Source organism: Drosophila hydei, unplaced genomic scaffold, assembly GCF_003285905.1.
Source record: "Drosophila hydei strain 15085-1641.00,03,60 unplaced genomic scaffold, DhydRS2 tig00008121-arrow-pilon, whole genome shotgun sequence".
In the NCBI taxonomy this organism is placed as follows: Eukaryota; Metazoa; Arthropoda; class Insecta; order Diptera; family Drosophilidae; genus Drosophila; species Drosophila hydei.
Window position 1 is genome coordinate 1 of NW_022045832.1, and position 125260 is coordinate 125260.

Genomic DNA, 125260 nt, shown 5'->3' on the forward strand with positions numbered 1-125260 from the left:
CATATTAGAAGCTGTAACACAAGAAATCCCGAAACATTGTATGCCATTCCTGTGAATACCGACGCATTACGTAAGTGGTTATAATTGTGCGGATTGCACGATATTGTAAAAGTACTACATATGTCGAACACATTTCAGCACAGTCCGAGCCAAACCTTGAAGTGTTTGATCCACTGCAGCCGCCAACTGTTTTGGAGACAGCGGATACGGAAGATCATGAGTATGAACACAATGCTGAGGATACACACGATGTTAACACACTAACCAGTGATGCCGACCAAAAGCAGTTTGAAGGCGACTATGCAGCTAAACAGAAATACGAGAAAAACTGCAGAAAGTGTATGAATAACGAGAATAGATGCCTTGAAATGCAAGAGCAGATGGATGCAATGAGTAAAAAGATAATTAAACTGGAGAAAATGCTTGAACTGAGCACTGACAACGAGGAAGAGGAGTACATATGGATGTTTCTCAAATAAATTCAAGCACGAAGCACGTTTGGCATTACCATTTTATTCATCTTACTCCATCTGGAGCTCAAGCTGCAAGAGGCGCTGATTTGTGGAACAATACGGCATGGTAGCGGCCATATTGGCAATTGCCTTGGCACGTTCACGCAGCTCGTTTAATCGCTGCTGCTGTGTTGAATTGCCAGACACCAATGGCTTCAGCTGTTGGTATTGTGTGAGTGCTAGATCCATTGCTGCCAGCATGACATCAGGTATGACCTTAATGACATCACCACTCAGTTGCTTCACGTTTGCCAAGCATACGTCCACATCTTCAGTGCTATTGGGTATAATATTTGGTATGCCCTGTAGCTGCTGTAGCGCTGCCCAAGACTTACCATCGTGATAGTCGTCAAAGAACTTGAGCAAATCACGCAACAACGTAAAGCTCACAAATACCTTTGGCTCAATATCCGAGGAACGTGCAGCAGTTAGCTGCGTGCTAAAGCGCTTGGCTTCTAGGCTCAGTCGCGCTCGCAGTGTACCCTGCGCTGGGGGCTGCTGCACCACCTGCGCCAACAGTATCGAAGTATACTTCAATGCCAGATTTAGATTGCCAGCAATGTCATAGAGACGTATCGCCATCTCAAAGTTGCCACGCGTCACCATTTCATCAGCCACCAGGCCAGCCATTGTATGCGTATCGAACTCTGTGCAGCTGAACTGTCCAAACAGGCCTCTGTAGACGAAATAAAATAATGATATAACTTTGAGCATATATAGTAGTAATAAGCAGCAATGCCAATAAATTAAATTATTTAAAAAGAGAATCAACTATAAATTTATATTACATACCCCAATAATGTAACATCATCAACACCTTCTCGCTGTCGCTGTCCAAATATTAAATCAAATATGCTGGTGTCCAGCACACCGCTGTCAACGACCAAGTCACAAACACATCTCAGAAACATGTTGCGTCCCTTGGGATCGTTCAGGTTGCGCAGTGTGAAGTAGTAGTGAAGTGCCTCGGCAGTGTCCATTGCCTCAAAGCGATGCACATATAGACGAATGAGCCGCGCCAAATTAAGACGACGCAGCGGCGTGGGATCTGATATGTCAATAGTGAGCAGAGGTTGAGAAACGCTTCGTACGCCACCTAGCATGCCCAGCTCATGCAGAGCTATCGCCATGTGCACAGCATGTACTCGATTAACATCTGAGCGAGCCAGGAATTCAATTGCTGCTTCGAACTGGCCAGTGAGTGCCAACGCTTGGAAATACAGATGTGGTTGCTGGCTAGCATTGAAATACTTCTCGCCATAGTTATCTATAATCAAGGTTTGGAGCTGGCCATAGCCTGCTGAGTCGCCGGGGTGCAGCATAGACAATCTGATCCAGATAAAGTCGTCAATTGTTTTAGCCACCTCGCCGTGAACCTCGTTAGCGTCGCAGCCAAGCAGGATGCAATAGACAGCCTTCTTATATGCATCAGTGGAGTTGCGTATTTTGTTGGCGTACTGCAGTTTCAGTTGACTCTCTATCTTGGAGTTGACCACTCCTCCATTTCGATCTGCAATCAGTTGAGCAAATTCATCATAGCTGGAGCCGGCTTCGCGTAAGAAATCCACAGCCGTATCAACAGCGCCGCAGCGTAAGCTATAATAAATGAGTGGCCAAAGGGGCTTCCCGCCAGCTGTGTCCACCAGGCCGATAACTTGTTGACCACTAAAGCAACGATTTACATAGGCTCTCACCAATTGATAGCTATCGATATCGCTGGCCATGTTCACCAATGATTTGATGTAGACTCTGTAGCGTCGCTCCAGATGCAATTTGGCGTTCAGTACAAACTCTGGCCGGTGGCGATTCTTGATGGGATCGCCCTGACAATGAACTTCGCTCACCTGAGTTACGTTCGAAAGTAGCATCCATATGTCGGTAAGACGCGCATCTTCAAAACTGCTGGTCAACTGTGCATATTTCTGCACTAGATTTGGACGAGGTTCGCCCTTGAGTATGAGGGCATTGTACTGGCACAGCTCCTGTGCATATATTAGACCCATCTTATCGAGACAGGAGAGAGGCAGGCATTCTGGATTCAGGATCGTGTGATCGGGCAACCGCTGCAAGTCAATAAAATTCTGCGACGGTCCAATCAATGCATCAAGTAAACGTGTTTTTTCCTCGTTCCAGGAGCTTATTAAATTTACCCATTTCTGCTTGCTAACCGAGTCACTGATCTGTACAGAATGTAATTAAGGAAATATATGTCATGTCATGTCATGTCATATATGTAAGCAGAAGTACTTACATTTCTATTAGTATCTTCTATGACAGACAATATTGCATTTTCACGTTCGTTTTTTAGGAACGTGCAAACATCTGTCTCCGCGCCAGCTATATCCAGGGGCTCAAAAGTCTTACTCGCGCTGAGTGTCTGCAGCTTTTGGTTCAATTTCGGCAGATCAATACCCTTGGAGCCAAGCAATATTTGACTACGGATAAGAAAATACTTTTAATTCACTTGTGAGTTTTTAGTCTCGAACATTATAACTAACGCTTGGATTTCTTTGGTGCCGGTCTTGGTGACACGCCTGTGCAGTTCCTCTGTGGCTTGCAACACCTGATGGAGTGTTCTTTCCACGCCGGGCAGTTCGCAGTCATTCTTTTCCTTCGTTAGGCTTTCAGCACGCTGCAGCAATGTATTTAGATCCATTTTATAAATCTTTCAGCGCCAAATAAAAAACGCGGACAATGCCGAAACGTAAACAATGTCAAGTGTTGCAATACGAGTCGAATAATTTTTTCACACTTAACAACACTGAATTTGTTACCGCGTCATTTAAAATGCGAACACGGCTAAACGAAATAAATCAATATTTATTGTTTGCTTAAACAGTTGCTAAAGTTACTACTATTTAAGTTTTTTGCTTATATTTGTATAGGCAGCTGCTGTGTATAATGAATTCCCATTCATACAGATTTCGACGCCTTGTTTGGAATATGAGTCATTGTTTAAGAGATGCAAATCGCATTAGTATATTTTTTTTCAACCTTAACCTCTTGACCTACTGTCTCGATATTTAAATTGATTGTTGAATACAAAAAAGTTTCCAGTCGTACTTCTGCTACATTCGATTCATTGCAATCGCTTGCTACGCGTAATTGGTAAATTAAAATTTTTACATTAAGTAAGTCATCAAATATTGTTGTATCTGAACTCTATATTATGCGTTAGAAGCTTTATCTCGTTCAGAATTTTATTTATTCAACTGTCAAATCAGTATTTGCATTTGAGTCTTTGATTCTTATCTATAAATTCAATTAATAGTTTTTAATATGTGCTGTTGAGAAGATATATTTTGCTTTGTTTTGTTTAAATGATTTAATCATAAGCTTATTATTACAGCTTGACAAGCCAAATACACACCCAGTAAAAAAAATACGACTTATTACTTGTAAAATTATATTTAAATTGAAACTAAAGACATTATAACTTGCATTGTAACTGAAGTGTTATTGTTTTGAAAAATTGTGTACTAACTTAAACCTGCTTTGTTGCTAAATAGTCACCATTAATGATGCTAGGCAACATTTTGGATCCTTACATATTTGTTAAGATTTTTATTTGTTTCTTTTGTTTGCCCTTATAACTTATAGGTACTAGTATGTAAATTTCGCCATCCGTCCTAGGACCAAGCTGTTTTTTATAAGAAAAATCAATTGTACACGCCAGAAACTGCCAAGTTCTTATGATACAATACAGCTGCTTTTCTCGGGCGGGTTACCATTCTCGTTCTCAATTAGCATAAGTAATTGATGAAAAATATCGCCCACAGACTGAAGAAATGCAAAGGTCAATATAAATTTCATAGCGAATATCTCTCACTTGACAATGGACTTACCTCATTTTGCTTTGCAGATGTTTCGAGAAACGCTGCCCGCCAGCAATCGGCGAGTTTTTTGCCCTCTTCTGTTGAAACTGTGCGCTCCTGATGCAAATCCGTCTTATTTCCTACTAAGACTACAGGTACACTAAAAAATATCATTAAAATATGTAAACACATTTTAAAACTGAATTCGAATTGACATAGTCTATAAAAATATCTTACTATTTCTTGCCCATCACATCCAATAGTTTTTCGTAAATAATTTTAATGACTTCAAAAGATTTTTGACTGGTTATGGAATACACCAGAACGTATCCATGAAAGTCCATGCTGTATTGCACCGGAAATATGCTATATTCATCTTGTCCAGCCGTATCGACCAGTTTAACGTTATAGTCCTGCGAGTTGACGCGTGTAATTTTGGTGAATGCTGGAATTTCATGAAAGTCAACGCGTACACATTAATCGTTTATCAAATGACGTTCTTTGTGCACGCATTAGCCACATGAACATAAACCTTGAATGCCATCAGCATCCTCAGTGATCCACGCTGCTTTCTATGACTAATCTTAATTGATTTGCGAGTGCTGCTTACGTTTACTTTAATGTTTAAGTTAGCAGGAAACAGCCTACATATAACTTACTATTTTCGATTGTTGGATCGTAAGAGTCCACGAATTGGCCTTCGACAAACTGTATACTGAGCGAAGATTTACCTGTTAATGCAAGTGAAGCGCAATTATTATTATATAGGTATTTTTTCAATTGTTAGCAATGTTGTTGTCTGTTGTCAAAATACTACGCAATTACACCATAAGCAACAACAACAACACAAACGCACTTACGGGCCATTTAACAACACAAATAACAGCAGAACGATTAGTCAGACTGCTGGTGCTGATGCTGGAGTCAAACTCATATTTGCTTACCCACTGAGCGGTATCCCATCATGGCTATATTGCGTTCTTTTGGTGGCATTATGTAGGCCTGTTTTATTATTTCTACTATGTATAATTGGTTTTGCCCCTAAGAGGGTGTGTATTTGTATGTGTGTGTGTGTGTCTGTGCGTTTGTGTGCGCCTTTTATTCGATTGTGGACTTTTAGACCCTCGACTTGCTCTAGATACTTGTTGCTATCACAGTTATAAACTTTCAGCAGCGAAGTTTCAATTGTATATTGTTTAATTCAATTATGTATTATTTCACAGAAAACATTCTGACTTTACACTAACTACGCGTTTTCTTTGGCTGTGGTCACCCAAACTATTTAACATTTGGTGCACTGTTATTAACAGCAAGGTACTCCCTAATTTAATCTTTAATTTTGACGTTGAATGTTTAGATATGAAACGAATGAACTAACTGCTTAATGTAAAAAGCTTAAAAGAACCACAAATTAACAGCTCAAGAATTTCAATATATCGAAACTATATTTTACAAAAAAAAGATTGATACACAAAAATACCAGAAATACTGTGTTATCGAAATGGACCAAGCTCACATCCCTAGAGTCGCTAGAAACATCTGTTCTCTGAAGCGTTTTTACTGAAAATTCGCTCTTCAGCTTAATTGTTTTATTTGAATCCGTTTGGCTAGAAATTTCGCCCTTGCAATGGGCACGAAGCGTCGCAACATCGAAGACGAGCTCTCACGATTCGAAGCTGAGATCTCAAAGCCGCCAGCTCGAAACCTCTTTGTACCCAATCAAGTGCGTCCGATTATCGCGGCAAATACGTATACCAACGTTCAGCAGAAATTGCAACAGCATCAACCTCGCATGACGGTGCCTCCGCCTCCAATACCCCCACCACCAACATTTATGTCGACATTCGTACCGACGGGAAACGGCTCATCCACATCGCCAATAAAACCCACATCCGCCACCCCGGTTGTACTTAGCAGTGCACCGAAGCTTTATCAATGTCGACAGTCGGTTCATGTACCGACGGTGGCCACGGCGCCGGCAATCGATATCAACATTAATTCTATACAGTTTGATGTCACGCAGAAACTCAAGAAGCTAAAGGCAGAAAAATCGGGACCCAATCCGATTGCAGAGGAAGCTATCAAAGCAGCACGTGCCTCATCGGCGCTCCAATCGTTTCAGACCACGGAACGGAAGAAAAAGGACCGAAAGACGGTACGCATCGCCGGTGGCACTGTGTGGGAGGATTCCTCATTGGCAGACTGGCCGGATGATGATTTCCGTATCTTTTGCGGCGATCTTGGTAATGATGTCAACGATGAGGTGCTCACGCGCACTTTCAATAAGTTCCCATCATTTCAACGGGCGCGAGTTGTGCGGGATAAACGAACCGGCAAAAGCAAGGGATTTGGCTTTGTTAGCTTCCGCGAACCGGCTGACTTCATACGTGCAATGAAGGAGATGGATGGACGTTACGTGGGCAGTCGACCAATCAAACTGCGCAAGAGCACCTGGCGACAGCGCAGTCTGGATGTGGTCAAGAAAAAGGAGCGTGAAAAGCAGGTGCTGCTGCAGGCCTTCAACTCCATGAGTTAAATGCGCTGCTCCCACTGAACCGAGAAGAATCAGTTTTAGGCTAGTTTTGGTCGCATTTCGATGTAAATAAATTTGTTTTTAGAATGTCTGGATGTGGCTACTGATGAATAAGCATAAATTAAAACAAATGTTAAAATACCTATTTAGCAAGCGAAATAAGTGATGTAATTATTTAGCAAAGATCTATTACAATATTGAACCAGACGTGTGCAACAAACAATTAACACAACACAACTTACTGTACACAACTTAAGTTATTGATATTGATTAGTTTTATAAGTTAATATGTATGTGCCACGCCTCGTACTTAGCTTAACAATTGATCTACAATACCCAGCTACACTATGCTATTACATACATACGTACATCTAACCTGAACAGAATTCCCGCACAGCTGTGCATTAAAGCCAATATTAACTGGTATGATTTACCATTAGGAATACCTTAGCGTAAATTTCGCAAGTCGTTAAATGTCTATTAGTAGACCACATGTACTTTTTACGCCCTTAAAAATACTTGTTCGATGTAACAGTTAAAACCTTAAGCTTTAGAACCACTTGCTCGTCTGTTTACTAAGCAGCGAACTACAGACTTCGCTGTTTGGGACTTCATCCTCTATTGAATCTGTCTCTGATCGCTTATGTTTGGGCCAACGGACATATGGCTTGCCCGCATTGTTCGAGAATATTGAGGGATAATATTGTCTGTAGCTGAAGTATCCGCAGAATATACCAATAAGTCCGCCCACTGTCACGTCCTGCCAATGATGATGATAGTCGCAGGTGCGACTAACAGCCACTAAGGCGGCCACAATAAGAGGCAGAACAGAAATGCATATTCGCCAAGTCTGACCCCTTCCACGTGCGTCGAAGGCATGTAGCTTGGCGCCAATATAGTAAGTGACAAACCCAAAGCTGGCGAAGGCAACTAAAGAATATTTGGAGGATCAGATCAATGTACATTCCAATTGGCATTTGCGTTTGCTCACTTACAGGATGAGTGTCCACTAGGGAAGCTCTTGCGTCCCTCGTTTATAATGCTCGGCTTGCCCGTGCAATTAAAATCGAGTAGTGCGCTGCCAAGAGCGCTGGCAGTTTCGTTTAACACCATAACACCATCGGGAAAGCAACGATAGAAGAAGTCTGGACGCGGTCGTCCGACGGTAATCTTTAATAAACTCGTCGGGATGCTATTCATGCACACCGCTAATGTCCACGCCCAGCTGGCAGCCCGAAAGTCTCTGCGGTCTTTGGTAAATGCGTAGATTAATGATGTAAGGCCAAATGGTACGGCAATTACCAAAAACAGCAGATCGCCACTCTTAACAATATCCGGACGGATTGGATTTTTATACAGCCATAGCTCTTCGACGTGGATTTCCCGCTTAAATGCGTTCATCGTTTCCAATTTGCTAAAAGTCAAATTGAAAAAAATGTTTATAAATCAACAATTCAGTCTACGCGAAAACCCAGATAAGCTCCTCCACACTACTTACAAAAATGCCAATACAATCATTATACGTATAACTATATCGGCCACGTTGCTGTATTTCTTCGATGACTCCTGTTGCTTGGGCTCAGCCTCTGGCAGGAGCAGATCCTTTTGCTGCAGCTCATTACGCCACATGTCGTCGTCGTCGACTTCGCTTTCCAACTCCTTAGTGGAACCTTCGCCTGGATTACTTCGATGAGGCGTTGATTTCACAGTTGTTGCTGCTGACATTTCGGTCAATTGGGTATTGTGAGTTGGTTCAGTTATGAGTTCTGTGTACGGTTGCCTTGTTGTCTGAATAATTGATAAGAGATAACGATTAGCAAAGTCATTAGACTATTAGACGAGCGGTATACGACTTATATATATGTACATATTGATGAGATAAGATAAACAAGCACAAGCATAAAAGGACATATGTATGAACATACGTTTCATGTAATGTGTGTGTGAGTATGAGTGTTAGTTTAATTTGCAATTTGAATGACTGTGAATCTAAATTGTGAACTTATATCACATTATATAAATACAGCATTATGTGTGTGTAACATTTAGTCATACTGTGGGTCACTCTCTCATTTGCATTTAAGTATTTATTTGGTTATTGTATGGGTAAAAGTAAACACAAACAGACAGAGACTAAACATCAATAAATTGGTGGCACCTGTGCTACTTCATCCAACCAAGACGAAGTGTCGTCATCACCGCCTTGTTTGTTGTTGTTGTTCACTTGCTTTCCGCATTTTCGACTACGTAAATCCGATTCCGCACTCTGGCTATGAAGCATTGTCGAAAGCTTCTCAAATACGTATACCTTCAAGTTTGGGTCTCTGGTTAAACGTTGTCAATTCTCTTATAATTTCAAATTGCGGAATGGTTAAGTTTCGGTATTATCAACTGGTACTTCTAAGATTACGGCCTAAACTAACTACTACCTGCTAATTGCACCGGGGCTTTATAAACTTTCTCTCATCCGCATTTGCGACAGTGATGTATCAACATTCCGAACATTTCGAACCGAAGCTTCTACACTCTCGCTACGCATTTAACTGAATTTAACTACAATATATATATATATATATAATATATATATATATATATATATGTGTGTGTATATATTCATCGATCATTATCAAATAATAAACCTATTTTATGAATTTATGAATTTCTTATTAGATATTTTTCACCAGTCTTGTTAGGGAATAGGTAAAGTATTGGAAATATAAACACACTTTTTGTAGAGTAAGCTAGCATCTGCATATGAAGTTAACAGTAGTGATGTTCATCATAGTTCAGCTTTGAGTTTCGTCAGTACCATCTGTTGCATCAGCTGATAAGTAAACTATTCTCTATTACTTTATTATCTTTAATTTATAGGCAGTCTTAGACAACGTTTTTAATCTTTTTGCATTTATTAAAATAAATATCATTTATATTATTTCCAAGTATTATCTATTGCAACTTGTTCACATTTGAACTACTCACCCCTTTTATTTATAAAATTTATACATTTACTTAACATGCCACTGTTCATTAACATAAGCAAAACACAGCGTTGCCAACCATGTTAAAGAAAAAAAGAACAGGCTTGTTTTCGATCATATGATTAAAGCTGATTGTGTTTATTTTTTCATAACAAATAGAGTCAAGTTGGTTAATTTATTTACAAGATTATAATTAACAATTCAGTACATCACCTAAATAAAGTTTAAAATGTCTGACGCAAACATTAAAAGTGATAGATGTGCCGCCGGACAATTGCTTGACTCCCTCTACTTGAATATGTTTCACCTAATTGAAGCGCACACCCAATGCCGCATAGATATCGAACGCACGAACTCCGATGGCGCAATTCTTCTAGCGCGAACAAAGTTCCAACAGGGAGGACAATCAATATCAACCGCACAGATTCCAACGGAAAATAGTGCAGAGTTTAATGCGCTCTGTAGAGTTATAAATGCCGCAGACGACGATATCAGCATTGAGCGACATCCGGTAGACAAGGAGAATGGCTATGTGGATCCTTTGTATTGGTTTAGTGTATTGCCCCCAATGAGTCTACGGAATGCTGTAGATAAATTTAAAAGGACCATCGAATTGATAGCGGAGAGTACAAATTTGCAACGGGAGCTTAATAAAGTATTAAATGGCATTGGCAGGTTACGGCAATCTGCTGCGCTATAATAATATTAAATATTTCACATATTAATACAAAATTATAAATAAGATTAAAGTTGCAAATACGAAATTCCAAAATGAATGAATTATGTACTGGGAATATCCTATTTTCGCAACTCATATTTATCGAAATAAATGTACTATCGATAATAAATAATTTAGAACAATTGCAATATTGCGCAAGTGGATAGTCTCGTCAGCTGTTTCATTTTTATTTTTACAGTTTGCATTCTCCGTAAGTGGACAGTCATTGCTCATCATTTTCGTATCTGACCAATGAATCGATATATATATGTATATTTATATATATTTACATATGTGTAAACTTTAGAACAAGCAATCAATAATTGCAAAAAGCAGATGCGCAGAATTGGTATTAAGAACGTATTCGAACCAATTGTAGATTAAATTATAGAACATGCAAATTATGAATAATAGAGGCGTAGCGCCCAGCAGATAACAGTTTTCACGTTCTCTTGAAAATTCGCACGCAAACAACAACAACAGCGCGCCTTTGTTGCTGTGTCTGCGCTTGTGAGCTGCGGGCGACATTCCCGTTTTGAGATTTGTCGCGCGTGGCTACCCCACCCAAAATTTCGCAAACACACAAACACCATAGTGCCTGTAAAGCGCAGCCATGGATAACGCTCAGCCTAATGGAGCTACGCAAGCGTCTGAAGCGCCCTTGCTACAGTTGGAAGATGAGGTGGATCTCATTGGCGACTTTGTTAAGCAGCAATCAACAACAACAATGAGTAATAACCAGCTGGCACCGCTCCTGAATGGTCACGATGGAATAGTCAATCAATTGACTACTCAAGTCGAGGTGAGCATTTCGACTAATCCCAAATCGAAAAAAAGTCTTATACTGAATTTATCTTCCGTCTGCATAGATAAATACGCTTGGGGTGAACGACAGAGCGTCGAGCGGCAAACGAAGGCCAAAACGAAAGCCAAAAAGAGATCGCGATCAAATTCTATTATCAGTTGACGATGATGATGGTGAGAATGATGCTGATAATGATGTTAGCGTCTCTGATGATGTGGCTTACATTGATGGCGCTGGCGGCGATGATGGTGAAATTGTTGATGTATTTGCCGTTGGCAAAAAGCAACCACAAAGAAAACATCTGTTAATGCTGCACGACATCGACGACGACGCTGATGCCGATTGCGAAGACGAAGAAGACGTTTTACTGCACAAAAACCAACCCGCACTACGCAATGGCAAATGCAAGCAGTCAAAGGAGAGCAGTGAGAGCGTCAGCGGTAGATCAAGCGTAACGACGCCACAGCCGGCGCTTGGGACTAGTCACATTGTAACACCTACGCGACGCGGTACAACAACGGCATTAGCGTCTGCAACATCACCGCTAAAATCAACGACACGCTTGCCGCATGAGGAGGCCGATGATATTTGCCTGGTGCCAGAAATTGACTTCGAGGGCATGTCCACGGACGCAGGCAGTGATAATCGCGAGTCACAGCCGCTGCTTGGTGGCGGCGGTGGCGGGGGCAGCCATGCAAGTCGCATAAGCGATCTACTTGGCGGTCTGGGACGTGGACATGATCACGTTGATCTCATGTCGAATACCTTTGGCGGTAAGTGCTCTCTGCATACTCTGCGCATATGAAAAAGTAACAATCTCTGATGAAGTCTTACAAAGTCATGTGGGGCTTCCTACTTTGGCAATGTATGTGTGCGTGAGTCAGTAATTCATGTGAATGACTGTCGTGGACTTTATTTCTATTGTTCAGCTTGCCATTTACATTTGACATTTAATCTAATTTTCTACAACCAACTGGCATAATACTTTACATCAAAGACAATAAGATGACTCAGTGTATGCTTAACTGGGGTATACCCTGTAGTATAACTAATGCGGTTTTCACGCGATTATTGTATAGTGAATATATAGAAAACAGCAATTCCACTTAGTCTAAAAATATATAACTAGCAAACAAAGTTTTCACTTGCATAAATACTCAAAACACGCGCTGCAGGCAACAAATTGGCTTCTCCCCTTCAATTTTCGCCTATTATTCAATCATTATAAGATATACTACATTCGGCGTTTGTCGTGCATTCTCTCAGCTACTTTTGCTAGTCTAAAAATGTGTGATTTGTAAAGTGAAATACAGATGATTGAATTGGAAATAGTTTGGTTGATAGAAATAGATTAACTAACGAACTAAAATTCGAAACAGCAAGTGTTGAAATTTCATTGTATTTAACTTCGAAATAAGATCATAACGTTTAAATTGTTCGTAATTTCATGTATTTGTTATCATTTAGGATTTATTTTAATCACATTTCGCGGTTCGTGCCAAATTTTGATCACAACAAATTTTGAGAACGTTAAAATGGGCGTTTGGGTAATAACATTCGTTGCTCAATGGACATAAGCAATATATCAAGAGTAGACTACGAACTATGATCAGCAATGACATCAAACCAGACAAATGTAGAAGCTAAAAATGTAAAAAACGCCGATGCGCGTATAACGTCCTCGGCAGTACGGGATGGTGTCATCGCCTCAGAATCCAGTGATTCGGATTATGAGCCTTACGGCTGTCAGTGCGAACGCAACAAATGCGATGCAGAAGAAAAAGACTTTTTGACATCGGGAGAGGAAACACCGCCCAATTTGTATAGTGCGCCCTCTGGAATGCGCAACTCTAATGATTCTGTCACCTTTAAAATAGTTCAGCCAAAATGTCAGTGTGCCAATTGCCCGTTGAAGAACATGTGTAAGTCGCCGTCCCTGCCGATGTAGAACCTACGTATATAAATGTGGGTCAGAGCCTATCTAAACGCTTTAGATATGCAAATTTCGAAATGTTGGTTTTTAATGAGGCCCCCATTTGATGCGATGGTAACCTGGAGCAAGTTTACTTGGGCACCGACACACATTTTATTGTGATGCCGCGTTCATTGAGCTCCAGTCGCGAGAATTTTATTCAACACGTATTTACCATTTGCCAGGATCCCAGTGACTTCAATGATAACTTTGACTTCATAGGTAGTAAAACAGTGATCAGTGATAGCTTTGTCTTGCCACAGCAGTATTCATACATCTTGGTTTCTCCCCTGTGGCAGTGTAATATTGTGCTTAAACTAAAATGCCAGCTGCATCTGCATTGTGGTTAACCAAATGTTGTTGACCCCGCCACGTCTTAGCTATATTTATACACGTATATATCTATAGATATTCATATATTATTATACATACAATATTATTATTACATACAATAGTCACGCTACGTCGAAGACTTATTAAATTAAATTCCAATGTTGATTAGTTATTTATGAAATACGATTCTAGCTTGAAGCTCTTTTTACAGTCTGCGTTTCGACATTATTCAGAGCATGCGCATTTTTGTATTACGCACAAATTTTAGTAGTAAATTATATATAAATTTTCCTTTTAAAATTATTTTGCAACATTTATTTAACATTTTCAGACGATCCGCTCTTCTCGGAAATCGTTGCACAAGCAGAATATGCAATCGAGCAGGGCGTTCTACCTGAGCGTATCTATCAGGGCAGCAGTGGTTCCTATTTCGTCAAGAATGCTTCAAATGTAAGTTGAACTAAGTTAACCAAGTGATAAGTACTTCTAGAGATAAGTGCCAAAACTTCTTCCATTAAGTATTTATTTTATTCCTCGGAGAAAAGCTTTATAAAGCAAGTTGCTTAACTTCCAAGGGTAATACAATTTTGTTATTAATATCAAATGCGCCTCGCATAGTCCAAGTTACTAAGTTAAAACTTGTGATTATATAAATGAGCGCAAATAGTAAAGCATCAAACAAACGGGGAAGTCTTGTAATAGAAGTATTTCACATGACTTTTGGTTTGGCTTTGAAATAAACAATTAAAAATGTATTTAAATATAAATATAACTAATGAATGATTAACGTTTGATTTTTAAATAACAGCAAAGATGTCTGGCTGTCTTCAAACCCAAAGATGAAGAGCCATATGGGAGACTGAATCCCAAATGGACCAAATGGATGCATAAGCTTTGTTGTCCGTGTTGCTTCGGTCGCGCCTGCTTAATACCAAATCAAGGGTAAGTTTAACGACTTGGCAATAGACATATTAACTACATTGAATAACTGTTGAATCTGATAGCTACCTGTCCGAGGCTGGCGCCAGCTTGGTGGATCGTAAACTCAATCTAAATGTGGTGCCGAAAACACGAGTGGTCAGACTGGTGGCTGAGAGTTTTAACTATGCGCGCATAGACCGCCAGAAGGCCAAGTTGAAGAAACGGATCAAAGAACATTATCCGTCTGCTCATTTTAACCGTATGAGCTTGCCACTAAAGGTGAATAGTCAGCCTAATTGAGATATTTTCAATATTCAAGTAGTGCTATCCATTCCACAGACTGGATCATTTCAGCTTTTTGTATCGGGATACAAGGATGCCGATTACTGGCTGCGTCGATTCGAGCATGAGAAATTGTCGCCAGCGCTCAACAAATCTTTTCAGCTACAGTTTGAGCGTTTAGTTGTTCTCGATTATATTATACGTAACACGGATCGAGGAAATGACAACTGGCTTATTAAATATATTGCGCCCAAACTGATGGGCGAAGTAGGTGGTACTGGTGGCAAGAGTATGTCACGTGGCGCAAAATTCGTGCCTGGCCAGACAATAATAGACCTTAATGAGCCGTCGGTGGCGCCAACTAATAACATAGAGCGCACTACAGGTGGTGGTCAACCTACGCCCACATCTATGGGCGTTGCTGAATCAGCAATTGGTGGCCCTAGTAGCAATGGCAGCAGCGATGATGAAACAAGGCACGATAAAGTAGCTCCGGCTGTCCCTGACTGGAATATGGTCGAAGCACCACAAATTAGAATTGCCGCTATTGACAATGGTTTGGCCTTTCCGTTTAAGCATCCGGATTCATGGCGAGCATATCCGTATCATTGGGCGTGGTTGCCTCAGGCCAAAATCCCTTTCAGCAACGACATAAAAGATCAAGTGCTGCCGCAGCTGTCCGATATGAATTTTGTGGAAGAAATATGTACCGAACTGCTGTACTTATTCCAGCAGGACCGAGGTTTTGATAAACGACTTTTTGAGCGGCAAATGTCAGTTATGCGCGGTCAAATTCTAAATCTCACACAAGCGTTACGGGATGGAAAGTCGCCCGTGCAATTGGTTCAAATGCCCGCTGTTGTTGTTGAACGGTAATGAAGGCATTGTCTATAAAAACCATGAAATCAGATATTAACTATTATCTCTCTCGTTCGGCATCTTTACACAGCTCCAGCGGCAGTCGTTTTTTTTCATTCACACAGCGCTTCCAGAATAAGAGTCCCTTCTTCTCTTGGTGGTATGTTGTCAGCTATATGAATATATTAATCAATCAATTTATTATTTGATCAATTTTTTGCTTTTTTCAGTTAATTGGGCTCAGACATGCCGGAGTTACTGTATTACCCACCAAATCTTCTGGTCTGGTCGCAAAGTTATTGTCTAATTATGCGCTTTCTTGTTATGTACTATATAAACAAAAGTTTTTAGTTGTATACAATTAATTTGGATTTTGTTAAATTTGTTAGTTTTCGCAACATGTCGTTGATAAAAATGTATTTATGTACATAAACGCCAATGACAAAGTATACAATCAAGCAGGTTAACCTAACACTATCAACCTATGCATGTTAATTTCCTTACTGTTCGCGTTTTCAATTGTTAAAGTGTATGAAACAAGATACAGTGTCCATTCCAAGCTTTGTTGATCTATCGCTTTCATCGTAGTTACACTTTAATTCTTAATTTATACCAAAACATATCAGTGTAAATTGTTTACAAATGGCTTCAAATCAATGCCCTATCCGTATTTCTAAGGCCAAGGACGCATTGAAGTTATTTATTTCAGTCCCTTACATTGTGAATATCATTAACAAAAAATACAAAATATCAGTTAACACTTTTAAAGCTCAGTAATTCCTGAGTTATTTACATTTATTATAAGTTATATAATCAAGTGTTACTATGTCCACTAGCGGAAACTACATATATATATAAAAGAATTGGAATATAAAAATATATATAAAATAAATGTGCATATATTTAAACAAAAAGTATAATCAAATATAATGCCTTGTATTGTATGAAAATCACGCTTTGTTTATATTTCAAGAGAGTTCACTTGGGTAAGGTGGGCGCTAAGGAATGCGCACATTTAAATATTTACATCTTAATGCTTTTTTTATAAGCGCATGTTACTTATGTTTTGTGTAGAGTATATTTAACATATAATTTGGATATGTAGCTAAAAGCTACAAGGGGTTCTACAATATCTTAAGTGGTGCTCGTATAAATTCCGGGTTATTCTAGTTTGGTTTCCTGCCATTTAAATGCAAATATTCTAATTCGAATGTTAGAAAAAGAATTAAGTTGCACTTTTAATAAAAACATAAAAAATAACAAAACAGTAAACTATCAATCTTAGAAATAACTAAATTAATGAGAGCATATCATTGACAGCATCCGACGTAGCGCGCTGATGATCAGCATCAGGGAAACTCACATTATCGAATTCCTCTTTAGCTTGTTGCTTTTCAATGAGATCCACATTATTAACAGAATTTATAATGCCCTCATTACTCAATGGGCTAACGCTCATATTATCGATTGTATTTGCTAACGTTGGCACCCTACGTTTGGCGGTCTCTAAGAACGTTGTAATGGAGGGTTGATAACTTGTACTAATCATACTGCCATAACCTTCGTATTTGTACCAGTTGGTCGGAACTTTTCCAGTAACACAGAGATCTCTTCCAACAGGTACAGTGCTGATTACCTTTGTTGGTTTAAGGAAACGTACAAATCGTTCTAGCTCTTTATAGCTCGAATGTTCAGAATATTCCACTCCAATAACGCTGATACGCTTGCCATAAGAAGGCTTGGAGTTCTTTTCCCAACCGCTAGGTCGTATACCAAGTAGCATATCATAGTGGCCTTCAAATTTTTTAAAGTACTGATCTAGGTTCTGTGGAAAGAAGGAATCATTAGATGTGGTGGAGTATTATAGAAAAGGAAATACTTACCGGATAGCTTATCTTTCCCATATTGATGACATGCAAATTAGCTTTAAAGGGATCATCACAAAGGCTTAGCTGCAGCTCTGACCAGTCGAGGCATTCAATTGCTTTGCGGCGATGCGGTTCGGTCCAGACACGCAAGCTAAACTCCTCGACCAAGGTCAGCCACACCTTCTCTTTTCCGATTAAATATGAGCCACAGACGTGCAATATACGCTTGCCGGCGTTCTTCTCGTGAAATTGTCTCACTGCAGAACAGACGCTATATATACTGTCAGATTGATGGCAAAAGTCATAGTTCTTCGATAAATATGTCGTGTCCAGGTAAAGAACATCAATCCGCGGCTCGTTCCAGAAAATAGGCAGCGACTCCATTTCAAAGCTAGCACGAAAGTCTCCAGTATGGAGAATACACTTGCCAGTAGTAAATTTAAAGATCAGCATAATGGCACCCGGACAGCTATAATTTATTAAGAACGGACAAACAATTAATCAATGGGATTAGCCTCGATGAGCACTACTTACTGATTGGCATCTATTGCAGTGATTTCAATCTCATTGAGCGTTATGGACTCTCCAACATCGATTTCGTGCATATACTGATTGTGGATGGGTATAAATGTGCGCACGAGCCTCGCTGTTATTGGACTCATATACAGAGGATGGGCAAACTTTCGGGTTAGCCCCACATAGTGATCGGCATGATAGTGACTGAGAAAGTAGTGAGTCGCCTTCGGTATATCGCCAAATTGGAAGCCATCGACTACGAATGTCGTATCTTCCACAATCTTATAGGAAGGGCAACGCTTACGGCTTCGTTCTTTGGGCAAGTTTTTTGTTAAACATGCGCCAGTACCATTACTTTCTTGGACCGCTAAGCATGGTATATTAACCATGGGTAATGAATTCAGCTGACAATCCTTCAGCACCTCAAGTGGCACAGGCCTAGCGCTAATACCATTTTTGTTAGATTCGGACTCATTATCGGAACACAGATCAATTATTGCACTCGGGGAATTTGAGCATTTTGCCTTGGCTTTGCGTTGTGGCAGTGTCCGCTTCCTTGTAGGCTTCCGTTTATTTTCGATTTCCACCGTTATCTTTGTTGTGGACTCCTCATCGAATAGACGCTTGCATCCCTTACGTGCTTTTCTATTTACTGGGGAAGTATTTGATAACTCAACTTTGTAGCTTTTCGTGCAGCTCTTGAAAAAGGAATCAATGCGCATTTGACCTGGTAAAGGTTCCTTTTTCCCAGTTCGTTTAATCGTAGTGCTAGTAGCAATAACTTTTTTAGTTTCTTCATTTGTCTTCTTCTTTGTTGTAGATGATGCACATTTTCTTCTCGCCCTTCTTGTCTTTTCCGGTGTCTTGTTTTCATCTGCACTGGGTATTGAAATTATTGCAAGATCATCTGCTTCATTATTTTTTATTTGAACCTGCAATTCAGATAAATTTCTAAGGCGGATCCGTCCAACACTTTGTGACATGCTTATATTTGTTATGCTACTTGTTGTGTGTTTTGTACAAAATTCGATAATGTAACGATAGCTGCTTTGCGGAAATCCGCAAAAATTCCTTAACTATTGAAATATCGATAGTGCAATCGAATATTTTACACTTATCCCACTTCATTCAAACTATTAATAATATAAAATTGTATATATTCATATATATTATTTTTAACATTTTTGTATTTTCAACACATATGAGAAACTATAAATCCATTCCTGCAATTGCATCTAATATTTTTTCATCGTCGACTTCGTCAATGATATTATCCATAATACGATCTAATACAACGGCATCATACAATGAGCAACCTAAAAAACCATAGTTTTTCGAATACTCATCAAGAACGTCAGGCTGCTGATGTATATTCTTAAGAATTGGGGCAGACATTTTCAAAAGTCTGTGCCTTATATATATCGAAGCCTTATTTAGATCATTGTCAAAGTCGTCCTTGATTAAATGCGGCTCAACTACTTCGGATATAGATCGAATTTCTGGTATGACACAGTCGCGTATTGCATACCTGCCCATTTTGCTTAATCCAATGAGACAACCATAAATCGTTGTTAATGTCGAGTTTTTCAACCCATTCCTATATACACTAGAAAATGAATTTAGAATATTAGTATGTAGAATTCTTATAGCACTTACAGTCACATACTTTATGACCCTTGGCATTATACTATTGTCGTCACTGTCGTAAGCTTTAACAAACTCGGCCATAATGTTGGCCGAATATTCGCGCAACGCCCAATGATTCTGAACTGCCGGAAAGGCACAAACCTGCCGAGCCACAATGCAGGAGAGTACAGCTGGTATGAAAATGTGTAGCTGGAACGAAAATGATTAATTGTGACTGACACTTCCAAGAAAGGTAAGTAACTCACGTAGTTGTGAAGCTTTAAATGGGGATTGATCAGTAGACTGTGCACCATACGCATCAAATATAGTAGCAGAGCAAAATTCTGTTGCACCACATTCACCTTGACTGCCTCACCGATGAACAAACTCAGTTTGGAGAGCATTGGCTGCAATGATGAATCGGAGCTTAGACGTTGTAGCGCCTCTCGGCGCGTCGACTCGGAGATGCCCATGCACGTCTCTGTGATTAGGACATAGAACTCTTGTTGCTCCTTAGATAATGGAAATTTTTTATTTGCCATTAGTAGCACCTGCTCGCGTTTCAGCCACTGATTGCGAGTGCCTGTTGGTGTGTCACGGACTTTCGCATCTGGCGACATTGACCGCGCCCTTTTCCTTCTTAAAAATATTTCAGACGGCATACTAAAGGGTCGTTTTATAATTCGTGACTTTGTGACGGGCTTATCTATGTCTTTGGGTTCTGGCCAGGTGTAATTTATATGTAGAAGGTCCAAATTAATATTGTGCTCCTCCAGAGCAAACAACAAGTGATCCATTTTCACTTTTGAAGACCGCGTTCGTCGAGCATACTTCACTGCCTCAGCAACTACTTTGCTTATGTCTTTGCGCACATTTTTTGCTACAGTGTGAATCAGTTTTCCAGTTAATGTTTCGCCAATGGAATGCTTGGCTATATTCTGCAAAGACGTCCTGGAAAGCGTTGCCGTGTAAATACGTTTCCAGTCGTCGCTGATCGAATCCAGAAAATATTCGTGATAGTGCATTTTGAAACTTGTAAGCTAGAAAGTTCTAGCAGGGTGAAATAAATTTAGTAAGGTTAGTTCTCGGGAATATATGCGGCATACGTCAAAACAGCTTTGACAGCTCCCAAACAAATTCGAGTTGGAAATAAATGAATGAAACTGATTTCATATGAGAACTGTAGATCGAATATGTTTAATCGAATTATGTGGACTTCAATTTACGAAAATCGTTCAATTTATTGTATTTATATCAAATATATATATATGGGCAACTAAAATTTAATTTAGCTTAAAATGGAGAATCACTCGAACTTGAGGGTATGCCGTTATTATTAGTTTAAAATAAAGCTAATGATAATATATCAAAATTCGGTAGAGCACGTAACCAAGCAGCACCAAAACTACCAACGCCTTCCATATATAATGCAGTCAAGATCGTAAATCCGTTAACGGCACATACATCACGCCCATCAGACGTGTCATTTGTATCTTGCCATTGGCATCCTTGTCATACTGCGTATTGAATAAATATAAATTATTCACAGAATATTCATTTATGTATTGGAGTACGCACCTGTTGCATGTACTGCGTTCCACCTTCCGGGCCAACAGGAACTATTAGACGACCTCCGTTTGCCAATTGATTTATTAACTCCGTAGGTGTGTCTGGCGCCGCTGCGCCCACATGTATGGCGTCGTATGGTGCAAGTGGGGGATGTCCTTTACGTCCATCTCCCTCAACAATAAGCATAGTACCCGATTCCAGCATATTGCGATCATCTGCGTTCAGATTAGTTTTGCTCATTTCCACCAAACTGGACTGATGCTCAATTCCGACAATTCGAGTGTCAGAATTTTCGCCCTTTGCCTTAATGTAACGATAGAAGCAGGCAGTTAGGTACCCGGATCCGGAGCCCACATCTAAGACATGTGCGCCGGGCTTGAGTTGATCCCGCAAATATTCCAAAGCAAACGCGTGCTAAGTCAAAAAATCACAAGAGTTGAGAGTTCCCATCAAATATTTTTGATCTAAATGGGAATGACAGACAAAATTACCATGTGAGGGGCACTGATAGTTACTCCGCCGCCAATTGGCTGCGGCGAGTCCATATACGGATTACGGGGAGAGTAAAATTTGCGGTCCGTGGCTAACATTGCACTTGCCACAGACTCGGTTGCAATTACGCCGTAATCTATTTCAAATATATTTATAAATATTCATGTATGTACATACAAATGTGCATTCATTAAAAACAAATATAATGGATGCACTTGTTAGTTGCTTACCACGTAGCTGACGTATAAGATCAGCATTGTTTGCACCCACGGAACGCCAGGCCATGCTAAATGTGCGGAGTAATAGGCCCAGCCCAATGATGCTAGCAATATATAATTTTTTTACCGTTTTGGTTGCTTTTTCTTCAAAGGGCCTTCCAATTGGTTAGTGTTGTTATTTTTGTTTGTAGCAGCCGAAAGCAGCTGGGTGACAGTGTTACCAGCCTATCGCATTGTTTAATTTTTTTTTAAATATACTGAGAATGTTATAACGGCGCACATTCAGATTCGAAAAATAAAGATAAAAATAATTTATTACATGTGAAAGTCCAAAGGTTTAAGCCCGAAATGAATTCTTATCGAAAAAACCCATTTAGATATCGATATCATTCATGCGATATTCGGAAGCCACATCCCTAGAGAGAACTGAAACAACTCTGGCAACGGATTGTTAAACGAGCGAAAACGACCAGCAGTAGCAATTCGCGGCGCAATTTTGCTGAAAAGTAAAACGAAGTTAGTTCTACGGAGAGCTTGTAATTATCATATTTAAAAAATTGTTTACATAAAATATTAATTTGTAACTGTATTCGTTGCGTAGTGTATTTTAAGTGAATTAAATAATAAAGCAGTTGGGAATTGCAGCTGCAAGCAATAGCACTGCATTTAGCAGCTGCCTCTTTTTCGTGTTATTGTATTGTTGTGTTGTGACATTCACACACACACACACACCCCTTCACTCAAACTCAGACGAACATCTTGTGGCTAGTTTGGTGCGGCGCGGCAAAAAAGATTTCGATATTGCATGTGTGTGTGATTGTATGTGTGAGTGAGTATTAGTCATTTTGGCCTGGCCTGGTCGTTGGTCTTGGGCCTGGTCTTGGCAGTTGTTGGTTAACCCGCAACATTTGGAGCGTACCAGCAGCAATCAACAGAAACATAAAAGCAAACACAACTAAAAACCAAAAACTCGTCACGCCAAAATCAGCAAAAGGTTAGTTACCCGCGTTATCATATTTAATTGCCAATTCATTTGGGTTCTAAAGCGTCTGCAAAATTAGTAATTGTAATTATTCTGTTTATTGCTTCAATATATTTCTCACTTATTTAGCACCCTTTTTACTTGATATCAAGGTCGCTGTGGTTGAATGAATGAGTTTATTTCAATACTTATTTATTTCATTGTAATCTGATGTGTATGTAATATGAGTTTTATGTACATTTATGTGCCTATATTTTTATATGTATATTTCTTATAACAATAGTACATTGCATAATTTTCTGTATCGTCTATTTGTATTGTAGCTTTGTTAAAATAATTGATAAAATATTTGAGATACGCGTGTGTGGCGCAATTTGTTGTTCAATAGCGTTTTCGAATAGTGCCTTCAACTCTCCGTTTTTTCCCCTAGTATAAATTTCAGTTTCATTCTGTCACTTTCGGAAGCAGCAGGTGTTGCATTCGTCTGTCCATCTGTTCGTTCGGCTTCTGTGCTCACTTTCCAATTCACTGAGTTTGCTTAAGCAGCGTCAGTTGCTTGTCGTGTTGAGGCCATTCTGACTCGGAGTAGCTGCGAGGCTCGTTTAGTAGCTGGCATTATTGATAAGTGCTATAAAGCGAGAATGTTTGTGTGTAATTATTAAGCAATGCATCTTATGTTGCCTCTATGTAGTGATAGCGTCTGTATGTAAAAAACAGGAAGTGACAAATGTATGTACATATCACCAACATTTTCTGTGCGCAGAACGCGTCTACTGGATGGAGAACAGTTCGTTTCTTTTAAAAATTCACACACCCTTTTTTATATCGATATCAACAATGTAGAACAATATCTCTAAACGATTAATTCCAGCAGACTAGAATTCCCATGCTTCGAATACAATACAAAGCTCCAGTGCGAAGGGATATTTTTCCTTGCGTATGGCACATTTCTACATACTTGCAGTTAACAGCCTGTAATGTGCTTCCAGCCTCACCTCTGTCACTCCATACAAATGTATGCATATGCTAATACATGTGTATGTGCATATATACACATACATAAGTATGTACGTAAGTAAATAATTACATCTGCGTGTTTTTAGTGTTTTGTGCTAAACTTTGACCTAATTTGCGACAATATGAGCCATGCAACGCATGATTGCGAGCGCACTATTCAGCTGTATGGTGAATGCTCGCTCATCTCTCTCTCTCTGGCTTTCGCTCTCTCTATGTATGTATATACGTGCATACAAAAGTATTTATATTTATGACAACTGAACGTGCAATTTAAGCATACATTGTTTGCCATTTATCTCTTACATTCTAAACTTCATAAAGGTAATTTTCCTTTTCACAAACGAATTGCTAAAGAGAAAACAATAAATGAACGTGGAAGCACTAATTTATATATAACATAACGAAGCTTAAATACACTCACGCAAGTTTTAAATAAATTTTTAAAGTTTAAGTTCTTCTTTTATTATAGAAAACTTACAATTTTATTTACTTTTTATGGAAAGCACATAAAATAATTCAACATTCATATATTGGAATATTGTTATGAAACTTATAAACTTGAACTTAAAACTATATTACTGTATTCGGCATTTTAATATAAATGAGAAATGCTTTCTACAAAGCGCTACAAATCCATTGACTATATTTATAATATTCATAAGAAAGGGTATTGAAACGTATCAAAACCTGTTACTTCGATGTTTTATGTTTTGTGTGTTTTGCCTTCAGCTTTTTCTGATGTTGGTCATCCCATCGATTATTTTATTTGCTTCGCACGCCTTCGCATTAAGATCGTATATATGGCGTTGTATTGGTAGTTGTCTTAGGTTCGTGTTAAACTTCCTTCAACAACAACATGGGCAACAGAGCAGAGATAGAGATTTGAAAAGTGTTCAATAGCCTGACATTTGAACACGTTTTTAAATTTCAACTGTTTTTGGGCTAAGCGTGCGCGTATGTGTGTGTGTGCGTGTTGTACAAATATTGAAACATTTGCGCAAACTGCAAAATTTGCGTAAATTTGTTTTCAGACGCATTTCAAGTTGGGCACATACGAGTTAATTTTGATATATGACAATACAGTCGTACACTAAATATTGATTTAGCTGTGGGAATCATCAACAACAATTATGCATTGAATGAGATTTTTTTGTCTTTCCGTTATAACAATTAACAGACCTTAACATCAAACGAAAACAAAGCATGTACACTGTCCGACCTAAGTGCTGAAAGATTTTTTATCGCTGGAAAACCATCCATGTTTTTAGAAAAAAAAAAAAACAACTAAGAAGCATCAACATCAAATCTCCAGCTCAACTGGAAAAAGCGTCTCATTATCATAATTAAGAGACCTTAACCTCAACACATAGACAAAGCAGTCACACTGTCCAACCCAACTGCGGAAAGCTCTGCTCCGTCTCGAGTCAAAGTTCTCTTTGTAATTTACTTAAGTGGACAGAGCAGAAGACGTGCGTTTATTGCTCTGTCGCGAAGCACGTTCCTCGAACTTAATTTTGTCAATTTCTTTCTTTTTTGTTATTCATTTATATTAAATTGTTTATTTATGCCAATATGCCCAATTTGCGTGGTTTGGCGCGTTCGATGGCTCTTTGAATTGTGTTTAATTAACGTATATTTGGAAATATTTTATGTATTAGAGTTAGCTAGCATAGATTGTAGTTAAGAACCAGTTTTAAATTTTTTTATAAGTGGAATTGATCAGTAAAGTTGTAGGGGATAAATGGGTGAAATCAGTTTTAAAAACTAGTTTTTGACTTCCTGTTGTATGCTGGCATTTACATACTCTATTTAAATTTGTACAAACGTTAGTTTACTACTAAATTCAATTGTCTGCTTCAATACTAACTTTAAATGATTTTAATCATCGTCATCAATTACAAATCATTTTTGTTGTTGCTCAACAAATGAAAATAAGAGCTCAAGGTCGTAATCATTTCGTATACTTTTATTGGTTTCCTATTTTTTGTGGTTGTGTTTGTGTTTTAGCCTTTGCCAATTGACCAAATGCCGAACTATGTATATAAACAACAATTGCAGCCAAGTGCCAAATGCTAATACAAAAACAACAACAATCAAATAGAGCATAAAAATTGATCTTTCTTTCACTTGCTGCTGAAAGCAAATCGCATTTACAATCATTTATTATTTTCTCAAGAGTCTATTTGTGATAATGTGCCTGAACTCTATCGTGAGCATGTTAAATCGCACTTGCTTTGCTATCGCTGTTTACAACTCACACAACCGTTAGGCACTCTCTGAGTCTATGTGTGTGTGGGTAAAAATCTGGTATCTAGCTAGAAAAATACTTTCTTTTGTTCAAATGAATTCTGCGTTTCTCATTGAAAGCGCGTTGTCAACCTCTTCATGCGTGGTTTGAGTAAAAGTTGTATCCGACACTTGATGGATGTAATGCGTACACATATATACATACATCATATACATTCATATATATAGCATCATTTTGTGGACTGCGTTTTCGCCCACGCAAGCTTAAGTGAATCATCGGCCCTTAAAGTAAATGTTTCGGCGCCCCTTGCAAAAGCTAATATAGAATATATTTTTTATATATATATTTGTTAGTAGAGCGACATTGACATATAGCTGAATTTATAAATAATTTATACATATAGTAAATTGTAAATGGCTTTTTGACATGATTAAGTTTAAAGACAAATTAAATATATCTTTAATAGATATTTCCTTGGCTTTTTTGTCTGACACCCAAAATAATGGTTATCACAATAGATTCACAGTTTATTAACTATAAAAAAAGTAGTTTTCGTCTGCGGGGTTAATTCAGCTGACTTGCCAAATAACACGTCTGTAGATGGACACATTTAATTGTTATGCCTTTTGACGTGTGGCGGTCATTTCTATGTAATTTCACTTGTTTTGTTTTTTTTGTTTATTACTTCCCAAAAGTAAAAGCTATCATGCAGAACTATTCACAAAAAACATCAGACAGAGACGCTCTGTCTGAACCGGTTGTAGCCGGCAGCAATTTAATGTGCAACAATCGTGCAAAAAACAAACCAGAGTCTCGACCACCCTCCTACAATACATATATCTATATATAAATATATATGCATGTAGGTCTGTATGCATGCTAGTAGCATTGTACATAACACGCCCAGACGTGACCTTAGAAATGCATTAAGCTTTACAATACTTGACATAGGTATAGGTATAGTTAAACATATCCATATACATATTCACATACATGTACACTTACATATACACATATATATGCATATAAATATATACACTGTTCATTTACGTACTGCTCTGAACTGGGACAAAGTAAATTTGTTGTCCTTCGTTTGACTATTGCTAACTAAACGTAGAGAATTGAGCTAAAAATCTTTTTAAGCTCTCACAGAAAGAAAATTTATTCAAGCTAACTAATTTTTGAATTTTATAACAATAGATTTAAAGCAAGCAGACTCAATGTATATTTGTCATGCAAGTTTGGCGGAGAAATACAAGTTTTTGATAGCTCCCCAGCGCAAGCCTTAGCCTTTTTAATAGAATGGCATCATTACAAGAGCTAGACGAGAGCCTAAATTTGGTTATATAAGCTAGTCAACAATTAACGATTATTTAATATACTGCAATTTATAGTCAGCTAAAGGCTGGTTTGAGACTTTTAACTTATTTTGGGTTGTGTTAAAAATAAATCGAAATTGATTATATATTGTATTTCTCTTTTCGTTTTACTGCTTTTACACATTGTGTGTTAATTATAGATGAATAATGCGCTGAGTTAAGAACTAGTTCGCAAATGCTACTATTTTTTCAGCACTTTAGTGAAGGCAACAAATTAAGCAATTGACGTCGGCGATTTCATTCGACTGTAATGAAAACAAAGTCGTAGGAACGTAACGAAAACATTGATTAAATTAGCGAACCAGACCCGAAATCCGTATGCACCTGTAATGGGTGCAGTTTACGGGACTTGCAAAAACATACGCCCCCATATACACCCATTTTTACTACCCTTCAAAGGTGATTTTAATTAGATTGGTTCTGTCAGTTCGAACTGTGCCCGCTGCTTGTGCGATTTCTGCCACATTTCAGCTAAAAACAATATTGACCATTTCTGTTTATATATGGTCTATGCAGTCAACTTGTAAATTATATAATGTATTAACATCCATTTGCAATAAGCAAAAGTCGAATAGGAATATCTAAAAGAAAAACTGCGCGGTGTCTCATAGTCAGTATAAACTTCCATTTCTTTAATACTTGGAGATATTTATTTTCTCGTTCCATTGTTAATTTCCATGACATTTTGCAAATCTTTCTAAGATCTGAAAGCTTGTAGAAATTCATTTTGCTATAAGATTAAAACTATTGAATTTTGAATTTATATTTACATATTTTATTTGCGATTCCGACGTATTTTCAATGTAGATAAAAGCGCATGTGACACATTTTGGCTCAACTTGTGTCTTTTGTTCTTTGAACATGATAAACAAGCAGCAACAAAGACATTGGAACAGTTATAACAGGAACAACAGCACTATGAAGCATGTTGGCTTATACGTGGTTAACTTTATTGCCACATATATTTCATTCACAGTTCCTCTGCAAATGTATGTGGCCATATTGCCACTTGGAAATGGATTGGGGTTCCTCGAGTCAGCAGCATTGTTTGCATTCAACAATATGCTATATGCTGCAGCATATGTCAAGTGTGCTCTTGGCGGCAGGTTCAAAATGCAGAGTGGCACGAGACAAAAGTATGTATGGCACACATAGCACATTCTGGGACAGAGCACGGGATTGAATGCCTACGTACATATGTACACAGATAAATAGACATATGTATACATATATGTACATATCTAATCAATAGAGAATTACGTATTGCTGTAGTCGCGACAGGGCGGACACGATGATTGTTTGTCAGTAATTCGTTGGGGAATTCGCTGCTGTTGATGACGCAGTTGATCCCAGCTGGAGGTCAATAGTCAATGGAATGGAATGGAATGGATGCCAACTATATACCTTTGCAAGCACACATAATATATGTGTATACGTATATGTATTTCTAATGAATTAATTTTATATGGCTGCGTAAAATGCAAAATATATGTATATAAATATATATATTTGATAAGAGCTTCTGAGTGTTTGTGCCGCCTCTTATCGTAGCGCTTAAATATGAATTATTATATGTCATTGTTATTGTGTTTTTTTTAGTACATGTATTTAAACATTTTTTACTAGCACGACAAGCCGTTCCGGGAGGTGCCGGTCACCGAAATGCGCTCCGAGCATTGCCAAGCCATGGAGCAATACGAGAAATACACTCCAAGTGGATGCCACCCACTTTTTTTTAAATATATTTCATATCTATATTTTGTTGTTTTTGTGTCTCTGTATTTTGCCATTGTTTTTGCGATTCAACGGAAATTCTTTAACGAGCATCTGCGAGGGAATCGGAATCTTCGCTTTAGTTCCCAATTCTATGACGTAAATCTCTCGGAAGCATTGTATTTTTTTATATATCATTTTTTTAATTTCGTTTTTGTTTTTCGCTCTGGACTGTCGATTGATGGATTTGTTTTTGTTTAAATTTCTCAATTATTGCTTTTCTTTGTTTGAATTGGGTTTTGCGCTCTTAAATTTGATGGATCGTACGGCAATTAAAGGTTTTTATTAGAAATTAATTGTGTACTGCGTTCAGCTTGCAACTAAATATATATATATATATATATATATATATATATATACTTAAACACAAATATAATATATATAATATTGTTCATATACTTACTGAATTTAACTAAATAGTTAATAGATTTTTAATGCAATTATAAATTATAGCCATTCAACTGGCTGACTAAAAGCAGAAACTTTAGAAACGAGCTATCGAATCACAGATTCGATCTGGCTGACTGTTGCCATTTGCTTGATATAACATTTTGATATATTAAATAAGTAATAAATTGACATATGAAAAATTCATAAGGCATTTTCACAAAAGCGATTCTCCATGGGTATATGGGTACAAATGTGGTTTAGCAAGTATACAAACAAACATAATTGTGAGTCGAGACGTAACTAAAGCTAAGTTGAACGTGTCACAGCAATGGCAAGAGCGTACATCTGAGATAGCTCCAGCTCCAGAGTCCAGCCAGCTCGGTTAACTCGCTTATCGGCCACGATAAGCGATAAGCGATATTTACTTAGCTTTACACGCTTGAATCAGCTTCCAGATCATTTCACTCATTCTCGTTCTCTCTCGTTGTGTTGCTTTTGTAGGCAGCATGACCATACCATCAAGACCAGCGCCCGCACCGCCGATGTCACGTGGTCAAAATGCAGCAGCCGGTGCGAATGCGAGTCTGGAGCAGCTGCGTCTGCAGCTGCAGCAGCAGCATCTGCAGCAACAACAGGCATCCAATGGGGGACTGCAGAAGCTGAACATTAAACTGCCGCCGCCACCGAAGGGTCAAGTGCAGCAAAATAACTTCCACAAGAAGCCGGCTGGCAGTAACAACAACTACTTTGATGTAGAGGGCAGCGGGTCTAGCATAACGCGCAAGTTTCCTCAAGCCCGTTATACGCCGACTACCAATTGGAATGATGCGCCCTTCGATGGCGTTTCCTCGACGGTCAATGGCAACACAAAGAAAATGCCGCCACCACGACCACCACCGCCCAAAGTTCAGATAAATGGCCAAAAACTGGCTAGCTTAAGAACAGGGAACCTTGGCGGTGGTGGTGGTGGTGGTAGTGGCAGTAGCCATAGCCATAGCATCATAAGCAACATTTTCCATCGCAAAAAGTCGACGGCCACGGCAACGGCTGCTGCTTCTAAGGTCGCAGCGCAAAGTCGCGTCTACGGCCTGAGCAGCGGTCATTCCGTGTCTTCAACAACAACTGCAGCAACTGCATCGGCGACCGCTACTGCGTCCAGCAACTTCACTAATAACTCAAACACGTACGATTGGAATGCAGCCTGGAATACGGAGAGTACAACAACTACTACGATGAAAAGCTCGACTAGCAGTCATCGTGAGACGACGGAGGCGCAGCTGATCAGCTTTGATTCGCCGCCTTCATCGCCCACTTTTACACAGAAGTCAAACAGCGACTGCGTCAGCGTCGACAGCTTCAGTTCGGATAGCAATTTCAGTTCACCCAACAATGGCAGTGTCTCGCAGCCGGAGAGCGGTTTCGAAGATGACTATCACTCGCGGTCACGGCCCGCCACACAAAGTCCTTTGGTGGATCCATGGGAGGCGGTGGACAGCAGCATCTACAGCGGCGGTGTCGATAGTTTCGGTACAGCACCCGTGCGTCAAATGCACCCACAGCTTTCAGCACGGACCTCGGACAATCCACTGTGCAACGGCAAGAGTCTTGTTCCTCCCGCACAGTCGCTGACCATGCCCACCATCATTAAGCCGAAGATATCGCAGAAGCCCAAGGCACCCAAGCCGCCACCATTCATTGGCCAGCCACCAGCGTTTGCCTATGGCGGCTATAGCACACCGCCGTCGCCACCCATGCCAAAGGGCGCCCCACCGACTCTTCCGGCGGCCGGTACCTCTTCTGCTTCTGGCAACATCTCACTGCTGGATGTTATATCAGGCAAAGTGGATGCTCTGGCCTTGAGCAATGGTAGCTCTGGCTACGTGGATGAGCTCGAGGTGCCATATGCAATTGCGCTCTATGATTTCGATGGCGTTGAGGAGGGCGATCTTAGTTTCAGAGTAACTATTTGCGTGTACTCTAGTTGCACTTCAGTCTTAATATCTATTCTTGCTTACAGGAAAATGAGAAGATCTATCTGGTGGACCAGCCCACAGAGGAATGGTTTCGCGGACGTTCACGTACCGGCTGTGAGGGCCTATTTCCTGTGAATTATGTGGAAATTAAGGTGCCATTGGGCGGTAATGCTGCAGCACGTGCAACTCACGCTCACTCCCAACCACAAGAGCAGCCACAGCACCAGCAACAGCAGCAGCTGTCCACTGCGCGTTGTCTGTACAATTTTCCTGGCGAGGTTGAGGGAGATCTCACTTTAAGAGTAAGTTAAGACAAACTAATTTGTAGTTGAAAATGAAGTCAACTCTTGATTTAGTTTAAAACAACAATTATTAAAATACTTTTTTCAACTTACAGGAAAATGAGGTGGTAAACATTCTTTATCGTATTAACGAGGATTGGCTTTATGGGGAGGTGAATGGACGGCAGGGCCAATTTCCGGCTAATTTCCTAGAATATGTCCCCGATAATATACCCACGCTGTGAAAACCTATTTGCAAAAATATCAATAAGAAGCAGGAAATAGAAACTATATTTAAATTATACATAGAATATATATCGATAAGGAAGAAACAGCAAATATCGTTGGAACTGAAACATATTGTATTTCCTTTTGGTAAACCGCAACAAATATGCGCCCGACACACAAACACAGAGACACACCTTCACAAAGCTATACAATTAATTATATATATGATATATGTGCGTTAAGTCTCGACCTTAGGAATTATTTTACAAAAGAAGAGTTTACGGCGTGAAATCAAAATTGATCCCAATCAAGATCCAAAAATAGTTTTTCCTTTTTGGTTATTTATGTAATTAACATGTTGATAACTAATTCAAAGTATTCGAGAATGATTGGTGCATTGTAAATGATATCGCGTGATGATCTATTGATCCCTTTTATTAATGTAAAAAGTAACAAACTAAATTTCAACTATACATATATATATATATACAAACATATTGTTTTCGTCGTTTAATTTAGTTAGTTATTTAGTTAGGCACACTTATCATTTCCAATTAATGCAAATCTTCAATTTTATATATATATACATGATAATAAACTCGTATGTGTGCTATTTGAATGAATTATGAGATAAGCTATAGGGACTAGCTAGAAATCAGGCAACTAAACACATAAATGTCAAGATACAATGAACTGAAATAAACGAAAATTGTGAAAATACAAACAAGCAAATATATATGGTAGTGAAGTGCTGCTGACTGGGTTAAACAGTCGCAGGCAGAGGCATTAGAGAGACATGCCTAAGACCGACCATACGTGGCTTCTATGCCACATCCTGCCCGAGGTGCTACTGCTTTCGACTAAATATGGCGGATCTAGAGAGGACAACTCGATAAAACCCGCAAGCCCTGGTGTTAGTCGTAACCGTGCCAACGGGCTGGATGGCAGCTGCGTGAATGCTGTCTTCGAACGGTGACCTCCGGATAACTGGCGCCCTCCGGTTGTAATTAAATGCCTTGTCGTGATATCGGGGGCTATGTCACGGTCGACCTGCCCGACCCCCACACTCGTGGGAATCAAAATAATGAACTCAAATAAAGAACAACAACAATTAAACAATCCAACGTACAATCGAACAAACCAAACACAAAGCAAAAACCTGCATGGAGCTCGCTTAAGCGGCGCTGCCCGCAAGCGATTCCATTATCTGCTCAAAAAGGGCATGAAGCCGGAGGAGGCCAAGGAACAAGCAATGAAGCCAATTCGCCAGTCTACGCTGCGGAGCCAGAAGCTCATGGCAACAGCACAAAATGCAAGAGGAATTAATCCGTCGAATAGGATTAACAGCTTCTCAGGCTACGGACAATGTGGCTGGGCAGAACCTGCACGAAATCTTCAGACTAAGGCCCAACAGCAACGTGTTAGCGGAAGTCCGACACAGCGACTGCTAGGTGGGGAACGAGGCTGCCACCAAACTGATAGCAGGAACTCAGGCTATGCTCAATTTGGCTGGACTGAATCTTCACAAAATCATCGTGATAAGATACCTTGCACAGCCACGCGGTCTGTGTCTGCTGCAACACAATCCAGCCGACCACCTGTGCAAGCTAGACTCGGCGCTCCCGTAAATCGCGCACGATGCGGCATTGCGCCCAAAGGTATGCCGCCTGCCCATGGCAGCAGCGGACTATTAGAAACGGAGGAAGAGGCTGACGTTGTGGGCAAACCAAACGACAAGCCAAATCTCAACGTGGCCATACTACCTGGTGACTATCCGACTGAATTGTGGACAACACCACAGTTGGAGGCGGTGAAGCGAAGTATTTCTGATCTCATGCAGCGCCATTGCGAGGGCTACGTAAAGCCCAGTTTTTCGGGCTGCACATTCCGGCACGGCTGGCTATCCGTAAATGGCAACGATGTAGCCAGTGTAAACTGGCTGATGGCCATGGATACCAGGCTACGGCCCTGGGAGGGTGCATCCTTGAAGGTGGTGCCAGAATCTGAGGTGCCACTCAATCGTGTATTCGTTGGCATCTTTCCGGCCCTGTATAGCACGCCAGTCAAGCACGCGTTACGCCTAATCGATGCCCAAAACGAGGGCCTTGCCGTGCACGATTGGCTCGTGCTGCACCGCGTACAGAAGGGACACACCATGAAACTGGCCCTATCCATCGATGCCCACTCAGCCGATGTGCTGAGGAACAAGCACTATCAATTGAACTTTGGCTTCAGTCGTGTCCGCTTTCGACCAAGAAAGAAAACGGCCAAATAAACTCATCATTTAATCATTGAATTTTCTTGCATTTTACTATGGGAAGCAACTTTTTGCCCAGCTCATTTCATAATAATCCCGTGAAACACGTTTCCAAGCCCTAGCATGTGGAAACATTCGGTTGAATCTGAGTTATCTTGACAGCGTCTGTTCACAGAAGCAGTTAGACGGCTTGGTTCCGTTCGCTTACAATTCGCAACAAGTTTAAGCTCTTGCGACAGCAATAAGCTTGCCCGAAACACTCGTACGAATTGTTGCATTACGTATTCAACACATCAGTTTACCCAGAATTGAGTTTGAACGTGAATAATTTACATATCATAGTGTTAGGTAGGCTGTGTTCTGGATCCCTTGCGGTGAAGGATTTGTTAAACCTGCTTCGGCATTATAAACTGTAAAACCTTCGTCGTTGAATGTCAAAACAAAATTTATTTCGTTTTTCGGATGTGTTAATAATACAGTGATTCTTCTGTAGCAAACAAAATTATTTGCTTTAACAATTGTCAATTCCAGCTAATATATATATATAAATATATATATATATACATATATATGTATATATATTTATATATATATATATTAAATAATTTGTATATTTGTAAGTAGCGTGAATCGAACGCATAGCAGATTCTTAGATAATTACAAGCCGGTGATTGCAAGCCCGAGCCCCGCACAGGTAAGCTAAATATTTTAAGCTACGGCTTCTACTTCTCGCGAATTTAGAGTAGTCTTAGGGAAGACCGGAACCACAATCGAACTGACGGTTAACTATGGGTGATGCGTGCCAGCCGCCCGTTGACTATCCACCATGCCCGCCGGGAGCTACTTGCCCGCCATGTGATTGTGGGGATTATGCTGGCTGCTGCTATCAGCAGCCAGCGCGCACTCTTCCCATAATCCCGCAGTCGCACTTCATGCGCTCGACTGCTCCGCTGGACACAGATACCATCTATCGCCGCTCGTACTATGGCAACTGTGGCGATAATTTGCGCGCTGTTCCGGTGCGTCCCTGCAACCACATAAGCGCCAACACGGCGCCTATGGAGAAGTGTACCGTACAGAAGCTATCGTATATGCCGCCGTGCCCGGCATCGCGCACGATGCCCATTCTTCCAATGGCGAGCGGATTGCGCTTTGAAGGGCCCATCTATGCGATGACATCACAGAAACATGACTATGTGCCCAAGGGCATTGTGAAGCGAGAGCCGTGCTTGCCACGTGTCGCCATCTGCACATCCACGGCTCCAATGGAGCGCTGCACCATACAAAAGCTGAGCTATATGCCTGTGGATGTGTGCCAGAATCCGCCGCCCAAGTCCATGCCACAGAATTCGCACTACACCAAACCCGCCGGCCCAATGGAGCGCTGTACCATACAGAAGCTGTCGTACATGCCGGTCTGCCTGCCACCAAAGGAGCCAACACCATGGGCGGATAAGGTGCGCTGTGTGCCTCCCAACTATCAGAACATCTGCACCACTTACAATCTGAGCTATATGCCCAATTGTAATACTGCACGTACCGCACCCATGTTGCCAATGAATACTTTACGGTTCCTCGGCAACGATGCTGGTGCCGCCAGCACCGTCTACAAGCTAAGCTATAGGCCAGTGGATGCTTCTCGCAGCAAGCCCAATCCTATTTTGCCAAGGGACACGTTCCGTCGGGCCACTGGCCCGCTGGAACGATGCACAGTACAGAAGGTACGCATGGGGTATACACTGAAAATGGACTCGATTATCATTGACCATGCATTCCTTCACAGCTGTCGTATCAGCCCAATTGTACTGAGCGCACACCACCAATTCGGCCCATGGAGAACGGCCTGCGCTTTGATGGACCTCTTTATGCGATGACAACGCAGAAACACGACTTTGTGCCCAAGCCGCATGTGCGTCGTGCTCCCATAGTGCCGCTGACAGCCTTTTGCCGACCCAGTGGCGCCATGGAACGTTGCACAGTCAACAAGCTATCGTATATGCCAGTGGATGTGACATGCTTCCCACGGCCCCAGGCTGTTAAGCCACGCCAGGGCTTCTGCCGCAACGATGGCCCCGTGGAGAACTGCACCACATACAAGCTGAGCTATTTGCCCAACAGTGTACAGCCCAAGGAGCCGATGCCCTGGGCACGGTATACGTCCTACTGCCGCCCAAGTGGTCCCATCGAGAAGTGCACAATTCAAAAGCTCAGCTATGGTCCACCCGGTGCCTTTCAGCGTTGTGGTGGTAAGCGAGATCGCACTGCTATTGCTAGATAAATATCTGAATATCATATATTCTCCTGTAGGTCCATGTGGTTCTACCTGTGCCGATGCTGGCTGCTATCCGAAGGCTGGCATTTGTTGAATCGGGAATACGTTTTGCTTGCTCGTGTCGACATGTCTCGTCACCTGTCCCAATTGTTTTATGTTACATGTTGTTTCAAAATCTTCAAGTCCAACTGTTTAGCGTTTATTGACTCGCATCGACCAATGAGGACACTTCTATTAGCAGTTCTAGTACGTGTATATGAGAACGTATCACAAATCCTTATGAAACACAAACATGTCATCGACTCACCCACTACGTTTCTTGTTGCTGCACACAAATTTTCCGGCAAAATTTCAAGTGCTCCTCGCTGTTTCAATAAATTGTAATTTTATTGATTCGGTCTTGATAAAAAAAATTAAGGTCCTATAATAAAACGTCTTCACACCATTTGAATCTGTAATCGTCGTTTAGAAGCGGCTCGACGTTTCTTTTCTTGCTTGCGTCGCGCCAGCGTCGCATCCCGGAACAGCTGGACTCCTTCGCGCTGCTCTACCTCCGTCTGCAGCAGCGATAGGGCGTGCAGGTTGTAGCCCATGGTGTCGCGCAGTTGCTGGACATCGTGTTTGAGCAGCCCCAGCAGTTTGAGAAGCAGCGGCTTCATCGATTTAGCCGCTGCAATGGGCTTCATGTGCACCTTGAACAGAAACACGGTTACGCGACAGAGCAGCTCCACTTCGTCGGGTCTTTGGGTGATCAGGGCGGGCAAGCGCTCCAGCAGCTCACAGACAATGGAGAAGGGCAGCAGCAGCAACGCCTCCTCCATATCGGATGTGCGTATGCGCACCAAGGTCGTGACAAGGAAATCATTTGGGTTTTTCGCTTGCAGCGCGAGCATCAGTGGATGTAGCTCGGGCTTCTCATCTGCCTCCGTCTCGAATTGTTTCGATATTTCCAGGCATTCCATGATAGATTCAGCTGCCTGCTCGGAGCCAACAGTTTTCCGCGAGGGTAATTTTAAGCCTGGAAGCAATGGAACGCTATTGTCCTCGCCGGTGGCCAGTCGCTCGTTTTCCAGCTGCTCACGTTCCTCCTCCTGCACATCCTTGAGCACAATTGTTTCCTCCGTGCGCTCATACATTCGCAGTGTCCGATCAGAGCCGCATGTTACCAAATAGCGACCATTAGGTGACACAGAGAGGCAGTGCGCCTCGCCAATGTGGCCAGGCAGAGTCAGTATCTTCTCAAAGGAATCGCCGTCCCACTGCTTGACTTTACCATCCTTACCACAGCTGAAGAACATGTGCGTCTTGGGTATAAATTGCAGTGACATCACCGAATCGTCATGTGCAAAAATCGAGCGATGGCAATCACCGAAATTCAGACCCCAGATCTTGATGTTGCGATCGGCGGAACCAGTGGCTATTAATTGGGAATCATAGGAGATGTCCATGCAGAGCACCGGCAATTTGTGTCCGTACAGTGATAAATAAAACTTGAATGTGTCCAAAAAGAAGATCTTCACAGTGGCATCTAGGAGGCCAACGGCCAGGTACTTCATGTCCGGGCTAATGGCCACACACAGCACCGTCTCCTCCAGCTTGAGGGTATTTTTGTGCAGCAGCGAGAGCACCTTGGTTTGTGCCTCGCCCTCGCCAGCGGAATCAATTAGCTCAAAAGTCCAGATTTTCAGTGTTGTATCACTGCTACCTGTGACGCAGCCCTTCTGATCCGGAAGTAGAGCCAAGCTCCACAATTCGCTCTCATGTGCGGGTATCTGTTCCACAATGTCCGCTGCACCCACATCTACAATCAGCAGTTTTCCGCTTTTCATGCCCAGCAGCACATAACGATCGCCGGGCACAAAGCGCGAACAGAGTATGTAATCTGTGGGCATTGTTCGCAGGCATTGCATAGCATCACGATCCCAAAATTTAAAGGAATCACAGGAGCCAGAGCCAATCGCTAGCGAATCGTTGCTGAAGCACACGGAACGCACCTCCGACTGATGGCCGAGTCGTGTTAGTGAGCGCAGCGTCTTGACACTGCTGTCCGTAGGCGCAGCTGACTTGGCGGTTGGCTTCCGCGACTTGAGCGAAGCCTCCAGGGAGTACAAAGTCATGCTGTTATTGGAAAGGCTGACTAACACGCGTAGTTCGTTGTTCTGGCCAAGTAGCACATCAATCGATTTGATTTTCTGTTTCGTTTTGATGCTCTCTAGGCGCTTTATTTCATCGCTGAGTGACATCTCCTTGGATAGATGTTCCTCATCCTCCTCTTGCGCTGCACCCTCCTGTGCCTTTTTGCGCGCCTTTTTCAGACGCTTGGCCAGTCGCTGCTTGGCTTCCTCTGCGTTGCATATGTAAAAGTTTTCAATAAGATCATTAGTGCCATGGCAGCTTAGCACGCGCTCGTTAGGATCGGCCACCAAATTTACGGTGCGCCCTTTGCCCGCACGTTGTATTGTACCGCAGTTACTGACGCTCAGTGGACTTATTGTATCCTCGTCATCTATAGCAAAGCCCTCGACAGCTGTTTCCAGGGATTGGGCTGCGTTATCTCCGCGCTTGCGTAGCCGATAGACATTCATGCCGCTTTCTCCAGCGCCGGCAACCATCAAATCATTTATAAAAGCCAAAGCCCATATTTCGGTGCGATTGTCGACAATCGTTTTGAAGCAGAACTGTGTCTCCAAGTTCCAAAATTTGATCTGTGTGTCCTTCGAGGAGCTAACCACAATGTCTTGGTCGACTAAACGCTGTAAGAAGTGTGCATCTGTAACGGCTGCATTGTGGCCGCTGAGACGTTGACGGCCCGCCTGTTCCACCACATCCACAACGACGAGCTCTGTGTCCAGACCGCCGCTCACTAGCCGCATGCCATGTGCATCGTAGCGCAGGATGCTTACAGCATTTTTGTGTAGCGCCAACGAGCATATTGCATCGTAGTACGTGCCTGAGCTCAAATCGAATATCTGAACTACACCATCCGCATAGCCTACGGCAATGTGTAAATGATCAGGTGAGACACGCAAGGCGGTAACCTCTTGCTTTTCGCGGCGCAGCGTCAGCTTACGATCGCCCATCCTACATAATATTCGAGTTTGTAATTAAAATATATGAAATTTGTGTATAAATAGCAGATGCTCACCTTAAATCCCAAATGATAACATTCTCAGCTGCCGGGGCAGCAACAAAGCGTCCCTCACTTTTCTCAAGTACGGCGAAATTCACATTGGCGCGACCAGAAGCGATTATGTTAAAACTGTCTATGGCGCGATAGGCCAAATATTGCTTAGTTAGACCCATTTTATCATTTAAACTTTAAGAAAAACAACAGGTCCACAACGCGCGTTCTTCTGCACGTGTTTGCAATGTTATTGTAAAGTGTTCCTAAATATTGCCAAAAAAGACTAACTGCAATCGATAGATATCGTGTCGAGAACGTTTAACAGCACTGAAAATTGAATCGATATATAGCCGTTATGCGCATGCGCCTGTTCCTATATTTCTAATACACCCTGCTTTTGCCATTTCACTTTTAATACCTTAATAATAACATTTCCAGTATAATCTACTCACTAAAACTCCAATTATGGCCACCCAAGGAGCTGGTAATAGTGCCAATCGCCACGAATATACAAAAAACCGTTAAGTTAATGCTATATTTGATTAAAGGTACTTCGGATTTGGACACAGAATCTGTGGAAGTTTTACGCGAACGCCTAAGCACAATGAAGCGCTTAATGGCCGAGCGTACATCTCAGCAGCAGAATAATCCAGCATCAACCGAAGAAATATTTTCAACTAAACGCCACCGATCCGCTGGCATCATCGATGGCAATTTCCTGAGCATCGCCTTTGGCGGCGCTTTGCTTGTGATTGTCACGGTTTCAGTCTATGCATTCTACAATCTATATCATGCCATACTCAAGAAGTTTCCTTCTCATCACGAGGAGTTGTAAGCAAGGCTGCATATGAAATTTTTATACATAGTAGTATGAAATTGTCTGCATTTAAATAAATACATTGCTGCGGTATTCGATTAAGACAGTAAATGAAAGCATATTTGTTTGTTTGCTGTTTTGCACTCGATTAAATTAACTATTTATTGAATTTGTTTCCATCTTAATTACAATAATCAATATTTATCATATGTTCTTCATTAAGATAGTAGATAATCGGATGTTCAAGAGCCGCAAACCGAAATACAAAGGCAGAATGCATAGACAGCAAAAAGAGAACAAAAAGCTGTTCAGGTATAGCCGATAGACCCTATAATTCTGATAAAAAAAAAAAAAACAATAAAAACAATAAGATAATGAACAGAGGAACTGAAATGAACAAGTTTTAGACGGAAAGTGGGAAAACTTTCGTGTTATGTTTACCTTACTCTCTAGCTATGAAGTTTTAACGTTTTCCTACATTTGTTTCTTTGCTTTGTTGCTTATAATCGTTAGTTAAACATATACATATATATTTATATAAATATTTTATATATATTTATATATATTATGTATATATAAATGTCGCTGCTTCTTTGCTTGTTTAAAATAAGTAACTAATATCGTTTGTTTTCGTTTTTCTTGTTTTTTTTAATTGAAATAATAATAAGTTGTTTGTGTTTCGCATTACTGCATTATTTGTTTTTTTTTTTCTTATTTCTTTTATAAAAGTTCTACTATTTGTTTAACATCAATTCGTAATTGAACATTGCGTATGAAAACGATTAATTTGAGTTTTGGCATCCAAATTTTTAAAAAGAACTTTGAAATTTATAGAAAGTTACGTTTCGATTTATAAAGATTTATTGCTGTTTGAATGGATTGTTTGGTTTGTCTCCTCCATATATTATTTGCCAGTTGTAACTGCGCTGCTTGCTGTAAGTGTGTAAGTGTGTGTATGTGTGTGCGGGGGTGGCATTGTGGGGGTTTGAGGCGAGAGGCTGGTGTCAGGGGAGACTGTCGACTTTTTACAAATTTATTTATTTCCCTATTCGTGAACAGATTCTGCAGCTGCGGTTTCTGTGGCTGCTGTTTCATTCTTTTTGGATCAGATGTTGTCTACGGAATCAGCATCGTCCTCCGAACTAATCTCATCGCCGAACTCAATATCCTCATCGAAGCCATCCTCGACGAATGTGACTGTCTCGTTGATGCGAACCGATTCCGGAAACTCGCCGTACGTCTTCAGATTTCGAGCTTCGTCTGGTGTGTACTTCAAAATGACATCGGCCTTAGAGTCCTGATAGTCACGCAAGCCGACCAGTATTATATCGCCCTGATTGATCCAAACCTGTAATATTCACAACAATAAGTAGATATTAGCAACTTATATAATTACTTTCAAATTTCATATACTGCTCTTCTGACTCAGCGCAAAAGAAAAGAAAACGGAGCAAATCAATTTTGCAGCTTGTAATAGATAACAGATCTGTAAATAAACTGCGAGTGGAGTTCTGGCTATTTCACCATGGAGCGCAATATTTCTAATAGATATATGATACTCGGATGCTTAACAAAAAGTATGTTACATTCATTCATAAAAGTTACATACATGTATGTATTAAAATAATCTTGTATATATATTTGGGAATAAATTCTTTTGTATTTCAAAGAATTTATTTAGATTTTTCTTCAGTTTATTTTATATAGCAAAAATGCTTTTGAGTTCATTAAAGTTCTCTTTGGTTTTATCTTAACTTTATGAACATTATTCAATGTAAATTAAGTTATAAACAAAATGTAGACAGCGCCTCTTTTTTTGGGAATGGGTTTTCTAAGAAGTCATTGACGTCAACGGAAGCCTTAAATCTCCAGAAATATTTGAGTATTTTAGCGATAAGTGGAGCATGTCTGCAAGTTAAGCAGTTGCCCATTTTGTAGCGGACAATTAGTCAGTTGGTCGATAACTGACCTGCAGAAATTTTCACCTGATGTGTTCATTCATAACATTCATACTACTACTCACTAGAAGACATATAAATAAAGCTCATATAAATAAATGCAATAAATTCCCAAGGAATGCATAAATATGACACATGCATAAGGCGGAAGATTGATAAGCGATATTGATGAAATGAGAAATAATTTTATAGTGAATTCGGCTTAAATGCTCATTAAGAAAAACTAATGCCTTGGCAGTTACGTTATCGTTCAAAATAAACATAGGGCTGATTGAACTTTGGAGCCTTAATCATAGGCAAGGGGAAATCTGAACGTGTGAGCGTCGGCGTGTGGCATTGGCTTAAGCCCAAATCTAATAATATGAATGTTTCGTCGCAATTTCGTATCACCATACATCATGCCCAGTGCGACTCCATCAGGTAAGTTAGATAAAAGAATCGTGACTAAAGCACATTAAAATTGGCGTATTACCCAAGGGCGCGAGCTTGTTAAGTGAGCCAAAGATAACCGGTCGATCGACATGCCGGAGCATACGTCTGGGAACCACCCGAAGACAACGGCGGCAACGACGACTACTAGTAACTGTCCGTTAGCTAATTATTGATTGCGTTGTCCGCCGTATTGGTCATGCGCCGGCAGGGGGGAAGCAATGCCTACATCAGATGGGCACACATCGTCACCATATCGGCATTCGAGGCGTCAGGTGCCATTCTTTCTATATGAACAATGTACTATAAATAATACCGGTGTGTGCTACGTATCTATATGACCGTACTTCATTTTCGCTGTAAGATGATTGAACTTGAGGTATCGCCGTAGACTCATCAATGGGAAAAAACAGTAAGCACGATATCAACAATGGTGTTAGGCCTACATAATGAAGAATAGCTTAAAAGGTGCGTTTATCAGAATGAATCATATTGCGGCGTGCGAGGAAACCTTTATATTGAATCGCATTGCGCTTTTCTCTTTAGGAGGAATCCAAGGTGTATCTTAGATATCTTAATATGCAAGTCAATATAAATATTTGATTTACAGTTTTACAGCTTAACTTAACAAACACCTGAATATGCTAATTACATTTATTAATCACTCGTAGGGCATTTCTTAGAGCACACGCTAATTTCTTATCACCTCGATAACGACAGTCGGTCTCTCTTTCTCTCTTTAGCTTATCAGCCAATGGCATAGCCTGCTCCTTACTCTCTCTCTCTCTCTCTCTACGTCTCAGCTGTGAGATAAGCGATTTGCTATAAATATAGCGAACTTATACGAAGCAACCGTAAATTGAAATAACCCATCAAGCAGTGAACAAGCAAAAGCTAACGGCAGAACACGGCCGAAGAAAAGTGAATTCCATGCAAAACTTAAAGGAAATACAAGTGAAGTGTTATCGGCACGCCAAAACAAAGGCAAAGAGCTAAAAGAGAATAAACTCAATAAAGAACTGCAACAAACCGAAGACAAAAACCTACACCTGAAACAACAATAGCAACTCACCACACACAACTCACCACACACGCTAAACCAATTCACCAGCTCGCGTTGATAAACGCGTCAAAATTTCGTTCAGTACAAGTTTAAATCCGTGCGGGGCGTGCAACCAGAGCGAGGACATCATCATGCTGTTATCCTACAGATACATCTACACATTTCTAATGACCACAATGGCCAGCATTATGGTTGTGCTCAGTTCGGCCCCGCACATGCAGCTACCCGTACGGAAATGCAGTGGACCCGGACACAACATGGCATTGAATCTGGCCACCTATGGTCTGCTGGAGAATCGTATTACCACACTGGATGCACCGCAACAGACGCACTGGACCAAGAAGTTTCTGGCCAAACGCGAAGCGAATCCACACTCGGCGCCGTACGTGGTCAGCATACAGATGATGACTCCAGACCAGGGCTTGGTGCACTATTGCGCCGGTACCATCATCAACGAACATTGGATACTGACAGCAGCCCATTGTCTCAGCTCACCCCAGGCCGTGGCCAGTTCAGTGATTGTGGCCGGCAGTCATGACATCCACAATCGCCGTGGCGAGGCGGGCAGCGTGCAGCTGCGCAACATCGACTACTATGTGAGACATGAGCTCTATCTGGGCGGCGTCAATCCCTATGATATTGCGCTCATCTACACCAAGAAGCCGCTCATATTCGACGAGTATGTGCAGGCAGCAACGCTTCCAGAGCAAGACGCCAGGCCGGAAGGCTACGGCACGCTGTACGGCTGGGGCAACGTTTCGATGACCGCCGTGCCCGACTATCCGCACAAGCTGCAAATGGCGAACATGCCCATATTGGATATGCAGCTATGCGAGGATATTCTTGCACGTTCCGGGCTCGAGCTGCACGAGACAAATCTGTGCACCGGCCCACTGACTGGTGGCGTTAGTATTTGCACCGCCGACTCTGGCGGTCCACTCATCCAGGAATGCTGTGAGCCTCATGTGGAGCAGAGCAACGTTATCATTGGCATCGTCTCCTGGGGTCGATTGCCCTGCGGCCAGAAGAATGCGCCCTCTGTCTTTGTGCGCGTCTCGGCGTTTACAGATTGGATCAATCAGATTATCACCTCAGCCACCCAGTTCATGTAGTTACATCAATCAACGCAGACACTTGATCGCAGCTCGAATGTTAAAAAAAAAATCTAAAAACATATCAAAAATACCTCAAAATGATTTTGAAAAAAAAAAACCTAGTAGCTAATCTCAGTAGTCAAATAAGTCTAAAAAAACCTTACATATATACTGCCCGTAATCTAAGCCATATTAGACTAAGTCGCAAAAAATGTTCGTAATAAAAAGAAACAAAAAAATATTTTTTATAATCCAACTAAGCAATAACTTTTTATTTAAGCAAAAAAAAAGGGGTCAATTGTGAAATTGACTTAAATTTGATGTTTCCAGGTGTCTAGTAGATAAGTTTATACAGCCAGCCACATGAAGCACTTTGCCTAGAGGGCGGGGCCTGGCGCCTGAGAGCTATGCATTAGTCATACGAAATTCGGTAGATTAGAAGTGGCCAAAAGCTGCCTCCATTCTTGGTAATCAGTTTGTGCGCATATAGCGCGACGAACTCACACTTCGTTGACATGTTTCATGCAGATAAATCTAAAGATTAGCAGCACTTGAAGTGATCAACTGCTGACTCTACGTGTGACAGGCTGATTGCGTACTAATAGGCTGCTACCCTGAACGTAAGAGTGGGTGGCTTGATTTTAGCTAGGAAGAGGCAGCTACGATTTACATAGAAGTCTGTGGGAAAGCGTCGACAGATCAGATTACTTTCCTGAAACATATCAAGACTCAGAATAGCTTTAATTTCAGCCAATTGCCCCAATCTATCTTTTTGCCGAGGATTAACTGAAATTTAAGCTGTTCTACGCCAACATTAATAAAAAATAATAAAATTAATAAATTAACAATTTCCTATGTTACTGACAGATAAGAAATGTGAAAGCTCTTCGCCGGGTATAGCCTATCTCGCAACGTAGCATTACTAGACCATTCAGTACTCAATTAATTTTTACTGCTTGAAATTTAGAGAGGGGACATGCCGCCGTCTACTGAAATTTTAATCGTTTCTTGAGTAGCACATTTCAGTTAAAATTATCATTATTTATTTTATGATAGATATGTTATTTCATCATGTGAGTTTATAGAACTAATGAAGGCACGCATTTTGCCCCGTTGTTACATCGAAGAAATCTTAGCCCTCGAGCTAAACCTAAAGGCGATGTATAGACCAGAACAGTGGAGCGAACCACTGATAATTCTTAAGCTTGTATAGCATTTACTTAGTAACACTCACTATCGAAATGCCTGTAGACATAGCAGCAATCCCAGCGAACAACTCGAAAGATTAGCTGTCATTGCCACACACAGCTTAGAAAACAATTAGTTACTACCTTGACTTTTGTAGGACGTAATCTAAGGACTATTATTATGTAAGTTTGCCAAAGTACATTCGAATGGCGCCTGGCGTCAGCATTTAAATGCTTAACTGGTAAGTCATTATGAGACCACATAAATGACCCGCTGATAAGGAAGACCCTATAATTCCTTAACATAAATCAAGTGAACACTATATGTTTTATAACCATATTGCGATGTACATTTTGTAAATTTTCTACACATTATTTCCTGGTAGCTATTAATGGATTCCAGCCCATATTCAATTAAGGTATTTAATAAAAGGTATTTTAATAAAAGTTACTACATTTCTGTTCTTTCATTTCAAATGCGTTTCATTTTGATATTTGCTGGACAAAGTTCATTGCGTATCTGCATACTTTATAGGAATTTATATATTCTTATCTTTCAATTTTCTCGGACATGATATGTTGCGGTCTCTTAAGGTACACCAATAATTTCTGGTGTAAATAAATCATGAACTCAATTTTTCTCAGATAGGAATCATTTTCTATTTATGACGTAGCTGGTTATCTACGTAACTACGTAGACGCAATTTGTTATTTATTGGTCTCTTTACTAGCTCTTCGGGTAAGTACCCAAAACTCTGGTGGAAATCAATCTCAAATGCTGATTTGTATAAATTGCATTAATACTAATTTATTGACTGACTAAGAAATAAAATAAAATGTATTATATACAAGATCTTAAACACTTAAATAATCAATTTCCCACAGGAAGTCAAAACACAGATTAATCTATAGAAGTCTTTATAGCTAAAGGCTTGGGCTTGCATTGTACATGTGCATGTGTTTACACACTACACCTAGACTACTTAAAATACAATTCAAATAGCAACATTTAAATACGTAGGCAGTTATTTTCAAGAATATTTAATAAAAATGTTGTAATAATAACATGACGATAGATTTAAGTATGTGATGTACATACTGAACCATACATGCATACGTACATAGATTTGTAAGTTCAATGAGTTTTGCTTTGTTCGCATTTTCTGAAGGCCGTTGCTCAGATCGGCGAAGCATGCCAAAATTGTTTAGATATTTAAAACAAATTTGACCAGGTGAGCTTTATGAAACAATACATAAACTTTTCGGCTTGTAGAGAAATTGTTTACAAGCGTGATAAACTTTAAATCACATTGCAATTATGTTGGCAGGCGTCGCAAATACAAATACACACACATTCACGCATACATATACATATGCATACATTTGCAAACAGTGCACGCAGCACACGTTCGTACATCAAGAGCAGCACTCTTTCACGCATACATTGAAACACCCACACATACACATGTACTTACCTTCTTACGAAGTTTCCCCCGAATATGACACAGACGTTTGACGCCATCAAAGCACATTGCCTCCAAGCGACCATTGCCCAGCATTTTGGTCACCTGTGCGTACTCCTGTTGATCCTCTTTGAAGATCAGCTCACGCTTTTCGAACTCGTTTTCGTTCTTTCCACGACGACGATTTTTGCCACCTTTTCCTTTATTCTTAGGCATTTTGCTGCGTTGTTGGTTTAACTAGTGTCTCTTGTCTGGGGTGTTGTGCTACGCTCTTGACGTACTTGACGATATTTAAATGATTTATCACAAACTGCACTACAAATTAAAAGTTATTAGATCATATTATATTCAATTTTAACTTCAAATTAAATAACAAAACTTACAATTTTGCCAAAGAAATGTGACAAATTTTGCCTCGCTAAAGTGAAAAGGAGTGAGACAATTTAGAGATGTTGATATTGTATCGATGTATCGATAGTTATTGCGATATATTTGATTATCAGTGTGAACCTATCACATCAAATATATTCATCCAAGTAGCAAGTGGCAGCACATGTACTAGTCAACACGGTGGCAAGTCAAAAATTTATTGTAACAGGTAATAATTTAAGATGCCTCCCAAGAAGGACACGAAAGGCGGCAAGGATAACGCAAAAGGTGGAAAAAAACCTGCTGCAGAGGATAAATGTATAGATGGAATGCGAGAGTATACATCCATAAATATTCACATAACTCATTTGCAGGTGCCGGTAAAGAGAAGAAAGGTGGCAATGCTGTGAAGGTGAGACACATTCTCTGCGAGAAGCAGGGCAAAATTATGGAGGCAATGGAAAAATTAAAAGCAGGTCAGAAATTTCCTGAAGTGGCAGCTGCCTACAGTGAAGACAAAGCTCGTCAAGGCGGGGACTTAGGCTGGCAAATACGCGGTGCAATGGTCGGGCCATTTCAGGATGCAGCTTTCGCTCTGCCCATATCCACGGTCAACAGCCCCGTTTACACAGATCCACCGATAAAGACTAAATTTGGCTATCACATAATCATGGTCGAGGGAAAGAAATGAATAATGATTTTATAAATCGTATTTATTGTGAGCATATTGATATTTTTTTATAAAAACAAAAATTCAAATGGCATTTATTTCTTGCCCGAATCCTCTTTGAGTCCTACGGTGCGATTGAACACAATTCGTGTGCCAGATGTTTCCGGATCCACAGAAAAGAAGCCAATGCGTTCGAATTGGAACTTATCATACACCTTTACGCCCCTTAGCGATTGATCGGAGTACGCATGCATAACGGACATGGAGTTTTCGTTTATGTCGCTGAGAAATCCGCCAGGCACTTCATTGGGATCCTCGGGATTCTTGTGCTTAAATAGCTGCTCATATAGGCGCACCTCCAGCTCAATTGGCTGTGAAACCCACTGTACAAATGCCTTCGGTTTCTCAGCCTGCTCCGCAGATTCGCTGTTGCAAACGAGCTCCACCACTTCGCCCGTGGCAGGATCACGGATAACTTCTTGCACATTGATGACCAGACCAGCGTGGCGCAAGCCAACAGATTGCTTGGTGGACAAGCGTCGATAACCCTTTTCTGGTTCCAATTTGAAATCGCTGCGCTCAATATAGATAACACGATCCAGGGTAATCTTGTGCAAGCCAAGTGATGGGTTTTGTGGAAAGTTAGGAACTTGCAATTCCACTGGCCCCGCATTGGGATAGTTGCTGATGGTTACTTTAAGTGGCTGCAATACGACAAGTCGTCGTGGCGCAGTAACGTTGAGCACATCTCTGACGGCAGCCTCAAGCATGGAGGGATCCACAGATATTTGTGCACCCGTCACACCCATTTGGGCACAGAAATTATTGATAGCCTCTGCTGGAAAGCCGCGTCGCCGTAAAGCCGTTAATGTAAAGAGGCGTGGATCATCCCAATCGTGGACAATACGTTCGGAAATAAGTTTGGCAATTTTTCTCTTAGAAACGAGCGCATAGTTCATGTTCAGGCGCCCATATTCCCACTGCACGGGACAGTAGATGTTGAGAGCATTGCAAAGCCAGTAGTAGGAGGACCGACGAGACTGAAATTCCTTGGTGCACAGTGAATGGGTTATATCTTCGATCGAATCACATAGACAGTGGGTGTAGTCGTAGGTTGGATAAATGCACCAGTCAGAGCCAGTGCGATGATGCGGTATAAACTTAATACGATAAGCAACAGGATCCTGTTTACCTTCTTCAAGCGTCAGCTTGAGGCGCAGTGTGGCAGCACCCTCGTCAATCTTGCCATGTTTCATGTCCTCAAACAGCTGCAGAGATTCATCGACAGATCGCTCGCGCCAAGGACTCGGAGGTGGATTAAAACCCTTTAGTTCTTCTGCCTTCTGGTGACACACATAGGCCAAGTTTTTTTTTATCAGTACTACAGCCCATTCATATAGCTGCTGAAAGTTGTCCGAAGAATATGTTATCTTGTACGGTGTGTAGCCGAGCCACTCAACCATTTGGCGAATACCAATGAAAAACTTTTCCTCCTCCTTCTCAGGATTTGTGTCGTCATATCGCAGATAGCAGACACCTTTTTGGGCGGCTGCATAACCGAAATTGATGTTGATGGCCTTGGCATGACCTATGTGCAAAATGCCATTTGGTTCAGGAGGGAAGCGTGTTTGGACCCGACCGCCTGTGCGCTGCAAATGATCGCGCAGTAGCTGCTCTGTGTGATCGGTGACCACATAGCCATCGGTCTTAAAGTTGTCGCCTGGTGCATGGAAGTGCACCTTAGTTTTCATAAGCTCTGCAATCGTATTGGCACCGTCGTCATCTGGAGTAGCTGCTGACGTTGAGGATACTTTGACATCGGACTTGACGTCGGTATTAGCTTTGACTTTGAGCTGCTTTTCATTCTGCTTGGGCAAAGGGATTAGATCAGTCTCAGTTTTGGGACCTAGTAAATCGAATATTTCAACATCGATGGCAGCTTTCAAGAACTTTGCATCTGCCCATTTCAGTTCATTGCGGACATCCTGCATAATCTTAAATGAATTGAAGTGATAGCGTTGCTCAAGTAAGATTTGCTTGTAGGTGCCCTTAACTTTATGCTGCACAACCCGTTCAATCTCCTCAGGCGTGACTACGACACCAACACCGCATTCACGATCCAGCTCGGCCACATCGACAGTTGCGTTCTTCTTCTGTACGCATTTTAGCAAGTATTCCAGTGCAGCGTCAACGCGTTGCGTATTGTCCAGCTTGCGTTCCGAAATGTAGCGCACTAAAAGTGGTAATTCTGCCGCTATTTGAGGCTTCAATTTAGTTGCCATGTGGTAGAGTAGCATGCCAACACCATCGCTCAGCGGTTTGGTTGTTTCGGCTAAGGCTAGCTGCAAATTTCGTGTCACATTGGCATTCTTAATCGTCTCCTTAGCCTTCTGTTCACTCATGCCAAGCTCCTGAAATTTTATAATCAAATCCTCTCCGGCCATATCTTCGTAAAGTTTCGACACATATGATGAAAAAAGTTCACAAATAGTGGTGTCAAATGAAATTTAGATGAGCTATAAGCGATACTTATTCAGTCATACCAACGTATCGATAGTACACAAATAATTAGTGACACGATATACATTCTTGCAGTTGCAAGATATATATTTACAGCATGAACTCATTGGGAAATCAGTGCAATGTTTTTTTTTTTAATAGTAAGGCCCTATATAAAATGCAGAGATCACGCTTGTTTCAAATAATCGATAGCTATTGCCACTTTATTATTATCGATTAAAAACGTCCGATTTGAAAATATAGCTCGTACATTTTCGAAGATAGATTATCCAAATATTGCATTTAGCTTAATCTAAATTTTATACAAATTTAATTTTTGCTATATCCCAAACCTGAGCTTTCTCACTTGTTTTTACATTATTGGGAGTAGATAAGGCATTATTTAAATGATGTATTCTTTTAAGAAATTGAAAATTGAAAATGAAAATGGTCTATTAAAACGAATTCCTCTTTTGGTTAAAGTCATTTTACTGTAATATATTTCTAATTGAGTGTACATTTGATTTTCAAATTTTGAGCGGAACTGCTTAGATTGTCTTTTGTTGATACGGTGGGCACTGATGGTGGGAAGACTCTGAATAATTCCGTTTCCATTACTATACAAACATTGTCATGTAAAATTTGATATTACCGGTGCCATCGATTTGATCATTGATTTCAATATTTTTGGCCCACATCTTGCATGTGACATGAATCTTTTTCTCGTGAGGAATATTTTTCATCTGTACGGCAATAAGGCGATCCAAATCGTTCATGTACTTTGATCTGTCAAAAAAGGGATGTGGCATAAAATTAAATTTCACTGCCTTGTCTGACTCGCATGTCACCCAGATCTTGCCTCCACCAGGGTACTTTTTAATCATATCTTTCAAGGCTCTTGGTCTCTTTTTCGGCAGACTAGCGATATCGTCATAAGTTTTGGCATGAAATCCAATCATTTTATTGAACTTGATGAATACGCACGGAGTCTTGGTGCGATATCCCCATAATTTGTCTTTATTGCAGTCCTGGAATTTCTGTGGTACTTCAGGACCGAACTTTTCTAGTAAATTGTCTATCTCATCTGCATAATCATATGTCTCCTCTGGTATGGCAATATGAAATTTAATCATAGCGTTTCTTGGAAATCTTGAAAACCCGGGTCCAGGCTTAGTATACATTGGCTCCGATTTGCCTTTAAAATGAAGCTGGTAAAAAAAAAAAATCACAGTGATGAGGATAAAGGTGATCAGCAGATACAACAATAGATAGAAGAAAATAATTCTTCCCCATCCCTTCGCGGTGCGGGCAAAAAGTTTATGATGCTCCAAGTCGAGTACGTTTTTATGCCATGGCATGTCCTTTCTTTTTCGCTGATCTTCCAAATGTCGAAATCGTTTTTTAACCTCGTAGTTCCCAGCAGGGACCATAGACTGCGCTGGCATAATGGAGTTTAAAACAAATATTAAAAAAGTGAATTCTGGCGTTTTTTTTTCTTTGGTTTTTTTTTTGTTTTTTATGTAGAATTGAAAATTTTGTATCTACTGATGTGACTTAACATTTTGAATGAATGTAACATGCCAGCTGTGATTATTACTTTTATATTTTTATACTAAACAGTTCAAAGAATTATCTCATAGTCTGACTCGGGATTGGGTAATACTTCAAAACCATCGACATGAAACACAAAAATTACCGATGCTACACTATCTGGTATGTTTTTCGCATAGGCTGTACATTTTATAATAACATCGTGATTAAGTGGAATGTCTTCAAATTTGATGCAAGCGAGACGGCGATATCCTGGATTCTCATAGTATTTCTCATCTGTTAAGTTCTCGGAGGGAGAATAAACAAATATATATTCTTTCTTAAACAAAGACTCAGAATTAAAATATCTGTATGGTATGTAGCTTATTTTCACAATGGTTCTGTTATTAATGGGTATACAGTCGATCCAAACACGATTAAAGCGCTCTCCCAGCGGCAATTCCATAATATACTCGTGCAACTCTGAGGTCGCTGCTGGGGGCAAAGCTTTTGAGGTGCTATATGTGTCAGCATTAAAATTTACTGCATAATTCAGTTTTAATATTATACTTGGCTGACCCGTATTGTATCCCCAGTTATCATCTAAATTACACTCACGGAGGTGCTGAAATGCTTCGTGTCCGTATTGGCTTATAGCTTTATACAATGTTGATATATGTGGTGCATCTTCTTTTCGGCAATCTGCTTGGTATCGAATTATTTTGATGTTCCCCACATAGTTCCCGGGAATAGATGATAAGCTCGTAGTTTTTAGCTCGAAGGGTCGGTCTTTATGTACACGAAGATTGTAGATAATTAGTATATTTAAAGTTAAAAGAATTCCAATACACACATAGAGTGCTGAATATAAGCCGATTATCCTAATCAATCTAAGTATCGAGAATTTTGGTCGAAGAACGAAAGTTCTTTTGTCTTCAGAAAGATTCTTCTTTTTTCTTCGCTCCTCGACACGTCGTCGTCTCATAGTTAATTCGTAAGGTCCTTTGGGCCTTATTAATTCGTTCGGCATGCCTCGCTATTTTGTGAGCTTGTAATGTTGATATGTTCAGGCATTAATCATGTAGTATACTTCGATTTAAGAGTGAACTGTTAAATACAAAATGTTTTTTAAAGTTGGTAATTTTCTATCGTGTCCAATTATTATTATTGTTTAATCGATTGCACTTGAGTTGACTATACCGATATGTAGTATTCGATAAGTTGAGGGCAGGTTTCGATAGAAACAGCTTTTTAACATGTGTGTTGTTAAGGAAATTGGAGGGAATAGTGAGACGGAATTGTATTAAACGAAATCTAAAACAATGAATGCGCCACCATTAAATCGGATTCCTGGTACGGCACAGTCGAAGGAACAACATGTCAAAGATCTCAAAACCCTCAGATACCATGAGCTACTAGAAATGAGGGATAGACAATCAAATATATTGGCATCCAAGTAAGTCGCAAAAGTAGTTTCATTTGTAAGCGAAATAACAATTTGTTGCGTTGTTGATATTAATGCAAAGAAAGCGACTAGAGACATTGCCAGATAAAGGAAAGCGTGTACGCGAGTCACACGAAAAGTTACTTGCTGAGATTCAACGTCGCAATGATGTGGAGGCAACTGCTAATCTTCTCGGCGACCTGAACATTGCGTCAAAAGGAAAAATAGCACTCAATAATCTGGAATGGCATGGTAAAACTGCTCCTGACAGTTCAAATGTGACCGATCTGCTTGACAGCGACGACGAACAAGAGATGGATCCGTTGCGAATTATTGCCCAAGGTACAATGCATCAGCGCCAAGTCAAAGTCCTACCGCCGCCCGCCACGCTTATCACTCCTGAAGATGTTGCTGACATTGCATCATTTGGGCAAGTGCAAGCGCCTGATTCATTAGACTCAAGCCAGACTAATCAGAGCACGTCAAGTAGTTGCAGTGGGCAAGATTATAGCAAAACAATCCCAGCTGAAATAATAGAAATTGATGTTGGCAAATTGATCGGTAAACGATCTACTGAAGCCTCGTTGGAACAACATGCACTGTATCTCATAGATAAGACTGAACTACACGCTGTGGCAACGGAGCGTGAAAAGTTTTTACCTTTCCGCACTACAGTATCAAATGTGCATGATCCGGATAAAGAGCGCAGACGAAAAAAAGGCAAACATTGGGAGATCACCGCTGCTACGCCTCCACTCATACAATACAAAGAGATTCAGTTAGTGCCGCTGGCGGAATCCGCCAGCCTCCAAATCGATTATATGCAGAAAATCAAGGTAAATGCATGAATATGTTTATTCAATTGATTATATATAGCCGCACTTGTTACTTAAAGGAGCTACGCATACAACAGGCAGAACAGCGTCTGGCCAGGCGATCTACGCCACTGATGGGCATACTTCTTCCCGATGATTCAGTGCTGAAGACCAAAGCTTCATTTAATAACTATCGTGATCCGCAAGTCGATTTTCTGATAGAAGGCAGAAAACAGGCGAGAGAAGAAAAGGAAGTGCTTGATCCAACAATAACTGAGAAAGCCACAGGTGGCATTAGTTACTCAGTTTATAAGTGAAGATTATAAGCAAATTAAGCTCAATTAGCAATTAAGCTCCTGTATTATAAGAGATATTGTGAAACATGCTTAGGTTACATAATCATTTATTAAAAATTGTCAAATCGAAACAATTATGTGATTCAAACAGTTTGGTCTAAGTAATGTGTATTTAATAAATAATATGAAAAAAACTATTGTTCCTTTCGCTAGCACGTGGATAACAGGCTAAATATCAATGTTGAATAAATACGAGTTTTGATAGCTTTAAGTTCAAATGGAGTAAAACTGTGTTGCCGTCGAGGCTTGAAGTTCTATTTGGCCCATTTTAAATTGCAAATGCTGCAACCATTTGAGAAGCGCTTCTGATTTATGGGTCTGCTGCTCCTCAAAATCGGGCGCATAGTCCCGTACATTTTGCAGCCGGACATGCAGCGTGTCTGATAGCTGTGTTTGCGAAGAGAGAACAGTGCTCCACATGGGCAACAGCTTGCCCAGCACCGTGGAGTTAGTTTCCTTCAGGGCTTCCAGTAGGCTAAGGAAGTGTAAGTTAACCATTTCCGACAGCTTCGAGTTGGCGTTTTGGGCTTGGAAGTCCACGCTAGCTTGTGCGTGGAGTTCCTTATTGGCAGGTTTGGCATGCGACACCAGTTGCAGTATGCTTGGCGTCACCTTGGTCCAAAACTCAAAGAGTACGCCGAGCGTACTGCCCTCGGCATTGCTGGTGGTGTTATGCGCCATTTGCTCTAAGTAAACGGTCCACAATTGGCAGAGAGTAAATGCATGGAACAGCGACGACATGTGCAATACCGAGGTCTTGGACTGCTCGGCGAAGCCCGCAAAGATCACCTGAATGTGATCGGCTATGTGACAGGATGCTTCCTGTGGCACAGGCTGAGAGTATGTGACTCCTTGATGCTGGTAATGTACAGTAGCTACCGGCGGTTGGCCCTGTCCTGGTGCCACATTCGGGGGAAGAATTGGCGGCAAAGTGTGTGTCTCTTGACGTCGCTGCACCAACGCCATGTGGGTAAGTGAGCCCAGCAGCAGCCACGAGAGCAGGCGCATATGACCTACACATTCTGTAAACTCCTTAGGGCTGCAATGAGGGAAATCGGTTATTTGGTGGTAATAATAATAATAATAATAATAATAATAATAATAATAATAATAATAATAATAATAATAATAATAATAATAATAATAATAATAATAATAATAATAATAATAATAATAATAATAGCAGCTTACCCCTGCTGCAGTGAAGAAGGAGCATTATTTAGCCAGGGCAGATAGCGGGAGACTGCCTTGTTGTCGCGGGAGTTGCCACGGGACATCTCGAGTGCCAGATATTGTGCCACAGCGCCCTTTAGCACACCGCCCAGGGTGTCCTCGCCCAATCCATTGTTAGTTTGACCGTTCTTAAAATTCTGAAAGAGCAGAAGTTAAGCCAGTATAATACCGATATACAGAAAGACCTACCTTGATCTTGCTGAGCGTGTGGAAGTCTGCAAGGAAATCGATCACATCGTTGATGTACTGCCTCAAACAGTCGGCAGCATTTGTGGTTAGTACAGGCGCTGCTTCTGGTAAGCCGGGCAAAGCACCTGGGGGTAAGCTGCCGCCAGCATCAAGTAGAACAAATCCAATGATCATCAGCAGATTGTGATCGGGTATGTTTGACTTGAACTTAAGCGCCTGCACAAACTCAAAGATCATTTGTCGACAAAGTAGGTTCTTGTCACGATCCTTGTTAAAGGAGCGTGTGCTCAGCGTGCACAGATCGTAAAGCGTTTGGTATTCCAGGTTGGTGTGCTGCACGCAGTAAGCCATAATCTTGGAATACGGATCGAGCAGGGTTTTGGGCACGCAGTTCAAGCGCAATGTGGCCACAATCAGATCCAGCATATATTCGGCATTGCTCAGGCTGGGCATGATGACAATGACCTGACGCAGCAATGATTCCATGGCCTGCATGGCCTGAGACCAGACAGCCAGGCCGACTCCCGCCTCGACGGGCACACACTGTAGATACTCGGCCATGTTTCGAAAGATGATTGGCAGCTGATCGACGGGCAGGGCCTTCTTCGATGTCAAAGATTCGCAGACCATATAAATGGGACTAGTCGCATTTAGATCCTGGAAGTCTTGCAACGCTTTGGCAATGCTGCGGAAATGGTTATGTCGTATCTTAACTGCAAGGCGAAAGAGATACTCAGTCTAGTGGTTCATTCGAATATGCTGTCAGCTTACTTTTCATTTGGGTCTGGAACACCTGCAGGAAGATGCCATTCGGGGCCAGTTGATGTAGAACGCAGCGGATAAACTGCAGTGCCACGGCCTGGGCACTGCTCGCCAGCGGTAAGCCGTTCTCGCCTTGCCAGGCATGCGTGCCGCTCAGACAGATTCTGAAAACGTTCACAATCAATTGGCAATGCGATTTGGCTATGCTTTGGCTTAGATCACTCACCGCGATGTCATAGTCAGCACCTCGGGTAGAAATGGCGCTGCTATTGCTGGTTCTCGGTGAATAAAGGTGCCCAGGATTACAATGAATATGCCAATCTCTTCATCCGTATATTCCTCGATGACAGCACCGCAGTCAGAGCAGCGCTCCACAATAGTGTAGTTACCAACACGTCGGGAGCTCTGCTGAAAATCAAAGCGATGTATTAAATACACCCTGTAAAATGGAATTTCATGTTAGAATTAACTTACCCCTCGATGCGCATGGGTCGATGAATGCGTCGTGTGTCCATTTGCCACTTCGGGCGTATCTTCGCCGTCTTCGTCGTGCTCCTCGACTGGCTGGAACGGCGGTGGTGGCCACGAGCCGGCAAAGCGCGATCGTATGTCCGGTATGGCATTGGTGTCCACGTTGAAAGGTGCCAGCTTTTGTCTGGGTCGTTTGATGCTATTCGAGGTGGTCGATGGCCCAGTGGGATGTGGCTGACGCTCACTGGGCAGCTGCTTTAGATCCTGTGTGACATTTTTTAGAATGGATGTGTGCAGATCTTGCTGGGTATGCGACTGCGGTAGGGGCTGTGGTTGCACAACTGGAGTAGCTATCGGTGCATTCGGATTGGGTGGGGATTCGAGAGCCACCTGCTTTATAAGTCGACGCGGCGAGTTGTTGCGGCTGCTCTGTGTCACATCGTCCTTGGTGCTTTCGGACACATCCAAGCTGTCCTGCTTGAGATGACTTATGTCGGGCAGATTAAGTCCATCTCGCATGCGCTCCACCAATGTGGCAACCGTATCCTGTGTGCCGATGGGCAGCAATCGCTCAGGTGTTGGTATCTCCAATGCGGCAATATTCTTGGAAGGTGGCAAGAGACCCGCATCTAGCTCATCACATGGATTGGGCATTACACTCATCTTAGATAGGGGCGAGTCCGGAGATCCGTATGGTTTGTCATTGCGCCTCAGCGACTTTGTCTGCGACTTCTTTTGACGGGAATCATCCACTGAGGAGCTCGATGTACCGGCACTGCACTCCACGATGGTTTTGTGGCGTCCAATGGACTTGGCAATGCCTGATGCAGGAGCGCCACTGGCCCCGTTTGTGGAGCGACTGCTGTTGCCACCACTGGTGCTGGGCTTACTGCCGCTAGCTGTGGGCAGGTCCTGCAGGGCGCCCAGCGCCTTCAGGTGATTGGTGGCAATGGCTGCAAACATTTTGGACGTGGACGCAGCAGCGTTCTCTAGCGATTTGTTGCGCACGGTAACCGCTCGATGCACATCGACGGGCGGACTGACAATTGCTGTCTCTGTCGTCTCCGATCCGACTAGGGGAGTCACGATCATGCGTACACCCTCCTGCAGGCTGTGCCGCGTGTGGGTAGTTACCACTGTGGTGCTAACGGATTCGTTGGTCTTTATCTTCGTTGAATAAGTGTCTCCAGTTTTGGTGGTGATCAGGGACTTGTGCGTTTTAGATTTCTGTATGTGAATACGTTAGAAACCAGCCAAAAGAAGAAGAAGAAAGGAAAGAGTGACATGGTCTTACCTCCTCGGAGTACTCCATGGTTCGGCGATTCCGTAGCGACTCCATCTTTGTGGGCAAGATGTCTTCAAAGTGAATGGTATCATCAAAGGAGCCCTAAGCAAAAATTACAATTAGTGTGAAGCTTGGACAGCCTTGGCAATTAAGCCTACCGGTGCACTGCTGCCATGAAGTGTGCTATCGGACAGATCACTCTCGGGTATGGCCACCAGTTCTGATTCAGTTTCATCCGCATCTAGGCTGGAGTCGTTGTACTTGCGGAAGGCGTGTTGGAGTTTGGGCGTGAAGGCGACATTTTGACCCTTGCTCTTGGACGCAGCGCTAGTGCCTTCAGATGGAAACATGGGACTGGCCGGTGGACTGGCCTCTTTGTCATCGGGATCTGTGCCCAAAGAGGGCTGGCTAACGTCACGTGATCGGGCTGCACCGCCGACGCTTGTCTGTATATCCAGAATGGTGGTGGTGGGAATGCGTCGGCATTGATGGAAATGGCCGCGCAGGCTGTTCATAATCATGCGAATGGCCGAGATGACATATCCACTGAGCGGTGGCTGTGTGTAGGAGTACTTATAGAGCACGACCAGTAGTGTAAAGAGCCAATTGCGGCGCGGATACTGCTCCAGATGCCACAAAGAGTAGTTGAAGACAATGTTCTGATACGATTCGCCCGAAGTGCTCGTCGGATTGGGTGCATACAAAATGATCTGCATGACAGACGGCAGCATGAGTCCTCCAATCAAATGATTTTGATCTAGGACCTGCGGCAGATTGGCCAAAAACGCATTGAATACGGCGGAAACACTGCAAACAGTAGCAAGTTGTAACATATTTCATTGAGATTAAATTTCAGCAACTTACCGCAACGATTCGGGCGTCGTATGGAAGGTCTTGTCTATTTGATTGTGGCCCAGTAGCAAGAACAAATGCTTCAAGACAATGTTTTGGGTCCGGGTGACGGGCTTATCCTCGGATGGAAAGGCCTGATCTGTACGGGACATGAACTGCATCAGCATAAAGACTAGCAAATGAATTGTCTCTCGATCCGATTCCTCTAGCTCCGTAATGCGGCTAAGCAGGCCAATCAGATTCTCGTCGTTGAGCCCACCTAGCGAGTGGATATGACCATCTAAAGGGAATTTCATAAAGCATTATATTAGTGTCGATTCATTTCTCAATTATGTGTAAAAGAAAGTAAACATCGATTTTGAATTGATTTTTTTTATCTATGTTTTGTTTTTGTTTTCTTTTTTAGTACACCCACATGCCAATTGCACAAATAGATAGAAATTCAGATATATAGTGTGGACGACTATGTATATATACACAAATGTTTTCAGAGTGGGACACAATTCGAATTTGGTTCTGTTATTGGTTGCTCTTGTGTCTTGAGTATCAGTTGGATAAGATTACAATAGTACATGAGAGAATACATACCAGTTCGGAAGGGTACACTTAAAATGATTTTGTTTGTGTGAAAAACCAAGTAATAGACATTTATCAACATTGATTTGCTAAAAACAAAGTTTACATTTAACGATTAAACACACTGCGCACACATTCAAAGCAAAAACTAATAACAAAGGATACAAATATTCATGGAATTTCCTATAAATTAAATAATTTAATTTTTTAAGAATTTATTATGGATTAAATATTTTCGTTTTCACTTTGAAATTAATATAAATGAAATATTTTCGTTCACTTTCAAAGAATTTAATATAAATTTAATATTTTTGTTTTCACTTTGAAATAATTTAATATAAAAAAAAATTATTTTTTTTAAAGAATTTAATATAAATTAAATATTTTTATCTTCAAAGAATTTAATATATATTAAATATTTATATTTTTATTTTCAAATACATTTTATATAAATTAAATACTTTTATTTTTTTTTTAAAGAATTTAATATAAATCAAATATTAATATTTTTATTACAAATAATTTAACATAAATATTTTTAATTTTATATATAATTTGCTCAAATTTACCAATTATTGAATTTTACTTTTTTCATAAATTGTTTTGCTAATTTTATTTTTTTAACTACTTTTATTTATTTGTTTTAGCTTTGGAAAAATAAATGATAATAAATAACATAAAATAAAAATTTAAATTAAATCGTCTGATTAAAAAGTAAAATAATAAAATTTATTCTATGTTCCTTTTGAATATGAACTCTCAAAAAAATTGTATATCAAATTAAAATAAGTTCTACAAATAAAAACAAACTCAAATTTACTAATACATACAGCATTTTACAGAAATACTTTGAAACCGTGCCAAGATCTAAGTAGTAAATGAAAACATTAATAATTTCCATTCTGAATGAAATTAAACGAATGGAGGCCCACAGCCAAAGGCCAAAAGAAAGCGCTGAGAAACGTTGGCAGGCCAGCGTTTAGAATTATATCATTCACAAAGAATCTGAAAAAATATTAAGTATTTAGTTGGATCGATCGCTTCAGCAGAAGCTTCAAGATTGGAAAAAGTTAATAAAAATTAATTGCAGTTTCGTAGATTTTTGTGAACTATACAATGTACACTGAACATAGAGCTCACACGATTGGCGTATGAAAATAGGGAAGAGAACAAAAATACAGCTAATGTGGCTACGTGAACACCCATGCTCTACAACCTACCTGGATTGGCCGTGCTGCTGCCTGTGGCAGTGCCAGCGATGTTGGCGCCCGGATGCGGAGCGACATCACATGTGCAATGCATGGGATAGGCCAGTGCCGAGGGACTGGGACTGGGTGCAGCCACCGCTGGCTGTGGCGGCAGCAGATTTGGTGCCGAGGGATGCTTTTGGAAATGGGAGTGAAGGGACGTGGCAAAGCTGTGGACAGTGGTTGAGGCGCCTGTCGTGAAGCTCGACGTTGCCAGGCCGCCTACTGTTGCCACCACTGTCGTTTGCGGTGTGCGCATCTGCTCAGTGGTCTGCTGCTGATGCTGCGTAGACGCCGTTGTTGACTGCCCTGGAGCTGTTTGCTGCAACGACTGCTGTACAGCCTGGGAGCGCAGTCGTGTCTCCGTCTCCTGCAGCGTGGGCATTGGACTATGATGACTAGGCAGTACACAATGCACTAAATACTGGTGGCTCTGACTATGAGCCGAGGCAAACGTCGCTACTTGTGCACTACTACCAGTGTGATGTGGATGTGAAAGCGGATGGTGTTGTGATGTGTGTGGATGTGTGTGTGGGTGTGTGTGTGGGTGTGTGTGTGGATGATAGGGAAAGGCCGTGTACGGGTGGGTATGGTGTATCGGACATGGTGGCGGGACCTTAGATCTTGTATGCAATGTATTACTAGTTGTGGCCACACTATGACTAGCTGTACTGGTATTTTGATTGCCACTACTAGTGCCTAGGAACTGACCCAATCCGAAACGCGAGGTCTTCCGCTTGAGGATGGGTGCCGAAACCTGACGACTGTAGATTTTTTCCTTCTCGGGCACTGCAAGGCACAATTGAATTTCTGGAAATTTGCAGCATATATCTTAGAGCTTACCGAACTTGGAGTCCTGACGTGGCGCCATGCTGGCGGGTGCAGACATTGTTCTCTTGTAGGGCCACTTGGTGCCGAAGGAGGCGCTTAGAGTCTTGGCCATGCTGCCGCTGGTGTCCGATTGGCTAAGTGCCTCTCGGGCCTTCAGTATTTTGGCCGAGAGCGCCTCGCTGCCGTTGTCCGAGTTGCGCAGGTCTCGCAGATACGAAATGTCGCCGCACTTTTCTAGATTGATTTGCGCCTCCACGAACAGCGTATCGAAACGATTGAGAAAGAACTCCCAGCCGAGCATCTTGCGATCGGATAGCGAATTGTGCAGCTGATAAACCGACTGCAGCACCACGGGCCGATCGACTATGAACAGATCGAATTGCGACTCCAGGCAGAAGAGCAGTGACCGTATTGCCGTATCGTGTATGGTTCCGATGTATAGAGTCGCCCGCTGCGCCACATACACATTGATGTCATCCATGCTGGCGATCAGATGACAGAAGGCGGTGGCCAGTGCCGTTTGCAGGCCAACCTCGGAGCGCAGCGGTGTCGAATCCATAAAACGTGTAATCACGGTTACTCGTTCCACTGCTGTGAAGCGAACGCGCCAATCGGCATCGTGAAACGCCTCCTGGACCACGCGCCAAAACACATCCGAGCCCAGTGGCAAAGTGATGCAGTGCAGCAGCAGCGGCACGCATACCTGACAGATGTGCGAGTGCTCCGCATTGCACAGCTCCCACAAGCTATGAATTGAACAAATAAATATTAATCGAATTTCTCAAAAATCATTTTTTAGTCTGTTCGCGCACTTCTTGATCAACAAATTCTCCTGGCACCAAATGAAAAAGCCACGCTGCTCTCTCGCTGCCTTGGCCAAGGCATCTCCATGCAGCGCCATCGTCTTCAAGCATTGTAGAACATAGTAGAGTATCTCAGGTTTCTTAATTGTCGGTATTTCCTGCAGAAATATTTTATTTATATAGTTAGAAAATTAAGTGAGGTCTATATACAAATATATTATACACAATATATATAAATATATTATGATGCTCTAGGTGTCTGATCTATCTCAATTGCAGCTCTGAGCCTTCTCATCAATTAATCCATACATAGAATATTTTCATATAACGCATACGCACCGTAAGCAACTGATGTATGTACTGCAGTGGTTGGGGCAATTGATCCAAGGTAAACTTAAATTTGCCCACGGATGTGTGCCAGAAATCATCGCTATCCTCTTCTTCCTCTTCGTCCTCGGAACCGCTGCCATTCTCGCCGCCAGCTGTGCTGCCATTGGCACCATTCTCACCCATAACGGATGCCTTGGTCACGCTGACATTGGCGCTGCCCACGTCCGCATCGGACAGTGTGATGGATCGGGCCACCGCCCTATCAGAGGGCAGAATGGAGGCTAGGTCGAGCTGCTCTGAAACTGTTTCTACGGTGGCCGTCATGATCTGCATTAGATAGCAAAGGTATTGAGATTAAAGCAACGGCTCCTTCACACACTTGCGCACACCTTGACACAGTAATTAGTTTACATATTTACACGGTATTTTCATATTAACTGGGTGTACGGTAGATCACATTCATCACATTGAGTACACATGTACATAGATAAATGCAACGTCGCTTAAACTTACACATCCAATAATATTTGTTAAGTATTATTTGTAATGGTTTTTTTGTTTTAGTTTTTGTTTTTGGTTTTGTTTAAGTAACAATTAGTATGATTTACATAAACGATTCACACAAAAAACATGAAATATTGCAGGGTATTTGTGCATTAATGGTATTTTGTACATTTGGTAGCTGCTCGGTATTGGTATAAACGAACTGAGACGGTGCTTGGACACGGAACATGCTATTTAACATTGAGTAGAAAATCAAATGGACAAAACTTTATTAAGAGTACGTGGAAAAGTTTGTAAAAATTAACGTAATATTTACATGTTTCAAAAACTAATTAAAAATGAAAAAGAAAACAATTATTTAAATAAAATCGACAGTTAATTAGAAAAAATTTCGTTTACGTTTTTTTCCGTTTTGCTGTATTCTGAAATTTATATTCACACACATACAAGATACTTTGAGACACGGGAGAGGAAAAAAACTTGAAAAAGATACTTTAATAATTTATATTTTACATAAAGCTATGCATATGCCTATGAAAACTTTTGCCTTTAAATTACCGAAACATCTATATTATCGAGAAAAATAAACTATGCTACTTAATAATGTCTTTTAACTTAATGATGAGATTTGACAACATCTAAATTTTCTGTTTATTTTGGATGAATATTTAGCCCGACTAAAACATTTAACATTGAAAAAATATCTGTGACCTGAAAAGAAGTTAAAGATTTTAAAGAATTTGAATATAAATTGTGACTTTTCTTCTTATTTAGATCTTTTAAACTTTTTGGACAAATGAATGTACATATTTTACTAACTTGAATTTGCTAATATACTTTCGGAAGATAATGAAATTTAAAGAATTTTAGTTAAAAAAACATATTTTCTATTGCGATTGGAAAATGAGTCCTAGAAAATTTAAAGCTAAATTCAACTAAATTGCAAAGTTTTGCCATTGCTATAAATATGAAAATATGAATAGATATACAGTATATATATATATTTATATATATTGTTGTATGTAGTAAGCACGTAGTATGTTGAAGCTTGAAAAGACAAAATATGTGATTGAAACTTATTAATCTATTATTATGAAAGAAGCCTATAAACATCGCACTAGATGCATTTTTTTCTTTTTAAATTGAAGTATGTATGTGGAAATAAAATGGAAAGTAAAGGAAAAATATATAGGAAGAATTTTGTTAAATAAAGTAAGTCGAATTAACACTCTGTACAGTTTATATACACTTAACATGAAGAGCACATTTTTTAGGGATAAAAACCAATTAAAATATAGGTATAGAAAATTGAAATGTACAAATATCGAATTGCATGAAGGAGTTTTGAATTAGCCAAATGATACAACTAATACTTGAATAATATTGTTTGGTTTGAGTTCAATTTTGATTTGGGTTTTGTTTTTGTTTTTTATTTTTTTTTTGTTTTTTTTTTTGTTAATGAATGCACAAAGTACCTCGTCTGTGGCGTGAACTTTTCTCAATTCATTACTATCAACTGAATGCCCATTTTCGTTATTCTATAAAAAATATATGAAGAAATGAAAAGTTTTGTATAATTGTGAAATGGTTTTTGGCTTCGAAAATGATAAATTTGTCATTTCGTCAATTGTATCGAAAAGCAAAAATACACAAATTGCTGTGTCAACAAATGATAAGAAAACTGCATTTCAAATCAGTATTATTTTGGTTAATTATAATTATTTATAGTATTTTATAAAGTAGGCGTGGTATTGTTTTAGTGTTTTCGAATACCTACTTAAGCGCATAATCTTTGCTGTTGTTATTTTGTTTGTCTTATTATTAGTATGAATAGTATTTAAGTTATTTGTAATGTTTTGTAGTGTGTGTGGGAACTTGAAAGTTGAATATTATTCGCCATTAAAGGGTGTCAACCAAAGAACGTAAGATATAAGGTTTGCTAATACTTATCGGAATACTGCGAAATACATACGGAACAAACGTGGGGCATATGGACGAGCACGCCGCCCACGGAGTGGGGCTCGGGTTGTGGTACGGCCACAGGCACAGGACCTTGATAAAGAGAATATATGTATATATTAGAGATTAGTAAGCTTTAGTATCAGCACTGATTGCGTCAGTTGCACACAACTCTGCTAGAAATGAAATTGAAATTGAAATCGAAATCGAAATTGTAATTGTAATTGAAATTGAAATTATTTAAGTGGCCAAGATAACGCATTGCATTCACTAATTCGGGCATGCAACCAAGATCATACACTAAAAGTATAAGTCCTAAAAACTGTTTCCACTAATGGTCATGGTCAGTATGCAAACACTTTTTTTCGTTTTTGGAAAATCATTGATAAAATCAACATGCAAGTTTTGAGTTTTCCAATTTATCCATTTCCAATTGGGGTCCATGTCAATGTGTGTGTGCAGCTTAAGAGCTGTGTAATCGAGTCGGATATTATAAAAATAAAATTAAGATTTCTTTAGCGTAAGCTGCATACACACAGACAGACGCACACACACTCAGACACACATTCTACTAAGATAATTCCTAAAGAATGTATTCTTTTAAATCATAGATCACCAAAATATATTCAAGGCACTGAGTGCTACGCCGGGTGCGGGATTAGACTTGGTATTTGTTAGTGTAGTGGAAGACGCATTTGTGTAAAGAGTTTTTACCGAACCGAAACATAACGGAACTAAATTGAACAATCAATATATATATCTGTTTGGGAATTCTACGTTAAAGGTCATCTAATATATGTAAGTGTATTTAAAAGCTGTATGCTAAATCATATGCTAGAAAGCGAAACAGACATTGTTGGATAGAAGAGTGTTTGTTGTTGTTAGAAATGGTCTACTGTCTTCTTGTAGGTGGAATGTTTGTTGTATATGGTCTACTCGTGTTTTCGTGTGGCATAAAGTACTCAAATTTATTGGAATTGTAACGAAATGTGTGTTTCAACTGATTAACAATGTTAATAATGTAATGCAAATATTTGATTATTTTTGATTTGTGTTTGGTGTTTTTTTTTTGGTTTTTGTTTTTGGTTTTTTTGTTTTTAACAAATGAAAAATTTGCTGTTGGTGCATCACCTGCCATTATAATAATTTTTCCATCGTCTGAAAAGAATTGATCTAGCTTAAAGATATCTGATAATGATTGATAGATTGTAAATTTTAGTATTTAGTATTTGATGAGTAGTTGACGTTTTGTTATTGTATTAAATAGCAAGTTAATAATTCATCATATATGGACCGATTGTTTCGACAGAGCGACAGTGTGTGACAGAGATAGACAGAAGATAGACGTTGGTACGCGCGAGAAAAGTGCGTGTGTGAGCGAGACAGCGAGCGAGCGTTAGTAATTTTTTTTATACAGTGGACGCGTAGAATATGTTAGAGATAGAGAGAGAGAAAGATATACACATTTATGTAGATAGAGATAGCAAGATAGACATATAAATAAAAGCCAAATAAGTAGAATGGAAAATGTTTTTCAAAGTATGATAGTGAAGAAAGACTTAATAATGATCTCAGTTTTTAAATTGCGTTCTTAATGAAATGTGTTTCACGTTAAGAATTAGTCTCGGCCTTGTTTAATTGTTGGTAAGTTCCATAAGCTGTTTTTTATTTTAGATTCGTTTTATTTGGGTCTGGGTTTTAGGTAAGTTCAAACTGTTTACAGAGCATAACAGGTGCAGGTTACTATGTAGGTTCCAAACTTGGTTTGAATGCGCTTTAAACGTGGGTTTTAGACTAAGTACTTTGTTTACAAGGACGCTTTCAAAGACGTCATACCATTCCATCGCCTGCATATAGTCGAGGCAATGATGTATAGTCTACGTTTTAAGCTACAAGTTGAGTGGCATTTGTCTGGGATTACTTTTACTGTGGTTATTTACGAGTATTTGTAAGTTAGGTTTTGCGGGTTTGAATTAGATATAATACTTGGAGACTTTTCGAAAGGTACTTTACAACCGAAGTTCGCAAATCAACTAAGGAGCGCTCGGAATGCGCTGGGCTTACCTGCAAAGCCGCCGAGCGGACCCAATGGAATTGGCAATGGTGCCATGGACAGCGAAACGTCGCGGGTTTTCTCTTTTTCAGATTCGGGTGGCGATTTGCGAGACGACTTCTCCTCCTCGATGATGTCCTCAATTGGCACCTGAGTTTATACAGTTAGTCAGATATGATATGGGATAAACGTTAAGACACCTACATCGGGTGGTCTGACGGGATTCAGTGGTGCCATGAACTCCACCAGTTTCGTCGACAGCTGATGCCACATAGTGGAGGCCTCGCAGTAAGCGCACTCAGCCACCTGGAATCGCATGAGATTCTCTCAGCTTACAGTAGTTGCACTGAAAGCAGTTTAAGCACTCACCTTTAATGCACAGACATGACTGCTTAGACCTACCCGGGCCGCGGTCACCATGCACTTGATCAGACGTGAGACATTCTCACAGACGCTGGTGTGTATGCCCATGTGCTGCTCCACGTCCTGCAGTTCCATCTGCTTCAAGAGAATGTCCAACATGAGTATGCAACAGGTGAGATTGTGTTCGGCATCCGTTGAAAATTCTGTGTGACGATTGGTAGGCGCCTCATCATCCGATATTGCCGACGTATTCCCAGAGTCATCCTCCACAACAGGCGCTGCAAGAGGTTGACAATTTAATTAGCCTAACTATGATAAAAAGCATTTAGTACATACAAATGGAACTGCGCCTGGGTGGATTGGCCATTTCGGCCTTGCTCTCCTTGCACGGCGTCTTGGGCGCTTTTGCCTGCTGCTGAGTCTGCGGCTCCTTCTCCTTCTCCCGCATCAGCTCGTGCTGTATGCCATATTTCATGATACGAACTCCGTCGCCAAACATGGCAAAGAGCTGGACGAGTGGTATGAGTATTTCCAGCTTGGTGAGGATCTGTAGCCAATGGAGCGCCTGCTGCTGAACCTTGGCTGTTGTTTTCTCGAATCGTATGGCCACAAAGTTGTACATGGTCTTGGCATCGAAGCCTAAGGGCGACATTTCCGGATCGAGTATTTTGCTGAGCACAATTTTCAGTTCGTTGAGCTCCTTTTCGGCTACATCGTTGGTAATGGCTTCCATCCAGTGCGGCATCACGTAGTCCCAGATTTCCGAAGTGATCACCTCGTAGGGCACCAGGCAAATCAGACGCTGCAGACCCTCCTTCAGGTGGCTGGTGCGCGAAGCGAGCGTCTCCCAGTGGCCACCTACACGGGCGTACTCTGGCGGATGTGGCAGCAGACAGGAGATGAAGACGTTGTAGTGTATGCGACATATCTCTTTCAACCAGTTGCAGACGTGATCGATTTTCAGCTTCTCTATGGTGCTCTCAACCTGGCCAGCAGCTGCGAATGAAACATTAAGATTAGCTCAGTGTGGGTGAATCGTTACTTTCTGAATTTACCATCGTAGGAGTAGGCTGTGACATGAAACCAGTGGAAGAGCATGCTAAGAATGCGTCCCAGGATCTCGACCGGTGTGTCGGCAGTGGGTGTGCAGCGACCCACCAGCAACCAAATGCCATAGCGGCCCAGCCTTTGGCGTTCTTCCAGCGAAATGTTGTCGGGCGTGGTCCCAATGCCGTTCTTCTTCACGTCCAACAGGGATTCCTTGCCCGGCTCAAAGTTCAGTGGCTTGGCCTCGCGCAGCAAACTGACCACCGACTCTACCATATGCATTTGCATCTCAGGGTCCATCTGCCAGGCTGGCTGCAGGCTGCGATGCACCACATGATCACCACCACGGCGAGAGTTGTGACGATTGCTGTGACACTGGGCGCAATAGCGAATGGGATGATTGCCATTGAAACTGGCGCATTCGGTCGAAAAGCATATGGAGAAGGCAGACTTCTCGTTGGAGCGACAGTTCTTGTTCTCGCACACCATCGACACCTGTTGCATGGGATGCAGTATATCGCCAAATTCCAAATTCGCATGCTCCCGATGTATCTCGTTGGCGCACTCAATGCACAGATACAACGGCGGCGGACAGTCCTGGGCATAGGTGATGCTAATGCTGTGATCATAGCATACTTTGGCTGCCTCAGCATTGCCAGCATTGGGACAGTGTTCGCGTTGACAGGTGAATGGAACCAAGTCATCTGTACGGTTGGAGAGAGTTAAGAATATACTTAAATATATTAGAGAAACATGGCTTAAGGGACTATTAAATTCATTTCGTATTAATTTCTTTTTGATTTTTCCATTTCCAAATCATATTTTCACACTCTTCTCCTCTACTCACTGGTAAGCTTAGAGAGCAAAACTTTGCGATCGAAAAGATTGGGATCAAATGCTGGCCAGTAGTAGAAGAGCAGCTTGGCCGCAGAAGAGCGCGAAACTGCCGTGCCATAGGCCACCACGCAGAGTATATCCTTGACGACATTATGCTTCAGAGTCATCAGACACTCGAGCAGTTGACAGTGGTGAGCTGAAAGTTTAGACTGATATATCATGCATCCAGCAATTCGAGCGGATTTTACCTGGATTTTTCGAGTACTGCAATACCATCATGATGACAGAGGAGACTGATTGACAGGCTTGGCATTCCTGCTCATCGGCGCTGCGACGTGCTGTTGTTAAATGATGTTAGACCAAAGATATAAGTAGGTAGAACTGAAGCATACTTATAGTAAAGGGTAGAATATAATAGCACAATGCATTGACAATATCCTGATGCAAGGCTGGCGGTAGTACAGATATAGTAGAGCTAACTAGATAGGGTAGATTATCAATAAGATCCTTGTCGAGGAAGGGTAAAATACAGCTGAGGCATTGCAGCAAAGCTTTGCCGAAGACTGAAAATAAAGTCAATATAATGCTCAATATGGCTGAGTTTACTATATTATAATTTGGATCTTACCAATCTGGCCATACTGTATGCAAGGTGCCACATCGATGAGCATGGTCAGGGCATTATAGAGATTGCCATATTCAAGATTTGGATAAGCAGACATGCGTGTAGGGTCTTCGAGAGGGTCGCGAATAAGCTCATGCGGAGAGGTGCGCACGTCTTTAAGGACAGCTGCGAGTTACAAAATGTTAATGGTGTGATAATAGGGCGTCTTTGGCTGGAACTTACTCAGTAGAGTTTGAGAAAAGTATTTGATATTGTTAGCAATATCGACGCCAGAGGGCGCAGGTAAGACGTTGTGCAAGAGGCGTACATGGTATTCATGGAGGGCTCTCAGTTTTGCCTGAACTGTAAGTGGAAAAATATGATTAAGCGTGTCAGATAGGACTAGATGACCGAGCAGTTGTGTACACATACTTGTACCTGCCCGTCACCTAACACATATGCCTCTGTTCAGTGAGTACAGGGCATACATGTTGCAAGTTGAGACTTCTGTGGCATACTTACAGGCGGCAGCGCGAGTGCCCATGTTGATGAGTTGCACCTTAAAGCTGCCAGTCATTATATCAGACAACTCCTTTGCATTGCCGAAACTGCTGCCGAGCGACTTCGCATTCTACAGAAAGTGTTTAAAAATATTAAATAGCTAAATTGAGGTCCAGTGGACATTACGTAATCTATGTCAGTCTGTGACTGATGCTGTAAAGTGCTTCAATTGCAGCTAAATTTCAGACAATATTTATAAATTTCATATGTCTAAGATAGTTTAGAGTCGGAGCTTTCTATTTTTTATAAACTCACCTCGAAATTAGCTAGTTTTTTCAATAAATTTGCAATTTTTTACGGGTTGACGGAGCACCTTGACCACAAAGAAAAATCTCTATAACTAAACTGAATTCTGTATGTGTTCGCAGATTGGGCGTGTATGTATGTGTGTGTGCGTATGTATCTGTGCAAGATATTTGCTGTGCACCAGATGTCAATCAGCACTTTGACCGAGTTTTTCACACTTGTTTCACAAATTGTATAGTCTTTTCGGGTATCTTTTGGTTTATTTGTTATTCTTTATAATTGAATTGCCTTAGTTAAATTTGAATAAAATTTATAGCCGGAATGTGCCGTGGAGTGAGCACTGACCCACTTTTTCCACTGCTGATTAATACTCACCCCGAAAGTGGCCCGAAAAACCAGCTGAAACCGGAACATGCGCATTTCGAATGTTTACTTCGCATTTTGCAGTTGTCGCGGTTTTCCCGCTTTTCCGACTTGACAGCCTGAACCAACAAGTGTTTGTTTTGGTCGGCTCCCGTGTAAATATTTACTGCTGTCCTTATCAGTTGCTGCCAAGTCGAGTTTGCGCAGTTGCCCCGTCATGTTTGTAAATATTCTCCAGCTGTTTGTCTGAAACGCAACAAGTCTCTCCATTGGAGACTTTCCCAGTAATACACATGCATCATTTTTGTAGACTTACAGTAAAAAATACCGTAAAAGATATCTATCAGAAATGTGAAGTAGTCTGAGTTCAAGTTTCTCATCCAAGTTTTATTTTTATTTAGCAATAATTAGAATGAGAGTCAATTATTGCAAGCAATTATATAATGTAAATTTTAAATATTGGCTTAGTAGACTATTAATTTTTATGTAAATAAATAACTCTGAACGTTCCTTCTTTAAGCATTTATTTTTCATTCTAAACTTGCCGTTGGCTTCGGTATTGTGAATAGATTTTGGCATTCTACTTAAATGTAAATATCATTAATCAATGACACTCAACACAGGCAAAAAAGTTCTCTTGAGCTTGAGGGCTGTCGTATTTTAGGGCTTCTTTCGGGGTTGTCCAGGACTTTCGTCTGGTTCATGCGGCACCTTTTAACCTGCTGCAGGTAAGTGCCAAAAAAATGGGGGGAACTTAAAACCGGCAGACACTTTAACGACAGATTTAACTGAACTTTGTGAACTGACCAAGCCAAGTTGGAATCGTTTTACAGGCTGTAATTGTGGAGGGCTGCGCAAGTAGTTAATAGAACTCCACAATATATCGACTTTTCTTAATATGCTTTATTCAGCATTTGGGTTTCAAGTTAAAGCTGAACTGCAGATGAACTAATGTGTTTAATATGCGTGTGTGTGTATGTGAATGTGCGTGTGTGTATCTTTGGATTCCTCAAAATGTATGGGCGGTGTGTGGCAGAAGGCTGGCAGGCTCTTACAAACTGGATAACATGAAATTTTTGCAGATTATAGCTATAACCTGTCCTATTATTCGGTCTCTTCGTTCGAGGCACTCAAAGCCTCATCGGAAATAGCGAGCATTTGTACTTCCTCGAGTATCTCGGGTATACAGTTTATTTGATTATCCATCGTCTTTTCTGGCACAATAATATTTAATTCCTCGGGCAATGGCTCTGCCGTTGGTACTATGGGCTCCTCTTCAGCTTGGACCGGATCAGTTTGCTGTTCCTGCGGTATCTGATGTGATTCGTTCACTTCTTGATCCATAGCCGGGTTCTCTTCCTGCCGATTGGCCGCCTTCTGGCGGTGAAAAAGCTGTTTCCAATAGCCAGATATCGATGTCTTAATTGTGGGCTTTACGTTTGGCACCGGCTTGTCGGTAGCTTCCTCCACAGCCGGGTTGAGCATGCTGGAAGCGGGCACGACAGGCTCTGCGAATTGCACAGTGCCTGAGTAATAAATATATATAGATATACATATATATATAAGGGCAACGATCACAGATTGATAATGGAGGTAGAGTAGTTACTTGATTTCGAAGCTCCCTTCAGTCGGGTAAGGAAACGACTAATGCTGCCAGGTTTGACAGTGTCCTTGGCCTCATCTTCCACGTCGTTGGGGTCCTCGCTGAATTCATGGTTTGCGATGGATTTCTTGCCAAGCTTAAAGAAGCGTTTCAGCGAATTGGACTTCGTTCCGGCTGTGTCGTGTTCAGTTGTTGGCATAGTTTCTGGCGCGGCAAGCGGTACATCTTGAAGGTTTGACATTGTGCAACCACTTGAATTTTTTAAATTTTTATTTATTTGCTGCTCGTTGACTTACGAAATAAAAATGAATCTGTCTAAACAGTTAACAGCAACTGCTCCAACTTTAAACCCAAGGCCTACTGGCAGTCGTTGTACAACGCTCCGCACCACAAAGTCCTGCTGCTGGCATTTGAAAATTTATTTGTCTGCCAATTGAGTGCAGATTTAAGTTCCGACCAACATGTGTTAACAACGACATCGAAACTGGTTTCAATTGATACGATTTCAATACGTTGTTTTGTTCCACTCTCTGCCGCTGGTCAAAACCAATATCAATTCATTCAATATGGTGCCACACAATACCTCTCGTTATACGTTAGTCCATTGTTCCAAAAGTTCCCTCCACTGGCATGCAGCTCCCTTTGCACCACCAATAAGCTCTGACCGTTGGCCACCAACAACGCCGTTTCGTGCTGCCTCTTATAAAATCAATTGAAGAAGTGGCGATTCCTGCTGTCGACACTGCACCGCATCGCTTGTTATTATGGTTGTCGTACGAGTACGAGTACAAGTATTGTATGCACATTAATTTATGTGGTTATATTGCTGTTGCTGTTGTTGTCGAGCACCAAAACAATGGACATTCAGCGCCTAACAACATTTTTGCTTTCATGTATGTGAAGGGTGTTGAAATTTCAACGGATTCCTCTTGTAAAATATGTGGGGAAAGGAGAGTGAGAGAAAGAGTAAGAAAGAGAAAGAGAGATAGAGATATAGAAGAGACAGAGAAAATGAAAGAGAGGGTACGCGTGACTAGGTTGATCTTTAAAAGAAACAATATTAATAGGTAATAGCGTTTTAGTAGGGACTGCCCAACTAGCAGATACCTGGCCCAGGCGAAGAGCTGATGTGCGCTTCCTTTTATATGCTCACATAGAATATTTTGTATTTGAAGTACATAATTACATTATCTAAAAACCGATTAAATATATATATATATATCGATAAACTTACAGCTCTAACAACCTAGTTTAAATTATATATTCAGAGAGCATTAAATGTATGTAGCGCACTGCTTAGTCAGCAATCTGTTCCCAGTGAATAAAATTGCAATTTCCATTTCTAAAATAATTTTCAATGTTTAATTAAAACCAATTTAAACGCATTTTCAAATTTTATTCTAGAACAAAAAGTATTTAGAGTTTTATCTGTAGGAGCAATTCGGTCTCTGCTGAACGCAATTTTAAATAGAAATATTAAATTTAAAGCTGAAGTCGAGTTGAACAGAACATAGGAATATCCAGAGGAGCAAGGAAATATCAATAAATCATGTGTAACAGCAAAACATGGATTAATTCATTTGCCAGGGAGCAGCTGCTCTAGCCAGCTAACGAGTTTCTCTCCCGCTCCAAAGAAAGTGTGAAAATGTAAGCGACAATGAGTTGAGTTACATCTAAATGGGTGTGGAGTCGGAAATGTTGTTTGTGGCATGGCGGTAAATTCATTGCCAACACATTTGTAAATACCAAATGCCCCATAACCAGAAGCAAGAGCAGTTGCAGTCGCAGCAGCAACAACCAGGAAAACAACAATAATATCAACACACCCCCCTGGGCTTACGCAACAACAAAGGGCAGCAGTCGAAGTGAAAACAATGGCAGCAGAAGCTATAGCAGCAGACTGCAAAATGTGTTGCATGCCCCCTGGCGCTGTTGTGCAGTTGATGCTGTTGCTGTTGCTGTTGCTGGCGTTGGAGTCAGAGTCGGAGTCGGAGTCAGAGCCAGACAATCCTCACAGACGAAGGTAGCAAGTGCATTCATTCATTGGCAATAACAATCAAACTGCTGCTGGCACTTAGCTGCTGTTGTCGCTTTGTAGAAGCTAAAGAAAATGAAGAAACCCTGACAACCTGCTCCATCCGCTGGCCACAGCTCATGCTCTTGCGCATTTGCAATGCCATTCAACTTTTTCTGTGCTGCGGACAACAACAGCAGAACAACATCCATTGCCAAACACACGCATTCAATGTTATTGACTTTAATATTTCGTTTAGTATATTTGATCTAATTGAAATAGATATCGTTTACTTTTTTGCCCTATGTGGGAAAAGTAAACTCGAACTGGGCATACTTTGATAAAGGTCATAAAATTTTAAACCCCACGCCCCAGGCCAGTTCGATTTGGCATTAGTATATATATGTGCGCCTTTATAGATTTACAATATTTACTCTGACCAAGTCTGTTGACATTGTAACCCCAGCGATAAAGAGTTCAATCGCTTCGGTTTATTGGCCCCTCGACAGCAACAACAACATTGCGGCATTTAAAATAAATATGTCTAACGATAATAAATTTCCCACTTGCTGTTGATTCAAAGCACTTTGATAATACTTTTTATTATATCACACTTTCTCCGCAACGATTAAGATATGAAGCTAGAGCAGCGAGCATTGAATAGAGAGAGGATGTATTTTAAGTACTATTGATTCAGTGTGCGATGAGCGTCGTTTTAAAGTTGTTAAAAGTCATAAATAATATATTTTATAATGGAAAGTTTTGGAGAAGTTTTGCTATAGATTAAACAGCTAATAGATAGATTCTAGAGATCAATTTTCTATATGCAGATATTGTGCCTACATATGATGGATATAACAACAGTAAAATAGAGATTTTTAGACTTAGCTGCTATTATGAATCCAGATAAATAATACAGAAAATTAAAGAAAGACTAAGAGAGAGATTTTTTGTCTTACCTGCCAAGAGGAATCTAGTCTATCTTCTCTAGTGGCTGTACTTCTCTTATGGCATTTATATTAATTTTAAAGCAGTTCATAATCATTTTATATATAAGGTGCTGCGTGGCATACACCGATCTTGCGAGCAAGATTTATTTTTGAACTTCATAAGGGTTATTTAAAGACTAAATATTTTAGTTGTTTACTAAACCCAATTTCTTGGCACTCCAAATGCATTGTTTAAGCCTTATCTTTTGTATCGAGGCAAATTGATATTAGTAACTGCAACTGAGATTTATACACATTTGGGTTTATTTTTTTATTAATACTACACGATTCTTAAAGCAGAACCGTTGACAATCAATCGCAGCTTTCGTTCAAGTTAATCAATTACTACAAGCCGCAATAAATTCAACGCGTTGCAAGCGCCAGCGCAGCTGTTGATATCGATATCGGGTGATGGAATCAAAAGAAGCAAAGCGCCAGTCGAGTAAACAGAATGTCAACAGTTTAATAAATAAAATCAGTCAGCACCACAGCAGGCGCAGATCCAGATCCACTGCAACAGGCAGGCAGACCTCAAGCGGGCACTGGAAGCAGACGCGCGACCGCAATTAAAAAAAAACACAAGCACGAAGCGCGCGAGAGTCACTCCGCTTCAGATTCAGATTCAGATTTAGAGCCAGAGTCGAAGTTGGAGTCGGAGTCAGTCACTCGATCACAGAGCACACGGCGCTCCAAGGCTGCCGGCAAACACATGTGAGGCGCTGCTAAAGAATCTTTTTGCGTCGCAGCGTCGTGTGCGACAGGAGCAGATTGTCGCAGTTGATCAGAATCAGCGCTGACATTTTGATATTTGAGTCTGCCATAAAAATATGATCGATTTATTATGCGACAAGGCGACAAGGCGACGGCAACGGCAACGGCAACTGGCCCAGCGACAACATGGCCAACTTCCTTCTGGCCCGGCACAGTGCAATGCGCGACATTGATTTTCGCGAAGTAATGAGGCAACTCATTAATCATTTTTTTAGCTGTGCATCGGCTGGGGGATTATGCTGCCCGGCATCCCAGCAGCGGCAGCAGCAGCAGCATTCGACGCCACTGACGGAATGCTGGCAACATGTTGCACATGCTGCTGGCTGACTGGCAGCAACAGCTGCAGCAGCAACAGCAACAGCTACAGCAACAGCATCATCCCGGAACAAGCTCTATCTGCACCCAGCCCTGCTTGTACCCACTGTACAAATCGTGTTCTTTTCGCGCACATTGCTTGATTTTGTTAACCTTTTGACCATTTGAAGTTATTTTTGTATGCTTTACTGCCAATTTGGTGGTCATTGGCCATTCACTTGACTTGCGCCTGTTGCCTGTTGCCTGTTGCCTGCTGCTTGTCGGCTGTCCATGTCCAATGTCTGCTGCTTGCCAGTTGCCAGTTGCCAGTTGCCAATTGCCTGTTGCTGCGGTTGCTCTTTTGGCACAGAACGCACCATGCCTGACAGTTTGGCCGATTGCCTGGCCTCTACCTCTGAGTCTGCCACTGCCGACTCGGCTGTCGCGGTCGCGGTCATCTCCTGGCTTGTGGCACACACACTTGCGTCAATTGGCAGCGGCCTGGTGCAGCATTCAATACGCTACAATGCGCTTGTGGCAATATGAAATGAGCCATTAAAGTAAGGTCAAATAATTTAATTTTTCATAAATAAATTTCATTTTGAGGGCTTGGAGTGTGCCAAGAATGTTAAAGAGTTAATTAAGAGAGTAATTATTACAGTGAAGAATTATTAAAAATTTTAAACTGAAATAAGTAAAAAGAATATTTGTTTTATTTATTGTATTTTTAAAATGTATAACGCATATATTATTATATTATATTATTTATTTATATATATTTTTATTGTTTCTTGAATTATATTTGTCAAATATAAAAAATATTTAAATATATACATTTTTTTATACATATACATATAATTTCTTTAACAACTAATTTGCCTCTTGTAACTGCTTTTTGGTTTGTTATTGCCGTTGTCTTGTGATTTACCTGTGAGTTGTTTTTTTTTGCTTTGTACAGGGTGCCACCAGGTGAACCAGGCAATGGTGTTACCTGCACTTGTCTCGCACAAGTTGGCCAACTTGTTAGCTGATGTTGTTGTTGTTGTTCTCTGTTGGGGCCATTAGCCTTCGCTGCGAGGCACACGCACACGCACACGCACACGTAGACGCACACACGCAAACATTTTTCAAAAATCGCAATTCTAACAAAATTTCTTCATTTGCCGTCTGAACTTGTTGCTTGTTTGCAGTTGTTGGCAATTATTTATAGTTTCTGATGTATTCAATTTATTATGCAGATGTAGAAAGTTGCTAAATGCTTGATGTATGACTCTAACATATTGAGTGTAATCATTTTTGCATAATTTAGCACTTGACGGAAATGCATTTACCTGTCCCCATGCATAACCATGATATTTTCAGAGAAGTCTGTACAATAGCTTTCAGTATAATTTGACTCTAATATATGGCAACGCTTTGCTATATGCCATGAGAATCTATGATTTTCCCCACTTCCGGCAGTTGGCTAAAAGGTAAATACGTTAAATATTACATTTTCGATATACATTTTAGATTCTATCTTGTTCTGAAGGAATATTAAGAATATTTTTAATTGATGATCAGCATTGCAAGATTTCTCTCTCTCCTAGTTAGATTTGTACAACATGTCAATTATTATTAATAAAAGACAGATCTAGGCCAGCTGGACTATGGTCAAGAGTATACTATGTAATTGAGTTTCTTTGATTGAAAATGCTTTTGCCTTCAAGTTAATATATTTTATTTTATTTCGCACATGTATAAATTTCCTTTAGGTAGAGTAATACCAATAAATTGTATCAGAATTTAGGTTACAATTTGTATCAATTTCTCACGATAATTCAAGTCCATCGACAGCAGTTGATTTATGCACAATTTGTCTGCTTAAATCGTAAATTTAGACAGGTAAATACTATCAATATTCGCTTAAAGTTCATCACACTACAATTGGTAATTAATTACGGACAGTGGAGAAAAAAAGTAGTTGCTGTCTGAGCTGGAGATAATTAAAAAATAAATAACTAATCGAGACAACTTAATTTTGAAGGTTGTTGCTGCCGAACCAACGATAGACATGCAATTTTCCATGTAGTAAAGTTTAAAGGCCAGCTTAAGTGGGGGAAAATGGCAGCAAAAAGATTTTCTTATTTATTAAAATGTTCAAAATGGGTTGGCGGCTGCACAGACAAAAAAAAAAAAAAAAAAAAAAACAAAAAACGGAGATAAATAAACAAAAAATTGGTAGCCTGAAATCTATTAGGTAAACAAGCGCCGCTGACAGGTAACATAGATCGCCAGGCGAGCTGAGGCCATTAGAAAGCGATTAGATAGCGATACAGATACCAGATTCAGATACAGAAACAGATATGTAGTTACACATACTCGTGCACACAGCTACAAGACATCGATACATATGTTACCCACGAGCTAAGACTGAGCCAAACAATGTCTGGACAGGCCACAAACAATGGCAGCTAAACATGGCAAGTTAACAGTTTAATTTTGCAGCGCCACAGACACAAACAAAATCGAAAAAAATGCCGCTACATGCAGCGGATGTTTGCTCTGCATCCGAAAGATACGTAACTAATGCATCGACAAAAAGCGCGCTCAATCTCAGGACGAAACAAAAGCAAAGCAACAAAAACTCAACTGCAGTTATCGCTCATTATGGATCTTGATCAATGTGCTGTTGTGTGGAGGAGCTCTTTGGGCAGTCGCCAGAAAAAAACCGCAAGCCACGCACAGGAGTCGAGTCTGGCCCAAGACAAAGGAACTGTCTCGCTCGGCCAGCCAACAAGTGTTGCTGCAACATGTTGCCAAAAAGAGCCAACGGCAATGGCCGTAGCGGCGGCAACAATGCAGCCAAAAGCCAAAGCTAAAGCCAAAGCCCAAGCTGTAGCTAAACTTCCAGCTTCCGCCTCACATCCTTTTGAGGTAACTTTTGCATGGCATAGAATTAGCCAAGTTAACCATCAATAGGCCAAAACGCACTTTTCGATTCGCTACGCTACTGTTGAAAATAATTATAAATTTAATTACTTTTCTAGACAACTGTTTATCTGTATATTTATCTGTGAATTATGAACAAATTACATATACATATGTATATATATATATATATCTTCTCTTTAACTGTAGCGCATCAGTCAAGACATGTTAACCCAGACTTTTACCCCTTTCATTTAAATAATAAAACATTTAATTTACGCACCATTTATGGCAAGCTTCTTCAAATCGATCGTCGATTCGCTTGTTTGTGGTGCATGCAACATTGGCAACGATAAAAACAGCCGACGCAGCTGCGGTTTAGGCAGCATAATAAGACCATATTAAAAAAATAATAATGGAATATAAAAACAAAAGATCTACAAAACCGTAACCGCAAAAGTTGTTTTGAACTTTCTGAAGTTTTTGCTTTAATGGCTCGACTTAAGCGAAACACTTTCAGTGACTGAATCGGTCAGGCTTAGCTTGGGCAAAAATGACATTGAAACGAATCGCTTCTTATAGAGTCTGGACGAGATAGCTATGGTTCACATGACATGCAGGTCGAGTTCTTCAATTTGGCATTGAAACTGCGCAGTTTGTTTAGATATTAAAACACAGTTCACTTCACAATGAATACAGTCTTTGATATCTATGTTAGACGGATCAGAAATGTTTATATTGAACGCCACCCAAACAACATGCCGCATAAGCGAAGTAGTTTTCTATGTCAAATACGGACAATTGCCACCCGATTTGGTGGCATTACGTCCCATATGCATACGCACATCTTGCCAGCTGTCAAATGGAACAATAATAATTTCCAAGCGGAAAACAAGCAAACTGTGCTTTGCGTTGGCCAAAAAAGCCAAAAAGCTAAAGAGAATTTTTCGATTTACCGTTACCGGTTTATAACCCATCAATTATATTGTAATGATGTCTGCTGCTGCCGTTGCTGCTGCTGCATCTTCAGAAATCATGGCTAGAACAACAACAACAACAGGAAATAACACCGAAAGCTAAATACTCTTATAGACACCAATATGTAATATTGATTGGATGGCTCCATAGGTCGAATAAGGTTGACTAGGGATAAGGTCTATCATTCTTCAATATATAAGATTATCTTAAAAACACAAATAATTTGTTCGACTGCAGCATTCCGCATATTTCTGGAGCAAAAGTTGACTCCTTCTAAGCGTTGCCTATTATTTGATCAAGCGAGGATACCCCGGGCAAGGGTATACAAACAGCAGCAGCAGCAGCAGCAACGAGTGGGCAACATGCTCATTATCAACGTCATCATTGGCGTGGCTGCGACTGGGGCTAAAGTCGCATTAGAATGCCAGCCCATTCGGTAAATGGACAGCAGTCGAAAAGGCATACTACTTATAGAGCTGATGTGCATCGGCTCTTTGGCACTCGGATTGCATTTGGCTGCAGCTGCTGTGGCGGCTGCTCATGGCGCAGCATTTGCATTTGAATTCGCATTCGAGTGTCCACTAAATGTCAATTAAGTGGGTTTTAGCACGGTTTGATTCGCCGGTTGCCAAGTGCCCAGCACCCAGTTTACTGATCATTCCCAGCAGCCCCATCCCAACCTGCACTCCCTACTCCTACACCCACTTGGCGACTTCTTTCGCTCCAACGGCGATTCCCACTTTGCCCATACAAATGCATAACATAATAGCAATAACAATAATGCACACAATGCCGTCTGCTGTCTGCTGTCTGCTGCCTGAAGTGGACACCCTGGCCGGCTCCTCATCATCTATGGCAGCAGAGCCACACATGTGTGAGCCTCTCCCAGTTATTGCAGCCAAGCATTGGCGGCTCCCTTTGTCATTTGGCGCGACGCATGCGTAACGTTCGATTTGATTCAATTAATGGATGGGAATTGTCTGTACGTGTTCTCTATGTGGCGTTCAAAGAGCACAATTCAAGGTAACCGCAGCTCTACAGATAAAGAGAGAGAGGAGCAGCAGTTGAATGCAAATATTGGAGTGTTGTGCAAACATCAACTAATGCTAAAATCTGGGAAACTAACTAAAACTAAAAGAGTGTATTTACCTTAATAAGCCTTTGAGTTTCATAAACTAAAAATATTGTTTTTCTTAATCTTCATATGAGCATTATTATTGTTTGATTAGGGTAATAAGAAATTATGTTTCTCTCGTTTATGCTTAAAGTTCTCATGGGAAACCAAACTTAATAATTTAAATTCATTTTTAAGTCTTTTTACGACAGTTTTGAGTATAATTCTAATTTAAATTTGCATTACTCATTCGTTTAAATTACTTCACAACGATTGTTTTCCTTATAACTTTCTAAAACGCAGTTTCCATATCAAGCAAAATGAGAAAGAACAGTTTACCAAAGTCTAAATACTCTATAAAATAGATATATAAATTTCTTAGAAATGTTTTCACTTGTTAGTCTTATAACCAAATGAATAGCTTTTCCAGATGATGCCCCAGGATCCAGTTGGGTTTTAATTGATGCTGATCAAGGGAATATATACTTAATGTCCACAGCGGCGTCTTCTTCTATATTGTGACAGGTTTCGCAACCAATTGAATATAACCTCCACAAGAGGAGCAAATATATGCGAACCCGTTTTCCTGGTCTCGTCTAGTCAGCTTGTAGTACCTAGTTGAGTGCTCTTCAGCAGTTGAATAACTCAGAGTCATAAAGAGATCGTCGCGGCAAATAGCAGCAAACCCATCGATGTCAGTTGCGTTAGAGATAATTACTTTCAAATAAATTAAATGCTAACGACGAGTCGTTGCTCGAATCGATTTCGATTGCGAATTGCGAATGCGATTGCAACATTGAGGCATAAGTTTCCATGCCAAAGCCGGATGATGCGAAATCAATTAAAACTTTCATAATTAACAGTGCCTAATGAGAGTGTTGCCAGCAATTGAGTATGCAAATTGGTAGCATCAGGTAGTATCAATGTCCAATGTTCAAGCCGGCTCATTCAAGCCAGGCAGCAGTCATCCAAGATTGCAATGAGCTTAGCTTTTAAGCAATCGAGATCATTATACGTTTATGGCGACTATTATAATGATGTCACGAAATGTGTAAGGCATAGGACAACTTTCGGAGGCAGTGTATTACATGAGCCTGATTAATTGGTAGACCTTAGAACAAAGCTGTCAAAGGAACGATTCTTGATCAATTTTCTACTCTACTCTAAAGAGAATAGGTTCTACATATTTACAAGTGATCGCAATGAGGCATATTCTGCATGTAAGTAAGTCTAGAAGGGTATTTGATATTTGATGTTACAAATTGGCATTTTCCTTGTACTTAATTGCAACAGCGATCGAAGAGCAGTCGAGTGTCGCTCCAAGAGAAACTGAAACTGAAATCAAAATAAAAATCAGAAAATCATTTAGCAGCTTTTTATGCACATGAGCGATTGCAAGTGCATTATCATTATCACGATCATCATCATCATCATCGTCGCCATGTGATCATCGGCGTAGTTGAGCAGCTCTGTGGAGAGGCACATGCATCGTGCACAACAAGGTTGAAATTGTTAATTGTTGACGCCAACTGAAATCGGTATTATTATGCACAGCTAACCACTATTGCAGCTGTTAAAGCTTACTGTTGTTGCCTGAATCATTTGAAAAACACGGCAAAATAATTATAAGTAATTGCGCATTTGACAAACATATATTAAAATATGAGAGATAACGCGGGCGTTTGTTTTTGAATATTATAATTATAAGCTATTAGAGATAATGAAACCACAGTTTACCATTGCGAGTTCCGTGATGATACTATAAATATACCTATTCAGCACAAAAAGGGCAAGCTTAATTAAATGTATTTGTATACAATATATTTGCCAGCAGTTCATCTAAAGTCAGCAAAATTCAATGTATTTAATCACTAATTAATTGGCAACAAAGAACGCAATAAATATATGCGACATCCTTAATTATATTATAACTTTGAATGCGTTAAGTCAGAGATCTATTATAATTTATGAAAGTTATGGAAGATTAGGTATGGAAGAGTAGACTTAATTAAGCCTTTTCCGATCGTCTGTTATCCAGCATTTAATCTATCACGTTATACAATGATTCCCAAATTGCTCAATCAGTCAGTCAGAAAATTCGCGTTTTTAGAATCATTCGCAAACTGAAAAGGGTATATTAGTCTTAAGCAATATCCGTCTATTTTCAGTTAATGAAATTGTGTATGCATGTGTACTATTATTATTTGGAATCAAGGCAATAAATACTAAACAATATTTAGCTAGACATATATGCACAGCTAAATTATAATTTTGTCTTTCTTTAGTTTTAAAGCTACTGTCTAGGATCCATGATTTGCCGTTGTATTGCTGTTGACCTCTTCTACAAATAGTATAATAAGCCTATTATTATAAGAGTCTATAATTGTTAAGTTAGGCCCCCGAAAATTTTTCTGTTTTTGCACCTTTAACGAGTATTATGGAGTCGGTTGCACGGTATGGCATAGCTTTTAGTTTTAAATGCACAAGACTTTTGCTATCAGTTCCGTTCATCGCATACGGGTTTACCGAAATGATTACTTTGAGCATTACAAAATTGCAATATTTAGTACTGAGCAGTCAAACTAAAGTGTAACTATGGAAATCGCCTTATTTACTGTCGGCATTCTTCAAGTTTGTTTTATACTAAATTTCAGCTTGAATGTAAGTTTAAAAATTGGGCTATTTATAAATAGGCTTGAACATAATTTATTTACTTCAGAATGCAGCTCAAGTTAAGTTTACGAATGTAGTCTGCAACTCATATAATAAATCGTGGATGCTAATACACAGGTGTCATTTGAAAGCTATTAATCGGAACAAGACTGTTCTAAATTTTAATGGAACCGTTTTGCATCCTGCTAATGATATAACTGTGGAATCGCAGTTTTCTCTTAAAGCAAATGGCTATAAGCCTTGGCTTTATAAGCCAAAATTTGATGTCTGTCGGTTTCTTAAGAAGCCATATAATCCTATTGTAATATTGGCTTACAACTTGGTTAAGAACTTTACTAATTTTAATCATACGTGTCCTTATGTGGTAAGTTTAATTTTGTACTCTTTTAACAATATTATTAGTCACTTGATAATTGTTTCGTGTAGGGCTCGCAAATTGTTGATGGGCTTCATATACTTTATGACACTGTGCCCGTTCCTTGGCCGTCTGGTGAATTTTTACTGGAAATCGATTGGTTATTCGAAAAGCGTCTTCAGTTTTCTACAAATGTATATTTTACTGTTGTAGAATAAGATTTAAATATGAGTTCCGATTGGTTTTAAATAAACGTTGAATATTATTTAAAAAAACAGAACTACGAATATAAAAGGGAAATACTTTGCGTGGTTTGGCTGAATAGTTGAGAATCAGTGAACTGAAGCCTAAACTCATTGAAATGAGTACTTATGGCAGTCTATCTAGCCATCTGTCAGCACATTTACAAATTACAAAAATTTGTGGAACTTTAATAATGTTATCAAAAATCTCTATATTAACTAGGCTATTGGGGCATATTCACATCAAAGCTAGTTTATGCTCTAGTTGAACGCTCCAGAGATTACTTTTAATTATTCAGATTTGGCTTATTCCATTTTGTAGTTCATCTATTGCTGAGGTTTTATTTGATATTTTGTTTTTGTGCCAACTCATACTCCCAGCTTGTTTTATTCTTTTGTCTAAGTCTCCTCAGAGTTAAGGTGCATAATTTTAGGATAATTTGTTAAAATATGTCACCATGATTTTGGCCTCTTGGCAGCTCAAGTGTTGCTGACAGAGAGCAACAGCAGCAACAACAGCAACAGTCGCAATTGCTACAAGAGCCATGAAACACATGTGCGATCACAACAGCGTGACTTTGCTGTTTGATCGCTGAGGAACGTAAGAAAATACTGCAAAAGTGAAGGTTGTGCAGCAGCCAAGATGGGAAAAGCTGGAAAGCCGACTACGATGACAGTGTTGACAGCCGACAACATCGTTGGTGGCTACCACAATTAATGCTCTAATAAAGCCGAAGAAAACATGCTGCTGCTGCTGAAGCTGAAACAGACGAAGCCCCAGCGGCGCTTGCAGCTTGCAAAGATCTGAAGGCAGTCGCTAAGTGGAGTTCCGTTAATAATGTTGTCAAAATGCGATGCATTGATAAGCGCTCTTGTTTTGACGCTCTATTATGTGGGCGTGGCTGGCGCCGATGATCGTCGCGATTTCGTGACATTGGGCGTAAAGAAGAGCAGGCGTGACAGCGCCACAAGATCCCCACAACGATTTGGTGGTATGTCCATCGATGGTATAGGCTATCACTACACGTTGCGCTACCAGCCGGGCATTCATCTCCAGAGCTTTGCACAGCAACAGGAACAGGAGATGACTATGGCACCGCCGATGACAGAGATGCCGCCGGCGCCGACAGAGCCTATGGAACCCGATGAACCCGAACCAACTATACCAATGCGTCCGACTTCCATGGAACCAGAAACGGACCCATCTGACACGCCAACTGAACCCAACAGCACGGACATGATGCCAAGTGTTATGCCAACGGAAAACCCATCAGTTAAGCCTCCGGTGAAACCTTCGGTAAAACCTTCGATGAGGCCTTTTCCACCGCCCACTCCCTCCACCACGCGCACCTCTATCATGCAGCCGCAGACATTTTCCACCAAGCTGGCAAATAAACTTAAGCAGCTCATCTATGGATCGCCGATCGAGGCAAATCTTATACAGAAACAACCTGGCGCACCCAAATCTAAGGGCAAGGGCTTCTTGAGTCTCTTCGAGGTGATCAAGTTTCCCAACACCAAGTGCAGCGTTTCGATGGGCGACATACGCACCATGGAGGGTGTCTGCTATCACGAGTTCGAATGTAAAAGCTTGGGCGGCATACCCACCGAAAGCTGTGCCGAGGGTGTCGGCGCCTGTTGTATCTGTGAGTATGTCTACCTACTGTCCACTGATCAAGTGCTGAACTGATCATGCGTTCGCTTGTGGTTAATCGAGTGCCCGACCCAACTACTTTCGCTTTCAGTTGTTAACGGCTGCGGCGATGTTACCAGCCAACAGATCGTGTACTTTGAGAGTCCCAACTATCCACAGGCCGTGCGTGAAATGATGATCTGTGTGCTGATCGTAAATCTCAGGAAGGGGGTGCAGCAGCTGCGTTTGGACTTTCAAATGTTCGAGGTATTTTGGAAATTCCTTAAAGAGGAAGGAAGGATATACATATATTCATTATACATACTCGATTATAATGTCAGACTAGACAGATCTGGGTATATGTTGTTATCTTTTCTGATCACTCATTATATAATTTCGATCCATTGATTCGTGTAAATTTCAAAAATTTGAATTTCCAAAATGTCTTTAAGATAAAACATATGTCCTTCATTTTTAGCTGAGTCGCCCCACAGATGGTGATTGTTTAGATGATCAGTTCATCATATCTGGACACAATGCTAACTTTCAAGTACCCATACTCTGTGGCATTAATACGGGTCAACATAGTAAGTAGTAAGGGGATAAAATTTAGTTTTCCAATGAGACTCCACTTCTATTTATTGAGTAGTTTATGTGCATGTGGGCGACTCCAATGAGAGCAAGATATATCTCTCGGTATTTGTCAAGGTCTCCAGCGGTGGGCGATCGTTTAATATTATGATCAGACAACTTGAAGATGAGCTCGCGCCGGATAATTGCCTACAATATTTCAGCGACGGTGAGGGTATAATCAAGTCCTTCAACTATGACGTAGCTGGCAGCATTGTGGACAACCGCGAGGCAACCTATCTAGTAACTATTCCTCAACACGAAACTTAAGAAATGGCTCGTGCTTAATATGCTTTCCATACACAGAATAATCTCAACTATGCAATATGTTTGGCCAGGTCTAAGAACGTGTGCAGCGTAAGCTATATCACCGAGCAGCAAGGCGGAGATCAGCCCGACTTTCAGCTCATCAATAAGGATGAGGGTAAGGAAAATGGAATATAAAATGATTTTTAATATGTGGAATCACCTTGAGCTCTTCTTTTGACAGCAGAAAACGATCTGGTGGCCGATGGCCAGGCCGGCGCTGGGATCTTCAATTGCCCGGACGACTTCATAGCCATCAATTCAGTGCGACTGTGCGGAGAGCGACTGAACGATGGAATCGAGGTTGAGGATTTTACCATGCATGCCACAGTGAGGGATATAGCCGCCGGTCCCATAGTGCTGCCCTTTCGCACCGATGCCGAATATGTGGGTCGCGGCTTTCGTCTGCTCTACAGGCAGGAGTTGTGTGTCTGATATGGATGCAGCTCGGTTACGGTTAGATTTACCGCTGCAGTTACTGTTACCGCTCGTAGTTCATAGACTGCATATGCCGTTGTTTGCATTAAAGTTTGGAATATGTTACGCTTCAGTCCGAATCTTAAATCGACTGCAGGGCCTTTCTGGTTGCTATGGGAAAACTTGACATGCATGCGACCATTTCCGTTCCCAGTGCTGTGTTAATGTGTTTTATGTATTTCAGCGTTTTGGTGGCTTAGTTTTGGCACCGCCCACCCGCCGGCTGGGCGGTCTGCGAGTTCGTAGTTCACAGCCGGTTGGCGTTGGTGTCGGTTGACAGGTTTATTTCCAGATATTCATATCTCGCCTTACCGAAACTATGACGAAATCTATAACTTGCCGCATCGTCATCGTTTGTGTTCAAGTCGAAGTGGAAGTTGAAGTCGCAGTCGCAGTTGCAGTCGAAGTCAAAGTCTCAGTTGGAGTTGGAGTTAGCGGAGTCGAAGGCAGAGACGTCGCCAGGGCCGGTGTCGTGTTGGTTTCTATGCTTAAATTTGTAATAAATTTGATTTTTTCCTTTCGATTGCGAATTTTCATTGTTCCTTTTGGCCGTCGTATGATAAAGTCACAATTAACCCACGCCTTTTTCGTAGCGGTACTCTTACATATATTTGCATATCATTTTGATTGTTTGGATCGCTGTCTGCGCCGCTGACATGGTGATGACTAAAAGTGTGCAGCAACGCCATCACCACCATCACCACCACCATCGCCAAACAACAACAGCTCCACCGACAACCAGCTGGAGCAACCAGCAATCATAAAATAGACAACAACAAATATTGCATGCAAACATTTTGAATTTGAAGTTTGTCATCAAATGGCGGCTGAAGCCTTGGACAAGGCGCCATGAGGCACAGTGGAATGATTTCTGATTTTACTAAACTAATAATAAGCTTTAAAGGTTATCCTTGGAATAAACTTGGTCAGTCAATTTTTACTTGAGCTGCAGTCATGTCCTATGAAAATATGACTTTATCTATATTTCTTTTGCAATATTTACTATAATAAAATATATCGAATTTGTATATTAGGAAATTATAATGAAAATTCTGCAATCTATACCACAGTGTCGCCCAGCTCTAGCATAAATAAATAAAACCCGTAAAGTCGAAAAAGTATAAAATAAAAATCGCTTCAGGGCGTAACGTGCACTACATTAGAAATTGAAAATCCACCGACACCGCCGACAATGACGACGACGACGACGACGACGAAAACGACATCGAAGTCGCTTTGGAGCTGTGTTTGGCCAAAGGAAAACATGAGAATCTTTTGTCATGCAGAGTCAGTCGCTGCTGTCTGTTGGGCCACAGAGCCAACAAAGCGCCGCTTGATGGAAATTAGAAATACAGTCAAATTTTGAGGAGAGGTTTTTTTGCTTTTGGTACTTTGTTTTTGTTTGGGCTGAGAGGAGAAGAACGTGCAGGGCAACGCCTTTTGTCATGGGGAGATCTGTGGCAACATTTGGGCATTTGCATAAGTTAATCAATTCGCAATGAGGCAAAAGGTGAAAAGTATGCAATTGCCAGCCTATCAGATCGCAATCGCACTGTTAACTGTCGGCAATCAAGCCAAATGAATGCTGAAAATTGCCATCGAATCGGCAATCGCTTCATGTCTTTTAATTGTCAACACCCCCCCGGCAACAGCAACAATAACAATAACAATGGGGACCCACAGCAGACACAAAATATGTCCACCACAATCGCTGTTGGCGGTCAGCTAAAGCCATTTCAAGCGGCATACCAGAGATCACAATCGCAGCAACAACAACAACTGAAAACTCTTAAACGTTAAGGAAAAAATGCCAATAAATTTTTGACAAGACATTATACAAATGCTAACTTTATTAAACGGCGTTGCGGCAAGGCCGTGTTATGGGACCACCGCATGGATTTTAATTGCCAGGTTATTGATTTAAAATACAGCCGAAGTTGCTGCCAACTTGTTTTCGGCTTAATAAAGCGATCAGCAGGCCGATAGCTTGGCCGATCTCTTGCTTATAGAGATGGGCGCGTGCCTGATTTCCTTTTCACGTTACGATAAGACACGGTAACACGCATGCGACCTTCGGAGTCAAAAGACACGTTATAGCAATCTAGGAGCATTGATCTAACTGTAACGAAATTTGTTAAATGATGCTTAGCTCTGACTGGAACAACTTCAACTTACATACATGTACTCTTAGCAGCAGAAGGAGAATCATATATACAAAGCTTGATAGATCTAGCTGTCAGTCTGAGCGATTGGCTTTGCATAGAAGCAGACAAATACATTAGGAAAATTGCTAGATTAAGATTCTGTAGACACTATAGGATCACAAAGGAGTTATGTTTCTTTTGATAGTATTATAATTACTTTGATATTGATAAAAGTAGCTGCTGTTGATAATACATCCACTCACGTTGATGCGCAGCACTTCGTGACACGATGGAAAATCTGACAGCGGAAGGCTTTGCCTGTGCTGTGTGTGATCGTCCAAAAGAGTTGTTATTGCTTCTCCTTTAACGATCTAATGAAGAAATTTTCATACCTGTTGCATTTTATTTCGCTGCTCGTCTGCAATTAATTTATTTGAATGCCTGGCAGTTGATCATTTGGCCCCGTCTTCGACTGCTGATGGGCCTTTAAGCGGCATGGGGTCTTTGCTGTTGAGGCGTATTTTTGCATTTTGCATTTTGCATCGAATGCGATTGGCGCCGCGGCCCAGCGACTCAAGCTTGAGTTCCCAGATCGATGAATCTATAAAATGTTGGCAGTCCATCGTAATTCAATGTAATTAGTCATTGCAAACTAATGAAATGTCTTTTCTGGTAATGAGAAAGCTATGCTGGAAAGGGATTGGCAATTGATTTGAAAGATTGATGGATCGATCGAGAGAATGTGACGGGAACGAGATGAACACATAGAAAGCTCCCCAAAAGTGTAAAGATTACAATAGTTGTATTTAAAAGGCAACACTAAATTGCCTAAGCTATTACATAAATGTATTTATTGTTTAACGAATCGATCGAGGAAGCATGCTGGCATATATATGTATGTATATTCCGTAGCTGAAGAATATGAGATCCTCAATAACTGCCAGCTTGACAAAATAGCCAATAGCTGACACTTGATCCCTCAGGGCCAGGTTATTGGCAAACATGTGGGAAATTCGCTATGCATTATTATAAGCTATATATGTCTATATGTATAGTTAAAACCAACTGACACGAACACCATCAAGCAGTGATTTTATGATTCACGCTTGCATTAAAAACACACCAAACTGGGGTAACAAATCGCGCAAAAGTCTATGAAACAAAGGCCTAAGCCCAAAGCTTAACTACCAAGTATTAAGAAATGCTGCCAGACGAGGACTGGGACGCTGTGACGATGCACGCGTCGGCTAAGTACAAAACAACGGACTGTTCGCAACTTCACGCCGTAATTAAACTGTCTTCGGTTGTGTTGTACCTGCGTTCAAGCATTAAGCCGTCCAAATTTCAACCAGTGCCATTTAAAGTTTCATTTATTTTACATATTAACTCCATACCAGTCGTACACCTTATATACTTTATATATATATATATATATATATATATAGGGTATATGTTTATGTCGATTTTCACACTATTTTCTACAAATTTAACGATTGTGTTCGTGATTTTTACTGCCGCTCTTTTAGCACTCTTGGAGACGAAGCGGGACGTCTTCAAGTAGACTTCTTGCTTACCTATTTATTTGCATGTGTGCAAAATAAAGTGAAATACAAGAACTTTGTTGTACTGACTGAAAAATACCCTGTATCAAGATTTTCAAATATATTTCTGCTTTTTAAATATTCATTCAGCACTTTTTGTTGACTATATTTCAATATTTATACTTAGTACTCATATACTTAGTACTGTTTTGTAATATTTGGTATGTGCAGGGTATGAAAAAAATGTCTACTTGTCGCCGTTCAACTTACAGTGAGAATTGGACAACATTTTGCTTAGGCAATATGTTTTGCTTGAATAATTTTACGGATGGAAAATATATCAATGGCTTTAGAGCCTGGATTTTAAATATTTTCTGCGAACTCAACTAGCAAGGAAATGCTTAAAAGTTATACAATTTTACATATATGTTAGTATTTATAGTAGAGATGATTCCGAAGAAAGATAGAAAAATATCTTTTTGCTGACATTTTTTACATGTTCATTAATATAAAGCTATAGTCGTCAGTTCTCCTATTTTATAATTTATAAATTTAAGTTCAATTGCATTTGTTGTTGTTTATAATGCAATGGAATACCCGTAATATTCTTTTCATATATTCTTATTGCTCATTTAATATAACATCTTTATACACTTAGCATCACATATTCTTCCCTTATATATCAATTTGATTTAATTCGATGGACTTACTCAAAATCTTCCCAACACTTGTTCCTCGACTTGGCTTCATATAATCACACTTAATCGCTGCTGCAGCTCTTTTAAAATTTGAATAGCCCTCGCATTATCTCGTGCGCACACAAACGTATGGCCATATAATAATCTCGCACTTTCATGTGCATTCATCAAAGTTTCAACACTTCGCCAAAAAAGGAGCCTTTCGAAAATTTGCCTGTTACTTGGGCGCCAGAATGCATTGCATGTAAGAGATCTTGGCCAAGTGGCAGGCGAGCGACACCGAGCCAAGCCAAGCCAAGCCGAGCCGAGTCGAGACGAGAATGGGGCGATAACAGCCGGCTGGCGTGGAGCAGAGGCTGGAGCTGAGTGAAAATGGAGAGGAAGTGGGCACTGGCTGTGGCAACTGATGCCACAAGAAGGTGCATAAATCGCGTGAAAAATGTGAAAGAAAAAAGCATTTTGACACCAAAGCAAAAGGTGGCTGTTAACTGGCAGTGCGTTAAAACACGTTGACTCGATGATGATTATGAATATGAAAAATTAATGATAGTCACAGCATGGCAACAGTTGCACGCACAGCACAGAGCGGCCGATGCGAATGCGCTGATTAAGCATACGCAGCGTTGCCCACTTGGACTTGGCCTAGCCAACTAGGCTTGTCAGCGTCAATTTCGCAATTTCGCAGCTCTTATCCGTTATAAGTGAAGATAGAGGTGGGAATAAGAAAGAGAGAGAGACACAGAAAACTTAAGTAGAGGGAGTGAGAGGCAGAGGGCAGTTGACTTTCCACTCTCGGTATTTTTAATTTTTATTACTCGTAGCATTTGGCGGATTTTTGCATTCAGTTATGGCTGTTAGTTTGCATTTCTCTCCTTTGGTCTCTTCTGGCTTCTCGATTTCTCGGCTCAGTAGCCAGGTCACTTGCAAAACTTTCTATCTTACTGTCTTCGAGCTCCTGCAGCCTCGTCTTCTGGCTATCAACTCAACAAAGTTGACTTTCAGCCTAATCGCCCATCTGCCGTTTGCGGTCATTCGCTTAAAGATGCGCCAAGTGTCACAGACCCAGGCCTCGTTGCATCCCGCTCCAAGACCCACTTGCAGCTTGCGCTCAATGTGCGTGTGCCATTTCCCAACTCTCGCCTCCCTGACTGGACAGCAGCCGGCTTGCCGACTGACTAAGATTAGCGGAAAGCGCTGGCAAGTTGCGTTTAAATGCCGCACATTTATTTAATTTGTATTTCGCTTATTTATTGCATTTTCCTTTGCATTTTGATGGTCTTACCAAAGTTAATTGTCTGCTGCTTTGGCTTTGTCTCTGACACGGCATTTTGCAGTCGCTGTGCATTTGCCGTTGTCCGTTTGAGATTATGCAACGCCATAGTTAATTGCTAATTAAAACTTGACCATTAACGGTAGGTGCTTATTTAAATGCATTAGTTACGAATAGTTCTGATAAGCCAATTACTAAGACTTTAAAGTTCTCTATATCATAGCCATTGAAATATTAACTGTCCGAGAGCCAGAAGCAAATAGCTCCAAAGTATGCCGCATACAAGCTATAAATTATAGGGGCATTCCAAATTTACATAAAATATTCTAATTATATTATTATAAAAGAGTAGTTAGATTATATTTCATAATTTGATTGACAGTTGTAGCTAAAATAAGAACTAGGTATCACGAAAGTCTGTCTGAAATTTGCAATATTGCAAGAACCCATGAGAAAACCATCAGCTTTAATTTAATTTAGATAAAATAGAAATTCCATAATAATTACAAATTCGCATTTTTAGACTATTAAACATCGTAAAAAGAAATCTTAATTTACTTTATATATCCATAGACATTCCAATTGTTATTTTTCAACATCTCATCTTAATGAACATTTCAAAAGTATTTTAATCCGCCTTAAGATTGCTCGCTGTTGAACACAATGTATTATTGTGAATGATTAGCAGTGCTGAGATTAAGTCGTGCCAAGGCATTCCACAATCCAACAAATCGTTTAAGAGTTTTCAGATGCAAAGCTAACGTGCAAGTACTTAAATGCGACTTGTTAGGCAGCATCTCCAGCATTAAGCATGCAGCGTGGAGCACCTAAGCATCGAGTTTTAAGAAGTACGCGATGCTTAACTAACGACAGCGTCATCTTTTGCAGCGGCTGCGCCCCAGAGTTATTTTTGTGCTTTTTTTCTTTGTAGTCATCGTCGTGGTTAGCGATGCTCGTAAAACATGTTTTTTCAATTAAAAACCTACGAAATGCAACAGCCCACAAAAACACCAACAACAACAAAGCACAACACATGCTTTGCCAAGTTTGCGTATCGTTCAATATAAGTAAAATTCAGAGCCAGAGCTCAACTCAGAGGCAACGCTGTTGCCGGAGGCTAAGGCTCAGTTGAGGCAGTTAGTCAACTTAGCTCAGTTAGTTACTTACTGATGGCCTGCCTAGCCCTTGCGCTCAATCATCATCATCATCATCAACAACCTGCTGATGATGTTCATGTTCATGAGCAACTCCTGGTGGGTATGGCAAGCGTGTGACTTTATGTGGCAATTGTTAATATGACAAATTAATTTGTTAGCCGGATTTGCCATTGCACTCAGCACCCAGAGAGAGAGAGAGAGAGGGAGAGAGAGAGAGAGGTAGTTAAAGAGAGGTCGACATCATAAGAGATACGATATGATACAGCATCATTTACGAGAGGTGCTTATCATATAGTCTTTTATAACAAATACTTATTCAAATTATAATTTCTCATATAAAATATATATTACCTTATGATTAGCGAAACAAACATAAACTGAGATTGGCTTCATCCCGATATCACTTAACTAAATGCAGCCTCTTTTTTCGCTAGCTGGCCACCAGCATGCCATGCTTTTAAGACATACTTTGTGAGTTGATACCACAAATGTGGAGGAAATGTCATAAATTGTCTGTGACAATTATGAGTTGACTGCAAATGTAACGAATATGCATCGGGCGGCTATAAACAAATGACAATTATGGCTGCACTGCATCAAAATTTGCCGTTAGACGCGACAAGCGGCCAAGATAAACTTATCGCCAACGCAAAAGCTGCCAGGCAATAAATTTTCCTTATGCGCCGAGGCCGCGTGTGGCAATAATTTTCGCACAGTGTGCTACCGAAACGAGACAACGGCAAACAATGCCACTGGCTGGCTGGCTGCAGAAGATAGAAAAACGTGGCAAGAGATGAGGGTATTGGGGCTGAGAGCGAAACGAACCGAAGCCGCCGACATCCGCGCCCATCAGGAACGCAAGACCAAGTGACGGTGCCACCAATTGCTTTCAATCAAACACAAACTCTGTCATCGATCATTCAGCCGGTGCTGCTCGAACTGGTTGACTGGCTAACTCGCTTACTGGCTCACTGGCTGACTGTCGTCAATGTCGGGTTGGACTTGGCTCCTTTGGGACCAATAAAGCAAGCCGCTGGACGCAGCAGCCACAGCCAGTTGGAGGATGGCAGCGTGATGACAATTTGATTTGCATGCAATGCAAGTGCAATTATTATGGCAAAGGTGACCAGGAAAGGCATCGCATAGCAGCAACCTGGCTCGCCCCATCTCACAACAAGAGCAACAACACCCCGCCTGTCCCGTCCCTCCGTCTGTTTGTCAGGTCAAGACTTGCAGAGTATGCGGCTGCCTCGACGGCTATTTTGCATAAATGTCATTATTGTTGCCGCTGGCTCTCCAGACCGCCGCTATCTCAAACTGATTGACAGTTGAATTGAAAAGTTTGGCGACATTTTTCCTTATTTGATTTGTTGCTGTTGCTGTTGCAGTTGTGGCTGCAGTTCCAGTTGCAGTTGCCATTGCTGCCGTCGTCAAGTCGCAGCAGATATGCAAAAATTGGTGAAAATGTTTTCTGGCACTTTGCTGGAGCACAGCTTTTATATATAGTTCATAACTTTTCTTCTCTCGCCACCCTCCGCACAGCGCGTCATGTTGCCAAATGTATTTTGGTTAATTAATGTTTTCCTCTTCGCCATTTGCTTGTCGTCAAGTGTGATAACCTGTGTTTGCCTTCGCGTGAGTGGCTGTAAGGACACGTTGACGATCAACAGATCGTCAGAGTGAATAAAATGAAAAGTTTAAATTCTCGTTGCTTGCCATGGCATCCAATAAGAGCATACGTTATACATTATAATGATCAAACGTCTCCTATTATGCTCTCTCGTAATGCGCAGCCTCAATATATGCTCGCTGTTGATCAGTAAATTACCCGTATGAACTGAAGAAATTTTAAAGATATTTCTAACAGTAGTTGGCAACTCACAACAACGCAACATTTTTAACTAATATGACAACAAAGAGCGGTACACAGGCCAGCCGGCTGCCAGTCGGGCCATCATCGACAGCCACCCAAATGGAGAAACTGAAGGCATGCGCAGTGAGTAGTCGGCATAGGAACCAATTGGCAGTCGGGCATGCCAAAAATACTGCTCGACTGCAAATGAAATAAGCTGACATGCATTGACAGCGGCTGGCAGGCGGGCAGGTGTTCGGGTGAGGCCAAAAGTGGCAGTGGATGGAAAAGCTCGAGCCACCAAAATGCATTTTCACATAATTACCGAATGAGCTGGAACGCAAATTGCCAAACTGAAATTTGAATAGCCAGTCAGAGTTTGAGTTTGCATTTCTTTGAAAGGCAGCCAGCCAGGCAGCGGGCTGTCTTCGAGTCAGGCAGGCCATATGAATGGCATTTCATCGATGTGGATGTTGGCCAAATTAATTGCCCACGCAGGCGCAAGCGCGCTCGCTTGAGCGGTGGCGGTGGCGGTGGCAACAACAACAACGATTACCACAGGCAGTGGCAACAGCAGCAGCAGCGGCTACTAACGCGTCGGCCAGGTTCTGGACTGTGTGCGGCATAATCATAAAATCCTCGACTTTAATAAACATTTCCACAGAATCTTTAGCATCTCGACAGGGTCGACGCTGTTGGCTAACTCGTTTCTTTATTTCATGCCGTTTTACTGTGTGGCTTATGAGCTGCCGCCAATGGCCAGGACTGCATGTCCAACTTGGTCTCAGTCTTGGTCAGCATAGCAATGAAACTTATCCGTTGCCGGCCACTCAGTCGTTGACTCATTTATGGCTGCTACCAGTCGGTGCAACTGCTGACTGCTGACTGCTGGCTGCATCGCCCTGACTGCCCGCTTGCATGTTCTGCTCATTTGCGAGCCCGACTGCTTGGCAATTAAATAGGAGAAATTACATTTTATGATGCTGCGAAAGCCACGCCCACCAAGTGCGTCTCACCGTTGTCTAGCCCCGACATCCTGACATTAATTAGAAATGTTTCTTATTCCATGAAAAGTTAATGAAAAGAGCTGACAGCTTGCCTCCAGGTCAGACACACTTTTGGAAGTCTGGGTCAAACATTTGGCCTTTATTCTTGAATGAGTAATTTGACAATGTCTTACATGGTTTAGTCCATAGTTACTCAAAAGTAACTTATATTCCAAATGCGATATGCCTATTAATTCACAGAGTCTAAATTTAAAACTAGATTTCGACACTGGGCCAATGCAAATGTGTCTTGCCCAAAGCACTTGTAAGCGGACTAATGGCATGGCCTGTCAAACAAGATCAAAGCGTTGCCTACAGCTCCTTGACATTTGGCGCCAAACATCCCCAGCCCATGTGTACATAGAACTAGTATATAGATTACCGCCGACAGCCCCCTCTGTTCCAGTGGGCCCATTAGACACTCGAGCCGACAATGGGCGAGCGCACAAAGAACAAAATGTTGAGAAACACGCTCGATGGATAAGTGCGAAATGTATTGAATAGCTAAGTGACCCCCGATAGCCGTAAATGTCAACAGCTCGAGAGCGACAGAGCTGCTAATGACGTCATATGCAAATGCTTACGAGTCTGTGTCAAGTTTAAAAGCGAGCGCAATTAATAAACGTGGCTGCAACTACAAGTACTTGCCTGTATCTGTCGGATACTTTTGTGAGACAATGTAGCCAGGGCTGTGTACGTAATTAAAAATAACAGCAATGCATCATCGTGTGTTGCAAGTTCGCCCCGCAGCAACTTGTGCATGATGACGCCGCAGTGAGAACTTTGCTCCCAAGCCCCACCAGCTGCCCCAACCGAGCGCCTTCAAGTTAATGCCAATAATGTATTTATGTCGCTGCACTTGACATTTCCCCGCTATAGTTTATAGCCCAATGGCGCCCTTTTTTTTCATTTTTCGCATGACAAAGCGGCTTTCCGTTTTGTTTGCACCGAGCATAAAAACTCATCAAAATGTTAATAATAATAATAATAATAATAGTAGTCGTAAGACTTGCAGCAGAGAACAAAAACCGCAAGCAACAATTTCACTTCAGTCAAACAAATTAAGTTGCAAATTCTGCTCCACAAAAACAGAAGCCAGCAGACAGAAGCCAGAAGAGAGAAGACATTCTACACACATACACATACAGAGAGACACACACACACAATAACACCGACGGAAGCTGTAAAACCTGATGAATTATTTTAGCTTTGCGATGACTCAAAAGTGCACTTACGTCAGCAAAGTGACATTATAATGATGAATGAAAACTGTAAATAACATTTTCCAACTCTCAAGAATTTTCAAAGCAGCAAAAAAATGCAAATTTCATTCCAAGCGAAAAGAAAGAAACTGCGAGTTACTAGAAAGTACATTTGCTAATGTAAATAATAAAAAATTCTTAAAAATCAGTTTTTGTTAAAAGAGCTTTTAGCTCTTAAGTATTTGTGTTATCAATTATAATTATTTTATTTTTATATATTTATTTCTATCTTATTTTTACAATCATCTATAAGTGTTGTGTAAGAGCTGATGAGCTATGTATATCATATCATATTGGCCTCTTCATTCGAGTAACTACTGTTTTGCCCCCAAAACCCTATTCCAATTGCCAGTGTGGGCCATAAATTCGATTAAGTTGCGGTAACTGCAACTGCCTCCAATGCTAACCATATCAGCAAGTCCTTGATAAAACGGGAAAGCCAGACAAGTTTTTAAATTAAATAATACGAAAGCGAAAACGAAATGACGGCAATCAATAAACAAATAACTTTTTAGCTGGCACCATTTGCAGTGGATGTGCTTGCCAAATGCAATCAGACGCCACCTTTGAAGGTGAGCCAGGAAACTGCCTAAAAAGACGCAGTCGGTACACTGCATCATTGGGTGGTTAGGGAGGGAGCAGAGGGTGTGGGGCATGTCGCTTGCAACAATGACGTGACAAAACAAAGGCAACGGCAAAAGTTTTGGCGTGCTCATTTACAAGGATACACCAAACAGCCTTGCCTAAGCCGGACCTGGGGTTTGGGCAGCTACTATATGCATTGATATGCTATAGGGTATATCGGCTGAAGAGCAGGCGGCGCAAGTCCTTATCGAATGCATGGGCTGGGGGCCACTTTGTTGTGAGCCGACACTTCCGTTTGGCTTGACTTGAATATTTGTGCCATGACATGAATTCGAAGGCGTTATGCCGGCAACTTTATTGAGATTGAGACATTATGGACATGGAGGCTACTTGGCGAGTCGAGTGGGTGGCTGACGGACTGACAGGCTGGCTGGCTGGCAATCGGTGTCAAGCCGGGTTCAAGTGGCTGTTGGCCCAAGTAGAGCAGGTTAATGGTGGGCCACAACAATCAATAGTTGCTCAACACAACAATTCAGCAAAAGCTGACAGCGCCAAAGTTAAAGCCAAGTTGCATTTAATAACATTCAAACTGGGCTGGAAGAGAGGATGTGCCCGAGGATTATGGCGCACTTAAGTCTAATGACGCTGATAACTCTGAGAGGGCCCATGCATACGCTTTCTGGTTTTGTCTTTAACTAAGGCCCATTCACAGAACCCAAATACAACTCGAGATGTTTCTTCTAAACTAGACAAGTTGTTAAATTATAAGATGTGTGAGTAAAAACCTTGGAGGTTTTCTTTTTCGTGTGGCTCTGACTTGCAATATCTTTGTTTATGCTTCTTTTCAAACCTTAAACATTATTGGCAATTCAGTCAAAACTGTCTTTTAACTGTGCTAAATTATTAGTCGTGTGTACTTAGCGTGGGAGTGTTTCTTATGCCCACCTTTATGAGCAGTTTTAATAATTGCATACAAATATTTACTTTATTTTGAGATGTTGTTTTGAGATAATAGTTTCTAATATTGGCAAGTTTTGGAATATTCTGTTGTTATTGCCTTTATAGTATAGCATTTGCGCTGGTAAATAATGAGTCACAGAATGTGACTCAATTTAATGGATGATGTTTGAAACATATTTACTGATCCAAGCCGGAGTCAATAGAGCCCGATTGTTATTGTGAATCAATTTAATATTTGCCAATTATATATTTAAATTGTTATTTATGACACTTTAAGCCTATGCTGAAATGTGAGAAAGCTTAATAATTAAAGTTTTGCTTAGACTAGAGAATTGTATGAGCAAGTTAGCAATTTCTCTTAGAAAGTAAGCAGAATATTATCAAAAATAAATTCCATAATTTATAATCATAATAATAATAATAATAAAAATAATATTAACAATACTAATAATATTGTCTGTCAAAAAATGATGTTATCTTTTGGAATGGCCTATTTATTAGTTAATATAAAAATATTAAAACATTTTATTTTACAATTTTATTGACATAGCTTAAAATGCCGTTAATTTGGCCCAGCTAAATGGGGAATATTAGAGAAACCTGCCAGCCAAAAAGCAATCAAGTCCAATTGGCCAGCAACAGCCAAAAGCACTCAACAAAACAATTAACAATTATTGAAATTAGAAACCTGCCTGAACCAATGGATGCCGCCTACATATAATAAACATGAGCCGACGGCTCGGGCGGAGGAGCTCGGTGTATGCTGATGTCTTTGTTTGCGCGCTTGGCTAAAAAGAACCTGTAACAAGTATTGTTCATGGGGCAACTTGTCCATCTCATTACCACTTGGCATGGGCAAACACAATTAATGAAACCGCACATGGAATTTCATTCGACGTCTGTGAAATTTCAACTGGGCCCGAAAAGGTGTTAATGAACAGCCCGAAGGCATTTTGTTTTAGGCTGACATCGTGTTGACACACGTAACATTTTTAAGTGGCCAGCAGATAGAAACAGATAAACAATTGTTAGTGAGCTACAGTCTCCTTCGTAGTATTGGAATGTTCAATTTATAGATTGAACATATTTGCTTATTTTGGTATGGAAAGGTCAGCGCGGGCGAAGATTAGTGTAATGCTACCATAGGAATGCAATGGGATCGTTCTGAGAAGCCGTCCGGAACCCCACCTGAAATCATGAATCTAATTAAAATGCAATTCATTGCGGCCCAGCAGCGTGATGCGCATCAACTGGAATGCAAATCAAATATTACCCAATAGGAAGTGCATAGGAAAAATAATAAAATCATCAGCAACAATAACAACAGCCGCTGGCAAAACAAACCCATAGCCATGCCGAACACACAAACCCAAAAGACTTCCAGCCATCAAACAGCAGCATCAGCTCCAGCAACACCACCGCCACCACCGCAGCTACAACTACAAACAACAGTTGCCATCTCATGCAGGCAACGTTGATGTCGATCCAACGTTGAAGGCGTTGAAAATTGTCAAAGAACGCGCCGCAACAGATGCACAGTGGAACCAAACTTAGAGTAAGCTCAGAAAATGTTGTGCTGTAAGCAATTGAGCTTTGATGACCGTATTAAATGATGTCTTTTAAGTAGATGGTCTAGACTTGCTACAGAAAACAATTAGCTAATAATATTTCCCTTGAATTGGGGTGCAAAAAACTGCTGATAAAATATATAATTTTTAGAATTTGTTGTTGAAAAATAAGTAAGAAAGCTCTAATCGGTGTGAACGACCCGGAGATGCCCTGATATAGAGCACTAAAAAAAAGACAATTTATAGCTGACACTAAGATTCGAACCAACATTGCCTATACAACTCACGTCAATTCTACTAAATAAATAAATAATTCTTGAAGAGCATTATATGCAGGTATATAGGAAATATAGCTATTAATATTAATATATTAATTGTCTTAAATTTTTATTTTTTCTGACTATATGTTTAATTTTTATTTAATTTTTTTTATTTTTATTTTATTTTAGACATTTTTTCTATTCTATTAAAAAGAGAAATTGTCTCATTCATATTACATTTACATAAATATATTTGTATGTATAACACATTTATATATTTTTGTCTTAAAAATTAAAATATTTTTTAAATATAAATATAAATACATATATGCTTTTTTTTTGTAAGTAGTTTATATATAAGTTCACAAATATAACTTTATAAAAATGAAAATTAAGAAAAGGGCTTCTCTGCCTATTACAAAAGCTGCACACTGCAAAGAGTGCAAATAACTTAACTATATGACAGGGAGCTAAATAAAATAAAATGCTACTAAATATTATTTAGTTTCATAAGCATTTAACAATAGTAGGCAGCATGGGTACTTAAATTAATGCTTAATTATTAAATAAATACAAATTATTTACACTTAAACAATTAAAAACAAAACTTAAATTTATTCACAAATTGCTCAGAACCGAAAAGCGACTGACCTAGTTCAGGCCAGCAGAGCTCCTTTTTGAGTGAGAATTTACTTACAATATAATCTATTTAAAATTAAATGTAGTAAATGTAATAAAGCTTTGTATAGCTGTTTTACAGCTTCAACAAATGTAAATAATACTTTGACCACTGTGCAAAAGAGGCAACTGATATTCGATTGTTGGCAGTCATGATTCAAAGCAGTCGAAAAACATCGTCTTGGACGTTGCCCGCTCGTTGCATGCAACCTCATCTCTCATCGCTGCTGCAGCGGTGGCACTAACTGCAACAGCAGCAGCCGCAGCGACAGCCAACGAAAACGGTAAACGAACAGGCGTTGCATTTGGAAAATCAGGAGGACCAACCTCAAAAGTGCGCACCTTAAAAAATAATCTTTAGACGTGTTGGCTGGCCCACTCCGACTATGACTGCAGCTCAAATCGCAAACAGTCGTAACAGAAATTGTTGCCAATCGATTTCGTATACGAGTGCAACAAAACGAATAAAATAGGCGGCATCAATAGCATCGGCATCAGCATCGGCATCGTCATCGTCATCGTCCAACTTGTTGACATTTGCAGCACTGGGCCTAAGTCGGTGCCGGCTCAATAAACTATAAGTATAAATAGTTTAGAGCGAGTGCATTTTGTGGGGCATCAGCAAATGTTGCCGCTCGCACAACATGCAACAAGTGCAGGCAATTTCAAGATATTTGCAGCGCTGACAATCAGTTGTCGTCGACTGGGCTCCAGCCAGACCTACCCGATCTGCCCCGATCTGCCCAAGCAACTGCCGCTGCCAACGGGTTTGGCCAAATGTGGGGCCGTCTTTGCTCCCTCAAAGTAGGTTAGACTTTGGCTTAGTCATAAGCGCATTACATGGAGGAAAAAGCCGGAGCCACAAGACTCTGACAAGATTTTAATCTAGGCGGAATTCTTATGGGAAATATTTTAAATATGTAGGTATTTAAATAAAACTTGCTCCTCTGATTCTCATCAAAATGTAAACCACTTGCATTCAGCTTAAATTTAGTAAAGAAGAAAAAGTGTATCTACATATAAAAACAATTTAGATTACTTTGCCACGGATGAAACCAGGATGAAAAGATAAATACAGAAAAGTAGAAATAAACCCATACAGAAATTGTTTTCTTAACTGAATACTCTTTGCCTGAGACAGTTTTTCTTAACTTTCAAATTTTTTGGCTCTTATCTTCATTGAACTCTGTGGCAATTTGATTGAGAGCTATCACATCCTATTACTTCTAGTTGAAAAAGTATATTTGAATTTTTATATAGGCAAAATTGTATGTGTTATCCAAGATTCAAGAGCTTAATTTAAAATAAATTGAAGTTATCAAGATAGAGAACGTTGCTAGTAAGTAGCAACTAAATGATGAAATTCCTTAACAAATCATAAAGTTAAAAGCTGCCATAAAATATATATGAATCCACTTGGCATGCCTTTGCTACCACATGGGCAACGCTCATGTCTAACTCGGGCGCTCGGAACAGGTATTAATTACAAATTCCAACTATCAATTACAAGCGTATGGACATTCAGTGCTCAAAACAATAAATCAAGCATTTGCAAACAAGAGGCAACAACGCGATAAACCCATTGTAAGATGGGATGCCGTTTTGACCAGCCCCAACAGCCATTGTTTGCCCCCAGCTGACCAGCCGGCTGCTGCCAAGCTGGCTGAAAGCAAAACAATTGGCCAATTTATTGCATGATTAGATTTTTCAGATTTCCAGCATTGAACACCAAAAAATCAATAAAAATGAAGAGAGAGAAAAAAAGAATTTTTGCGCCCCAACATAATTGAGTAGGCAAAACAAACCGAACAGTCAGAGACTCTGACTTAAACGATGATGATCATGTTGATCATGATGATGACGGCGAAGGCGATGGCTGTGAGCAGTCGACTAGTTAGCGCACACGAAGCGATATTTGTTTTATGAAGCCGCTGCCGTGGCTAACTGCACAATGTGTTGATCTTGAGATTAACAGCCGGCAGCTCGCACAGATTCAAATGAGCACACAACACACACAGAGCACACCGTGGAGGACTTTAATCATGGGCATTGAAATGGTCAGTCGTCTGGCTAAGGCGGTGGCGATGGCGGTGGCGTTGGCGTTGGCGTTTTGTGAGAACAACGCCAAACTGCTTATTAGACGCAATTAACAAGACACACAGACACTCAGACATGCAGACAGTGAGTCAGGTCGACGGAGCGACAGAGCGACGGGTCTCGGGTGTCAGAGAATCAGAATTGGAGGCGTTGAGCGCCCCAAACTGAAGATTGGCAGCGGCATTTGGTTTCAGTTGATGCTCGTTTTCGTCATCTTTTGTCGGCATTTGGCATTAGCTGGGTGTTAATTTTGTTGGAACCGCAGCTCGGCCAGCCATCGGCCATATCGTTGATAAATAGGATTTTGATTTTGATTTTCGTATTCAAAGTAAACTCTTTGCGTCAGCTTGGCGTCTGTTCGTCGTGTGATTTATGTCCCGAAAACCTTTCAGTGTTTTGTGGGGCCTCACTTTCATTCATGAATCTTTTGCCTCTGTCTAGCAGTCCCTAATTAAGGGCTTAAAACTTAATGCAATAATTTCGCAGGTTTCCGGTATTTAATTGGCCCACGTTTAATTTGGATCGAGGTCTGGGGCTGGGTGGTCACTGTGGGTGTGGGCCATTTGATTATGGGCTTAGCTATACGCCCTAGGTCAATAGACGTGTGAAACATACGACTACTCAAGGTTATTATGATACACTAATTGGACTATTGGTATCACATGTATATGTAGATGATGTGAGATATATCTATAGTTGACTAGTCAACTAAACAACCATTAAAATGATTAATATTGCAATTAATTTAATTGGAACTTTATTGAATAATGAGAAGAGCTTAATAGCTGTCTCAGTAATAGGTAATGTTTGGGCAATTGAACAACAAAGATCCGGATTTTAGTCCCAAGTTAGTGCAGCTGAAGAAATGAATACTAATTCTAATCAAGGCTGTCGACTGGGCCTAAAACAAGTCCAATACAATTCAAGGTTAGCTGTGTGAGAAGCACTTTTGAGGACTTGCAACTGGGTTAGTTACCAGCATTGCATTAGCTTTCTTTGCCATCCAGGCCTTGTTTAGCTGGCCAACAGATGCATCGAATGCTTATTATGAACAAAGACAAACAAATAGAAAAGCAGCCGGAAAAACTCAGGCTCAATTGATGGCACACCTTGGCACGATAAAAAGGAAAACTCAGTCGGTGCACAAGCCAAAAGTAGACACAAATATTTTATACAAAAGCAAAAAATAAGAAAAAAAATGTAAATCACGCCTAGCTGGCAAAAACGACAATCCGAGCCGAGTGGAGTGGAGAGTCGAGACACACTTCAAAGATGACAAAAACCAAGCAGCCAGGCAGATGTCGACGACGACGACGAAGATTTCAATGAAAATCAAGTGCCACGAGCAGCAAAGAGACAAAATAGGGTAGGGCAAAAAGCGCCCACAGATGTGGTGTACTCCACTTGGAGCAGCGCAGAGGGTCTAGATGAGAGGGGTTTCACTGCTCAGCGATGCGCGCGATATGGCAGGAAGCGGTAGAGCAAATAAAATAAAAATAATAAACCAATTATGCACTTTGCCGCAACATTGGCTGGATAAGTTGTAGACAAAGGGGCGGGATGTGTGAGGGACTCGGTCTGGGGTTGGTCAGCTGCTTGATGGAAGTGTTGCCAGTGCTGCCAGTGCAACATGAAAATTAAATCAGCAAAATGTGTAACTAAGAGATGCATCATTCAGATAGTCAAGGTAAGGCTAAGGTAAGTAGCTGGCCCGGGCTAATTCAACTAACGGCCTAGTCAGCCCCGGCCTGGGGCCTGGGCCTGGGCATGGGCCTGAGCCTGGGCTTGTGTCTGTGCCATTGCCAGTGCCGGGCCAGATGAGCAGCAGATTAGGGCCTCGGGCTCTTATCTGGCTGTGTGAGTTGTACTTACTGATGTTGCATGTTGATTTGCCATACATAGTTACGAGAAGCTGGGCGGGCGTTACAATCTGAGGTCAGCCCGCTGAGGTCAACTGCATTCGCAGTCGCAGTCGCGGTTTCACTCTTTAAAAGGTTTCACTCGACTCGCGCGTCTCGTCTTGCTAATGAAGCTCCAGCCAAAGCGTCGATATTGTTATTGTTGATGAGACCACGTTGATAGCTTCACTGCCTAACTGCCTAGCTGCCTAACTGGCTGTATGCCAGTCCTTCACTCCGCCAACCAGACGACAACATCTTTAGACCCAGTCTTTGTTTATCGTGCATAAAGTGTTTAGTATTTAGTTGGTTGTTTTTGCCATACAAATTATCTGGCAACTATGCGCGGGCCATGCCATTTTGGAGGCTGGTCCCCGCCATGTAAATATGTGCTTAAAAATTTGTTTGGAGTACCCGAGGGTAATTAGTACCCCCGGGCAGCAGGTTGTTACTTTGCAGGGCTCGTCTCTGCTCGTCTTGTGCTCAAAATATGACATTTTCTATAGTTTTGTTTAATGAACTCGCAAACAATGTGCTCAACAATTGCCAAATGATGATAAAATATTTGCCAGAGGTGAAAGTTTGTGGGTTCATTTTGTGTCACAAGTCGTTGTTGTTTATGGCTTTGCCTTCTTTTTCAACTTCTTCTTCTTCTTTATGGCTGGCGAAACCGAAAGTTTGTGCAAATAGTTATGCAGAACCAGCAATTAGCGATGCATTTGCCAAAATGCTGGGCGGAACAACAACAATTCCCCTAATGGATTGTGTCTCTCTGAAGCCCGTTAGCTCTATACGATTTGCAGGTGAAGTTAAGGCGATTGCCATGTTCAACATTCGCTTTGTTGCAATTGAACAAAACTTATATAAGTGCATTAAAATTATGTTTTTCGAACTGCCGCAGAGTTCACTTCCCGTTTGTTAGGCAGCTGTAAAATGAAAGGGAAAACATTAAATTCGCTTAGCTAAACAGACGAACAGAAACACTTAATTCATCTGCATGAGACACACACTGTATAGCAGAAGAATTCAAATATTAATTGTGCAATAATTTCTTATTGGACTCCACATATTTACCTCTGTTTCATTGAACTATAGCTCAACATAGTCCCATTTTCAAACATGTGTGAGTTCCATTTTACACTTAATCCCTAACTGAGTCACAACATAATTAGTCCGCGGGTTCCGTTGGCGTCGGCGCCTTTTTGAAGTTCGCTAATATAATTAAATAAATAAACTGTCATAATTAATTTGTGAAACGCCTGGCAGACTGTTCAGCAACAAAACGGCCAACGGAGCAGAAAGAAAAAATACGAGTAAAGCCCAAATGAAATGTGAAAACCACAAAAAGCCAAAGAGCCAAAGAGCTGACCCAAATACTAAACCCAAATACTGAGCCGCAGATTCATTCACAGGCAGAGACAAAGATCGCTTACAATATTTATATAAATTAAAATACAAAATAGCTACATAAAATGCACCTAAATGCCAGCTATAACAGCAACAAGAAGTCCAAGACTCGTCTGAGCCCCGACGGACGACACCTCAATACACAGCTGAGTCACAATTTTCAACGAATTTCCTTGGAGTCTTAAAAATATACGAGCAAACAAATAAAAACACAGCCAGATAGAACAATTAAAGAGGCAACGACTAACGTATACCCTTACCACATATTTATATTTGTAACTAATATGGATTTAAAAATTCTTATTAGACACATTCAAAAAGAAGTTGAAGTAAATGAATGAAGATATTGTGACAAAAGCGTTCTACCTACGTGAGAGTATTAAGACCAAAATAATAAAATTTAGATAGCCCATAGATATAAACACAAAATATTTATCGCTTCCGGATTTTCAAATGTCGTTAAAGTCGTCGCGATCTGTTAAATATCATATGCATAAATGTTTGCTTTATCGAATTCGAATCGTTTTTTTTTGTCGGCCGCTGCTTACGGTTGTCAACGGCTTTGAGTAGAAGTTTGATTTTTGGTTTATTTGTATACCCTGTACCCGTAGAGGATGGAAAGGAAGGGGGTATAACAGTTTTTTATATATGTATGTAACGACATTGACTTTATAAATGTTCAAGATCTAATTGTATATTGAAAATTATAAAAGCAAATTATATTTTTCTAAAATATCCCTCCTTTAATTTCCGTGATTATTTTTAAAATTTGGTTTAAAGTGCATCTGAGATGAGCAGCTAGAGCTAGTAAATATTTTATGACAATTCATTTATAGTTCATGCTCCCTTGTTATTCCCAGCCTCGTGCATCTGCATCTGGTACAGAGTATCTGCAAGTCAGCCCCTTAGACTTAAGTACAGATGTTTTCTTTTCTTTGGATTTGATTGATATTCGTATCGATTGCGTTTGCGTTTGACAAGTTTTGCAATGCAACTGCGACAGGCACGAACGAAACGCGGCAGTTACCTGCTGCTGGCTTGTTGGCATCGTAGTTCGGCTTGGTTTTTGGCCAACTCGAATTAAATACATATATTTAATGCATTTACAAAATATCGATGACGTGCGCGATTGGCTTTCGTTTTGAAACTCGCTTGACTCTGCGGTGGGAAGCATGGCCGCAGAGCACCTGACTCAGGCTCCATGAAGCCTGCAACTGAGCCCCGAGCTCGACTCTGGCCTGTCTTCAGCGCATTTTCTACGCCTGTATGACATATCACCATAGATTTACATTGAATTTCAATAACTGCGAGTTGTCGGTTTGCAGTTTGTTTGTGTCTAAGATGAAGATGAAATGCAAGCATTAAGTTGATTTCGAATGACTTTGTCCCGAAGCTTTCACTTTTCAGTTTTGCCATTTTTTTCCTTTTCGTTTTATGCGCTTTTTGTGCGGGCTTTAAGATTGAAATGCTTATAGACCAGGTAGGATATCACGCACAGCTGCACTTAATTCAATATTGCAAATGGAAAAAAATGATGAGAAAATGCGTTTCGTTTTGTATTTAGATCTTTTGATTGAGAAATTAATAAAGAAAGTTCATATATTGGATGTCTAAGAAAATATAAAATGTATTTAATATATATTTATAAATAAAAATATAAATAAATATTTATAAAATTTTGAAAATGAACAAACTTTATTTGTAATACATTGAATTTAATAAGATGATTCCAGAGATGAACTAATTTTTTATATACATTTATAGATCTCTATTTATGTTTTAATAGAGACATTTTTAATACATATTGAAGGACTCTCAAGCATTTTAGTTTCGTTTATTAAAAGTTATTTAAATTTAATTATAATTATACCTTGCTGTTTCACTATAAGAAAAGGAGAGAAGCCCCATAATTAAGTAAAGCTTTCAAAAGTCCTTTTTAAGTGAAATCCTTTCATTTAAGCGTGGAGCAGGCCGCAGAAATCAGCTAAAAAAGCTTAAAATCTAAATGCGAATTGCGAAAAAAAGAAGCCGCCGATAATTATGATGAGGCTTCTTGCGGATCGATGCGGACTGTCTGCCGGTGTGTGTGGACCCGATCCTCGACTTGGTGTTGCGGTCGCTGACTCTTGCGGCTCAGTTCGCTGATGATATTGAGCACGATAACCATGAAGCTGTTGATTAATTTCGACTCTGCACCGGAAATGTAAAGGAAAAGTCGCAAAAACGTCGCTAAATGATAATGCAGCAGGCAGCTCGGATCGATGGATCGCACCAATAGAAACTGAGCTGAACAAAAACAAAAAATCACACACGCCACGGAAGCAGCTTGCGCATGCGTCAAGCATAAAAATATGGCAGGCATTCAGTTTTTTAGTTAGCTTTTTTCTTTTTTTTTAAATCATTTTTAGCCAACGAATTTATGAAGTCCGCAATTTAAAGCGGCGTATTTTTTGCTCCTCTGGCCAATTTTATGGCGATTTTTAACGCTCAGCCAAAACGCTGTTGAACAGTAAAGCCAAGTGTTTTAATGCTTAATGTTAATTGTGCTGTAAAGCTCGTTGAGCATTTTGTTTATGGCATCAGCGAAATTTTGAGGAGTCTGTGATTTTACGAACTTCACTTTTGCATTTAATGTGAACAACAGTATCTGTATCAGCTGGCAAGGTGTAAGAGTTTAATGAGCAGCGACGTTTGGCTTATTGGGGCCGACAGGCGCTCCACTCTACTGGCCAGAGGAGCCGCACTCCAGTTGTGTGCTGGCAGCGTAATCCGTTTTCAGCTAATTAGGCTACAAGCTGTTGGAAGCTGGCGAGAGGAGGCGAAAGGAGGCGAGAGCTGTGGCTGCAGGCACAGCTAAAGTTCAGACGCGTTTCGGCTTCGGGGCATTCATTTTAAGCACATTGACCAAAAACGGCGCTGGGTCAGCCTGAACCAACGGCCGGCCGATTCTTTTTTTGTGGTCTCCCGCCCGCCTTCAACCGGTGCTCCTGCCGCGTTTCATGACGATTGCGGTGCGAGGCTCACGAAGCTGCCTTCAAAAGCTGTCAAGTTAACAATCCAGACAACACAGTCCCTGCCAGCCACAGTCACAGTCACAGTCCCATCGCCGTCTCAGTCGCAGTCCCAGTTTCAGTCTCTCATTTCGTGTCCCTGACGCTGTCGTCTTCTTCTTCTGTCGGTTAATGTCATTATCAAGATCGTTTGCATTTAATCTGCATAAACAAATCAAATAAGTAAAACCGAGCCGCGGCCCCGCAAAAGTGGCGCAGAAGTCACTTGGGCACCGCCACCAGCATCAGCACCACCACCGCGTCACGACGCCCTCAACGTCCTCATCCTTATACTCAGTCAGTCAGTCAACGGCGCGTTGGTAATGCGGTAATTGTTGTTGTAGCTCTGGTCAGCAGATGATGCTCGGTGCCGCAATGCTGGCGACCTGTGCGGAGCGAGAGTGGAGGCGCTGTCTCACTGCCGGCGGTGGCGATGGTGGTGCATCCTCATCCAAATCGGCAACGCACGCAGCGGCAAATTAAGTAGAACAGCAGTTGAAAATGTGGTTGGCCGCGGCTGCTGTTGCTGCTGCTGCTGCAGAGATTTTTAGCAACAACAAAAAATCGAACATTTGTTCGCTACTCTACACTAAGTTGGGTAGAAATAACTGTGAAAGGCGTTTGGTTACGAAAAGCTTATGCAACAAAGTTAAGTAAAATATTTCTGGCCCACAGGTCGTATGTGTAATTACGTTTGATGTGAGTCACATTTGCGGAAAGAACTATTTTCGAATGCTTAACAATAAAAGTTATTCATGTACTTAATTTTGTAACTTAATTTTTAGTTAAGTACTGTATACAAAAATTTATTACTTGAAAAATTAATACTCAAATAATTTCAGTGTAAATCTGAAGCTACTTATAGAATTCATTAAATGACTGAGAGATTGCATCGTTCCATCATTTTTAGCTATCTGCAGCAAATGATGCAGCGCATCCCAAGCCCATAGGACGCGAAGTCGTGATAATGACCACCTATAGAGCACACACACGCGCACACCCACAGACACACACACACACGACATACCAAAGAAGACAGCATAAGGAGCATTTGAACGAAAAGAAACTGCACACACACACACAGAGAGATAGAGAGAGAGCGAGAGAGAGAGAGAGGAAGAGAGAGCACTGATATTCTATAGACTTTGAAGCCCTTACAGTCCCCAATAAATGGCTGGCCGAGACTCAGGTTTTGGGCAACGACTGCACATGCTGAGCATTGCACTTAGGTTAAGGTTCTTTAGTTGGCGTCTCTGGGATGCTGGCACTGACTGCGATGCAGATCGTCGCAGCCTGATTGCAAACTGGCTGCGTTTGAGCCTTTGAAGATGCGAGCATACGCAACAGCGAGAGCCACTTTTCATAATCTTAGAAATGGCTTGCTGGCTGGCTGGTTGGCTTTCTGGCCAAAAATTACACCAGAGTTGGCATCCATGCGGCTCAGCATCATGCTGCGCCTCACGTTCGCTCATAACTTCTCATATAGCGGGCCCAGTCGCCGGGCTTGGGCTCAGCGCTGCAGCAGGTTAATGAAATGCGTTTTAACAAAAATCTTCAATGATGTTGTCCTCTCCACGCTTTTTGCGTACCTCGATCTCTGCCATTCTCTGCCAATGGTCGCCTTTAATGTTTCAATATAAGCAAGCCGAGTTTACGGATGATCAATGATTGCTGGCGTAGCGTGTGGCCTGCGACTCGAATAATAGGTTGCAGGAGAGCTCATGATCATGTTAAGGAAACAAATTGTTTTGCCCGGCTTACAGAATGTTCTTGTCATCTATAAGGCTTAAAGAGGGGTTACCCCAATATGCAACAATATCTTTATCAAATATAAGGATTAGGCATCAATAAAGGATCAGCTTTTTCAATATTAATCAAGATGTATGCAGAAATGATAAACAAATCAAGTACTAAAGTATAGCTATAGATGACTGTGTGAAGGATATGTCACAGATTGTAAAATGAATTGAAAGTGAAAGTGGGCACAGGTCTTAATATAGAACTCAATACATTTTACATGTGGGCCACAGTAAAGACTATTTATTTATGCATAGCCAGGCGAGTTGGGTCTACAACTCCTTTACATTCAAAGTATTTCAAATACAGCTAGTTAAGTCTCTTCCATTGCCCAACAATGGCCATATCACTGACTCATCAACACCAGCGAAGCCAAAATACAAACCCAAATAAGCTGCGCAGAGACAGCGACTTTTAGCCCCGGGGCAATCTGTCAACTGGCGTCAGACGATCTAAGACAAGAGGAAGCCAGGCAGCCTCTACCTACAACTTAACTGGCAAAAAGTTAAAGCCAACAAAGACCTAAGGCCTGAGGCGGTCTGCACCGCGTTACGCGTTGTCCGCTGGTGACGATGAACTGCGATTGGAACTGGGACTGGGGCTCAGGCTGAAACTGAGACAGAGACTTTGAGTGGAACCGAGTCTGTGAGCTTGGACGAGCCGTGCAGATAGAGTTAGACTGACTGTAGGTTGACTTCTGTTGGCTGCATGGCTATCAATTGCCCAAAAGCGTTGCACAAATTGAAACGTTTGACTATATTTGGGTCAGTTAAAGTGATCACATTAACAAGTCAATAGGAGTGCAACATCCTTTTAGGGCATCGCACGTCAACAGGAGTAACAGTTGGTGGTAACCGGTGCCGTTGTTGGCGTCTGCGTCTCTGTCTCCATTGCCCTTCCTCCTAGACATCGCCAACTGGCGGTGGCGGATGTCGCCAGCCGGGGTGTTGACACTACCAGATTGATGTGTACTGGTTTGCACTGGTCACCAAAAGGTGATCCGACGCAGCGTGAGAACTGGTACTGCACTCAACTCAGCTGGGTGTGTGTGCCCCAAGGGAGTTGCTCGAGAAGCGCACAATCTAGCAGGTATATCACAGAATGGGGCAAGGCACTGGACTTGTTTAATTAGGATGTGCGAGCGAGTGAAGAATGACTTCAGTCTCACAGAGGTCACCAGGTTCATCAAAGGTTTATATAGAAGTGACAAGCATTTTATGCCTACCTCAACTAGTTTTAGTACCTTTTAAATAAAAAGAAGTTGGCTCTTTAGGATATCTTTGCCTGTCCAAGCTCATACGATATGTATTACTAAACAGTATGTGAATTATTTCATAGCAGCTTCGTCGCACAATATGTGATCGTGACTGATTTAAAGAGCAGCCATTACAGCAGACAGCTTTTGAGCGTCCGGGAGGATAGCGCTGAGAGTCTCGCCTGTAACCTTTAAACCGTTTAATCTGACAAAGGAAATAAATAAAAGAATTAACATTTATTTTTAAGTATGCGCTCAAGTATGTGCTTCAGCCAATTCCCGCCGCGCCCAGAACTCAGACGACCCGTGAGCGGAGTCGAACCTGATGGCGACTATCAAACCCAAAAACCGCCCGATGTGGCTGCTGCAAGCCACCTAAAAACCACCAGCACCGAGACAAACAGAGGGCCATGTCTAAAGCATTTTTGAAACATGCGAATTGCTTGTACGTGACACGCAACAGCAAAAGGAACAGCCACAAGGAGTGGACGAGGATGACGACGACGACGACGACGACGACGACGACGCCGATGATGATGGTGATGACGACAACAGGGGCTTCGAGCAGGGAGCCGCATGGCTATGCACCTAAACACAAAAGAAATAAGATGACCATGTCCAGCCAACCACTTAGCCATGAAAGCGGTAACTACATGCAACAGATGAAGCATGCGCTGCGGCATGCAGCGCATCAGCGCTCAAAGCCTAAAATGCCAAGGTAAAACTAAGCTAAAACCTAAAGGTAAAGGTAAAGGTAAAGGTAAAGGCAAAAGCAAAGGCAAAGGTAAATGTAAAGCTAAAGGTAAAGGAAAAGTACTTGGAATGCGTTCCAGCACAAGGAGCTGCAGCTTCACAAGCGCATCGCCATGGATCACACAGAGTGCTGTTGCAACAACAGTAACTCTGGCAATGCACAGTGTCCTAAAACCATGCAAATTAAATCAGTCAAATAAAAAATATATAATAAACATTTCAATTATACTTCGATCTCTATCTCAATCTCATTCAGAATTCCTGTCCTAAAGCTAAAGCTTAATAGCTTGCAAGACAAGTTTTTGCAAATATTCTGTGCAGTTTTCAAGGTATGCAACCCACTGTGCAGGGACGCTCAATGAAATTTATTTGGTGATGCTTGAGCGAAGCGTGAAGTTGACTGCCGCAGAAGCCTCGAACAGCAACCAAGCACAGCCACAGACACAGTCGCAGGCACAGTAGGAGTCACAGTCCCTGACTCTGAGAGCCTGAAGGAGACAGAGAGAGAGAGAGAGGCCCATACCAATAAGGCAGCCGCGATCAATTTAATCGCGCAAATAATATGCCTGCGTCTGTGACTGGGTCTGGGCTGGGGCCCTGGCTGTGGATCTGGCTCTGGAGTTGAGTCCTGGGAGCTGGCAATAAGTATGTACATACAATAAGTAAATATGGAATAATCGTTCTGTGTGCCATATGCGCAAAGGGGTCGAGCCTGCTTATCGCCATGCCAAGATCAGAAAGTGTGTGACCGACCGACCGGGCCGGCCGTCTCTGAATGCTTTGCATTTACCAAGAACTGCAACCTGTGCGAGAATTCGCCTCTTTCACTTTGACACTTGTCCAGTCGAATGCTGCGTCGGCGTTGCTTGGAAATTACGCTAATTTTGTGTGCCACTTATGTAGAGTGAATACCCCGGAATGCACACTGGTGCCGCACACAGCAGCTGGGCTAATCGGCAGAGTTGAAAAGGCAACTGGCCTTCTTCAATGCAATTACATGCTCCTGGCCCATACGTCAGACAGTCGCCGCTCAGTGTTCCAATTCTCTGCCAATTTAATTGGCCTTTACACCAAACTGCTGCTGCTGCTGCTGCTGCTGTCCAGATCCTCGAGAGCAGCTCATGACGCGTTGCGCGAATCACTCAAATGTCACCATAAATTCCGCGCATGCGCACACATTGGTATGCCTATTTTTGGGGTCTCGTACACTGGCACAGCCGCTCTTGTTAGCTGGAGTTGGCTTTTGTTACCATTTCCCATCTCTGCCATAAACTGCTGCACTCGCACTTGCCTGCCTCCCGCCCCTCTCGGCCAGCTAAGCCTGAACCTGAGCTGGTTTGCGTATGTACGTGCCTCTCTCTCTCTCTCGATCTATCTCTTACTCTTTCTCCCTCTATCTTCTCTACCTGTTGGCGCTTACCAGTTGCCTATTTTGGGTGTGGCGCTTTTTCTTTAGCTCATTTACGCCACCCCAAATGTGTAAAAGTGTGAATATCCAATTAGCGTAGCCGCACCAAAATGGTCAACGTAGCTGCTGGCTTAGGCCTCTGGCCAGCTCTTCGTTAAATAGATTTACGATTGCCTCACTCTGCTATTAACGCATGCTGACTGTCATTGTCTTAATCAACTAGGCAAAACTAAGGCTAATTTAAACATACATTCAATTAAGGCAACTAATGCAATGATTTTGAGCAGCGAACTGTTCCTAACACATCAGCAGTTGATGTCTACATAATAATATGATTAGCCGATTCTATAAACAAATTTGATTAAAATCTTATTTGAAATCATTTCACTGCATATATATATATATATTGTTTACAAATATTTATTAACGCTTCTGCTGAGACCCATAAATTAGCAACAAATGAAGCCAGCTTTAGTTTGATTACACTGATTGGCAGCAATCAAAACAAGCTACATGACTTTAATAGCATTTTAACATTTAATATGGATTCCCATCAATCAATGAAAATGGCAACTAATTTTGGTACATGGCGCGAATTGAGGGTACACGCCTCCCCAAAGCGATTATATCATACAAATTAATAGTGGGGCTGGAGCTGGAGCTGAAGCTGCAACTGGTCAGAAACGTGGGGCCCAAACGCACGTACCGTGTGCCCGTTCGTGTTTTGCCATATAAATTGTGCATCGGAGCTGATAGGTGATTTGTGCGCGATGGTGACGGTGATTGGAAAACCGAAAGTAAAACTAACAAATTTCCACGCAGTCGAACGCAGGTGCAAAAAACTATGCAGCCTATTAATTAGATCAGAGCTACATGGTCATGCATTTATCATGTCTGACTGACTGGCTGGCTGGCTGGCTGTCTGACTGAGTGAATGACTGACTGAATGAGTGACTGAGTGTGTGCGTGCCACATGTTGCAACATCTCCTACTGGCTAACGTCATAATGATAATTATGATTGTACTGCCAGCGTGCCAGCCTGCCAGCCTGTTTACCTGACTGTTAAAAGCTTGGCCAATCTCAAAGTAACTTACTGTAAGTGTGCGCCCGCATCATCATCATCGTCGTCGTCATCAACAAGCTTCCACCTGCTGCCCGGTCGTGACAACAACGTTTGATCTTTGGCAGCTTGTCGCACCCAGCATGCCCCCAAAGTCGCACGCAGTGTCTCCTGGCTGGAGATGACTCCAACGCGAGCTCCGATGCCGACTCGGATTTCGTCTGAAGCATTGGCGTTAGATGGCGCCTGTCTACAAATGTTCGCTTTACCAAATGAGCTCTTGACGTGCTGTGCACCCAACTATCGACCACATGTACCCACAAATATATCTATATATTTTTTAGAGACACGCTTAATTGAGTTATCTACGTTTGCTAGCAGCTGGCGCACTTCTGTCTTTTGCGATCAGGTGAACGGTGCGAACTAATTTCCAGCTTTTTGGTGCAAAATGAACACAGACTTATAATGATTTTGTCCTTAGCTTCTTATGCCTATGAATTCAGTTGTTTGTAATGCCAGTATTATCTGAAATATTTCCATAAAAGAAATACTTTTGTTACCGCCTCAAAGGGAAACTTTCGCATTGCGACTGCAAATTGAATCCATCTTTCGTCAGAATTATAATTGCAGCTCGGAGAATGCCAATTACGAGTAATTTTGCTGCAATTGCCGTTAAACGATAATAAATTAATAACATTAAAATATTTGGGCACAGTGCTCGAGACATCATTTTAATGATGAGCATTTCATTATGTATCTTGAGGATTTCCAATTTCGATTTCCAATTGATATTTGTCTCCGCGCCAACGCAACTGGAGGGAGACAAACTGTCTGTCAGTCAGTCAAGCCCGCGGCGAGGGGGCTGCCTTAAGTCTGATGGTATCTTCTGCTCATCCGGACGGCATCTTCAGCGGAGTACGTGGCTCATAAATTGAAAAAATAATATTTACACAGAGTAAACGCATTGAAAACAGTTTAAACAATAATCGGTAAGCGGCGATCAATAAATGCAACGTTGTTGCTGTTGTTGCTGTTGTGACTGGGGCCTCTCGTTCGTTTAAGCCAATGCATAAACCAACCGCAAATGAAAAAAAAATGAAAGAAAAACAAAAAACAATAACAACAAAACCCAATACTAAAACATCGACTCCGGGTTGTAGCTCCAGCTCCAGCTCCAGCTCCAGCTCCGACGGCCGACAGCCGCGTCGATGGCGGCGGCGGCGACTTCTCACGCAGTTGTGTGGAATTTTTAACTCATTTAAGTTTTTCTTAATTTTTTCCGACCACGACGCTGTTTGTCGATATTTACTTCTGGTTTATTTCTTCTTTTTCGAAAGTTTACGTTTACAAATCTTTCAAGAAATCAGCCTGCGCCCGGCTTAGTCGTCTTTCACCTACTTGGCCCATTCTCGAGCTCCACACTCTCCCTCCAAGCTGCCCCGCCAAACGGCTCGGTACAAGTTTGCGTTTTAATTACACGCAACGTTGTTGGGGCAGTCGCCGATCATCCGCCCGCTGCTTGGCCAAGGGCCCCCAGCTCGAGGCTGCAAGCCCATCAAATGCTGGGACGCTGCTGCACTTGCAACACAGCATTTGGCCAGCTTGGGAACCCAGCTGAGGCAGTGCCAACTGTCGTTGTCATCTTCAATGTGTGTTGTTGTTGCTGTTCTCTCTGTTTGCGTTTAGCAATTAGAGTCCAATGAAGCGTATTCCTTATTTTTATGCATTATCGAATTAATGCCATCGGCACCGAGCGTTGATGACGAGCCACGTCTTTGACTCAAATGCTGAAAGAGACAAAGAGGATAAGAGCAAGAGAGATAGGATAGAACGACATACTTAGCCAGTGAAAGAGAGGGTGCACCCTCTATACACTGAAAATAAATATGCTGTGAATACCTAGTGAAATATCACAAGATTATACAAAAAGGATAGAAACGATAGTTTGGAATTTGCATAAGAGCTTAATGTTTTACATGTTTGATAATTTATAATCAATAGTTGACCTTTTCGCTCAGTGTACTTTGAGCGCTTAAATTGCAGTCGACTTTGAGTCGTTCTTTCCGGTTACAGCAGTTGATCGCAAACATTGATCACCTGCACGCCAGCAGCAAAGCTGATCGCCAGCAACTGAGCCCAGCAGGTCCATCAGCAAGCGGAGACGGCAGCCGGAGGCTCAACGAGTATCCCAGCGAATCGCAGCGCAAATTTACGCAAAAACTTGTTGACATTATTGTCGATAATTTTAACTGGCGAATCGCTGCCACAAGCCGCACAGCAAAGGCTTGTAAGTCCCATAAACAAATGGAAAGGAAAACAATCCACACACACACACACACACACAGACACAGACACAACACACGACAAGGAGTCAGAGACAAAGGCAATCAGTCGAACTGACGAAGCGCCTGATTCAGTGCCCTGTCCCCTACTCCGATAGCAGTGCTGATTCCCATCTGACTTGATGTCTGTCGGCGGGTGTTGCCCGTTCCCGAGACGCTCTCTCCTCTCAGCCAGTGCATTTGAGCAAATTTTAATTTCGTCTTTTGCCAGTTTAGCGTGTCGATTTTTTAATTAGTCGCATCGTCGTCACTGTGATTTATGGTCAGCCAGGCAGACAGCCATCCAGCCAGCCAGTCAGCCAGTCAGCCAACCAGCTAGCCAGGGTCTGCACTTTGAAGTACATGCGTATATTGGCTTAGCTAATAGGCTCTCCAAGCCGGCGCACTGCCCAGCTTGGGTTATGAGAATAATGTCGCATATGGAATTTCTGCATAGTTGGCTCCGTTGATATAGTCAGCGTTCTCAGCAGATAAATTGTTGTTTATGGCCGCGGCTTAAGCATGGGCACCGCCACTTGTTCAAGTTAATGAGTTGGCTGTAACTTACAAGTGGTTACACAAATGTCCAGCTGCTTGGAATTTTGATGCCCACTCGGTATAAGCTAAGGCCAAAGGTCAAACATGCGTGTCTGACCCAAGCGACATTAGATTTACATCGGGATTGTCTTAAAAGTTTATCGAAGCTGAAAATATGCTAGAAATACAAGAAATAGCTGAAGTGTGGTTAGCAAACTTGTAGAATACTGAGAATCGCAGAGAAGAGCTGCAGCTAAGAGAAATCATATACAAGAGAACAAGTCTACGCTCATTTATAAATAATAGAATATGATGTTAACTCTAGTTCTTATAAAGTTTATGTCCTCAACATTGTTTTAAAATACTTGAACCCCAAATTTGGTGACTTCTTGTTTTGGAAGTGCGAAACTGCACAACTCTATAATACAAAATAATCTATAAAGTATTTACCCACAGTCGAGAGTTAAGATATCACGTATCAAAATGCCAGCTATTAACGAAAAACAAATTCTGATCAGTGTTCTAATTACGCAAGCTTTGGAGAGGCATTTGAGCATACCGTAGCGACGGGTTCTATGGCAGACACATAACTGAAATTTGAGCCACGTTTGGTGAGCCATGTCGCCGCATAGCGACAAGCTACTGCGACCGTAACTAAGCCAAACTGTCGCTTTAACCATATTTGCCAAATTTAACGATTGCATCAGGCTCACCTGGCTGTGTAGCTCAATTGTTAGGATTGTTTATGACAACGACTGGGGGAATACTTTGAATGCACTCACGCAGCCTGCAGTTATTTTAATGCAGTGAAATCATTGTTGGAATGCCCAGTTGCATGTAACTGCCAAATGAGATAGACACCTACCTGGGAGTTAGCACGTCGTAAAAACACGCTCGACCAAGACATAAATCAATGCGCACACAGAGGCTGGCAGCCGCTGACACCCAGGCGAGACCTTTACTCTCACTTTTCTTCAATAATACCCAAAACTTTTCCAATAAGTCGTCCAACTAGGCGAAAGGCGGAAACAAGAAGCGCGGGCGTAACACATGTTCGGCATTTATATGCAAATCGACGACAAATCATAAAACAAAATTTTAAAGCAGATGGAACACTCTTCAAAAACACACTGCGATTTGTGTCAGCGTGTCAAAATGCGTGAGTGTAACTAGAAATGGTAAAAGCAATGGGAACTCAAGCCCAGCTAGAGATGGGCGCGTGATCTTCCCATTGGGCATAATGAAAGTTAAGTGAATGAAGTCGATTCTTCCAGTCTGATAGATAGTTTACTTACATTATATCAATTATCCATATCAATCCTATTCTACATCTGACTTCATAGCCCCTACTTCTAACATGCTCTAATTGGCTCTTAAATACCTTAACCATCAACTAAGATAGTTTCAAGTAATCCAGTTATTCATTTATTCTCTATCCAGCCAACGTGACTCACGTGGTCAGTTGGCCCATCTTTAAGTCCTACTTTGAGACCAAATGGAAACAAAACGAAGCAACGCCGCAGAGCTAACCAAGCCCCAAACCCAAACTCGCCAGCCAAACTGTCCCATCAACGACAACATCTTAAGCTCATTTGTCACATAAAAATCATATATGTAATTTGCTTGACAACCAAAAGTGGACGTCACGCGCCGCTGTAGCAAACGCCTCCATATTGGTGTAGGTATCAGCGACATGCACATGTTGCATGAGCCTCTCTCGGCTGGTATCCAGGTGCAAGCATCCAGGCATTGCTGTCGCGTCTTCGGAGCTGGTGATGGTGTTGCGTTGAGTAAACATTTCCTTAAATTAGCTGCACTTCGGATGCTGCATTATGATTCGTTCAGACGGGATGAGAGCGGACTGCTGGTGCGCTCTTATAGCTGGCTTCAGCATCATCATCAACACAATCATCATCATCGTCGTCACATGGCCTTTTTTGGGTGGGCACACAACATTAAGTGCTGAGATTTTGATGGAGTGTTGATGCAGCTGAGGTCAGTTGTTAAATTTATGGCCTCTTATAGCTTGCATGATGCATGAGCCACACTTTCAGGTGGGCGCGTTTCATTCAAATCCATAATCACAATTACAAGAGAAAAGCCCGGCTAACTAGCCTCTTTTCATGTCTCCTTTCCGGGGCTTTCTCACAATTTCTGATGATAGATATCGCCAGGCATCATATCATATCATATCTATGGTGCAGCAGCAAAGCACGTTTAAATGAAAAGATGTGCTCAAGTACTATTAATATCCAGAGATAACAATTAATTATTTTCATTTATAAATTTTGTTAAGTGCCATGTCACTCGGCTGGCAGAGAGGTCACTCGTCGGATTCCCCTTTACTCTTTATTGTTAGTCTTGGAGTTGACTCGTATCACATAGTCCACATGGCTGAGTTAATTTTAGTTAATAGATGAGATAACTTTATACAGATTATTATCGCTTATTTATTTAGTTTTTATATACCTTACCTGGAGTTGAATGGGAAAACCCTCCAAATACATCCTTCATAAAAATACTCAAAAATTGTAGAAGGAATCACAGTTTTCTCTCTTCTCTTACAACAAAAATAAAGCACTCTTGGAAAAATCCATTAAGCATAATTAACAATTCAAAACTTAAAACCATATCACACCTAAAAGAGGAAAAAAACTCATAATGTTTGAGACGAATGCATCTTGTGATTCACTCCATTAACCGTTAAGTGAGTAAACTGAACTCTCTAAACTCTCGATGCTTCCGCGGCGTTTACACCTAGCAGTGAAACGATGGTCAAGTCGAAGGCTTTCACATCCGGTTCTCAGCATTGAAATGGTAAATATGTTCAGTAGAACCGTTTAAGAAATCCATTTAAACAACGAAACACTTCAAAGTGAGCCCCACTTGCTGCAGCAGCGTCTCCGCTCTCTGGCT

At 41.1% G+C, this 125260-nt stretch overlaps 24 protein-coding genes across 38 annotated transcripts; 12 read left to right on the top strand and 12 right to left on the bottom strand.

Annotated features, from left to right (window-relative positions):
• Window positions 1-499: 499 nt before the first annotated feature.
• LOC111603558 (nuclear pore complex protein Nup93-1) lies at window positions 500-3329 on the bottom strand. Its single transcript, XM_023321198.2, has 4 exons — window positions 3011-3329; window positions 2764-2947; window positions 1305-2692; window positions 500-1188 (listed from the first exon to the last, which is right to left on the bottom strand). The coding sequence occupies exons 1-4, from the start codon at window positions 3166-3168 to the stop codon at window positions 522-524; spliced, it is 2397 nt and encodes a 798-aa protein (XP_023176966.2). The 5' UTR covers window positions 3169-3329; the 3' UTR covers window positions 500-521.
• Window positions 3330-3950: 621 nt separating this feature from the next.
• LOC111603594 (GTP-binding protein Rheb homolog) lies at window positions 3951-5626 on the bottom strand. Its single transcript, XM_023321252.2, has 5 exons — window positions 5272-5626; window positions 4987-5058; window positions 4565-4772; window positions 4358-4487; window positions 3951-4292 (listed from the first exon to the last, which is right to left on the bottom strand). Exons 1-5 carry the CDS (start codon window positions 5318-5320, stop codon window positions 4203-4205), a joined length of 549 nt encoding a protein of 182 aa, XP_023177020.1. The 5' UTR covers window positions 5321-5626; the 3' UTR covers window positions 3951-4202.
• A 180-nt stretch (window positions 5627-5806) lies between these two features.
• LOC111603593 (RNA-binding protein 42) lies at window positions 5807-7036 on the top strand. Its single transcript, XM_023321251.2, has one exon. It carries the CDS (start codon window positions 5955-5957, stop codon window positions 6861-6863), a length of 909 nt encoding a protein of 302 aa, XP_023177019.1. The 5' UTR covers window positions 5807-5954; the 3' UTR covers window positions 6864-7036.
• Window positions 7037-7096: 60 nt separating this feature from the next.
• LOC111603592 (phospholipid phosphatase 5) lies at window positions 7097-9856 on the bottom strand. Of its 2 annotated transcripts, none has more exons than XM_023321250.1 (4): window positions 9840-9856; window positions 8359-8648; window positions 7856-8274; window positions 7097-7790 (listed from the first exon to the last, which is right to left on the bottom strand). In XM_023321250.1, exons 2-4 carry the CDS (start codon window positions 8583-8585, stop codon window positions 7411-7413), a joined length of 1026 nt encoding a protein of 341 aa, XP_023177018.1. In that variant the 5' UTR covers window positions 8586-8648; window positions 9840-9856; the 3' UTR covers window positions 7097-7410. The 2 variants fall into 2 exon arrangements, with proteins under 2 accessions (XP_023177018.1, XP_023177016.1); XM_023321248.1 differs by lacking the exon at window positions 9840-9856 and adding an exon at window positions 9019-9391 and having other exon boundaries at window positions 7118-7790.
• Window positions 9857-9984: 128 nt separating this feature from the next.
• LOC111603591 lies at window positions 9985-10648 on the top strand. The gene has a single exon (XM_023321247.2). It carries the CDS (start codon window positions 10068-10070, stop codon window positions 10536-10538), a length of 471 nt encoding a protein of 156 aa, XP_023177015.2. The 5' UTR covers window positions 9985-10067; the 3' UTR covers window positions 10539-10648.
• A 118-nt stretch (window positions 10649-10766) lies between these two features.
• Window positions 10767-16493, top strand: LOC111603589 (phosphatidylinositol 4-kinase type 2-alpha). Of its 2 annotated transcripts, XM_023321245.2 has the most exons (8): window positions 10767-11358; window positions 11426-12134; window positions 13998-14116; window positions 14475-14608; window positions 14671-14866; window positions 14927-15741; window positions 15819-15887; window positions 15958-16493. In XM_023321245.2, the coding sequence occupies exons 1-8, from the start codon at window positions 11170-11172 to the stop codon at window positions 15959-15961; spliced, it is 2235 nt and encodes a 744-aa protein (XP_023177013.1). In that variant the 5' UTR covers window positions 10767-11169; the 3' UTR covers window positions 15962-16493. The 2 variants fall into 2 exon arrangements, with proteins under 2 accessions (XP_023177013.1, XP_023177014.1); XM_023321246.2 differs by lacking the exons at window positions 10767-11358; window positions 11426-12134 and adding an exon at window positions 12744-13283 and having other exon boundaries at window positions 15958-16490.
• A 173-nt stretch (window positions 16494-16666) lies between these two features.
• LOC111603587 (DNA cross-link repair 1A protein) lies at window positions 16667-19174 on the bottom strand. The gene is made up of 3 exons (XM_023321243.2): window positions 18130-19174; window positions 17611-18064; window positions 16667-17552 (listed from the first exon to the last, which is right to left on the bottom strand). Exons 1-3 carry the CDS (start codon window positions 19092-19094, stop codon window positions 17019-17021), a joined length of 1953 nt encoding a protein of 650 aa, XP_023177011.2. The 5' UTR covers window positions 19095-19174; the 3' UTR covers window positions 16667-17018.
• Window positions 19175-19582: 408 nt separating this feature from the next.
• LOC111603555 (transcription initiation factor TFIID subunit 6) lies at window positions 19583-20837 on the bottom strand. The gene is made up of 3 exons (XM_023321188.2): window positions 20004-20837; window positions 19768-19947; window positions 19583-19708 (listed from the first exon to the last, which is right to left on the bottom strand). Exons 1-3 carry the CDS (start codon window positions 20760-20762, stop codon window positions 19583-19585), a joined length of 1065 nt encoding a protein of 354 aa, XP_023176956.2. The 5' UTR covers window positions 20763-20837.
• A 137-nt stretch (window positions 20838-20974) lies between these two features.
• On the bottom strand, window positions 20975-22374 carry LOC111603618 (protein-L-isoaspartate(D-aspartate) O-methyltransferase). Its single transcript, XM_023321288.2, has 4 exons — window positions 22029-22374; window positions 21798-21934; window positions 21316-21720; window positions 20975-21254 (listed from the first exon to the last, which is right to left on the bottom strand). Exons 1-4 carry the CDS (start codon window positions 22081-22083, stop codon window positions 21171-21173), a joined length of 681 nt encoding a protein of 226 aa, XP_023177056.1. The 5' UTR covers window positions 22084-22374; the 3' UTR covers window positions 20975-21170.
• An 87-nt stretch (window positions 22375-22461) lies between these two features.
• LOC111603614 (abl interactor 2) lies at window positions 22462-32415 on the top strand. 5 transcript variants are annotated; one of them, XM_023321283.2, is made up of 4 exons: window positions 22462-22532; window positions 30307-31763; window positions 31823-32080; window positions 32176-32415. In XM_023321283.2, the coding sequence occupies exons 2-4, from the start codon at window positions 30312-30314 to the stop codon at window positions 32302-32304; spliced, it is 1839 nt and encodes a 612-aa protein (XP_023177051.2). In that variant the 5' UTR covers window positions 22462-22532; window positions 30307-30311; the 3' UTR covers window positions 32305-32415. The 5 variants fall into 5 exon arrangements, with proteins under 5 accessions (XP_023177051.2, XP_023177050.2, XP_023177047.2 ...); XM_023321282.2 differs by lacking the exon at window positions 22462-22532 and adding an exon at window positions 22562-23010; XM_023321279.2 differs by lacking the exon at window positions 22462-22532 and adding an exon at window positions 29623-29693.
• Window positions 32416-32496: 81 nt separating this feature from the next.
• On the top strand, window positions 32497-35227 carry LOC111603617. The gene is made up of 2 exons (XM_023321287.2): window positions 32497-34892; window positions 35169-35227. The coding sequence occupies exon 1, from the start codon at window positions 33324-33326 to the stop codon at window positions 34560-34562; it is 1239 nt and encodes a 412-aa protein (XP_023177055.2). The 5' UTR covers window positions 32497-33323; the 3' UTR covers window positions 34563-34892; window positions 35169-35227.
• Window positions 35147-37261, top strand: LOC111603616 (stabilizer of axonemal microtubules 1). 2 transcript variants are annotated; one of them, XM_023321285.2, is made up of 4 exons: window positions 35147-35238; window positions 35291-36265; window positions 36328-36790; window positions 36852-37261. In XM_023321285.2, the coding sequence occupies exons 2-4, from the start codon at window positions 35333-35335 to the stop codon at window positions 36908-36910; spliced, it is 1455 nt and encodes a 484-aa protein (XP_023177053.1). In that variant the 5' UTR covers window positions 35147-35238; window positions 35291-35332; the 3' UTR covers window positions 36911-37261. The 2 variants fall into 2 exon arrangements, with proteins under 2 accessions (XP_023177053.1, XP_023177052.1); XM_023321284.2 differs by having other exon boundaries at window positions 35158-35238; window positions 35286-36265.
• LOC111603613 (WD repeat-containing protein 3) lies at window positions 37233-40142 on the bottom strand. Its single transcript, XM_023321278.2, has 2 exons — window positions 39962-40142; window positions 37233-39897 (listed from the first exon to the last, which is right to left on the bottom strand). The coding sequence occupies exons 1-2, from the start codon at window positions 40117-40119 to the stop codon at window positions 37254-37256; spliced, it is 2802 nt and encodes a 933-aa protein (XP_023177046.2). The 5' UTR covers window positions 40120-40142; the 3' UTR covers window positions 37233-37253.
• Window positions 40143-40405: 263 nt separating this feature from the next.
• On the top strand, window positions 40406-40776 carry LOC111603619. The gene is made up of 2 exons (XM_023321289.2): window positions 40406-40424; window positions 40489-40776. Exons 1-2 carry the CDS (start codon window positions 40406-40408, stop codon window positions 40773-40775), a joined length of 306 nt encoding a protein of 101 aa, XP_023177057.1. The 3' UTR covers window position 40776.
• A 1017-nt stretch (window positions 40777-41793) lies between these two features.
• LOC111603550 (eukaryotic translation initiation factor 1A, X-chromosomal) lies at window positions 41794-48413 on the bottom strand. Its single transcript, XM_023321184.2, has 3 exons — window positions 48335-48413; window positions 47964-48266; window positions 41794-42105 (listed from the first exon to the last, which is right to left on the bottom strand). Exons 2-3 carry the CDS (start codon window positions 48165-48167, stop codon window positions 41863-41865), a joined length of 447 nt encoding a protein of 148 aa, XP_023176952.1. The 5' UTR covers window positions 48168-48266; window positions 48335-48413; the 3' UTR covers window positions 41794-41862.
• Window positions 43979-45528, top strand: LOC111603549 (venom peptide isomerase heavy chain). Its single transcript, XM_023321183.2, has one exon. It carries the CDS (start codon window positions 44339-44341, stop codon window positions 45317-45319), a length of 981 nt encoding a protein of 326 aa, XP_023176951.2. The 5' UTR covers window positions 43979-44338; the 3' UTR covers window positions 45320-45528.
• A 62-nt stretch (window positions 48414-48475) lies between the features above and the next one.
• On the top strand, window positions 48476-49079 carry LOC111603551 (peptidyl-prolyl cis-trans isomerase NIMA-interacting 4). Its single transcript, XM_023321185.1, has 2 exons — window positions 48476-48638; window positions 48695-49079. The coding sequence occupies exons 1-2, from the start codon at window positions 48563-48565 to the stop codon at window positions 49009-49011; spliced, it is 393 nt and encodes a 130-aa protein (XP_023176953.1). The 5' UTR covers window positions 48476-48562; the 3' UTR covers window positions 49012-49079.
• On the bottom strand, window positions 49024-51534 carry LOC111603548 (probable glutamine--tRNA ligase). The gene has a single exon (XM_023321182.2). The coding sequence runs from the start codon at window positions 51432-51434 to the stop codon at window positions 49086-49088; it is 2349 nt and encodes a 782-aa protein (XP_023176950.1). The 5' UTR covers window positions 51435-51534; the 3' UTR covers window positions 49024-49085.
• Window positions 51535-51977: 443 nt separating this feature from the next.
• Window positions 51978-53015, bottom strand: LOC111603642 (sodium/potassium-transporting ATPase subunit beta-like). Its single transcript, XM_023321320.2, has one exon. It carries the CDS (start codon window positions 52932-52934, stop codon window positions 52107-52109), a length of 828 nt encoding a protein of 275 aa, XP_023177088.2. The 5' UTR covers window positions 52935-53015; the 3' UTR covers window positions 51978-52106.
• Window positions 53016-54234: 1219 nt separating this feature from the next.
• LOC111603640 lies at window positions 54235-55662 on the top strand. Its single transcript, XM_023321319.2, has 3 exons — window positions 54235-54475; window positions 54546-55299; window positions 55359-55662. Exons 1-3 carry the CDS (start codon window positions 54342-54344, stop codon window positions 55593-55595), a joined length of 1125 nt encoding a protein of 374 aa, XP_023177087.2. The 5' UTR covers window positions 54235-54341; the 3' UTR covers window positions 55596-55662.
• Window positions 55663-55794: 132 nt separating this feature from the next.
• LOC111603639 (protein unc-79 homolog) lies at window positions 55795-72524 on the bottom strand. Of its 8 annotated transcripts, none has more exons than XM_023321318.2 (28): window positions 72397-72524; window positions 72103-72211; window positions 71824-71943; window positions 71605-71766; window positions 71369-71539; window positions 71225-71314; window positions 70987-71172; window positions 70148-70843; window positions 69429-70088; window positions 69099-69370; window positions 68934-69035; window positions 68741-68879; window positions 67808-67864; window positions 66690-66769; window positions 66193-66255; window positions 64223-64540; window positions 63893-64041; window positions 63093-63826; window positions 62961-63038; window positions 60439-60706; window positions 59733-60381; window positions 59584-59676; window positions 58293-59516; window positions 58045-58223; window positions 57828-57982; window positions 57057-57769; window positions 56826-57004; window positions 55795-56673 (listed from the first exon to the last, which is right to left on the bottom strand). In XM_023321318.2, the coding sequence occupies exons 2-28, from the start codon at window positions 72155-72157 to the stop codon at window positions 55848-55850; spliced, it is 8418 nt and encodes a 2805-aa protein (XP_023177086.1). In that variant the 5' UTR covers window positions 72158-72211; window positions 72397-72524; the 3' UTR covers window positions 55795-55847. The 8 variants fall into 8 exon arrangements, with proteins under 8 accessions (XP_023177086.1, XP_023177083.1, XP_023177080.2 ...); XM_023321315.2 differs by having other exon boundaries at window positions 58045-58226; XM_023321312.2 differs by having other exon boundaries at window positions 62223-63038.
• Window positions 72525-73627: 1103 nt separating this feature from the next.
• On the bottom strand, window positions 73628-74672 carry LOC111603599. The gene is made up of 2 exons (XM_023321258.2): window positions 74357-74672; window positions 73628-74276 (listed from the first exon to the last, which is right to left on the bottom strand). Exons 1-2 carry the CDS (start codon window positions 74592-74594, stop codon window positions 73855-73857), a joined length of 660 nt encoding a protein of 219 aa, XP_023177026.2. The 5' UTR covers window positions 74595-74672; the 3' UTR covers window positions 73628-73854.
• An 11284-nt stretch (window positions 74673-85956) lies between these two features.
• On the top strand, window positions 85957-86706 carry LOC111603644. Its single transcript, XM_023321322.2, has 3 exons — window positions 85957-86084; window positions 86143-86460; window positions 86523-86706. Exons 1-3 carry the CDS (start codon window positions 86019-86021, stop codon window positions 86667-86669), a joined length of 531 nt encoding a protein of 176 aa, XP_023177090.2. The 5' UTR covers window positions 85957-86018; the 3' UTR covers window positions 86670-86706.
• An 825-nt stretch (window positions 86707-87531) lies between these two features.
• Window positions 87532-89744, top strand: LOC111603630. Its single transcript, XM_023321299.2, has 6 exons — window positions 87532-88339; window positions 88439-88593; window positions 88805-88913; window positions 88976-89199; window positions 89263-89380; window positions 89447-89744. Exons 1-6 carry the CDS (start codon window positions 87532-87534, stop codon window positions 89695-89697), a joined length of 1665 nt encoding a protein of 554 aa, XP_023177067.2. The 3' UTR covers window positions 89698-89744.
• The last annotated feature ends 35516 nt before the right edge of the window (window positions 89745-125260 follow it).

Excerpts from the sequence above, each read along its gene's own strand:
- LOC111603616 (XM_023321285.2), top strand. The coding sequence starts at position 35,333 with ATGGGTGATGCGTGCCAGCCGCCCGTTGACTATCCACCATGCCCGCCG. Across the intron at positions 36,266-36,327 it reads AACGATGCACAGTACAGAAG|CTGTCGTATCAGCCCAATTG; the intron begins GTACGCATGGGG and ends ATTCCTTCACAG. Across the intron at positions 36,791-36,851 it reads TGCCTTTCAGCGTTGTGGTG|GTCCATGTGGTTCTACCTGT; the intron begins GTAAGCGAGATC and ends ATTCTCCTGTAG.
- LOC111603592 (XM_023321248.1), bottom strand. The coding sequence starts at position 9,141 with ATGCTTCATAGCCAGAGTGCGGAATCGGATTTACGTAGTCGAAAATGC. Across the intron at positions 8,649-9,018 it reads GGTTGGATGAAGTAGCACAG|ACAACAAGGCAACCGTACAC; the intron begins GTGCCACCAATT and ends TCAATTATTCAG. Across the intron at positions 7,791-7,855 it reads CCCTAGTGGACACTCATCCT|TTGCCTTCGCCAGCTTTGGG; the intron begins GTAAGTGAGCAA and ends AATATTCTTTAG.
- LOC111603558 (XM_023321198.2), bottom strand. The coding sequence starts at position 3,168 with ATGGATCTAAATACATTGCTGCAGCGTGCTGAAAGCCTAACGAAGGAA. Across the intron at positions 2,948-3,010 it reads GGCACCAAAGAAATCCAAGC|TCAAATATTGCTTGGCTCCA; the intron begins GTTAGTTATAAT and ends TCTTATCCGTAG. Across the intron at positions 2,693-2,763 it reads TAGAAGATACTAATAGAAAT|ATCAGTGACTCGGTTAGCAA; the intron begins GTAAGTACTTCT and ends CATTCTGTACAG.
- LOC111603614 (XM_023321280.2), top strand. The coding sequence starts at position 30,038 with ATGGGTATATGGGTACAAATGTGGTTTAGCAAGTATACAAACAAACAT. Across the intron at positions 30,102-30,306 it reads ACATAATTGTGAGTCGAGAC|GCAGCATGACCATACCATCA; the intron begins GTAACTAAAGCT and ends TTGCTTTTGTAG. Across the intron at positions 32,081-32,175 it reads AGGGAGATCTCACTTTAAGA|GAAAATGAGGTGGTAAACAT; the intron begins GTAAGTTAAGAC and ends TTCAACTTACAG.
- LOC111603594 (XM_023321252.2), bottom strand. The coding sequence starts at position 5,320 with ATGCCACCAAAAGAACGCAATATAGCCATGATGGGATACCGCTCAGTG. Across the intron at positions 5,059-5,271 it reads GATGGGATACCGCTCAGTGG|GTAAATCTTCGCTCAGTATA; the intron begins GTAAGCAAATAT and ends TTGCATTAACAG. Across the intron at positions 4,293-4,357 it reads CATCTGCAAAGCAAAATGAG|TCTGTGGGCGATATTTTTCA; the intron begins GTAAGTCCATTG and ends GCATTTCTTCAG.
- LOC111603640 (XM_023321319.2), top strand. The coding sequence starts at position 54,342 with ATGAATGCGCCACCATTAAATCGGATTCCTGGTACGGCACAGTCGAAG. Across the intron at positions 54,476-54,545 it reads TCAAATATATTGGCATCCAA|AAAGCGACTAGAGACATTGC; the intron begins GTAAGTCGCAAA and ends ATTAATGCAAAG. Across the intron at positions 55,300-55,358 it reads ATTATATGCAGAAAATCAAG|GAGCTACGCATACAACAGGC; the intron begins GTAAATGCATGA and ends TGTTACTTAAAG.
- LOC111603630 (XM_023321299.2), top strand. The coding sequence starts at position 87,532 with ATGTTGTCAAAATGCGATGCATTGATAAGCGCTCTTGTTTTGACGCTC. Across the intron at positions 88,340-88,438 it reads TGTCGGCGCCTGTTGTATCT|TTGTTAACGGCTGCGGCGAT; the intron begins GTGAGTATGTCT and ends TTTCGCTTTCAG. Across the intron at positions 88,914-88,975 it reads CATTAATACGGGTCAACATA|TTTATGTGCATGTGGGCGAC; the intron begins GTAAGTAGTAAG and ends TTTATTGAGTAG.
- LOC111603551 (XM_023321185.1), top strand. The coding sequence starts at position 48,563 with ATGCCTCCCAAGAAGGACACGAAAGGCGGCAAGGATAACGCAAAAGGT. Across the intron at positions 48,639-48,694 it reads ACCTGCTGCAGAGGATAAAT|GTGCCGGTAAAGAGAAGAAA; the intron begins GTATAGATGGAA and ends ACTCATTTGCAG.
- LOC111603593 (XM_023321251.2), top strand. The coding sequence starts at position 5,955 with ATGGGCACGAAGCGTCGCAACATCGAAGACGAGCTCTCACGATTCGAA.
- LOC111603555 (XM_023321188.2), bottom strand. The coding sequence starts at position 20,762 with ATGCACTATCACGAATATTTTCTGGATTCGATCAGCGACGACTGGAAA. Across the intron at positions 19,948-20,003 it reads ATTTAAAGCTTCACAACTAC|CTACACATTTTCATACCAGC; the intron begins GTGAGTTACTTA and ends TTTTCGTTCCAG. Across the intron at positions 19,709-19,767 it reads GGGTCATAAAGTATGTGACT|GAATGGGTTGAAAAACTCGA; the intron begins GTAAGTGCTATA and ends TAGTGTATATAG.
- LOC111603591 (XM_023321247.2), top strand. The coding sequence starts at position 10,068 with ATGTCTGACGCAAACATTAAAAGTGATAGATGTGCCGCCGGACAATTG.
- LOC111603618 (XM_023321288.2), bottom strand. The coding sequence starts at position 22,083 with ATGGCCTGGCGTTCCGTGGGTGCAAACAATGCTGATCTTATACGTCAG. Across the intron at positions 21,935-22,028 it reads TCTTATACGTCAGCTACGTG|ATTACGGCGTAATTGCAACC; the intron begins GTAAGCAACTAA and ends TATTTGAAATAG. Across the intron at positions 21,721-21,797 it reads CTATCAGTGCCCCTCACATG|CACGCGTTTGCTTTGGAATA; the intron begins GTAATTTTGTCT and ends TTTTTGACTTAG.
- LOC111603589 (XM_023321245.2), top strand. The coding sequence starts at position 11,170 with ATGGATAACGCTCAGCCTAATGGAGCTACGCAAGCGTCTGAAGCGCCC. Across the intron at positions 11,359-11,425 it reads AATTGACTACTCAAGTCGAG|ATAAATACGCTTGGGGTGAA; the intron begins GTGAGCATTTCG and ends CCGTCTGCATAG. Across the intron at positions 14,609-14,670 it reads TGCTTAATACCAAATCAAGG|CTACCTGTCCGAGGCTGGCG; the intron begins GTAAGTTTAACG and ends TGAATCTGATAG.
- LOC111603587 (XM_023321243.2), bottom strand. The coding sequence starts at position 19,094 with ATGTCACAAAGTGTTGGACGGATCCGCCTTAGAAATTTATCTGAATTG. Across the intron at positions 18,065-18,129 it reads ACTGCAATAGATGCCAATCA|CTGTCCGGGTGCCATTATGC; the intron begins GTAAGTAGTGCT and ends AATAAATTATAG. Across the intron at positions 17,553-17,610 it reads TGGGAAAGATAAGCTATCCG|AACCTAGATCAGTACTTTAA; the intron begins GTAAGTATTTCC and ends TTCTTTCCACAG.
- LOC111603599 (XM_023321258.2), bottom strand. The coding sequence starts at position 74,594 with ATGTCAAACCTTCAAGATGTACCGCTTGCCGCGCCAGAAACTATGCCA. Across the intron at positions 74,277-74,356 it reads GAAGGGAGCTTCGAAATCAA|GCACTGTGCAATTCGCAGAG; the intron begins GTAACTACTCTA and ends TTTATTACTCAG.
- LOC111603550 (XM_023321184.2), bottom strand. The coding sequence starts at position 48,167 with ATGCCTAAGAATAAAGGAAAAGGTGGCAAAAATCGTCGTCGTGGAAAG. Across the intron at positions 42,106-47,963 it reads GGGGGAAACTTCGTAAGAAG|GTTTGGATCAATCAGGGCGA; the intron begins GTAAGTACATGT and ends TGAATATTACAG.
- LOC111603548 (XM_023321182.2), bottom strand. The coding sequence starts at position 51,434 with ATGGCCGGAGAGGATTTGATTATAAAATTTCAGGAGCTTGGCATGAGT.
- LOC111603644 (XM_023321322.2), top strand. The coding sequence starts at position 86,019 with ATGGAAATCGCCTTATTTACTGTCGGCATTCTTCAAGTTTGTTTTATA. Across the intron at positions 86,085-86,142 it reads TACTAAATTTCAGCTTGAAT|AATGCAGCTCAAGTTAAGTT; the intron begins GTAAGTTTAAAA and ends TATTTACTTCAG. Across the intron at positions 86,461-86,522 it reads ATCATACGTGTCCTTATGTG|GGCTCGCAAATTGTTGATGG; the intron begins GTAAGTTTAATT and ends TGTTTCGTGTAG.
- LOC111603549 (XM_023321183.2), top strand. The coding sequence starts at position 44,339 with ATGCTGTTATCCTACAGATACATCTACACATTTCTAATGACCACAATG.
- LOC111603613 (XM_023321278.2), bottom strand. The coding sequence starts at position 40,119 with ATGGGTCTAACTAAGCAATATTTGGCCTATCGCGCCATAGACAGTTTT. Across the intron at positions 39,898-39,961 it reads GTTATCATTTGGGATTTAAG|GATGGGCGATCGTAAGCTGA; the intron begins GTGAGCATCTGC and ends AATATTATGTAG.
- LOC111603642 (XM_023321320.2), bottom strand. The coding sequence starts at position 52,934 with ATGCCAGCGCAGTCTATGGTCCCTGCTGGGAACTACGAGGTTAAAAAA.
- LOC111603617 (XM_023321287.2), top strand. The coding sequence starts at position 33,324 with ATGTCACGGTCGACCTGCCCGACCCCCACACTCGTGGGAATCAAAATA.
- LOC111603639 (XM_023321311.2), bottom strand. The coding sequence starts at position 72,157 with ATGACTGGCAGCTTTAAGGTGCAACTCATCAACATGGGCACTCGCGCT. Across the intron at positions 71,173-71,224 it reads GCAGTACTCGAAAAATCCAG|CTCACCACTGTCAACTGCTC; the intron begins GTAAAATCCGCT and ends CTAAACTTTCAG. Across the intron at positions 64,541-66,192 it reads AAGTTCACGCCACAGACGAG|ATCATGACGGCCACCGTAGA; the intron begins GTACTTTGTGCA and ends TATCTAATGCAG.